The sequence below is a fragment of the Thermobia domestica genome, chromosome 6, assembly GCF_964235325.1.
Source record: "Thermobia domestica chromosome 6, izTheDome1.hap1.1, whole genome shotgun sequence".
NCBI classification, from domain to species: Eukaryota; Metazoa; Arthropoda; class Insecta; order Zygentoma; family Lepismatidae; genus Thermobia; species Thermobia domestica.
Window position 1 is genome coordinate 274,383,310 of NC_137459.1, and position 144,179 is coordinate 274,527,488.

Here is a 144,179-nt window from a genome sequence, read left to right on the forward strand (position 1 = left end):
ATTGTATTTTAGCTCCGAAAACTTGGGTCCTCTTTGATACCTCGCATTGTAATTCACATGCTTATGTCCAATCAAGTGCGAAAAGCCTTTGTTTTTCGCTTCGCAGAATTTATTCGTACGTGATAGATCACATTCATTCTATGCTGGCAGATATAATGCCATTACCCTTCGGTTCCTCAATTAGTTACTGAGTTCGACAAAAGACCTCCTCATATAAGCCAAAATAATCTATCAAGTCTGTCTGCAGTTCCTCATTCTTCAGTACGCTCTGTAATACGTTCTACATTACATATATCTCAGGTCACTTTCAACTTGGTTCACTGCTAGAAATGCTAAGCACAAGTCAATCCACTACGTGTACGCACTGATTTTTCTTCCTTGTATAAAGTTCATGAATCTAATGCTTGAATCTTCGTCCACACAGATTGCGACAAATAGTAGAAACAGGCTTTCACATTTACACTCGGTCGGAAACTTTTTTTCAAGCGTTTATTATCGCAATTTCGAAGTCCATCACAATACTGAAAGAGTCAAGTATTATACTTAGAGAAACATGCTTTTGATACTGTGTATCTCTTATCTCTCTGAATAGTATAAATGTTAGCAATATTAGATATTACTTCTTTTTGCACCACTATAAAATACGTATATGCAATAACTTCAGTAGGTCTAGACGTCCGTTCGCAGTCTCCATCTTCATCTTCAGTCGTGTGAAGTAGCTGTGTATTAGATGTGAAGTGACCATGTGATAATTGTATAAACTCTTAACTTAATTCGCAAAATTCAATTACTTTATTAAATTACGTTTATCAACGACAGAATTATGAACGTTTAAAATCCAACGAAACAAAACTTTTATTCATGATTGTACATTGCCAGACAGCTTGAATAATCATGTATTTGTTAATTGTCACTTTTTAAATCTATATATATAAAAGAGAACGTACAAATCCTTTGTCCGCTCATCACGCTAATACGGCTGAACCAATTTCTTTTATTTTTGGGGGGTTATTAGGATTTGGACCCTAGATGGTTTTTATCATATCACTTTAATTTTCAATTACCAGTGTCTTGAGATAATTGACCATTCAGGTGTCCATTACGTACAAATCCTTTGTTAGTTCATCATAGGTATAAAAATAAACGTATTTATATGCAACCCGCATGACCGTGTCACTCGGCGGGTTAACATACATGACAGGCGTTATAATGGTTTTTATCATATCACTTGAAAGCAAAAAAGTAAAAATTATCTAAGTAACAAAGTTTATTGCGTTCGGGGGTGACCGCAGCGAAGCGGGGCGGGTTAACATAAATGACAGGCGATATAATGTTAACATTTACTGCAATCTTCTATGGTTTTTATCATATCACTTGAAAGCGAAAAAGTAAAAATTATCTAAGTAACAAAGTTTATTGCGTTCCGGGGTGACCGCAGCGAAGCGGGGTGAACGCTGCTAGTTGTGAATAAACGCGACTAGCTTCCTTCTTGCTTTTCCGCGTTCTTTTCCGCCTAGCCTGACACTTCCTAATTCATTGAATGTCAGACTCATCGTTTTTCGATTAAGCAAAATCACGGAGGACACATCGACAGGTGGTATTCGCCACAAGGTTTAGGAAGTTGCAGGATCGTCGTGAGAGGCACGTCGCTCCATTGGAGAACAACCAACTCCGTGTCTTGGGAGTACCATTATGTTGGCTCATCGCCGCAGATTCAATAGAGTTGAGTTGATTTTAGTTTAGCGTCCCGTTCAGCAGCGAGGCTATATGAGACGTGGACCTACTGATTAACGTGGAATCCGAACCACATGAGCTCCCGCCGGGAATCGAACCCGGGACTCCCGCGCCAAAGGCGCGTACGCTAACCGCTTAGCCACGGAGGAGCTCTCAATAGAATCCAATATATGACTAGTGGAGTGAAGATGTAGGAGAACATCATCGGAGACGTATCGTAACGAGAGAACTCGCTGCCCCTGGCAGTCCAGCAGGATTAAGATCCTGTTGTTAGCTGACTCCAGTACATCAAGGCTCCTCCAGGGAAAACCATTCATCATTCAGATGACCAGGACGACACCAGTCTTATCGGATCTGTCAGGCTAGTGCTCATCCTTTATATCTTACCCATAACCTATCTCTCTCTCACCTATTCCCCAACTAGTCATTCTCAAAGTTAAAACATTTGAATTTTATTTAAATTCAACCATAATTTTGCAGTTAAGTACCGTGTTGTGCATCAGTTTCATCCCCAATTGTCACATTTATTCAATGAGTATTTTAGAGATTAATCTGAGCTATTAACTGATGGCACAGCACCAGCACATGGTGGAGATGCTGTGAGGCTTACACCCTCGGAAATGTTCCTTAAAACATAACTCATAGTTATTAAGATTCTTGATTGTTGATTTTTTCTTCAAAGAAAAGTACAGATCATAGTAGTAATATATAAGTCAAGCATATTAGAGATTTTTAAATGATAAATCATATTACGCTGAACATAATGAAGATGCATTTTGAGTAAAGAATACAGTGTAGTTTATAGATTTTGCTGAGAGAAATTAAGTAGAGTCACTTTTAGCCCACCCCCCACCCTCTCTACGTTTATACGTTTGCTCCTTTAGAGTAACTTTCGTTTCATTGTCTTTTTATTTATTGATTTATTTGTGGGTGAGAAGAGATTTTGCCAAGTTGTTACATTTAGTTTTTTTTTTCCTGGTAGTCTATAAGAAATGTGATTCATATTTGGTGATGGATATATATATATATATATATATATATATATATATATATATATATATATATATATATATACAGGGGTGGACTGGCCATAATCAAGTACCGGCCCGATGGCCGCTGCGCCCTCCTCACACCAGTGCCTTTACGCCCTCCTCGGGAGGGGCTAAGATCCGTCTTAGCCTCGGGAAGGCGCAGTTTCCTCTCTGAACACATTTAAAAAAGCTATATACATAATTATTTTATAAATTCGCTAGCTTTTGGCCAGATAGGGCTCCATCCTAGACCCCGGTATTTGCTCGGCCTGCGGCCTCGCTCTTTCTGTTTTCGGCGTGGGAATGCTATTAATGATAATAGATTTACCCCTAAATATATAGATTTGACTCTAATATCGGTCGTTTTGGACGATTTTTACATATCACCCTTACCAACCCCACGCTCCGCCCCAAATTCCAGTATCTGCTCGGCCTGCGGCCTCGCTCTTTACGTTTTTGGCTTTAGGAATGTCGTTTTAATGATCTTAGGGACTCTGAAATTTATAGATTTGACTCTAATATCGGTCATTTTGGATGATTTTTATATATCAACCCTCCCACACCCACTGCTCCGTCCCCAGATCTAGTCTTTACTCGGCCTACGGCCTTGCCCTCTGGCCGAGTTTGAGTGTTTATATATATATATATATATATATATATATATATATATATATATATATATATATATATATATATATATATATGTGTGTGTGTGTGTGTGTGTGTGTATATATATATATATATATCTTTGGGCTTCTCCAGGAAATTCAGATATTTTTGAAAGAATCCCAGAAACGACTTGAGGTGTACTTGGAACAAAACCCAAGCGTCCGTCTTGAGGCTATTGGGATAACTCGATGGAGAAGTAAAATCAACGCTGCTGTAAAAATATTTGGATACTTTCATTACTGAGCGCCCGACTCAAAGGATGCCAGACCAAGAAAATCAAAACCGGTATATGTGGAACTCGTAGCAGCTTTAAGTGTGATTGGCAACTCGCAAGAATTCAATTCCAAAGTCAGACATGATGCAATGTCTCTCATTCAAAAGTTGTGCTTCTTTGAGACTATCATTGTGGCTATGATGTTTTTATTGATTTTTCAGCATACCACACCTTTATCAGACTACTTGCAAACAAACAAACAAACAAACAAAAAAAAAACTTAGATTATGTCCAAGCATGGCGCCTGATATCCTCAACCCAAAGTAACTTGAAAGAAGATAGGGACCAGTTTGACAAAGTCTACAAAGCAGCAGAACACTGTACAACAGAAATGTCAAATAGAATAGAATGGCAGGGGAATCAGCTTCTGATGAAGTAATTGAAGACAGTAAATACAGATTTGAAATAACCGTTTACAACTGTGTTCTAGACCAAATTTCTAACAGCATGCAGGAACGATTTGCTGAAAATCAAAGCTTATACTTAGATTTAGAGTGTTTTGATCCTAAGAAGTTCAAGAGTTTAAGTCTGGCTTCGTTGTCACTGTAAAGAATCACTGAATTAATTCCTAATTGTGAAGAGGGAAAACTTAAAGAAGAACTTCTTTCGTTTTCATCAATGTGGGAAGAGTTTTCAAAATCCCCTTATGAGAACCAAGAAAAGATCAAGAAGCTGTTGAGGTTCGTATGATTGAAGATTTGATTTGAAGAGGACAAGTTTTCTGAAGATTTCATAGAGGATGAGGAGGAATATTTGGGGCCGACTGACGATATTGTGGATTTAAGGTCTATAAAATGTGGTGGAGTGAAGTACATTTCTTGCTTTAAGTGCACCTTCGATGTGATTCTGCAGTACAATATGTACTCAAGATTCTACACAGAATTATTCAAAGTTTATAAGTATCTCCTTACATTACCGGCAACGCAAGTGTCCTGTGAGCGAGAATTTTCAAAGCTCAGATACATAAAAACAAGACTCCGTTCAAGACTTACAGAGGAACATCTGGAATCATTGTTCTTGATGAACTCAGAAAGAGACATTGTAACCAAAATAGACAACAATCTTATTATTGACAAAATGTGTGAGAAAAGCAGAGAGATTCGAAGGCTGCTTCAAGCATAAAGCAGTGACTTTACTTTCATTTTCCAGTTTTGTTTTTGAATTTCTTTTTTCGCTAGGTAGGTATATAATTCTAAATTTACTTTTGTTAATTTGTAGTAAATGTTTCATGTATACTTTTTATCAACGGTTTTAAAAATAGATGAAAAATAAATTAATGTTATGATGAACACAGCTTTAAAAAGACAGAACTATGAAAAATAGCATAAGCCCCAAACTTAACTCAAATCTTCAGTTATAATTAGGCTGTTAACAAATGTAGCCGAAGAATTTAAACAACTGGTGTGATTTTTGTAGTCTCAGTTAAAGTGTGCAGATTTATATAAGCCTAATATATTTAGTACTCAAAGTATCTTTGTTTATGAAAATATTGAATTTGTATAATTCTATCGTGATTAACTGCAATAGCTACTTAATCTTTTGTTGTTTTTTGTGTACTAATTTTCCGGGAGAAGCCCCCCGGCACTTCCATTTAATAGGAGGGGGTATTCGATACAAGCGAAAGTCTTCGATGGACGGCGCCCTCCCAGAGTATGTGACCGCGCCCTTTTTACATAGCCAGTCCACCCCTGTATATATATATATATATATATATATATATATATATGCATACTAGTGTAAGATATTTATTTAGTAGTGTGATTAGGAATTGTGATTTAGAATAATAGCTATAATGGAAAATACTAGTGTCATTTCATCTACGTTAGATCGTTTAGTAGAACCCCCCAGATTTTCAGAAAATTGAACGAATTTTAAATCAATTTGAGGATTTTTCTATCCTTCATAATCTTTGTGATGTACAGAAACGGCATTTGTTGCCATATTGTTTTCTATTAGCTTTACAATTAACCGCAGAATATGACAATCTTATGTATGTTCAAATTAAGAAGAAATTAATAGAGGCTTATCAAGATAACATAGTTTCGCAAATTTTAAAGCAAAAAATGAGAAATAGGGGAGAGCTAGATTCTGAACTTGTTTTATATTACATTTTTCATAAGTGGAAATTAATACTAGCGTACAATTGAAGATGCCGTTAACAGAGCAAATAAACTCGGTAATCAACGGGCTATTGCCTTCATTCTATTCTGTAGTGTCAAGAAAATCCTTTACGTCTGTTATTGAGTTAGCAAAAATCTTACTTTTAGAGGAAAGAATTAATTTTCTTGTCAGCATGCGTAGTTAGCGATCGAAGTCTTCGGCAATAACAGACGAACATGATTTACATCCTGTTGGTGATAATGCTACACACCAAAAATAAATTATTTTAGATTCTAATTAACAGAACGTAAATTAAGTTGTAATTCAGCCTGTAGAAAAAACTAGATGAATCGCTCAGCTGGAGGATATCAAAGTCCAACTTGAAGGTCTAGTGCAAAAGCGTAAAGCAGACAGTAATTTGTGTAATAATATTATAAATAGTAAGCGATATTATGTGCCTACACAATTCGAATCTAAGTTGCCTCATGTTAAAGTATATATTGATAATAAGCCGCATTAATTTTTATTGGATTGAGGAAGTACTATTAGCATAATTTCTGGCAATATTTTAAGTAATAAGCATAGAATACTCAAGGGTACTACTTTTATTCGTGGTGTCACTGGAAATTCTGAAGAAAGCGATGAGATTGCTTTAATGAAATTTAAAATAGGAGTACAGTATTTTATGCATTCTTTTCGAGTGTATAAAGATTTTCCGTATAACAATATAATTGGTCAAGATTTTTTGAAAACTCATCTTGCTATGGTAGATCACAATAATAATTCTTTCAGTTTTGTTAAATTTTGTATCCCTCCAAGAGTTGAATTGCCGCTATACATATCCTTTGATGAAATTTCTAATCATATAGCGAAATTATATAAACCTCAATTTTTAGTGGCTCGTTCTGTAGTTTTGCCTCCAAATTCAAGTGTTCAGGTTACGTTGAAGAAAGTAAATGATCTTGCAGGTACTCGCAATTTACTTGTTCCCAATGAATTAATACATATGCAGGCAGAAAGTTTTGTACGCAAAACAGTTGTAGACGAAATTCACCCAGTAATTTCTGTAATTAATCCCACCAAATGTAAACTTTATTTGAAAAAAGTGTTGTTTTGGCAATATTAGCAATATTAGGTATTACTTCTTTTTGCACCACTATAAAATACGTATATACAATAACTTCAGTAGGTCTAGACGTCCGTTCGCAGTCTCCATCTTCATCTTCAGTCTTAACTTACAGGCTGTAATTGCTTCTTGTTATTGGAATGATTATGGTCTACGTAGTTGTTTGAGTCTTGAATCTACTTTCATTTTTCAATGATATATCATTCAAAAATTATATACCTATTATACTGACAAAAGAGATTTTACCCTCTTGAATTTCTTCCGTCTCGCAATAATTTTGCTAGGTTTCTGTCTGCTGAGATTCTGTCCCTTGGATTTTGTCTTTTGACACCGCATTTCGCCTCTAGAGAGCAATTTAGGGGAGCGGTTATATAGTTTTCGTTTAAAATATATAATTAAAATTTTCGTTACTCACATGGAACTCTACTTAAAACAGATTAAAATACGATATCCATAAAAATATAGGCTTCAAGAATAAAGAAATAGCTGAACTATTGCAATGGAAATCGAGAAGGGATTCAAAAAATACTTTACAATTTATAGAAAAGGTTGTTATTGCATAATTTGGATGTGGTTTAGGTACTAGAAATAGGCTGACAAATACAAAAAGGGATATGCAACCATCCTCTTACAAATTAATTAGTAAAATATATGTTGAAAGCTTTGTTTTTTTTTTAATCTGATATATACTCAAAATCAAAAATAATCACAAATATAAACAGTGATTTGTTGAAGTCATTTAGTGAGAACATAGGAGTTGCAACTAGGTCCACATACCTTCTGACCTTTTCTTTACTCTTCCTGCACACACAGCCCTTAATGCGGAAATCTTTTTCTATGATTTACACTAAATCGATATTTCCCTGAAAAATAAAGCAATTTTAATTTATTAATTCATTTTAATTACAGAGATGTTGTTTTTAATCTTGTCGGCATTTCATAATGTCGCTAGTTTGCACGATGGAAAAATAAAACATTTTAAATGACTGTGGTCATTGGTCATTATCAGGACTGAACAATACGGGTTAAAATAGGTGTACAAATCTGACATCTTTTCGGGGTTACTAACTGTATTACAGATTTCTGCACGGTAGAGATATTTGCGTTCCTTTTACGTTATAATAATAATAATAATAATAATAATAATAATAATAATAATAATAATAATAATAATAATAATAATAATAATAATATGTCGTTCTAACTGTAAAGATAAAAGAACAGGTACTCATATTTACTGGTGTGAATATACGTATAATAATTTAAAATTTTAAATAGAATCTCAAAAAGAGAATGCACGTTTGTACTACACAATAATACGAATTTTCTGTGATTAAACAATGTCACAATTCAAAGTGGCAATGCAAAATTAATAATTTCTATACCTGAGAAACAACTTCAATATCTTCAATGATAAAAGATGACTTGCACTCCGTTCAGCAAATAGCAGCTGAAATTTATAATGTTTACAAATCGATGACTTGGAAGAAAAAAAAACTTGAATTACCGAAACTAGTTTTTTTCCTCATTTTCCCTCCTTCTTAAGTAAACATTTGTTTTACACCTGCACATAGGGGGGGAAGTGAAGTGCTATGATTCATCAAACGTCTTGCCTATGATTTTCGGCATTTTCTTTACACTTCTAGATCCCTATAAAAGTAAGAAACTGGACCGTATTTGATCAACATTTCCAAGTTAATTGTGATGAAAGCATCTCCCATACTACATAATTGAGGAGTTTGATATAATAAGGGCGCAAACAAGTTTACGCCCTTTTTTCATCAAATTCACTTGTGGCTTTTGCCATGCTTGTTTAGCCTCCTGGTAACATTTGAATTCAATATCGGAATAAAATGCTGCATATTACATTGTTTACTTGTAATACTTGACTTTACATTGTGAACATCGTTTTTCTCCAACTGCATGTTTCAGACTTACGTCCTAATTGCATCAAACTCCTCAATTATGAATGATTTGTACAGCATGAGATTCTTCGTTTAGCTATTTCGACTCAGAGTCTGAAAGAATTTCTTCTACAATGGAATTTCATAGTTGTCCAGAAGATATGCAAATTATTGAAATAAAATTACGCAGTTACTGGTTTGTTAACTTAAGTTTTGTTAGTTTGTTATTGGCATTTATTCTTTATAGTTGCCGAAAACATGTATAAAGGTAACCAAGAAAGTTCTGTCGCTTTTTGCGGAAGTCTGTGTTCAATTGGTTCTCTCACCGTGAGTTGAATGCGAAGGGGTAAGGTGAAGATCAGTTGTTGGTATAGGTATATCCAACATAATACCTGGATGTGGCAGTTCAGTTACACCGTGAACTTGCGTAAGGACAGAGTGAACATGGGACCTCCACAGAGCATCATAAGGTCGTGTATGCTGTACAAGTTCAAACTGGGGTCAAATGCCGATGCAGCGGGGCGGAAGATATGCCAGGCCTTTGGTGAGGGTGTCGTGACTACGCGGGCGGTGCAACGGTGGTTTTACATGTTTAAGGACGGTGACGAAACACTCAAAGACGCACCACGTGCCGGAAGACCAATACTTGTACAAAATGATCTTCAGGCAGCAATTGATTCGAACAGTGGCCATGACTGGGACTACAATTCAGTGTGAGTGGAGAAACCATTCGGCAGCACCTTCATCAACTTGGGAAGCAATGCAAGTTGGATCGATAGGTCCCACATGATTTCACTCGTCTGAGAAAGAAGCCATTTCTGAACAGGATGTTGACATGTGATGAAAATGGGTCCTGCATGAAGTTCACAGTACTGCCATCCCATGAACCGGTTCCAAAACAGCCAAAACCAGCAGTGCACAAGAAGATTGTCCCCCTGTATGTTTGGTGGACTGCTCGCGTCATCGTGGACGGGGAACTGCTACCAGCTGGTCAGAGCAGCAATGCAACTGTGTACTGTCAGTAGTTAAGCCGCGTTCAAGAAAAATTCAAAACTCTGAAGCCAGCACTTCTGAATCGCAAAGGGGTCCTCATGTTACAGGGCAACGCTAAGCCCCACATGGATAGGAGACACGGGACACCATTCTTGGAATTGGATGTGAAACACAATTACATCCGCCATACTCCCCGGACATTGCAACGTCGGATTATCACTTGTTCCATTCCTTGGACAATCACCTTAGAGGATGCCAGTTCAGATCCCTAGTAGAGGTGCAAAATGCACGTGATACCTTCTTCGCTTTAGGGCCCAACAGTTCTACCGCCATGGAATGCATGGACTTCCAAAACGTTGGCATAAGGTCGTCGATGCTGATGGGGAGTATTTTTGATCTTCCAGGTATATCTTAGGTGACATATCGATGTTCGAAGATGATGCGTGAAAAAGCGACAGAATTTTCTTGGTTACCTAATGTGTGAAATATTGCGTAAAACATTTAAAATAAACGTGGAGAACTTTCGTATACCAAGAAATCTCGTCATGTTTCATAAAAAGTTATTAAGCTCTAGGAACTGGGCGTGGATTTCTAATATATATATATATATATATATATATATATATATATATATATATATATATATATATATATATATAATTTGCCCTTCCTCTTGTCCTGCTTGATCTCGGTTCCAAGCAATATGGATGATTGGGAAGCCTGAAAGGTAATATGGTGCCTTCCACTTCAATTCAGGCAAATATATATATATATATATATATATATATATATATATATATATATATATATATATATATATAAAATTGTACCATCACCATCTCAGATATTGTTGAAACTTTTTTATAGCAACTAGACGTGTTTTTAAGAGACCCATATTTTTTGTTTTCTCGAAAAAATTTTCCCGCCAAGTAATGGGCTATCAAAGACGGGGAGTACAATTTATGAATTGTAGAAGACATGGAAAATGGTCAACTTCGGAGCCTCACCATTCGGCTATGGAGACAGGTAGAGTTATAATTCTTGTTGTGGTATGTACATAGGGATAAAAATAAACTATATTTTATTATAGTTTGGTTTGCGCTTGCGTGTCTTTTTGTACATAAATTAACAAATGAACGTCAATTTATCTGAAAAGTTGAAGTTTGCGAATTTTTTTCGAGCACTTCCGGTTCGAATTTTAAAATTCTGTTTTCACGGTTGGTAAGACCTGGTTACCCGCTTTCCGAAAAAAAAAATTGTATCACTTCTGTGTGCAACCGTTTTGTCGCAAAAAATTTGAGAAATTGTAAAATTTTCAAAAATTGCCATTTTTGGGCGCCATTTTCTCGAAAACTCCATCTTTTAAAATTCTGAAATTTTGTCAGATGGTTCAACTTTACGTGAATAATGAACACACCAAATACCATTCTCGACCAATGCTTCATGAATTACCTGCAGCCTTTTAAAGTTAGCGAAGTTTCGTTAACTTTGATGTCACAGTTAGCAACACTGGGAACAACAAAAGTGCAATGATTTGATGATGTTTGTGGTTCACACTCATTAAATGAAGAATAAAAGGTTTTGTTCACTTTTTTATTATTTTGATCAAGAAGGCTCTCTGAAATAGTAAAATGAGCCTTCCCCCTGCTCTTCCGTTTTCTTAAACCGAAATAATCTAAGGTGGAAATTACGATTACGAAACACACAAATTTTAAGTTTACTTGAAATCCAATAAATTCTGATGATCTATAAAAAGCCTGAACTATTACCTCAGGGATGATTTGGAATGCTCCAGACAAAGTCTCAATTAAGTGCGATGTCGTTACAGTGATCGAAAAAGGACAAAAAGTTTAAAAAAATCGAAACGTTTTCTTACGAGTTCCAAAGAAATTTACTGACTTTTTAAACAGAGCAATCCCAACATAAGATTGGGTCAGTCGGAATTTTACAGTATTCGACTAAAGTGGGTCAGTCCACAACCTGCAAGGGAAGTTTGTATGTGTTTGTTATGTTTTGTGTGTGTTTTTGATGCGCAATAGTTGGAGGACCACTGTTATTTTATAACAGAACTGTATTTCCATAGGAGATTCATCCACGGATACGCGAGTTGAATAATGATCGCATTCGCATTCAATAGCAATTTAATTTATCACATATATAAGTTGAATAAAGATATAAGTCAATTAAAGCAATATATACATATTAAGTTTAGATTAATAAAGTTAAATAACTTGAATTTATTGTTTCACTTGATAGATTGTTTATAATAGAAACACGAAATTGACGTGATAAAAAAAAAACACACATTGTCTTGCACTATTGCCCTTGATGGCTGAATAAGCATATACGCTGATTGTTCTTGATACAAAATTGTTGTATTGCAATGTTTTTATGAGAAATTGGATTGTTTATGTTAAAATGCTAATTTTACGCACCACGCAGAAACACTCGCGCACTGTTCATCTCTGCTCACTTCTGTTCCTCGCGACGAACCCTCTTCGTTCCGGCGAGGACACTTCTTCCCCCTTCTCCCTTTCTTAACGGTTGTCTTTGGGGTGAAAGTTGGAAACTGGGACTATTTCCAAAAAATGCATTCCAATGCCATCTTTGGGCCAAGAAAACACACTATTTGGAAGGGAAATAAGAAAATACCAACATACTCCCCCTCTTGGTTGGATAACGACCAACAAACAATGAGACACTTTCACATATAATTGTCACTGATGGGAAGAAACTGGGGAAGGTAATGGAACCAGTTTATTCACTGCACGTTTATAAATGCCGCTTGCAGTTCGTACAATAACAACTCTCACTAGCGAGTCTTTACCCAGATGCACTTCTTCAATTACACCTAAGCGCCATGACAAAGGAGGAATGTTTGCTTCCTTCAACAACACGATAGTACCTGGGCTTATATTGTTCTTTTGGAAATACCACTTGTTTTTCTGCTGGAGTCCGTTCAGGTATTGCTTCGACCACCGCTTCCAAATCACTTGTAAATATTTTGTGTTTGCTGCCAACGGTCTAGTCTGTTGTTAGGGAGGTCAGTTATGTCTGGCTCAGGAATAGAGGTGAGAGGTTGGCCTATTAGGAAATGACCAGGGGTTAAAATATCTGTATCGTAAGGGTCGTCGTTCATTTTTGTTATACGACGAGAGTTGAGACACGCCTCAATTTGCGCTAAGAGCGTACAAAGTTCTTCAAAGGTCAATGTCGCGCCCTTTGTAGTTCTGACGAGATGATGCTTCATAGATTTCACTCCTGCCTCCCACAATCCCCCAAAGTGCGGAGATTGCGCCGGGATGAAATGCCATTGTATGCCTTCCGAAGATGTGAACTCCTCCACCCCTTCACGAAATGTATCTTCTCGTAACATCTTGTATAATTCTTTAAGCGCATTATTTGCACCTACAAATGTTTTGCCATTATCGCTGTAAATATTACTGCATTTGCGTCTTCTTGCTATGAATCTTCTCATGGCTGCAAGGAAAGATTCCGTTGTGAGGTCACTGACCGCTTCCAAATGTATGGCTCTTGTAGACATACAAACAAATACCGCTATATAACATTTTTTGACCGATTTGCTTCTGAAAGTTGATTTGATGTTTATTGGCCCTGCATAATCGACCGCAAAAAATGAAATGAAATGAAATCTTTAAGTTTTACGTCCCACGGTTATGCCGGTTAGGCTAAAGGAGACGGTGATGATGAGAGATGAGTGAAATGGTGGAATGAAGAAAGTGGGAGGAAACGGGAGAACCCCGAGAAAACCCACGAGCGCGGTGTTTGTCCACCACAAAGTTCACTTGGCGGGGGCTGGGATCGAACCCGGGACCCCAAGCACCAGAGGTGAACGCTCTACCATTGAGCCACCGCGCCCCCCATAATCGACCGCACAATTTAGAAACGCTGGTGCCGGCCGTACTCTATGAGATGGCAATTGTCCCATTTGTTGAGTTATATGTGATGCCTTGAGACGAACACATGTCACACAATGATGAATAATTTTCTTTGCTAATTGACGACACTTAGGGATCCAGTATCGTTGACGCACAGAGAATACTAATAATTGTAACCCAGCGTGAAGATGTCTTTTATGCTCGTTTTCCAAAATCAGTGTTGCCAGATGCGAACCTTGTTTTCTAACCTTCCACCCACTCGTAGTACTTGGTTCTCATCCAGTAGAGGGCACAAATTTTTTAGAGGGCTACGTGCTGAGACTTGACGACCTGCACTAACGTCCTTGATTTCTTGTTTATATTCCCTTTGTTGCATTAATCTGATGCACAGCTGTAGCGAATTGTTTAGTTCACTCGTTGATAGACTGCCTGTCTTTCGCTCGCTTCCCCTTCTTGCATTGTGCATGAAACGGCGACAGTAAGCTATCACTCGTACTAGCTTCGTTAGTCCGGAAAACTTGCTGATGACGTCATCCTGAGGCTCTTGTGTAGTCAAAGCTACAACTGTTTTTTCTCTTGCTTCGGGAACGTCTTGAATGCTGTATTTCTTTCTTGAAGAAGGCCATGTGTCTTTGGGCTGTGAAAACCATGGAGGCCCCTCCCACCAGATCTTTCGGTCCTGAATGGAAGCAGGTTCGACACCACGAGAGATCATATCCGCAGGGTTGTCTGCTGATCGGCAGTGTTGCCAGTCGCTGATTTGAGTCATGTCCTGTATTTGGGCAACTCTGTTCGCAACAAATGGTTTCCATCTTGTGGGCGGTGAAGATAACCAAGCAAGCACAATTTGGGAATCAGAACACAAATAAATATTGTCTATTTTGAACTGTAGCACAGGCAGAATTTTATGAAGTAAAGTTGCGAGTACCAATGCTGCACACAATTCTAGACGGGCTAATTGTGATTTTCTTTAGCGGTGCTACTCGTGATTTCGCACACAGCAATTGTGTTTTTGTTTGGCCATTTTGATTCGTTGATCGTACGTAGATACATGCTCCATAAGCTGATTCGCTGCTGTCCGCAAACCCACATAGTTCAATACTGACTGGTTCTCCTTCCACTAAAACGAAACGATCTACTTGAATATCTTTAATGAATGCTAATTGCTGTTGTAAGTGTTGCCATCTTGCGTGAAGTTCAGGCGGTAGTTTGTCATCCCATGTGATGGGTTCTAACCACAATCTTTGCAGAAAACACTTGTATGTGATTACTACTGGGCTTATCAAGCCTAGTGGATCAAAGATAGTCGCTACCACAGATGCCACCTGTCGCTTGGTGATGCTACTTGAATTTGCAATGATGTCTGCTGGCCGATATTTAATGAAAAATTTGTCCTTGCCTGGATGCCAGGATAGACCTAAGGTGTTGACACCCTCCACATCTTGAAAGTGGACGGGAAATTCAATTTATCGATTTTCTGGCGGAATGGCTTCCAACAAAGCTGCACTATTTGAACACCATTTTCGTAAGTTGAATCCTCCTCCTTGAAGCAAAGAAATGAGTTCTGCTTGTAACCTTAAGGCCTCCTCTGTGCTGCTCGCACCACTTGCAAGATCGTCCATGAAAAATCCTCTTTTAATATTTTCGATGCCTGAGGGAATAGATGTGATTTCTCTTCCGCCAGCTGTTGCAAGCATTTTGTGGCTAAGAATGATGATGAAGCCATGCCATAGCTTACGGTCTGAAGCTCGAATGTTCGAATTGGTTCTTTAGGTGATCTTCTACATAGAATACATTGCAATGATGTGTCATCGGGATGTACTCTAATGGCGCGGTACATTTTCTCTACGTCAGCAGTAAACACTATAGGGTGTGCACGAAATCGCAATATGATGGAGAACAGATCTTGCTGCAACGTAGGCCCCACCATGAGAATATCATTTAATGACTTGCCACTTGTAGATTTGGCTGATGCATCGAACACTACACGGACCTTCGTTGTGGTACTGTTGGGTTTGAACACAGCGTGATGTGGTAGGTAAAAGGCTGCTCCTTTGTTTTCTTCTCTTAATTGCGATTCTTGAATTTCTTTCATGTGTCCCAATTCCTCATATTCCTCAAGAAAATTCACATATGTCGTTTGTAGTTCTGGTTGACGCTTCAGTTTCCGCTCCAGTTGTTGTAGTCTAACTGTTGCTTGTTGCAATGAGTCACCAAGTACAGATCGGTCTTCACGCAATGGCAAACGAACCAAAAATTTGCCTGTCTCGTCTCGCACAAAATTTTTCTGGAAATGCGTTTCACATGCTGACTCTTCGGCGGTCCGAGGGTTGGTGAACACTTCTTCCAGCTCCCAAAAACGACGTAGTTGCTCGTGAAGATTGTCTTCGGTTCTGGTGAAGAATGACGTCACTGGACTGTTCCTGTGGCATTCTGATGGGATGCTTCCTGCGATGATCCAACCCAGCTGTGTGTCTTGTAGTACCGGAAGCTCTTCTCCCAGCAACTTCCGTTCCGCTTTGAGTATCCTGAAGAATACTTCCGCACCCAACAACAAGTCGATCTTCCCTGGAACGTTGAAAGTGGGATCCGCTAGTGCTATATTCTTCGGGATTTTCCAATTTTTGCAGTCCACTCTTTCCGCCAGTAAATTTCCAGTGATGCGTGGCAACACTGAACGACTGATGTTTGCCTGATATGACGTCACCATTGACTGTAGTGCGATGTCAACACAAAACCGTGCTTCTGACGCAGCATCGTTTATGCCTTGAATGGGCATGTGTCTTCTATGCTTCTTGAGACGCAGACGCTGGACCAATGTCTCCGAAATGAAGTGGCTCTGGGATGCGCTGTCCAGGAGGCCCCGACATGTAATCCACTGTCCATTGCTGTCCTTAACCTTCACCATGGCCGTGGAGAGTAACACCTGTGACGTATGCAACCCTTTAAGCGTACAATATGAACCCTGGACATTATCTTGCTCCTCTTGAGTTCCATTGAGCGTGTTGCTGCTTCTGTTATTCTCTGTCTTTCTTCCCTCTGAAGACGATGACGCGCTTGATTGTTTATTGTAATGCAACAATGTATTATGCTTCTTGCCGCATTTTTTGCACGAACTTGATTTGCATTCGGTTGCTCGATTATTTTCCCGCAGACAGTTAATACAGAGATTATTCTTGCGAACACACTCATTCTTTTGTTTGTCACTCGCTTTAATAAATGATTGGCATGCAAATATAGGATGAGCTTCCTTGCAAAACTGGCATGCACGAGAAACTGTGGACACATACGCCTTCGTATGATTGCCCTTAACACCCTTTGTTTGCGATTGATGTATTCTTGCCCCCTTTACTTCACTTGTGTTCGCAGTCATTGTTTCCAACCCTTGGCATCTTTTCTCCAAAAATGACAGGAACTCGTCAAGCGTGGGAAATGGAGTTTCAGTTTTGCGTAGCTCCCATGCTTTTCTACTGCTACTGTCTAATCGTGACACAAAGTGTTGAATAAGAATTATGTCTAATAGCTGACCATCTGTTTTGAGCGCTTGTAATGCGTTCATGTTGCTTGCCGCGGTGTTTACAAATTCCCTGAGTTCTGCTGTGTTTTCTTTTTGCACTTGACGAATGTTCAGGATCTCTTGAATGTACTATGCAGCTATTAGTGGTTTATTTGAGTACCTGTCTGACAGTAATTTCCATGCTACAGTGTAATTTGCTTCTGTGATGGGCAGATTTTGTACCAATTTTAACGCTTCCCCTTTCAAAGATGATCTCAAATACTGCAGTTTTTGAATAGCAGCAATGTCTTGATTATTGTGTATAAGTGATCTGAATGTGTCTTCATAGGGAAGCCACTGTTTGTAATCCCCGTCAAAGTGAGGAATCTCAATCGCGGGCAACTTTATTTGTGTGTGTGTATTAGCTCTTGATGCGTCATGATCTGAAGACTGATTCTTGTGTTCTTGTTTCGACAGAAGCGTTTGTAATTGTGCCTTTACACCGAAATACAAGTTTTCGATTTCTACCCCTGTGTTGTCGGTATCATCCTCTTGTTCGATTTCAATGGCATCTTGTATTTCTTGCAGTTTTAACCACACCCTGTCCAGATGCTCCACCCGTGCTTTGATGTCTTCTACATTTTGTTAGGCTTCACCAAATTCATTTATAAATGTCTGTATACGCGAAATTTTCCCTTTGTACGCATCGCGTTGGCGTAACAGGCGTTGTGTCTCACTCATTTCTAAATTTGGTTTAAACAAGCAAGGAAATAAAGGATGAGCCAGATAAATACTTACTGACCTTTGGTTGCAAAGCTGCTGTCTGGATACGGCTCTGCTGCTGCAATTCTGGACCTCTTCTCTCTGTCTGGATGTGATGTGGCACCACTGCACTGACACTGACGCGCGGGAAATGCTCTATCCGACGCTCACGTACGCCGCCATGTTGCTATTTATTACTGTCACTGAATTTATTGGTTCACACAAAACTGTCCACACACTAACTAGTTTTCTCCACTCGCGTATCCGGCCCGGGGGACCAATGTTTGTTATGTTTGGTATGTGTGATTGATGCGCAATAGTTGGAGGACCACTGTTATTTTATAACAGAACTGTATTTCCATAGGAGGTTCATCCACGGATACGCGAGTTGAATAATGATCGCATTCGCATTCAATAGCAATTTAATTTATCACATATATAAGTTGAATAAAGATATAAGTCAATTAAAGCAATATATACATATTAAGTTTAGATTAATAAAGTTAAATAACTTGAATCTATTGTTTCACTTGATAGATTGTTTATAATTGAAACACGAAATTGACGTGATAAAAAAAACACACTGTCTTGCACTATTGCCCTTGATGGCTGAATAAGCATATACGCTGATTGTTCTTGATACAAAATTGTTGTATTGCAATGTTTTTATGAGAAATTGGGTTGTTTATGTTAAAATGCTAATTTTACGCACCACGCAGAAACACTCGCGCACTGTTCATCTCTGCTCACGTTCTGTTCCTCGCGACGAACCCTCTTCGCTCCGGCGAGGACACTTCTTCCCCCTTCTCCCTTTCTTAACGGTTGTCTTTGAGGTGAAAGTTGGAAACTGGGACTATTTCCAAAAAATGCATTCCAATGCCATCTTTGGGCCAAGAAAACACACTATTTGGAAGGGAAATAAGAAAATACTAACAGTATGTGTGTGTGTGTGTGTGTGTGTGTGTGTGTGTGTGTGTGTGTGTGTATTGTGCAAATTCTAAGTTAGCTGCTACTCCGTTGCTACAAATAAAAGATGCAGCCTGTATTGAAGCTGTCATGAGTGACCTATTTCCTTTAGTAGTATGATCCGTAGAAAATGACAACTGTCTTCTGCAAGAATTGGTGAATGTCCTGGAGTGGAAGGAATAAGTGTGGAGTCTTTAATCATTGATCCTGATGAAAATGAGTGTTACGTATGCCATATGGGAAAACAATAATCTCGTTAAAAAACTGTGCCACTTTCTGTTTTCGTATCGTACATTGCTGGTTTAACTGTAAGAATTGTAATTCATGACTACATCAAGAAAATCCGAAGAGAATTAATTGCTACCGAAAAGCACCGTATAAAATTTCAAGATACAAATTCTATTTTACTTCATGTGGACTTCGCTGAAAATTGGACTGTTATTCTGCAAAGTGAAATTCAGAGTTATCACCGGAATATGAAAGAAGTGACAGTTTTGTTGTAATAAACGACGATAAAACATACGATTCGGCTCATGTACTCATAGCCACAGACAAGATTCTAAAAATACTCGAAGAAAAGCGAAAATATATTTTATAGAAAAAGGTTTGAATACGAGAAAATAAGTGTCTACAATTTCCCAAACCGTGCAGTCTGATGGCGCTGCATCCCACTTTAAAAATCGCTTTCAGATGTTCGAGATGCAGACAGGTCCGATAAAGCAGTGGTTTTGCAGTGAAACCGGCCATGCAAGGGTCTCTGTGACGGTATTGAAGTGGGGGAGGTGTAAAGAATGTGGCAACGCGGCATAACCTTAAGCAAAAACAGATACACAGTATTAAAACCGCAGAAGAAAAAAAATGAAATGAAATCTTTAAGTTTTACGTCCCACGCTTATGGCGGTTAGGCTAAAGAAGACGGTGATTATGAGAAATGAATGAAATGGTGGAATGCAGAAAGTAGGAGGAAACGGGATAACCCCGAGAAAACCCACGAGCACGGTGTTTGTCCACCACAAAGCCCACATAGTGCGAGCTGGGATCGAACCAGGGACCCCAAGCACCGGAGGTGAACGCTCTACCACTGAGCCACCGCGCCCCCACTAAAACCGCAGAAGAATTTGTGATTATAGTGCAAGTACATACTCCGGGTATTACTCTCGTTTTGTTGCCTGGAACTGAATTCGACGACTTCCGGAAGAAAAAAAGGGACAGTATGCGACCGGTAACTGATATTTAACGAAGTCATCTTTGGCTTTCGGAAAATGGCGAAGTTTTTATGGCAGTAACGGGCTACCAGGAACTAACTTCATGCTTCCCCCAAAATCGAACTTCTGCAATTCAAAGTGTGTTTAAGAAATCTGCAAAAAGGACCTTTTGTTACATACATATATATATATGATAACCAGTGGTGCGTAGCAGAAATATTATGAATAAATCATGAATTACGTGAAGTTGAAGTGCTGTTTATGCTTCCACATGGATCTTCAGCATTTGTGACAATCGACAATGTGCTACACATGGGCGGATCCAGGACGGACTTATGGAAGGGGGGAGGTATACTGCTACTTAGAGCTACGAGCTCCAAACTCTGAGATCGGTTTTATTTATATATAAAATAAAAAAAGTTTCTTCCCCCTAGATCCACTCCTGGACGAGTTGTGAGTGAGCCAACACCTATTGGAGCATCTGCATGGTTACATGCTATTACCGAAGAAGACACCAACCAAGCAAATGATTGGTCCATGTAAAATAATAATAATAATAATAATAATAATAATAATAATAATAATAATAATAATAATAATAATAATAATAATAATCAGTGAAATTTTTGTTTCCGAAGACCATTTTAAGTAAGTGAACTTGAAATTTGTGCGTTTCGTAATCGTAATTTCCACCTTAGATTATTTCGGTTTAAGAAAATGGAGCAGTAGGAGGAGGCTCATTTTACTATTTCAGAGAGCCTTCTTGATCAAAATAATAAAAAGAAGTCAACAAAACCTTTTATTCTTCATTTAATGAATGTGAACTATAAACATCATAGAATCATTGCACTTTTATTGTTCCCAGTGTTGCTAACTGTGACATCAAAGTTAACGAAACTTCGCTAACTTTAAAAGGCTGCAGGTAATTCATGAAGCATTGGTCGAGAATGGTATTTGGTGTGTTTATTATTCATGTAAAGTTGAACCATCTGACAAAAATTCAGAATTTTAAAAGATGGTGTTTTCGAGAAAATGGCGCCCAAAAATGGCAATTTTTGAAAATTTTACAATTTCTCGAATTTTTTGCGAAAAAACGGTTGCACACAGAAGTGATACAATTTTTTTTTTCGGAAAGCGGGTAACCAGGTCTTACCAACCGTGAAAACAGAATTTTTAAATTCGAACCGGAAGTGCTCGAAAAAAATTCGCAAACTTCGACTTTCCAGATAAATTGACGTTCATTTGTTAATTTATGTGCAAAAAGACACGCAAGCGCAAACCAAACTATAATAAAATATAGTTTATTTTTATCCCTATGTACATACCACAACAAGAATTATAACTCTACCTGTCTCCATAGCCGAATGGTGAGGCTCCGAAGTTGACCATTTTCCATGTCTTCTACAATTCATAAATTGTACTCCCCGTCTTTGATAGCCCATTACTTGGCGGGAAAATTTTTTTCGACAAAACAAAAAATATGGGTCTCTTAAAAACATGTCTAGTTGCTATAAAAAAAGTTTCAACAATATCTGAGATGGTGATGGTACAATTTTATATTTTTTTCCTGAGTTGAAATGGAAGGCACCATATACGGTATATTCCTTTAGAATCTATTTTTTTCCTCTACAGTCATCGTTAAATTGTTTAGTTAAAACATTGTGTGTATTTCAGCCAAGAAGTTCATTTGCCAAACCTAAAAAATTCAAGTTAGGTTGTATTAAAATCGTTAATTGTACGCCGTAAGTTGTAGAAGAAGCTAACCGAAAGTCACGTAAATGCATTGTTTAATTCACGAAAGAGCTGCTAGAACTATTGCCAATCACATATATTGTTACAGACGGCTGTGGGTGCTGTTGTTCACTCTGAAAAATGAATCTGGATAATAAATCTCTGTTAGAAATTCCATCAGACTAAATATTGTTTGCTGAGTAAGAATCGGTGAAACGGACACACCGTTTCGCCATCTAAGATTAGATAAAAATCGTAGCGTAAATTGGTAGTTAAGTCAGTAGGCGACATGAAAATTAGCCAAACGGGAAGACACCTTCAGAGACACATGATTCTAGGTTTCAACCCTGTGGCTTCACTGACCTCACTAACTGCCTTCAATAAATAAGTAGATATATTATTAGTACAATATGTGGTTATTTTTGATCTCTTGCTTACTATTACATCCAAAAGTTTCTTTCCTTTTACTTATTCTTCTTTTCTTTAATTCAAAGCTTTAAACATACTAAATTTTAGTGTTCGATTTGTGAGAGGAAGGTTGGGATACATTCGCTTCTATTTTTAGCCTACTTCTGGCACTTGAACCACTATCAAAAATTGAAATTTTTGCCATCTAGCATCTCCTTTTCTAGAATTTTATAAATCGTAAAGTATTCTAGTTTATCTGTTTTACGTTTCCATTTGAACAATCTATTTACATTCTTCTTCTTCAAGTCTGTATTTTTATAGGTATTGCATTTATTTAAATCTGATCTCTAAAGTTACATTTGAATAATGAAAATTCAAAGTATATACGTATATTTAAACGGATGTAGATGCTCCCCCAAGCCATCTCTTGGAAGCACGAAACAGTAGTGAGAAAAATCTACCATATACTCATATAACATGGTTTTTGATTTACTAATTGATTGTAGAGTTAATAGGCACAACATTAATGACGCATTTGTTCCCCGTTACGAGGAATTTGAGTTTGTATGATTATTTATGTACGCACCAATTCCTCCTGATATAATTATAGAACAGTGTTAACCGGGCAAATACAAACTTGAGTAGTGTCCCGCCTCGCATATCAAAGAAGGAATATGTATTTGTCATACATATTAGACAATTTGAATCGAAATAGCAACTTGAGCTTAGTGGCGTATTTAGGGGGTTTCCGGGCTTAAGCCCCCAGATATTTTATTTACTATATTAAAATAAATAAAATATCTTGCAGAATTTTTACATTTCCAGGACTAAAGTTAGGAAAGCCCCCCGAAACAAAATCGTAAATACGCCACTGCTTATGAGTATAAAACTCATATAAACGAATTTTATATAAATCTCAATGTACAGTTTTTTTTTAAATATCTAGTTTATAATTCAATATTGGAGATTTATATATGATTGTGCCTTCATATTCCTCGCTATCTGTGAAATGGGATCAATTTTAAAATGAACTAGTTAGTGATTTCCTGTTATTTTTCACGCGTGACAAAGAATCACTTCCTTGGAGAATGTTTATAGTGATCTCGAAAGAAAAACGCTGATCGAAAGATAACGAGAGGTGCTGGGTCCACGACTGAGTGGATACCTGCAAAATTTATTGTCTGATTGCTTCGAACGACCTCGGTTCGATGAGTACAGGGAAGACTTTTTGCTCTCTTATTGAAGATTGAAAGAAATGATAAAATGTGGCCCCTTGAAATGCGTTATACCCCTCGGGATGAGATCATATTGGTGTTGATCAATATTTAAAACAATGGTAAATATTTTGGTAACAAATATTAACCGGTGGCCACTATCCAACTGGCCACTGGTTTGTCCAATGGCCAGTTGGACACTGGCCACCAATTATTATCGGTACCACAATGTTTACGTTTTCTCTAGGGAGATTGCATCCCCTGTCCCTTGCTGTTATTGATTGACAAGCAGTTTGATTTAATCAAAGTTCACTTTATCATGTAGTTGATCATATTAAAGCTTTGAAGCTATTAAATATTTGCAAAATATGTAACACAGCACTTCCTTTAAAGTTATGTCATTTATTCTTCCACAGTGATTCCTGTGTTTGAAGTTATATTCAACATCACCATTCGGAAGCAAATTGAAAGTTACACAGTAGTAATTTTACTTTGGTAAGTATATACGTACTTTAAAATCTCTATCCGCATTTCTGAATAGGTTAGTTTTAAAAGAGAGACAAATGAAAAATAACTTGGCTGCAGGTCTATAGAATTGGTAAAAGATGTTGCAAAGAGTTTCAGTGGAAATCTGCAGCCAAGTCTAACTGTATATATAAATTAGGTAGTTAGGTTACATTAGTTTAAGTTATATAATTTTATGTGTAAAAATGTTTAATGTATCAAGAAATAAACTTTATTTGTAGAGATATTGTCTAGGAACTTAATAACATTAATCCTTGAAACATACAGAGCACATTTCTGATTGATGACCAGAGTTGTGCATGTATGTAAAGTGACAATTACGTAACAATACATCGTGTATATTAAATTAGTTGCTGAAACATAATGAGAAGTTAATGATGAAGCAAACGAATGTGTATTCCTCAATAAATTGTTGTAATACCTCAGAATTTAGTAATTAAACCTTAACTAGTCTTTGTTACACATTAGGCATAAGATATAATGAAATTACGAAGAGTGATCAATAACTTTTGCTCTAATAGATTGTTCATCTAGAAGTTTGCGGTACATGTTATGTATTCTTTTCCACATGGTTATGTGCGAAGTAACACACTTTTCTATATGGTCTGTCAAAATCCAGAGTTTTCTTTAAAAAAAAAGAAAGATCTCATTGGATAAAAACGCAGTGCTCGAGACCGGGAACGACCTCAACATAGGGGTGCTCGGTATAGAGATTTAAATACTAACTTTCGGTATTTTTGAATACCGAAAAATATCGATATATAAAAAAACCGAAATATCGAACGATACCAAAATGCCAAAAATACCGAACGATACCGAAATTCCAAAAATACCGATTGATATCGAAATATCGAAAACAGAAAACACCGAACGATACCGAAAAACAAAACGAAGCCCGGAATAGCTAGCAAACGCTAAGAGGTAGAATCACGAGAAGATATATATATATATATATATATATATATGAGACTTTGCTCTATACTTGACTGACTAGCTAGAGCCGGCTCTCCCGTAGCATAACAAGTACATTTGCATGGGGAAGCAAAAACTGGTATAAAGTACATAAAATTGAAATATATCTTCGAATGAAAAATGAATGACTTAAAATAAATATTTCTTGTCGGAACCTGACATCAGGATGATGTTACCTAAATTTTACTAATCTGATCCATCTATTTGCATATCCCATTGATAAATAGCATGCTATTGTTTCTGGTCGGGTGGCAGTGCTAATACTGTATTATAAAACAATGCGACGAAACAGATCAACTGTAAATGTAAGTAACTGCATTTCCAATTCCACTGTTGACGTGACTTTCATCCCTCAGTCAAGTACGTCCCACAATTTTTGATCACACATAAGTTCCTCTGGGTCAAAATGGGCCCATTATTTGTTTTGTTTCAATTTATAATTTACACCACACTCATACATGAAATAGTGCTGTGATTGATTTCTGTCAAATATAACAAAAGATGGGTCAAATATATTCCCAAGCTTCACTGGTGGGCAGGTGACATTTAGTTTTGTTTTGGTTTTATTTAAATTTTATTCAGGTTAGTTTTGTCTATTTTAGGTCATACATTTCAGTTAACTTTTATCGAAAACCTCTTAGAACAAAATCGACGTAAGTGATAACTAAAAAATCGTTTTTTACGTTACTTCAAACATGTGAACATCCATTTTACTGCTTTTGACATTGCTCACAAATCTGAGTGGAATGTCTTTTACAGATAAATTAGTTACAAAGCTGCATTTGATCGTACTCTTGTTGTCTGTTCCCTTGCACGTATGGTATACTGTACCTCTTTCCTCAGCACATCAGGGTTACTCGTCGATGGATGAACACACTCCTCCTGTCTCTCCACGGAGCGATCCTACGAGTTGCTCACCAACTGTTGGAAACACACCTAGATTGTATATACATTTGTAGTAGATTTACAACCCACTTGTCCCACAATTCACGAATTCACGAATTTATCTCTTTCACGTCTTTGAGGTAGTGTCTGGCGATCATCAAATCAAAGCACCCTTGATACAGTATACTGGAAAAAACTAAATAATTTTCGAACAATGCAATAAATAATAATATTAATAATAATAATGACCATTTTTGCATTGTTTTATGGAAGTATTATCGTCAGAAATCCATTCAATAATAAGTTTTCAGTTACTTAAATATTCATTAAACTAACGGGTCTAAATAGACCCAAGGAACTTACGTGTTACTTTTTTTCTAGTGTGACGTAACAGCATGGACTTTTGTATCGAAATTTTTACAGAACACACATTTGGTAAAGTAACTAAAAGTCACGGAGTATGATGATCACAGCTCACACAGCGTCCGAGATAGTAAAGTTGAAAAATCGTTTCGCGTCAAAATGGACCTAAGGGACGTAAGAAGGTTAAAACAGCCTGTTATTAGCGAAGGTAGTTCATATACCTTCCGGTGGTCTAGTGGCTATCGCGTGTGCCTTCGGTGCATGTGCTTCCTGGTTCGATTCCGAGAGCACAAAATACAACTTCGCATTAATTTATTATTCGTTTCGTTTAGCTTAGAGTGCATAAACTTAAAACGTTAAACTAAAAGAACATTTCATGTTACTGACATTTATTGCTCAGTTTATTGTAATTGGTAGGTTTTGGTGTTTTACTAATACATACTTCTGTGTATAACATGAGCGCGCTAAAAAAATATATATATCATTTTCTGATTCAGGAAGAGAGAAATAGTAGCCATATGCTAAAGAAGAAAGAAAAAAAATGCAGCTCACGCCGTGTTTTTATCACAGTAATGTATCGTCAATCTAATCTTTGAACAAAAGATTTCACAAGTAACATTGCATTCTACTTCTTCCAACCTTATTAACACCCCCCCCCCAACACTGTGTTCCATGCCGATCAAAATAACGCGTTCGTCTTTTCTCTACTAGTATCATGAAGGTGCACATTCTATCCACGACTGATATATATATAGTATCGAATAAGGTTATGATATACTTAAAAACCATTAAATAACCACCTTCAATCGGCAGCAATATATTTTGAACAAACGTATGCACACATAGAAGCCTACAATTCCGTCGGTCGCCACAGCCACTTCACCATTAAGTAGAGCAGTGATTCCGAATGTGGGAGCAAGAACGAGCAAAGCAGGCGCAAGCTACTGACAGAAGTAAAGAACATTCGTATACACATGTAACGAAAAGCCGTTAATTTAAATGTTGCACAAACGCTAAACAACTATTGAATAACAACTGTACTTCTATCAAGAACAAAGCTACTAAATAATAATAATAATAATAATAATAATAATAATAATAATAATAATAATAATAATAATAATAATAATAATATTTATTATTATTATTATTATTATTAGTAGTAGTAGTAGTAGTAGTAGTACTTAAAATGCGAAAAATACGTTTATGGAAACCATTTGAATCCTTCCTCTGCTTAGAATACAAATTCCAATGAAATTGTAATAATAAATAACCTTATGATACTTTATTTTTGACATAAATATTTAAGCACTCTTGTCTATTTAGGATACGCCCTTTAATAAAATGAAATAATAAAAATCTAGCCTGAGGTAGGCATTATGTTCTAAAATCCTTTTCTAACGGTTCAGCTGTTTTCCAATGATGAAATATTGGCACAAAAACCGGTTTTTCGGTTTCCAGATTTAAAAAAACAAAACCGGTTTTTGAAAGTTTCAACAACCGGGTTTTCGCCGAAATCGGTTTCTTTTTTCTTCAAAACCGGTCCCGGTTTCCTCCAAAACCGGTTTCAGGTTTTTCCAAAACTGGTTCAATTTCTGACAAGAATAGTGCTTCGTTGCTCTACGGAAACTGATTCCGTTTCCACAGAAATAGTTTCGATGAAAACCGAACCTTTTTTTTAGAAAATCGAACCGGTTTTGGAGAAAATCGAAAAGTTATTTTAAATTTCGGTTTTTCTAGAAACCGGTTTCTGGTTTTTATAAAAATTGGTTTTGCCCATCCCTAGTTCAAACGACATGTGAATGTCATCATTCCTCTCAGAGACTTCCAAAGTTATGGACACGAGAGTAATATCGATCGTTTTCGAAGATGCATATGCTAACGATATAGCCACGAAAGAGCTAAAATATAAAAAAGATATAGCTAAAATTTAAAAAAAAAAGGAAAAACGTAAAATCTGCCTCTGTCGACGTTCGTGTTTGCTCAGTTAGTGTCAGCACGAAAGCTTTGTTTAACTGCGATATATGTATTTCCATCCTACTACTCACTACAATTTTATTAATTCCTTTTAGCGTATAGGGCGCGATTTTCTCTATTCCTTACCGCAGTTGGTTCGATTACGTGCTGTTTGCCACGATTCGATTTTGGTGTTGTTTGCCACGGTATTGTTCTCTCTGATTTATCTTATATCATAAGCGTGAAGATTCATACAGTAAGTAGAGGGTTGCCAGATGAATATAACAATCAGATCTGTTATATTTAAAAACAGAGTGCATACAATACAAACGGTCCCAAACACGTTATGATGTTACTGCTCCTATTCCGTAACCCTAGCTTTGAGTATTCATCAAACATTTGTCTACAAAGAGATTTTTAGTTTATTCTCAAAATCCATTTCTGACTATGGCCGTAAGCCATTTTAGTGGATTTATATTTTTGGTTGTTTGACATTAGACAGCACTCGATTGCTTATTAATTTATGCTTTAATGAGTTTGTATAGGCTGATTCTGTTGAGATATATTTATATTTAAACATAGTTTGAAAAACTTTAGAAGGATTGTGTTACGTGGTTATAGTCATGCCAGGAAATATTATCTCAATTTCATCAGTTTGAAGTGTGATCTTCCATTTACGTTTGCTTTTATTCAAGTTTTCTATATATATTTGCTTGCTATTGTTTCATACTATCAAGAAATATTTTAAAATATGGCATCTATAAATCTGAGTTAAATAAATGGTCTTCGAGAAATAAGAACTTTTTCTTAATCTTTGAAAGTTAGTTTTGTTTTAACAAAATTTTTAATATTTTTTATACGTTCATGCATTGAAACAACTATTATTAGAAATAATAATAGCAGTTTTAGTTTTCCACAAAATGAAATGTGTATATAATAATAATACTCGTATTATTATTATTATTATTATTATTATTATTATTATTATTATTAATAATAATAATAATAATAATAATGGTAAGTTTGGGTGAATCCGGACAGTTCTGGTGTTACTTTCTTTTACTGTTACCCCGCTGAACAGAAATATCTAATACTTCGTCATATTAATGATATGTTGGTATGCATGTACAACTGAAATAGTTTTCCTGGAATTGTATGTTAAGAAAAAAAATAATTTTCTGAAAGTTGACAAAATCGTTTGTAAATTTGGAGTGGTGAATCTGGACACTGAACTTTGAAGGAAGATATATTCATGATAGGTATATTTCAGCTTACTATCTAGCCACACTAACATACTAACATGATAAGCACAGAATATAAATACAAATACATGATAAATACATACAAATTACTAACATAGCAATTTCTATACTAATTACTGTTAAAATTGTAAGCTAAATGCACAGTAATGCAACCATCACTATATTGTTTAAGCATAAAACATGGTAATCACATTTGTTTCCATTATAACTACATTGTACTATTTTTTGCTAGTAACAATTAGATTATTAGTAAAAAATATAATATGTGTAGTGAGACTAACATTTATTTTTCCTGCGTTAATGACGTCTGCCAGTTTCGTGAAGCACTAGTCATGATTCAGACACATCGTGCAGAGATAAAATACAGTTTCTTATCACCTCCCATGCATCTTTAATGAAATCAGGTCCTACACATAGTACAGAACATGCAGGAACGGTATATGCTTGATTATGCATAATCATTCTTCCACAGTTGTTTTCATCCATACTTTCGATTGTGTTTGAGAAGACAGTTTGAAACAAATTGCATTTCGTGATACTTAATCTTTTAGCAACGCCTGACTTTAGGGATGTGGGTTTGCTAGAAGCAACAGCAGGAAAAGATAGGAACTATTTAACTGAGGACTCAGAAGGCGATTGAGACTTTTTTGGATGAGTCTGACGACACAGAAAAGGAATTGTTTCCAGCTGCTGGGGGATCATGTTCTTTCTACAAATGAAATTCATGTTCCCGAATTTATTGCGGATCAAATGGAAATGTACCAGATGATGTAGCCATTCAGTAGTGTAGAATTTCTGAGCACCTTAAGATTAGCATTTTGTAATTTAGTTGTGTTGGTAGATCCTAATACAATTTTATAGCTTTTTCTGTTGATCCCTCGGAGTCCATTTATGGCACAAAAAAATAGACACTAGCAATAAGCAATATACCTCACGTACTATTTCACACTCACAATGTGGAAAACGAGAGGGGAGAGAGTGTTCTGAAACCTCTTAGTTCATTACTTACATTGTCCGGATTCACCCTTCCCTAAACATCCGAATTCGCCCGTTTTGAGCACTGTAAACTTGTGCACGCGTTGAGCAGGCGAGCGCAAAATAATACAATTCTTCCAATATTCAACGAGTAATTTAAGGTCTTCGCTTCGACATGTGTCTTACTTAACAATTTGCTGACAATCACTTCTGTGTAAAACTTTAACATATTCCACTACAAAGTTATATCAGCTCAAAATACGTGCATGAACATACCTGTTTCTTCTTCTTTCTCCCACCGTCCAAACTACACATAACACTCTAGTTGTTGCAAGAGCAAATCTGACCTTCCTGACGTAATATCATTTTAATCGAGGCTTTTCACGCTGTATTACGGGCTTCTGGCATTGCTGTGTTGCCAAATTAGGCCTTAAAAGGGTTGAAATTCCCTATATTTTGCTTATTTATAGTGTAAATTAGGCAACATTGTAAGACATAATTTAATTAAATTTTGATATCAAACTCTAATTAATTTGATATCAAACTCCTATCAAATTTGATTACCCCTTTAATCAAACACCTATTAATTTATTCAATCAAAGATGATTTCTTAGAGTTAATTTAATCGCGTCTGATCGTACACGTGACGTCATTACTTTATAGTAGTGTTTAATTACTTACCCTATACACATTTTAATCTTGGCGGCAAAAATTCGTTTCGTGATTGGTCGCTTTCTTTTCTTCAGCTGGGATGCTTCATATACGAAATAGAAAAGTTTCCGAGTTTCCGAATCTTCATGCTTGACGAGTATATTTGTAAACTATGATGTAGCAGAATATCAGTTAGTTTTAATAAAATAATAATTTAATGAATTTGATATTATTTAAAAAAAAAGTAGGCAAAATAGCGCGTCTTTAATGCGATAACTGGTACTCTATTTTGTGGATAAGAAGTATATGTATTCTTCCTTTATCTTATACAGAATACACGTACTTTTGTAATAGGTATCTTATTTGTTTGTAATTGTACAGGATGTAGAAATAAAATACAGGAACGTGTTTTAAAAAAAAATATTGATTTTTTAAAAAAAATGTATATATAATAAAAATAAAAATATAAAAATAAAAAAGTATTTTGTAAATAGGTAGAAGGGTATATATAAAATATTTATTGATTAAACATCGATCTATACTTCATTATATACATCAGTTTGCACTTGATTCTGAATTAGCAAAACAATTTAAGATTTGAAATACGACATTTGAAACTATAATATACTATATAAACGATCCTATTTACAATATATGAAAACTGTTTACAATAATATATACAAATATAGAGTAAGACTTAAAAATACAATATAAATAATATGAAAATACTATTTACGATATAAATTATTTGAAAAATATCATTCACACCTGAAACCGTAGATCTTAGAGTGTGAGGGGTCGTAAAAGATTTAAAGAATTTGATAACATACTCGGGAATAACATGACAGACAATATTGTTACGTGTTTCCTTTCATTCATACCATTATTTACATTTTCTTCATTCCTTCATTTTGTTTAGTTTCTATATGTTTATTTTATTACATATTAACACAATATATACAAATATTTACGTCACATTCATGCACTCACACATTCACACATTTGCCAGCCATTAGACGCCGTACCTAAAGGATAATGTCCTGTAGTCGGTCGTGTTGTCAGGATTTAATCGTCGTCTTTTGTTGCCTACCTTTTGATGAGTCTTTGTTTCAGGACGCTAAACGATGACAAATCCCTGCTTATGGGGCGTTTACACTTAGTCGATTTGTGTTCGACTCAGTTGAATTGACGTCACTTTCAACTTAATCGACCGTGTAAAAAGGCCTTCAACTTAATCGCTTGTTGATCGAGAGCGACTAATCGACTAGCAACTGAATTGAAAAACGTTCTATTTTCTGTGGTCGATACTATTTTCTTCTGCTATAACATCGCAAATTGTACCAATTACTTTTTGCTTGGACATCTTTAAAATTGCCAGTCGATTTCGAATCGACCAGAGGAGAGCGAGTCGACAAGCAGCATTAAATTTCGGTTGAAACAATTGAACACATCCATCGATCTGATTCGGCCTAGTTGCTTCGATTTAGTCGCAAATGCAGCGAGTCGATTTAGCCGTGCGACTAAATCGACCAAGTGTAAACGCCCCATTACGGGTAATCCTACCTGTTTATCGTTTTTCTTTCAATTTTTCCGCGAACCAGGTTATAGAAATGCTCAAAATTAATTTCTTCGCGTGTTCTATAATCCAAAGTGATCCCCGAATCTTATACACGTAATCAAATTTTCCCGTCCCAACTTCTTTCAACCTGTACAATAATTTTTTTGGCCCCAGACTTATAAATTTGTCTATTTCCCACCCATCTTTTATTTCGTCGGTTAGTTCACCCAAGTAGGGCCCTAATGTAAGTGGAGATTTCTCATCACGGCGTTGTACGAACATGATGCTATCAGTATCACAATACAACACCTTATCACGCCCTACACTTGTCATTAAGTCATTTAGTTTTAACCGCGTCCATGACGTAGTGAACGCTGCAAGAACAACGTTTGAGAATTTCCAAGGCTTATTCTTATTTTCCGTATTATGATATGTAAGAACAAGATGTTTATCTCCGACCGGTAATACATTTTGTACCTCGTATTGTGGTGCCCATAGGTAACGCAAAGTTTTTCCGGTGTGTCAACAATTACAGATTGTGACAAGTCCGTTCTTAGTCCCCATTTCCCATATAATGAGTTGAGGAATATTTTAGAAATTTACCTCAGATCAGGGTTCAATCCAATATTATCCTCCATTAACTCTATGCCTTCGTGGGCATAATAATCTGCTATGTATTTTTGTTTGTCTTCTTTGGTTTGACATGAGGCAGGAAATCCTGAAGATTCCTCCTTCATTTGGAGGAAAAAATTCACGTAGTCACGGAACAAACTACGCGAATTACGATCCTCCGAGCCGAACAGTTCAAATTCCCATACTTCAATAATTTGCAGAATTTTATATCCATTTTCTAAGCTTTATGAAGTTCTGGGGTACAATTCGTGTCTGTTAAGGCACACTTGACTTCGCAATGCGTGCAATCATTGATACCTTCCTCCATACGCGTGCGACATAAGCCAAACATAAGTCGACCGTTACACGTATATGGCAGCACCGTAAAATATAAATCTTTTGGAGGCAATATGATACATCTCACTAATACATTGATACTTCCCACATCTGGAAAGTCCGGCCCCTTATATATTTTTTGTTTTCCCACGGGCATCGTTTTACGTGCCATTACCCAAGGATAGAATGATGTTACATCATAATTCGCAATGTAAGTATATTCGTACAAAGCATTGAAACAATTGGTCCGACCACCATGAAAACCGTCCTTGGGTACAAGGTGATCAACAAGGTCATTACATTGAGGTTTAATAAATTCTTGCAAACTCTTGTCATTCTTCACCATGTGATACCAATCGCATTACCACATTTCAACGAGATCAACACCTCGTTTCTTGAGGTAATTATCTTTTATGATGGTCTTTTCGTATCGGTCTTCTAGGGATGTACTATCCTTAAAGGTAGAATCGAGATTGACGTTCCGTAATGCTGTAAAACAACGCTTACATCCGTGGAAAAAACAGCCATCAAATTTGTAAACGGTATTTTTTTACTATCATAACCATCGACTTTATATTAACCAATACGTCTTTCCAATCCATTCCTCGAATGTTCAATTCTGTTACTTTTGGTACGTTCAAAATGCCGTAATCAATAAAAAAGCCTTCAGATTTTGTTGGTCACGGTGATCGAACCCATAAGGCAGAATAATTGGAATGACCACTTTTGGTAATAATAAGGTCCGATAAGTTAGTATTGTCAAACTTGCAATCATAGGGGAGGAAATAAAACACTGGATACCATTCGTTTTCTCCTCGATTAAGTTCGAAAATTTAATCACAGCCTATTCAAGAATCAACATCGTTCCTACAGTATTCCATCATCTCGTACTGGAGACCATATTCCTCGTCGCTCAAAGCACGTTCTTGGTGCCAGGCGACTAAATGTCCACGTTCTTTTGGGCTGAGACTGTCTGCATCAAAATACTCTAAACACGGAATTTTGCCTACATAATTTTGATTTTCGGATGTATTGAAAAAATATGGGAAATATACCTTCCGCAAATTGCCAAACAAACCTAACGTTTTGGGAGTTTGGACAATTTAACTCCCATATACAAATATGTATCGCGAAAATAGATTTTATTACCAAGTCCCATTATTAGAATTTTTTGGCCCGTCATTATTACATCTGGTAAGGATCATGTTTTCCTATTAAGGTTCTTGCACAGAACTGCATGTCATAGTTACATCCATTATGAGAAAGTACTGTAATCTTTTTGAACATTGGTCGACTTATTAGCATGTAACTAATAAATCCGTCAATATCCTGGAAATCAAACTTACGGAATCTATTTTTATCTCCACACACAAAGCATGGATCATCCAACTTTATGTCTTTGCATTTATGGCAAATATTAATACAATTCACGTACTTCATGTAATGTTCCCGTTCTCCCCGTTCATTCTTGGGTAATAACATCGTCTCTACGTCAAAACGATGTACAAAAAGGTGCCGACATATCTTGTATATCTTTGGCAGCCTGAACAAAACAAATATGGTCACCATCCACATGCATGTAGCATGATTTGCAGAAATGTTTACCACATTTGTGTTCAGACTTCTTGTTTCGCATATCGAACATAACACCACAATCGGGACATCGTATTGAAAATTTTCCGATCTATAAAAATTCCTTTCACTTGTTTCTACAGAGCAATAAAGCTTTTCGATTCACAAAACTTGTTTCACTTTTTGCTTCAAAATGATGAAAATTTTCCGACTCATAAAAAGTTCAATTTTTCCATATAAGAGAAAATATTTCGATTCATGAAACATTGTTTCACTTGTTCCTACATAGTACTGAAAATTGTCTGAGCCATGAAAATTTTCAGATTCTTTTAACTATCTTTCACTTTTTAACATTTCTATACATGAATTTAACCAATTTTATGATTTCTGAGGAATTGTTACTTAATTACTGATATTTTTAGAACGGAAAATTTTCCGGAAAAATATAGCGGAAAAGTTTCCACCTCACATCACTGGATACAACGCTTGAAACAAAGAAAAAATCAGCTGCTTACTTCACGGCAGCACAGACAAGGGTTTCGGCGTGACGTCACAGGTCTGTATCGCTCTGTGAGTTGCAATGGAAGATTCAGGGAATCTTTTCGTATTACATTTCTTTACCGCAAGCTACAAATAAATTTAGTAGTATAGTGAAAGGAGAAATGGCAAAATAAGTAATACACGTACTGTATATAAACCTAACGTGTTAATAAGACCTATTTTCCTAGTATGAAATATATTAATGGTCATTTGTAATGTTCTATCATTACAAATATTTTAGATACTTATACACTTAATCAGGATTACTTTACTATTGTATTACCCCAAAAACATTAGAGTCTAAGCACTATATCAGTTCATGCGCAGATTGAGAATATCTACGCCATCATATTATAACTTTTCTTTATTTTGAAGATTTGTCGTGAATCTCCATGCTATTATACTACGGCTAGAAATAAGCACTTTCTGCACCAAAAAGCTCTTAATCTTTATAAAAATATTAATATCCTATTACATCCTTCCATTTTTCTATTATTTACTCTGCATATTGGCAATTGGTCACCCCACGCCATTGCTACAACTTTTTTATCTTAATGCTACAAGAATCGTATTCTATAGCGCTTTACTTTATTTCTACAACCGAAATGCTTTTGTGGTCACCGCAGTGGTTTGAAGCTGAAGAAAGCTGTAGCGAATAAGGGCAGACAGATGCTTAGGCTGCCAAAAGATCATCATAAACAGGATAAGTGCTCGTGAATTTTTCTTCTGATCTAGGCACCGGTTCTCACACCTTGGCACCATAATAATACAATTTCGTACATAGGCGTTCATAATTTTATTTTTGGTTTAATTTATTGAGGAGCCAGACTCCTATTTCTAACCGCCTTGACTACCTGGCGTCCAGGATTTTTCGAGCATGAACAAGAAGAATATTGACAGAAATTCATTATGTGTTACTTATGTTGTTACTTTGAAACTTCAGCTTTCTCTTTTCAATAACCTCACACGAAATAATGTTCTAAGTATACAAACATAAGTTTATTTATAATCTTTCTCCCCTTCAGATAGGCCTGTATCCACGGGAAGCAGCCCCCTAAATTTTTATTGCCCCCTAAAATTTTGAAGGTAGGCTTGCAAATAAACTATAATATAGTGATGAACTATAATATGGTTTGATTAACCCGCTAACTTCTACCGGCCCCCCTACATTTTTGGAGTGGCTAGAAGCCTGCCTCAGCTCTGAGATGATTAATGCTTGGTATATTGTGGTACATTTGCAAAGGATTATATCGTGAATGTATTGTGTTTTGTGTTGCGAAGTCCACAAGTTTACAAAAAGTTATAAAAGCAAACATTTGAAGAGTTCAGCCTTTGATAAGTTTCGTCCAGTACATTGATTTCTCCTAAATTGTTTAACTCACTGGAACAAAATATTGTGTTCCTTACTCGTCATGATATATCATAAACAAACATTATCAAAGGGCACAGTGGATCAATAGTGGAGCGTACCTCTAGTGTGAGGGGTACGTGATTCGAATTCAAGCCATATTAATTTGTGGTGGACAACATGGTGTCCATGGGTTTTCTCGCGATTCAGACGTTTCGTTCCACATGACTATTCCACCGATTCTTTTATGATCATTCACTCTCATTAACCATCCGTCTCCCTTTGCCTATACGACATATTCGTGGAACATAGAAGTAGATATTTTATTTTATTATGTAATAAGCCACTGTAAGTAGTCTGTTATCATTACTGTGAAACCACATCTGTTTATTTGTTATCTAAATGTTAACTTATGTGCTCAAAACACTTCAGTCAATTTGCAAATGTTCACATGGACTAATATAAACGATTTACAAGTATGTTCCATGGGCTAAAGAAAACGACAGTAAGCGCGAAGATATTAAGATGAAATAATATTGCTAATGTGTAAAGTAGTTCGATAATAGCACTCGTAAATTATCAGAATGCTCATGAACATAATTATCATCGTAAATTTATGCGTCCTTGTGTTGAACTCAATAAAGAATTTAGATTATTTTTACTTGGAGAAATGTTTTTTCATGTATTAATTTTCTTAAACTTTCCCCTGAGTGCATAACTATCGAATCCATGATGAACTTGCATATAAGAAATTAGCACTCTACTATCAAATAACTACGCTTTTATATTGGTGATTTTTTTCTTAAGGATGAATAAAATTGCTTTATAAGGTCGGTCGGTGACCAAAACATGAGAATAATAATTAGTTTCTAACCTCAGGCTGCAAGCAGTGTCAATAATATAGAAGATATTAGTACACTTCAACTTTGTCATAAGATTTTCAAGTATATTCAAATAATTGGTAATAAATATATAAATAAATAGCTTGCTTTTTAAATAAACCTCTTCTCGTTCTTTGTGTTATTAGCAACGTCGTACACATATGAAAAACATGCATGATATCTTTCGCTAAGCCGTTTTCCTAGTAAGTGGCGCAGATACCGACCTGTGAGGTACAAACATGGTAGCGCAAACGAAAAATAAAAAAAACAGAAACATGGTAGCGCAAACATGGTCGTTGTTTTAAGCGCACGAGGAGCAGACCTGAATTCAATTGCAAATTTAAACTGGTCAGAATCGTCGCATGAGCGAAAGGAAATGTTCTCCATAATCAGCTAGCTCTGAAGTTTTGTTTACAGGAATAAAAAAAGTGAAAGTGTCCATTGATAATGTTGCATTTATTTGAGTAAAGACGAAAGTTTGGAAAGAACAATTAATCTCTAAAATATTATAATTGGTCTTGAAAGTGTTATCCCTCTTTAGTTGGAAAATTTTGTACAATATTGCTTTTCATATTTTGATATAAACCAATAATGTAGCAGAGGACATTCTAGTTTCAAAATTGAATTTCGTGTTTTCGACCTTATGTAGTAATGAATAAAAATTTGTTTAGAATAAATAACTTCAGTTGGAAAAGAAAAGAAAGAAACAAGAATCTTACTCTGTTAAGATGCATTTGTATATACAATAAATGTAATAGAATACAATAATGATAATATAGTCCTATAATATACTTGTATGTAAAGTAGAAACAAAATATGAATGAAGTTCTTGTTTTAAAAAGAGAGAAAATGAAAAAATAAAAAAAATAATAAAAATGATTCGGATGTTAATCGGTATTTCGGTTTTCGATATGGTTTCTTATTTTCGGTATTTGGATGTTGTTCGTTATTTTCAGTACTTTCACCTGCAACATTACGATATATTTCTGTATTTTCAATATTTCTGTTTTTGGATATTTCGATATGGTTCGGTATTTCGGTTTCTCGGTATATCGATATTTTAGTATGAGCAATACTGAAATTTCGGTATTCAAAAACACTGATATCGATATTTTTTACATTCCTGCCTCAACATCCAAACAAAATCACCTTTCTTTCAATGACTGCTTTATTTTTAGAAACAAGACGTGTAACTGTTCAAGGTCTGGGAAGTATTACGGATGGCACGTTAACTGGTAACGAAATCTTTACATAACATTCAATGGGCTTTGTGGGTTGGAGCATAATAGACTAACATGTGGCCAATTTTGCTGAATATTCCATTTTATTTTATTTTATTTTATTTATCTTCAGAGCATCAGAAAGTTTTTGTAGCAGATCCCCTTAGTTCGTCCTACGCATACTATGATCGTAGGTTAGGTAATAATGAAGATAACGCACAGAAAGCTGAAAACATAACATTCTTAGCAGAAGGCTATACACAGGTATTTTTGGAAGTGAGAGTAGGAACGTTTCCACTGTTTATTCCTAACTCTAGTCTCTGTCTCATGTTAATATGCATTGATACATAAAGATTCAACGTTTTGGATGCACAATCAACATATTGCTGTTACTGAAAAGAGGTGGACACAGTTTGACATTTTCATTCATTGCAGATGTCATACCTTCAAATTTCTTGAAACTAGAAACATAAAAAGTGTCTATTAGCATCTTAAGACAGGGCACATGCAGAGTACTATGCAGGTTTCAAAAACCTAGCAGAACACTTTCCATACGGAAGCAAAGACATTGATCGCTTCATGTATGTATACTGTATAGATCTAATGGTAATGCAAATTGACGTAAGCAAATATCAAGAAGTCAAAAATATTATTTAAAACATCGATTTTAGCTCCCGCGAGTAACTATTGTACTCGCCTATGTTTTTAATGTTTTTAACGTTCTGCAAGACAAAATATTCGTTGTATATTAAAACACCTTAGCTACTAGAAATATGTCAAATGATTCTCTCTGTCTGTATTTCTCTTGAGTTTCCTTAGTATTTGTTTTATGTAATGGACGCAGAAATCAAACGTTTCATCTAGTTGGTTTGTGCATTTATGTACTTCATTGTTCGCATATCCTGTCAGTGAAGGTAAATAATCTAAGATCCGTTTCTACAAAGTCTGTACATCTCCATTAGGCAGGCTGGGGTACTAGGCAGTCACGAAGTATTGCGTTGTTGAACAGAGTTGTGTCAAAGTGTAGCATAGAGAGTACAGAATGGAGATTTTTCTTTACGAATTAATTCTTGTACATTGTACACAGTAAGCCGCAAGAAAATTATCAGCGCACTTGGGGCGGGCATGGTGAATGACCGCATCATTGGCTGTTAGTTTGCAAAATGTCTTTCCGGTGACACAATATTACAAAACAAACCCTGAGAGTACCAAGCAAAATCATCTTCGGATAAACTCCTCAGGAACACCGTGGAAGCAGACTCACGGAAGTCTCCGTTCCATTACAAACAACTTAGGTGTGCATCACTATTGATTACTGGTTAAGTGCAATCGGTAAAATGAAAAAAGGGGACATATGGGTGTCACATCAGCTAGAGCCTTTCTATTTCAAGTATAACCCTGCTGGCGCTGTTGTCGATGTGTGTTTTCTCGTACATCCCTCAAAAGAGAAGGGACAAGTTGCTGTGGCCGAAATTCTTCAATACATTGATGCGGGCAGGGTTGCCACATTGAATTATTTCACGGGATTCGCTGTTCACTGTCTTTTTATTCATTCTAAGTAGCCTACGATCTTCATTCGCCAAGACCAAATGAGTGAATGATAAATTCGCAATACAGTCGAGTTCATTCAGTTCTTTCTCAAAGCAAAGGGATTGTTTCATCAGTAAGAGAGCGGCGGGGGTTGGGGCCGAAGTATGTTTCACGTATTTTCCGAGCGAACACTTGAAATAAAAAGGCTTTAACAGCTGCCAACAAGAATCGCTGTATGGATGTGTGCAGTTCTCTGAAACTAAGGAATAACCTAGAATTTCCTACAATGAATTGTCACTTTTGATAAATATAGATCTGTTACGATAATCGTAAACAGTCAGGACAGTTGTTGCATCCTGATCAAAACATAGGAAGGTTTCCAAAGCCCCTAGATGTTGTTGTTGGTATGGTGCATGGGGGTTGATCTATCGTCTTTGTTCGTCAATGAGAAACCATTACTGCGGATCGTTACAGAGCTGAACTCCATGAAATTCACCAAAATTTTGTCCACAAGCATCCTTAAATGTTCAAAATGGATGGTGTTTCTATGTTGCATGACAATGCTTGATTGATTGATATTAAATGGTGTCGTCAGCACGACAATGCACACGCAAATATTGCTCAAAGAATGGTGCGTACTCTCCATGAGTTGCAGTATGTGCCCTTTCTCGTTCATCGTATTCCCCCGATATCGACTCCACTGACTTCTTCTGGTATTTTGGTCACTTCTTGGGAGGGAAGAGGTTCCTTGATAATTAGGTAGTGCCCGTGTGGCTGAATTCTTCGCATTGCAAACTTCTTTCGTTACGAAATCCAATCATTGGCTGAGCGATGACAAAAGTGTGTGGTTGCAAAGGGCGACTATTTTGATTAATCTTCTATTATAGTTTTCATTCTTTTAACCTCTACAAATGCACTTGAGATGAACATTTCGTTTGCGCCAACCAAATATACCTCTGATTCAAATTGTTGGCACAATTCGTGTTGCGTGTGTCAAAAAAAGAGTAAATCTTGGTTCCTTCACATTTTTTATTCCACAAGTTAGTTTCTTATTCTTTAATCACTTTTCAGTTATCATTTTATCAGTTTATTTAGCCTTCGAGGAATAACTGTGAATAGTAAACTGATTTTACTTTATTTAATTATAGTATGATAATATAGATATTTTATAATAATTACCTAAATTTTGATTCACCAGGCCAGTTGTCAGTGCCTTTTGATGGCTGACAAATAAACAGTTTGTAACGAAAATTTCAGTATTGCTAGTATACAAAATGTTACTCTTTTCTCAGATTATACTTTTTTTTCTTTCAAGGAATCAAACTACTGCTGACGACAAGTATGTCCTTGCTTCTGTTGCCTTATCTGTGATTATTTTGCTGCTAGTAAGTATTTCAACAGTAATATTATCCCTTCTGGTATTTGAATTCAAGTCAATCACTCTTTTGTGTTAATGGTATAATGCAAACCAATGAGATTCATGTTGAATTGGCATCAACTTATTGGTGTGGCGAGAGCAGGATGCACTCAGCTGACCATGAGATTCCAGTTCAATATTCCACCTACTGGTTAAGCTGACTAAAAATTTTCTTGGTGATAATGAGTAAATTACATGATTGTGTCCTAGTTAAGATCAAGTTAGTTCTACTTCGACTTATGTCATTAGACACAAGGGACAGACTTATTAGGTATTCATATTTTATTAAGCATTTTGTTGTATGAAGGAAATCACGAACGTATGAGACAGTGATTTAAAAAAAGAGAAGAAAACCACATGCGTTTGAAATGCAAGAAGTTTGGCTGCTTGAAATGTGAAAAAGTGACCAATTTTGATTAAAAAAATAGGAAGGGAAAGTATGGTTAGAACTGATAAAAGAAAATAGAAAAAGTAACAGATTAAGAATGAAACTTTTGTAAGGGATATTATGAAAGAAATTTGTGGCAGTATAAGACTTCTGTATATGCAAGTTCAAATAGGCTACTAATGATTCAGGTCAAAATTAAGTTTATAAATATTTACTTTTACATTTTTAAGGTTAAATATACTTAACGAGAATAACTAATCATGCTTATCTGGAGAAAATATGAATATTGAGGTAGATTTTTATTCAACATTTTCCGTAGTAAGTACGTTTAATATTTCAGGTTGTCTAAAAAGTATTGAGCCTTTAGGTGTCAAAATTTAGAACGTATTTATTGTGATTTGAAAATAACTTTATGGAACATATACTTATCATTTTGTTCGATGACCTGTCAGTTTTCTGGCAACACTATAATCCCGTCGCTATAGAACTTGTGATTTATGTTCAAAAACTTATGGCAAATGGTTTTCACAGGCCTCTTAAGAAACTAAGCGAACACCATTCAAGGAGTTCTGCAGAGACCAAACCAAATACTAGTCTGACGGTGCCAAGTCCGGGCTATACGCAGTGGCGGATTACCAAATAGGCCCACTCAACACGTGCCTACGGACGATGGCTCATGGGAGCGGCAAATCCTTTCCCCAGAATATGAGGAATGATAGCCGAATTAAAAAAAATAATATGAAGGATTTTTTGTTGGAAATATTCACAATTTATAACGCTGTTCTTTATTGTAGACACCGTAGTCTATGGTTAGAGCGTTGAACTCACGTCCACGTGGTCCCGGGTTCGATTTCCGGCCGGTGCTTCCGAATTTTCGGCGTTCCCCGAGCGTCCTGAGGCAAACTGGGGAGTTACATGAACAAAATATGTGACGACCACTAGGTCTAGAATGTTTCTGATACGAGTGTTAGAGACAGGGCGCTGTAGCGCGCTGACCACGTGTTCGTCGATAGGTTGGACGTAGTTCAATCAGTCGTTAACAGATGGCATTCGAGCGGCTAAGGCCCATAGAAAAGGCTGTTACTGCAACTTTTCTTTCTTCTTTTTTGATATTTATTATAAAAGATCTTACTGGAGATATTATCTCCGAACCTTGCTCACAAAACATTTAAGGAAACACTTCACTTTATGTAGCAAATAGTTGTTCCGCTCAAGTCTTCGCTCCGCTGCACGTTATAGGTTAAAATTGTGCTTAATCTGATACGTTTACATTTATCAAATTTATTTATTTTACTTTTTATTTTTTTTCAACCAACTAACCCAAGGTCCATACCATAAGCATGTAATTATTCAAGGACTTCATTATAGAGGCAGGCAATAGCGTAAGGAGTGACATTGACATCTATTAGCGTGACTATATAGTATTACGGTTAGCTTCACTCACAGACTGAGACGTTGGCCATTTCTTATTAGGATGAAAGTATAATGTATTGAAGGAGAGGGAGATGCTGACAATATGTAGTTGAAAATCGTTCACAATGAGCTTTTCGTCTTGAAGTTTTCCAGTTAAAAAAATAAATAATAAAACCGAACGAAGTAACGTACAGTACATCATTCTTGAATTCACTAAAGTGAGTGCAACTGTCGGTATTTCTTTTACAATAGTAAACACATGTATTATTCTGCTTATTTGGTCAGTAATTTTATGCTTTTGCCATACATAGTTCAAAGCATTAGAGCGTTTGTGATTTGGTGATGATCTGGTGGATTCTCAGCGTTAATCAAGGAATATCAAGGAAGGGAAATTAAGTTGGGCGACTAATTGTAGACTTACAAATGGAAAGCGAGAAAGAGAAATAAGTTAAAGAAAAATGCTTGGTACACCCAGCCACAAAAGTATCTCCCCCCTAAGTGCTCTAATTCCATTACTTGGAGGGCGCGGTGGCTCAGTGGTAGAGCGTTCATCTCTGGTGCTTGGGGTCCCGGGTGCTTGGGGGCCCTCTCCAAGTGAACTTTGTGGTGGACAAACACCGTGCTCGTGGGTTTTCTCGAAGTTGTCCCGTTTCCTCCCACTTTCTTCATTCGACAATTTCACTCATCTCTCATCATCACCGTTTCCTTTAGCCAACCCGGCATAACCATGGAACGTAAAACTCAAAGATTTCATTTCATTTTTTCATTACTTGGGATCCAGGTATTTTCAGTTGTGAGAACGCCTAGACAGATGCAACCCAACTTACACGTAACTTTTCTCGGCACTGGCAGCAGTTAGATCCAGGTGTTTATCCAGGTAATATTGTAAAGTAGGTGACTAACAAAACAGTTCTCCATTCCAAGATGAATCTCCATGCTTCGAATCGCGTTTTCCAAATAACACCATATATTTATATTAATATTGCTGTGTATGTAATGTATTATTTCTTTATATACTGTATGTTTAGAGGAATAAAAATACTCACCACGCATGAATCAGAAAATGCTTCAAAGTACTGAAAATATCAAATCTAGAACAACTGCTAAACATAAGTTAGTAAATGATTGCCTTCATTGAGAGACCTTCTCCAGTTCTCCTCATTCCAACATCTTTTTACTTTCTGGAGGAGAGAAGATCTTTCTTGTCACACTGAGTATGTATTGAAATTGAAATTGAAACATTTGAAAAAGTTTCAAACTGGCCGGGATTCGAAGCTGGGCCCGCCGAACAGAACCTCAATACGCTAACCACTTACCTACCGCGTCACTTAACCTATTATCTAACCTTTAAGCTAGTTAAAATAGTTGCATGTAAGACTATACAAACTACTAATGCTCGTATGAGAAGACGTTCCTTATGAGTGTCACAATGATTTACTCGAGATTTCCTTGTTTAACTCAAAAGCAAGTTATAAGGACCTTCCTCAAAGAGAAATATCACGAAACGTTCTTCAAGTTGAGACTACCTCATCGTTTTTAACTGCTCCCGATTTACATTACTACTATTCTTCCTCATCGTAACTTCTAATTTCCAAACAGGAAAAGCCGGCAGCATTTCCGCCGATCCCAAGAGTTTCAGCATTCGCGCGCTACCCTAGCCAGCTGTTTGAAGTTGGTCATGTAAAATGTACAGAAAAATTTCAGCAAGAGAACAGAACGTAACCAACCCCTGCGGAGCTTCTAACCCGTTCCTATTATTATTATTATTATTATTATTACTTTTACTATGGATCCGTATAGTAAAACTGCAAGCTTATTTTAATGAAAAGAGTGTTATGAAAATTTTAAAAAATCCTTGGGCAAGGTGTGAACCCACGCCAAAACTATTTTCATTACTAGACCGTTGCCCTAGAACACTCGACCACGAGTGCCGACATCAGTTGGCCTTGATTTCCGCTATACGTAGGTTATGACTCTTGACGTCCTATCTGTATCGGCCAACAAGATCAGAGGACATCTGAAATTCTTGGAATCTCCGGCACACCAAGGTCTGCGGCCTCTGGGCCCGTTCCATATACGACAAATTAATTAAGGGGACCATATTGACAAATCTTACAATAATATACGAATTATATTTTTTCTAGTGCCGCTAATAGTAGATTTTTTTTTACTGAAATGGGCCCACGACTCATTATTGTTTTATTTACCTTTAGTTTACTTGCACGGTACAGCAAACCTGGATACTACATTACATCTTTCTATATCTACGGGAAGTACCCTAAACGTTGAGATGATCATAAGAGAAAAAGTGAATAAGTGATGAGATCAATGAACTCTGAGTATTAACAACATTTAAAGTATCAGGTTGTCAGAAAAGTCATGACGTACTTCGGTAAAATATGACAAACGATGTTTTGTGGATATACTAGAGTTATTCGGATCATGCAATAGTTTGTCATGAATAGCCACGATGTGGAGTGTTTTGTGTAGTAATATTGCTCTTTGTTTAGTTTGGTTTTACAGATTTGATCAGGAATGGCGTGGGTCAATGAAAACTTGACCCACCACCCACCTCGGCCCACTCTTACCCACTACCCACCATGACTCACTCCGATTCACCATCCACCATGAACCACTGACCCACCAAACCAAATCGTCATCAACTCTGACACATGATCCACGTCCTCTTTTCTACGGACTAAAGAGTTTATACTTGTATTATAACTAATCGGAGTTTGAATTTCTACGTTCAATCTCGCAAGCACCGCTCTGTTACAATAATGATGGATCCGACGTTTACGATATAAAATTGTAAAGGGTTTTTCATGGGCAAAATTACGATGAATTTCAATTAAATTATTATGGTAAAATTATTTCCTTGTTGGATTATCGATACTTTTCAGTGGAAAAACGGATGAAATTTGAAAGTCCCAAATCAAGGTACGTAGACCAACATACAGAAGCTTACATTACAAATTTTATGTCTATTTTTTCACAACTTTATGGGTTGATTGCCCTGTGCTCTAAGCGTTTCATATAATAAACAAGCTTCAGCAATTATTATAAATCGCATGGTAAGCATATATGGATATATGATGCGAAGCACTGTATTTTTTGTTGAGTTGAGTTGATTTTGCGTTTATTGCCCTTTCAGCAGCGAGGCTATATGAAACATGGACCTACCCCATGCCGTAAACTTCGCCAACACCTAGTGGTCCACTTGCCGGTAAAGGTCGATCGTCAATATAGAGACGAGTCGAAGGATTGCCGCTAGTGTCCCACTGCCGGCAGGGTTTCGTCGAGTCGAAACAGATATCTCGCGTCGGGGTGTTGAAATTACCACCGCCTAAAAGCGAGGACTTCGTTTTGGTCCGCGCTTCTTCGATTCGTCGCGGAGAATCAAGAAGGGATCAACATGAACTATCGCCAGTCATGTGCGTGCAGTTATTATTATATATTTTTTTCCTGACGAATTGTTCCTAAAGTGAGCTCCCGGTGTCAAAAATAACCTCTGCCTCAACATCATGAAGTGAAAAATCTTGAGTGCGATAATTGTATGAATTTAGATAGCAACTGTCGTCGATCATTAGAAAGTGAGTATAGGAGAACTATGAAATAAAGTAAATAGACACGCGTCATTTTGTTATAAAATTACATGGCGAACGCATTTTGTCTTATCCCGAACAGTTATCGTCTCATATATACGGTTAAAGGTTTCTCATGCACAATTTCCTTCCAATCCCACTAACGGATCAGCATAATCTTCCTGGGCGTCAGCGTGGGATTTGCAAAGACTGTGGATCTTCTCCTCGCTTCGAACACTATCTTTTTCGCATATTATTGTTGTAGGTCATCCACTTTTCATTATTCGTGATCAATCACTTCAGAAATGGGTCGAGTTTGTTATGTTTCAGTCGAGATTCGTAGATAGGTAATCGATCGCGTAAATGTTTTGAGTCAGATCATGTTGCACTCAAACGACGAGCTTCTATTTGTGCAAGCTTTCTCCAAATGGTTTAACAATGATTGGTGATTGATCTTTAAGTCATTGGCGATGCCATGGATGTTTACATGCTGGTCTTCCTCGACTTTTGCCAGAATATCATTCACTTTTTCTGTGATTGGTCGCCCACTACGAAGGAGGGTTTGGACATCGCAATTTCCAGAAAGAAAGCGATCGAACCATGTTTTGACTGTTGCTTTTCATAACGTATCTTGCCAATAAACATCACGAATTTCTTTACGGAAATTTCACTGATGTTCACGGTGCAATACCTTATATCCGATTATAAGAATTCCAACACTCTTTGCATATCTACTAACCTTAATTAGCTGGTGTATACTAGCTTTCCTATCTTAAATAACTTAAGCTAGAAATGGCGAAACTGTTACACATTTATTATTTTTAAATAAAGGTTGTTTTGTTCAGTGGTTTCTATTTATAGTTTAACTTGAACTGTCAACTGTCAAATGACGTTAGGCCTTACCCACACTCCGATTTATATCTCCTTAGATTTAGGACACTAACGCCATCTGGTGCGCAAAAGGCTCGATACTTTTTAGACTACCTATTATGCAAAAATAAATGCAATTAAACAATGCAGTGATCAAATTAGCTCCACTCTGTGTTGAAAACATTTCGTAATTCTTCTAAGTATTTTCTTGAACAAAATTATTTTAACTTGTTTCGAATTATTTCTAGGAATATTTCTTCCGAAACACAAATATAAATAATTGTATAATAATACACTGAAGCAATTCATTCAATACTTTACATTACTGTCTACCTGATGTGTACTTCTTGAAACGCAAGAGAGCAGTGAATCTCCAAGATACAAGTAAGAAAGGTTAAATGACGTAGATATTAATCGGTTACTTGTGAAAGGATTAAAAAATTACGTTTCAAAGACATACTTCCTCGTTTGACACTCCTTGAATTAAGTTTCCCCCAGGGTCTATTTCAGAGACGACTAAGTGAGATGCATATAACTGTATGAAAGATTATATATATATATATATAATTGTTATACAGTGGTAATTTGTTGTTGTTTTTCTTCTAGTATTTATACCTCACATCAAGAGTTAAAGAATGCTTTCAAAGTGATAATTCACTTGAGGCACCAATTCCGGGAGGATGATAACTACCAATAATTATAATAAATTACACATGTATGACAAGATAATTGGTGCACTTAATACTAAACCTACATTTCACTCACACACACATTCATACAGGACAATGTATACTTCGGGTTGTATTTGGTTGAATTAAACTAACCTAACTACAATGCTATAGACATTTATTACATTTCAATAGAAGAAGATGTAGTTTGACATAACAGAGAAAAAAATTTAATACATGAAAAGAATGTTTCATAAACATGCACAGAAATTCGCTACTTTCAACAAGATCAAATAACACATTTCTCTTTATATATATATATTAAAAGTTGGATTACATGAAAAAGAATTAAACCAAAGACGAGACAAGAAAAAGTTCAAGGGTCAATATATATTTAAAACTCAGTGCAATGAATACATATCATTGCAGGAAAAGAAAAAAAAATAATTGGTTAATCATTCAACAAAAAAAAAAAAAAAACTTTAGTAATATTTTATTGAGTCTTTGTCTCAATAGGAGACATATCGACAGTTTTATGAGTCTTTGTTTTTACGTCGATAATAGCTCCCTTTTTTTTTTTTTAACTCTCTTTACGCACTGTGGTTTGTGTCCATGAGAGTATTCAATTGGTTTTGTTTTAACTATAGACAACTAATTGCTTCATATCACATATATGTTTATATTTTTCATTTTGTCACTCGACACACTTGATCTAAAATTTCAAAGTTTGTTAATATTAGAGAAAAAATTATCAAATCCAGTCACAGATATTGGGAACATATTTCCATATTCCGGTATTCACATTAACTTATTAAACAGATTTCAGTTCGTTGAATTTAAGATCACAAATTTTTTCCTAGTATAGATCTTGTAGTCAAAAAATTCTAGATACTGAATAGTTTGGTTTCCGATCGTAGGGGAAGGATTTGTTTCATGGTTTACTGATGGAAAAAGTCGTTGGAGGGGCGCACTGTTTCGTAGGTTGCTAATTTCACTCGCAAAGTAAATTTGGGTAAGGATTAGGGTTATTCTTATTTATCTTACGACCCGCTACTTGTTTTATTCACATGCAGTAGTTAACATTATATTCCACTTTAATAGTTACAAAAATTAATAACAACTCAACAAAAAGTAATTTATGACAATTTACGCGGGAATACTATATATCACAAATAGTTAGTTAATACCGGGTGTCTAAAATCTATGGCAACCTAACAAGACCAGGGTAAATATCGAGCCCATTACATACATACTCGTATATATATATATATGTATTCATATTAATCAATACAATAAATTTCACTTTAATATCTATCTTAATATTTCATCGACGTTTAAATTCTACATCACCGTTCATATTCGACAAGTATTCATATTTTATAAATATTTATATTTATTTGGCTCAAAGACAAAACAAAAACCCTGACTATCAACATTCACCTTTTTCCTTCATAAGGTTGCAACATTGTATTTCATATGAATAAACCCGATAATCAATAATCATTTTCAGTTTACCAAAGATCCGCGTATATATACAAAAAAACAAAATAGCTGGTGTTATTTAATGAGTTGACATAAGAGGTGGAAAATGCAACAAATAGAGCAGGCACGTAACTTTTAACACTATGTAAGTACATATATAGATGTATATACAGGAAAAAAAATCAATGTTATTCGAAACTAGTGGGCCCAAACTATTAATACATACACACTATATGACCAATCAATAGAAATAAAAACCAGAAATCAGTAATCAATTGATATAAGTTGTATGATCAATGAATAACGAAGGTTTCTAGGAATCTGAAAGCATAGTGTACCTTCTCGTCAATTTCTCCCGTGGTGGATTGAATATCGCGAAAATGGTCCTGAGTTGTGCTGCAATACCTCCACGAATTGCATCCCTCGATGTCTCAGTTAGTACATACGATCGAAATAAGTGAAATGAATATTGTATGTTTTATGAGTTTCAGAAACCGGGGGGGGGGGGAAGGTTGAAAAAGTAAAAAAAAAAAAATCTCGAAGTAATGAAGACAGAGAGAGATAGAGAAGAAGGAAGACGAAGAAATAGTGGCGCCAAAGACTTAAGTGGGAAATAACTAACGCTACAAAGACAGAAATCGAATTTCGCTCTCAACAAAATCCATAGCCAAAATATTCTTAACATGCCAAAAGGGTGGTCTACTCAAATACGTAGACTCAAGGAACGCCCTGCTGCCAAGGATGCAAGTTCTGTGTCCATCAGATCCCAATCCCACAAGAATTTGGTTGTAAGATTGAAATCCGATCCCCGTATCCGGCCCAAACCAGCAGGTTCCCGGAAATCGTCCGGAAGGTTAGAGAAGGCGCTAATTTAGAATTTCAAGAAAAGAAAAAAAATCATCCGACCTCTTGGAAACTAGAAGATTCCAGAATAGGGATGAAATTAGAGTAATAGCTAAGGTATCCCTAATTAGTAATTCGCCAAAAATAAAAAAAAATTAAATAAATAAACTGAATTTTGGATCGGTGATTTCAATTACCGAAACATCAACGATGGCTACCCAGCGCAGACATGCCACCGTCTGGGACGTCGTTAATTTCCCTCATCTAATTAAACTAAGAAAAGACATGAAAAATACTTAAGGGGACTAGGGGTCGACGTCCGGGTACGCTATCCATGAATATTAATTTAGTAGCAGTTAATTTAATCGGATAGTCCGAACTGAGTTATATGAACACTGCACAATAAATAAATAAGGTAAGCAACAAAAAAAAAAAAAAATCTCGGAGAGGCAATGAATGCTAAAGGTACAAATGACCGAAACCTGTACTTTTCGATGATCACAGAATATAGCAGTTGGTTTTCTTAATTATCATCTCTGTCAACCTTTAGAAGTAATTCCCACATGATGCTACTCTATCTATTGAAAGGCTTAAGATCTGGGGCTGTTGTTAGGAGGTACATAAATGCAAAGTAACACACAATTCCCAACTATAATTTACTATCCAAGTAGCAAACTCGGTTGGATGAATGCACCGGTGTAGAAGTCTAAACGCGAGAGATATTTTTTTTTCTTCGTAAACATATTCATATTTTCACTATATAAAATTCACTAGGCCTATCCATTTAACTATAGGGGTCATCATTTCATTCATAGTATATATCATATTATTAACATATCATTACATTCATTCATTATCTACTAATTTTCGCACGAAGTAATATTTTATAAACACCCTATTTCATACATTTTACACGCAGGCCATACACATATTTACATTACGCAGTAATAAATATATATATATAACTATCACAATCTATCACGCTCAAACCACCACACGATCACATTCATCGAACCACGTACTCTTTATTTCGAAGCACCCAAATTGTATTTACCTTGCAGGTTTAAAAAAAAAAATCATACATGTATTTACGGAAAGTTAAATTGTCAACGATTAATCTATTTCTGATTTGTTGATAAAACTGAAGCAACAATGGAATTTTCTACAGCCACGGGAAAAGAGAATTTAATATTACATTTTTAAACAAACAGTAACAGCATATGGGTTTTACTTCTATTAAGAAAATAGGTGTTCTTTATTTCAGCGGATTATTCATTAACTACTGGACCTAGCAAGCTGAAATTTTCAGTACAGTAAGATCTCATGCTATTTTATACGAAGGTATACTCATCCGAACCGAAAACCATGTCCACGGGAAGTAATTTGAGAATAACTGTCCAAAATCAAACAATCTAAATCACTAAGTCATGCGATGTCGTACTGTCAACAAACAATTGACTACCGAAAACTGACGCTATAGCGCTGTAGTGGAGGCATAATTTACCGTGTACTGAAATGTATACTTGTACTCATTAATCAGAAATTTAATATTTACTCTGGTTTATTTATGTTAGAAAAATGGTACTAAATTAAAGCATATTTATACACTGTCCAAATCGAAAATTCACACACTCACACAAAACTACTAACTACATACACCACTGTTAGTACTATACATAAAGACAACTAACTAAACTAAACATGCACCATTTAGTTACATGCATGTTGACGAAAATAACTTAACACATTAGATTTAAAATACATTACTCCCTCGTCGATATATACAGTCGGCTCTATTTAATTTAAAGGGGGTCAAAAATGAGAAAGGTAACACTAGGTCTAATTGACCTGACCAATTGTTTACATAATGATTGCCAAAAATTGATGCCCTGGGGGCACCTTAACGAGGTTTGTGGAGGGACCCTTCCCCTGAAAGGGGAAAAGGCCCTAAAACGAACAATAACTAACCCATTCCCCCGCTAGAACCGGTTCAATTTGGAAAAGGGGATAGGAGCCCTTTTAAGCTAACTTAAGCTGCCATTATTATTATTCACTTTACAACCATCAAACCTATGTACATGCGATTACTGAATAAATAATAGAAAGTCACATTTACTTAATACACGAACAACATGCACCAAACAGGTCGTAATTTCCCTAATCCCTACTTGAGTTTGAAATAAAAAAAGTAAAGTCACTCTTTCACTGTCTATGCTTTGGCTTGGATGATGAGCAATATGGCGTCAGAAAAGCTGGTTCCTATTTCTGCTTTATTTTACAGTTCACTTGACGAAAAATGGAAGTTTGTCAGCTCCTAAATCATTGTCAGTCTTTAAATATTAAGTTACATTAAATGTTACCTTAGTTTTCCTTGAAAATTTGAGACCTTCCCGAAAAATATGTGGCAAGAAAATCACAAGCTGCTCCTACTAGTGTGTCTTCAATTATTCTGATAACATTGCGCCGAAAAAGCCAGAGGTAGGAGAATTCCTCCAATTAGAACGAAAACTTTAGCCGCGGAAATTACAAAGCGAATGGAAATTTGGTAAATCCAGATATAACCGGATCTGAAAGTGACTATGGACTACTGAGAGGGGGTGAGGGAAAAATTAGGTACCTGACTAAATTCTACATTGGTCTGAAATTAAGAAAATTTATATCCAATGACAGAACTATGTTTCGGTATGACGTCAGAATGGTAAACCTGGAAACTTTTCAACTTATATATCAGAAAATGGGATTTACACTTAATCAAAATGTAAATAAATATATTATACAGTGGGAAATATAGTTATTAATGAAATCTTTCGATTCATTGTATTTAATTCGAAGTAAAGGGAGTAAATAAATTGTGTAGCTAAACCGAAATTGAATAAGAAAAAAAAATTACTAGGTACAGGGTGCGTAAAAAAAAAATTGCCATTACTTTCAACTGTAATGGTACATTACAGTTTTCCCCGGCCCATTAACAAAATTTTGTTAGAATAACAAAATTTTGCTAATTGGGAATACTAACTAATGATGCTTGTTAAGTTAACACACTCATTCATCCCATTCAAACGTTACCAGTCACTCTAGGACAGTGTATTATATCTACTTGAGGTATTGCGCGAGTAATTCATTACGTTTATCTTCTGTACAATTGAAAATCTTTAAATTTCGAAAATTGTGAGTTCACCTTTTAGGTAGCAGGAAAACACGATGTAACCAGTTAGCAATGTTCCCATCGAAAGTGGGAAAACGTTCAATATCCCGGAGGGAAACTTTAGAGCTCATACTATGCGGGGCAGGAAAAGAATCCAGTGGAATCAACGCGTTATCCTGAGCAGTTGGGGTTGTCACCGGATTTGCCACCGACGGAGTGGTCACTGAACTGAACGCTCCCATATGACCAAGAGAGGTTTTATAGTTAGTATTGACCATGTAAGGTTCGAATTTAGGACCCACCACTGCAGCAACTGACGGTCCGGCACATCTCCTTTCCCCTCCTGGCAGCACGCTGTAAGATTGTACCATTCCAAAGGTAGAGTGAGCATTTACGCTAGTGACTGTTGTAGTCACAACACTCGACTGCATCGGTACATCGAAATTACTCAACCATGATTTCGAGGTTGGCTGATGCGGGGGACAATACATGGTTGTGTCCCGTGCATCAGGCAACACTTGACTCTTTCCCGGGAGGACGTTACTCGTTTCTGGGAAATTTTTCCCTATAGAATCGCTATCAGGAAAAGGATAGGAGATGTCAGACTTGACGATTTCCAGTTTAGTAATCTTCCCCTTAATACTGTCTACCTCAGTTTGAATTCGACTAATTCTTTGATCAACCGACTCTAGTTTAGTTTCTATTGATAGGTCGGATATTACAACATTCAATTTACTTATTTCAGCCTGCTGCTGTTCAACCTTTCGTTCGATGTCACCAAATCTTTTGTTTGTACCCTCAAACCTTACATCTATTTCGTTTAGTTTCTCATTTGTTTCGTCTCTGAGCTGCTCGGTAGACTGTTGGGCCCGGTATCTAACCTGCTCCAATTCAGTAGACGTTTGCTCTTTCAGATTACTAATCGAAGAGGCAAAGTCTAAACAAATCTGGTCGAATTTATTGTTTAATACCTCGAATCGAGCGTCGGTCTCTCGTTTCGAGGTATCAAACTTTTCATTTATTTCACGTCTCATTTCTGCATTCTCACGCCTCAGATCTACACTATTCTGATCTAACTTCTCATTTATCTCACGCCTCAGGTCTGCACCGTTCTGTTTCAATTCATCAAATTTGTTGTTCATCATTTGCATCATTTGGCGAATTAATGCAGACGTGTCAGACCCTCCAGATGACATTCCTTCCTTCGGGTTTGCCGTCTGATCACGAGAATCATTGTGATCTCCATTCTTTTCCTCATCATCGAGGTCAGATATCTCCGCTGGAGATATTTGGCCTCGGTCCTTTTCACACTCCTCACAATATTTCATTATTTCGCCGGTTTGAACTTTTTCTGCATTTTCAGCAGTATCGTCCAAATTGGAGCAAGCAAAGTGGATCCATTTTAGTCCACAACCGGTACATCTTATAAGTCTCCGCGGGGCGCGAGATCTTTTCTCTTTTTCGTCTAACGTGCATTGAGTGCACGTGACTTCACACTCGTCCTGTGACACAACAACCTTTTTTGTTGCCATAGCTTTGAGACACTTTACACTTTACAAAAGACAAGAGATATATATATCAAAAATACACATATACTATAAGATACTTATTCGCTATCCAAACAAGTATTATTCATAAATTAAAGGACTCCCATTCTCTTTCCTTCCTTGAAACCCTTCTAGCGTTTAGTTCTATTTTAGAAAAATTTTGACACTCCTTCTCTTTTTCCCCCTTAGAAAAGGAAACAAAAATGACAAAGTAGCCAACGACTCTACTTGTTTCACTTGACTATAAAATTTCTCGTATTAATTTCAATGTTGTAATCAATTCAACATGCCTTCAACCTCACTCTCTGACATTCTAAAAAAAATTTTCAAATCTATCGGTCGCCATTTAAACGGAGATCCGTTGCCATGGGAACAAACGTTGCCATGACAAACATTCTTGTCGCGGTTCACCAATTCAAACTAATTGGCATGATAACTGGTATTATTCAATAAGCATTTTCAGATCCGTTACCACAGTAAACATGGTTACCATGGCAACAATCTTGTCACGTGTCGCCATTCTAAAACTGAAAAAAGGGGGGAAGGTCCGTTGCCATAGAAACAAACGTTTCCATAACAACGAATCCTGTCACTGCTTGTCAGTCTAAAACTGTTTGAAGAAAAGAATAAGTCGTAAGTGGGAATCCTTCACCCCTGGTGGGGATGTTCATGAAGCTATCAGCTTATGTCTAATTACGTTGGAATATATTAGCCGTTTCTTAATTTTGAACATACTAGATTCGATCGAAACGAAAAAACTTTTTATCGGACTTCTAAAGAAAATAAAATCAAATAAATACATGACCGTGTTTATTACATATAGAATTCCCAGTCACGACCCCCCCTTTCAGTTTTATTAAAAATAGAAGAAGAAGATGAAGAAAGGAAGAGGAAGATAGAAGAGGAAAGAGGTAAAGTAAGAAGGTGATAAAGAGGAAACTGTTACTGGATATTTTGAGGAATATGGTAAAGGAAAGTGAATAATTATCTAATGGTGATCATTTCCAATAGCTATTGGGTAAATGTCTGGTATCAGGGTGATCAAAGGTAGACACATGTTAACCCATACATCCCCGATCTAGATCCATTTGACCCCAACTACCGAATTATCCCAATCTAGCTCGGAGATAGATGAGAAAGTTTAGTTTTACCGTTTATTTAATATTTCCAGAAGTTTTAGACTAATATTCAATATTTGAAAAATGAACGACGCAGTTGATGGCATGTTAGAAACGACCACAGAAAGAAAAAAAAAAAATCAGAGTATCACATATGTGTCGAAGATTTTGACTTTCACAGTTCTCTCATGATGATCATTCGTGCAGGCTACTTCAGTCCTTTTTACTTCCTTCATAGAGCCAACTTAAGTTAGTATTAACATTCAATGAGTTCAATTGATAACTACCAATAATTATAATAAATTACACATGTATGACAAGATAATTGGTGCACTTAATACTAAACCTACATTTCACTCACACACACATTCATACAGGACAATGTATACTTCGGGTTGTATTTGGTTGAATTAAACTAACCTAACTACAATGCTATAGACATTTATTACATTTCAATAGAAGAAGATGTAGTTTGACATAACAGAGAAAAAAATTTAATACATGAAAAGAATGTTTCATAAACATGCACAGAAATTCGCTACTTTCAACAAGATCAAATAACACATTTCTCTTTATATATATATATTAAAAGTTGGATTACATGAAAAAGAATTAAACCAAAGACGAGACAAGAAAAAGTTCAAGGGTCAATATATATTTAAAACTCAGTGCAATGAATACATATCATTGCAGGAAAAGAAAAAAAAATAATTGGTTAATCATTCAACAAAAAAAAAAAAAAAACTTTAGTAATATTTTATTGAGTCTTTGTCTCAATAGGAGACATATCGACAGTTTTATGAGTCTTTGTTTTTACGTCGATAATAGCTCCCTTTTTTTTTTTTAACTCTCTTTACGCACTGTGGTTTGTGTCCATGAGAGTATTCAATTGGTTTTGTTTTAACTATAGACAACTAATTGCTTCATATCACATATATGTTTATATTTTTCATTTTGTCACTCGACACACTTGATCTAAAATTTCAAAGTTTGTTAATATTAGAGAAAAAATTATCAAATCCAGTCACAGATATTGGGAACATATTTCCATATTCCGGTATTCACATTAACTTATTAAACAGATTTCAGTTCGTTGAATTTAAGATCACAAATTTTTTCCTAGTATAGATCTTGTAGTCAAAAAATTCTAGATACTGAATAGTTTGGTTTCCGATCGTAGGGGAAGGATTTGTTTCATGGTTTACTGATGGAAAAAGTCGTTGGAGGGGCGCACTGTTTCGTAGGTTGCTAATTTCACTCGCAAAGTAAATTTGGGTAAGGATTAGGGTTATTCTTATTTATCTTACGACCCGCTACTTGTTTTATTCACATGCAGTAGTTAACATTATATTCCACTTTAATAGTTACAAAAATTAATAACAACTCAACAAAAAGTAATTTATGACAATTTACGCGGGAATACTATATATCACAAATAGTTAGTTAATACCGGGTGTCTAAAATCTATGGCAACCTAACAAGACCAGGGTAAATATCGAGCCCATTACATACATACTCGTATATATATATATATGTATTCATATTAATCAATACAATAAATTTCACTTTAATATCTATCTTAATATTTCATCGACGTTTAAATTCTACATCACCGTTCATATTCGACAAGTATTCATATTTTATAAATATTTATATTTATTTGGCTCAAAGACAAAACAAAAACCCTGACTATCAACATTCACCTTTTTCCTTCATAAGGTTGCAACATTGTATTTCATATGAATAAACCCGATAATCAATAATCATTTTCAGTTTACCAAAGATCCGCGTATATATACAAAAAAACAAAATAGCTGGTGTTATTTAATGAGTTGACATAAGAGGTGGAAAATGCAACAAATAGAGCAGGCACGTAACTTTTAACACTATGTAAGTACATATATAGATGTATATACAGGAAAAAAAATCAATGTTATTCGAAACTAGTGGGCCCAAACTATTAATACATACACACTATATGACCAATCAATAGAAATAAAAACCAGAAATCAGTAATCAATTGATATAAGTTGTATGATCAATGAATAACGAAGGTTTCTAGGAATCTGAAAGCATAGTGTACCTTCTCGTCAATTTCTCCCGTGGTGGATTGAATATCGCGAAAATGGTCCTGAGTTGTGCTGCAATACCTCCACGAATTGCATCCCTCGATGTCTCAGTTAGTACATACGATCGAAATAAGTGAAATGAATATTGTATGTTTTATGAGTTTCAGAAACCGGGGGGGGGGGAAGGTTGAAAAAGTAAAAAAAAAAAAATCTCGAAGTAATGAAGACAGAGAGAGATAGAGAAGAAGGAAGACGAAGAAATAGTGGCGCCAAAGACTTAAGTGGGAAATAACTAACGCTACAAAGACAGAAATCGAATTTCGCTCTCAACAAAATCCATAGCCAAAATATTCTTAACATGCCAAAAGGGTGGTCTACTCAAATACGTAGACTCAAGGAACGCCCTGCTGCCAAGGATGCAAGTTCTGTGTCCATCAGATCCCAATCCCACAAGAATTTGGTTGTAAGATTGAAATCCGATCCCCGTATCCGGCCCAAACCAGCAGGTTCCCGGAAATCGTCCGGAAGGTTAGAGAAGGCGCTAATTTAGAATTTCAAGAAAAGAAAAAAAATCATCCGACCTCTTGGAAACTAGAAGATTCCAGAATAGGGATGAAATTAGAGTAATAGCTAAGGTATCCCTAATTAGTAATTCGCCAAAAATAAAAAAAAATTAAATAAATAAACTGAATTTTGGATCGGTGATTTCAATTACCGAAACATCAACGATGGCTACCCAGCGCAGACATGCCACCGTCTGGGACGTCGTTAATTTCCCTCATCTAATTAAACTAAGAAAAGACATGAAAAATACTTAAGGGGACTAGGGGTCGACGTCCGGGTACGCTATCCATGAATATTAATTTAGTAGCAGTTAATTTAATCGGATAGTCCGAACTGAGTTATATGAACACTGCACAATAAATAAATAAGGTAAGCAACAAAAAAAAAAAAATCTCGGAGAGGCAATGAATGCTAAAGGTACAAATGACCGAAACCTGTACTTTTCGATGATCACAGAATATAGCAGTTGGTTTTCTTAATTATCATCTCTGTCAACCTTTAGAAGTAATTCCCACATGATGCTACTCTATCTATTGAAAGGCTTAAGATCTGGGGCTGTTGTTAGGAGGTACATAAATGCAAAGTAACACACAATTCCCAACTATAATTTACTATCCAAGTAGCAAACTCGGTTGGATGAATGCACCGGTGTAGAAGTCTAAACGCGAGAGATATTTTTTTTTCTTCGTAAACATATTCATATTTTCACTATATAAAATTCACTAGGCCTATCCATTTAACTATAGGGGTCATCATTTCATTCATAGTATATATCATATTATTAACATATCATTACATTCATTCATTATCTACTAATTTTCGCACGAAGTAATATTTTATAAACACCCTATTTCATACATTTTACACGCAGGCCATACACATATTTACATTACGCAGTAATAAATATATATATATAACTATCACAATCTATCACGCTCAAACCACCACACGATCACATTCATCGAACCACGTACTCTTTATTTCGAAGCACCCAAATTGTATTTACCTTGCAGGTTTAAAAAAAAAATCATACATGTATTTACGGAAAGTTAAATTGTCAACGATTAATCTATTTCTGATTTGTTGATAAAACTGAAGCAACAATGGAATTTTCTACAGCCACGGGAAAAGAGAATTTAATATTACATTTTTAAACAAACAGTAACAGCATATGGGTTTTACTTCTATTAAGAAAATAGGTGTTCTTTATTTCAGCGGATTATTCATTAACTACTGGACCTAGCAAGCTGAAATTTTCAGTACAGTAAGATCTCATGCTATTTTATACGAAGGTATACTCATCCGAACCGAAAACCATGTCCACGGGAAGTAATTTGAGAATAACTGTCCAAAATCAAACAATCTAAATCACTAAGTCATGCGATGTCGTACTGTCAACAAACAATTGACTACCGAAAACTGACGCTATAGCGCTGTAGTGGAGGCATAATTTACCGTGTACTGAAATGTATACTTGTACTCATTAATCAGAAATTTAATATTTACTCTGGTTTATTTATGTTAGAAAAATGGTACTAAATTAAAGCATATTTATACACTGTCCAAATCGAAAATTCACACACTCACACAAAACTACTAACTACATACACCACTGTTAGTACTATACATAAAGACAACTAACTAAACTAAACATGCACCATTTAGTTACATGCATGTTGACGAAAATAACTTAACACATTAGATTTAAAATACATTACTCCCTCGTCGATATATACAGTCGGCTCTATTTAATTTAAAGGGGGTCAAAAATGAGAAAGGTAACACTAGGTCTAATTGACCTGACCAATTGTTTACATAATGATTGCCAAAAATTGATGCCCTGGGGGCACCTTAACGAGGTTTGTGGAGGGACCCTTCCCCTGAAAGGGGAAAAGGCCCTAAAACGAACAATAACTAACCCATTCCCCCGCTAGAACCGGTTCAATTTGGAAAAGGGGATAGGAGCCCTTTTAAGCTAACTTAAGCTGCCATTATTATTATTCACTTTACAACCATCAAACCTATGTACATGCGATTACTGAATAAATAATAGAAAGTCACATTTACTTAATACACGAACAACATGCACCAAACAGGTCGTAATTTCCCTAATCCCTACTTGAGTTTGAAATAAAAAAAGTAAAGTCACTCTTTCACTGTCTATGCTTTGGCTTGGATGATGAGCAATATGGCGTCAGAAAAGCTGGTTCCTATTTCTGCTTTATTTTACAGTTCACTTGACGAAAAATGGAAGTTTGTCAGCTCCTAAATCATTGTCAGTCTTTAAATATTAAGTTACATTAAATGTTACCTTAGTTTTCCTTGAAAATTTGAGACCTTCCCGAAAAATATGTGGCAAGAAAATCACAAGCTGCTCCTACTAGTGTGTCTTCAATTATTCTGATAACATTGCGCCGAAAAAGCCAGAGGTAGGAGAATTCCTCCAATTAGAACGAAAACTTTAGCCGCGGAAATTACAAAGCGAATGGAAATTTGGTAAATCCAGATATAACCGGATCTGAAAGTGACTATGGACTACTGAGAGGGGGTGAGGGAAAAATTAGGTACCTGACTAAATTCTACATTGGTCTGAAATTAAGAAAATTTATATCCAATGACAGAACTATGTTTCGGTATGACGTCAGAATGGTAAACCTGGAAACTTTTCAACTTATATATCAGAAAATGGGATTTACACTTAATCAAAATGTAAATAAATATATTATACAGTGGGAAATATAGTTATTAATGAAATCTTTCGATTCATTGTATTTAATTCGAAGTAAAGGGAGTAAATAAATTGTGTAGCTAAACCGAAATTGAATAAGAAAAAAAAATTACTAGGTACAGGGTGCGTAAAAAAAAAATTGCCATTACTTTCAACTGTAATGGTACATTACAAGGAGGTAAAGTAAACATCCCAGTCATAGACTTGGATAAATTCGCCGCCAGTAATGGACACTTCGGCGGAAATGTGTGAAAAATAAAACAATCACTAACGCAAAAAAGTTTGCATTGTGTTGGAAATTATCTTCGTGATATACTGGTTCCACCGAAGATCGCTAGGCTGTCGTCTGCTAGATTTTCGGTTTCTGCAGTTGTGGTAAAGTCGTGGTTTAGATTGCACGCGCTTGATTTCACATTGTGTTAAGAAGATGAATAAGCTAGGATGAATAAGCTAGGAATAGTAAAGCTACACTATGTGATCAAAAGTATCCGGATACCTGGCTGAAAATGACTTACAAGTTCGTGGTGCCCTCCATTGGTACGGCTGGAATTCAATATGGTGTTGGCCCACCCTTAACTTTGATGACAGCTTCCACTCCCGCAGTCATACTTTCAATCAGGTGCTGGAAGGTTTCTTCTGGAATGGCAGCCCATTCTTCACGGAGTGCTCAACTGAGGAAAAGTATCGATGTAGGTGGGTGAGGCCTGGCACGAAGTCGGCGTTGGAAAACATCCCAAAGGTGTTTTATAGGATTCAAGTCAGAACTCTGTGCAGGCCAGTCCATTACACGATGTTATGGTCGTGTAACCACTCCGCTAGAGGCCGTGCAGTATGAAAAGGTGCTCGATCCTGTTGAAAGATGCAATCGCTATCCCCGAATTGCTCTTCAACAGTGGGAAGCAAGAAGGTGCTCAAAACATCAATGAAGGCCTGCGCTGTGAGAGTGCTACGCAAAACAACAAAGGGTGCAAGTCCCCTCCAAGAAAACATGACCACCATAACACCACCACCTCTGAATTTTACTGTTAGCGCTACACACGCTGACAGATGATGTACACCGGGCATTCGCCATACCCACACCCTGCCTTCGGACCGCCACGTTGTGTATCGTGATTCGTCACTCCACACGTTTTTCTACTGTTCAATTGTCCAATATTTACGCTCCTTACACCAAGCGAGGCGTCGTTTGGCATTTACCTGCGTGATATGTGGCTTATGAGCAGCCGTTGGGCCATGAAATCCAAGTTTTCTCACCTCGCGTCTAACTGTCATAGTACTTGCAGTGGATCCTGATGCAGTTTGGAATTATTGTTTGATGGTCTGGATAGATGTCTGCCTATTACACTTTACGACCCTCTTCAACTGTTTCTGTCAGTCAACAGACGAGGTCGTTCTGTACGCTTTTGTGCTGTACGTGTCCCTTCACGTTCCCACTTCATTATCACATCAGACACAGTGCACCTAGGGATGTTTAGGAGTGTGGAAATCTCGCGTACAGACTTCTGACACAAGTGACACCCAATCACCTGACTACGTTCGAAGTCCATGAGTTCCGCGGAGCGCCCCATTCTGCTTTCTCACGATGTCAAATGACTACTGAGGTCGCTGATAATGAGTACCTGGCAGTAGGTGGCAGTACAATGCACCCAATATGAACAACGCATGTTTTGGGGGCTGTTCGGATACTTTTGATCACATAATGTATAAAGGAAATGAAAGGTGTGTGCTTTTCTACACAGTAATATTTTTATAGGAAAGGCAAACGTGTGACAGAAATGTATCGTAATAAACTTGAACCGTCAATATTGGGGGCGTTCATGACTGGTAGGGTAAAGGTGCTATTTACCAATGTTGGACACTCTCCGTCCATTACTAGTAGAATTGGAAAATGTCTCAATAACACAAATACCCACTGCAAAGGTACAATGAAAGCTAAATGAACAAACTGGCTCAAAGAAACTGATAGCTTGTGATGTTTACCAGTAATAGACAGTGGGTGTGTATTACTGGTGTGGTTTAGCAACTTTCGTTCAATCATGGATACTTTCCGCGATTCCTTTCCAGTTCGTATATGCGATATGATTCAAAATAACTACTACAATGCTTAAGACGTGATTCTAGAGGTCAAAAAAGGACAAAAATGTATCTGGCGTTGTTTCCTATGGGACATCATTCCGTTGGTAGGGTCCGTTAATGAGTCCAAAATGTGAATGATATGTTTGGATTGATGATATGTTTGCTATTGCCGATGTGACTACATCTTGTAAAACTCGGAGCTGCCACTGCTCCAAACAGACATTCAACGTCTGTATGACATGCTGTTTACTAGAGAAACTGCTCTTATGGATGCTAAAGTTCATTAATTTTTTGAGTTTTGTATTAAATATGCTTCCAAATGCAAATGGAAATAACTATTCAAGCGTATACAAAATATTATAATAATATTGTCCTAGCAACAAATGATGTTCCAGTAATACTGGTGATGCATTCATGTTGTTTTATTATGCACATTTTGAGTACTGTTAATACATTTTCTACGCTTGTTTCGTACTTTTTCCAACTAAACAATATATTCTACAATAGAAATTAAAAATCTTCTCTAAATAATTAAGACAGTTGGTAACATCCTTTCGCCCATGAAGGGAAAATATTGTTATGTGTAATGGATCGAAAAGTGTGTTTTTATTCTTTCTTTGCAGGTTTTTGTACTTCAGACAGTTATTTTGGCCTGCTTAATTTACCGTGGTCACTACAGGGCAGAGTTGCAACATCGGGGATGTTTCTGGTGAGTGTTGTTTAACTATAAATATCACTTTTAACTTAGTCGATTCGAAAACTTTCAACTTTACTAACCACTAACTACTAGCATGTGTGCGAATTCATGTGAGACCACTTATTTTCACTATATTTTTCTTGTGAATTTTACTTAGAACCACAGGATAAACTTTGGAGTGACGTAATAGAATAAGTTGACTAAATTGAGAGCTACTAAGCGTAATCATCTTGGCCAAGTGCCCTCCGCGCTGGTCTAATGTCTAGCCCATTCGCCTTTTGTGTACGGGGTCCCGAGTTGGATACCCACTTGGAGTGCCTTTGGAATTTTAACTGTCCTGTATATGTACGTGTTCGTGTCCCTGTCGAATGTGGTAAAAGCTTTTAGAAACCTTGTATACGAGGTAACTCGGGTGCTCAAGAAACTGAAGTATGAGTGGTCGGTTTTTCTTAAAGCTGGTATCAGGCATGTGATTGTAATACTTTTGATGTTCATGGGTATGAGTTCGAACCCCAAAACTTCTGTTTTTCTTTACTTTTTGCAGCTACGTCGGAATGTTATTTTTTATTCTTTACCAATTACAAATGGCGTCTACATTCAAAATAGCAGTAACTATGGGGCATTTATTTGGATATATCTTCTAAACAAAGAAAAGAATGAAAACAATACGCGAAGACAAAAACTATTACAGGTAGTAAACATTATCAATAATAATTACTAAAAAAACAAATGAGCTGCAAACGACGGAATTTACAATTTTGGCTGAAGTATGTTAATAACCACTGTGTTCTATAGTCCCTAACAGACTTGAAGCAATGTCCACGCGCACGAAGACGTAAGTAAATATTTTGTGTAACGCTGCAAACAAGCTTATTCAACAATACGGTGTGTAGTATTGCTCCCGACTTTTATGTATACATAAAATCGATTTCTCCTCATGCCAAATGGACTTTACGGTGAATAAACACAACGTGCGTGGCTTTTCTGAAAAAAAGGAAGAAAATTTGACAAGAGCCTAATCTCAGAAAAATATCGTTCGCAAAACTGACGCTGTGTAACGTATCTATGCGTGGCGTCGCAAATACAGGAGCATATTGATATTATTATTCGCTAAAGTGACAATTACACAGTGAAGTTGAACATTTATTATTATTATTATTATTATTATTATTATTATTATTATTATTATTATTATTATTATTATTATTATTATAGGCGTTAATTTGAACTTGCACGGCGAAATTACTACATAACATATTATTTCTGTAATTTCTCCTGGATTTATGTTATTTTGTTTATTAGTGAACATTAATTTTTCTCCGGGTCGTCGAATAAATTAATTTCGGCGTGAACATTGCGAAAATAACCTTACAGGAAGAAGCCAGTTCGTTCCAAAATTCAGGGATGAACTTAGTAACATTTGGCTTATAGTTTTAGGTGGCAGGATAGTGTAGGTGTAACGTACTGGACTTACGAGTAGTGCAGCTACAGTAGGTTCAAATCTTATTCAAGTCAAACATTTTTTTATAAAGTGATCGTACAAAATTTAAGAGTGATCGGTCTGGTTCAAGTAAGTGCTGAAAGACGTCGGGGCAAACAATGGCTAATCGGTAAGATCCAAGATGAGGAAGGTCGTTTATGGTTAGGAACCAATGTTGCTCCTTGTTTTACCCGTTATTATACCCGTATTTATATCCAGCATCCTTTTTCTCCGTGCCCTGATCATTTGTTTCCTGAGTTCACTCCCTTAGAGACTGCGGCTCAAAATGTTTTGAATGCCCCTTTTACTGAAACTGAAATCAGGCATGTTATAATGACTACGCCAAAACGTAAATCTAATGGTGTGGATGGCTTTCCTTATGAATTTTATCAATCTTTTGCTGATATTTTTATTCCGTTTTTACCGAAATTTTAATGATTTTCGTATCAACTTACATTTAGGGACCTCTCTTACGCATAGTATTATAGTTTTACTTCCGAAACAGTCTCGGTCCCTTTGTGTCACTCAGTACCTGTCTATTAGTTTTACTTGCTGCGATTATAAACTTTTAACCAAGGTTTTTGTTTCTCGTTTACGTAATCTCCTCCCAAATATTTTACATTTTGCCCAATTTGGTCATGATGCCCAACACCCCCTATATTTGGCACTAGCAAATATTCGTGACACCATCGCGTTTTTTGAGCGTTATCCCACTCGCACCACAGCAATATTAAGTACTGATTTTTCCCAGGCTTTTGATAAAATTGATCATGACTATCTTTTTCGTGTTTTGGACGCATTACATTTGGGCACAATTTATTTTAACATGCTCCGTGCTCTTTATGCGGATCGTACGGCACAATTGAAATTTAATGGAGCGCTTACTTCTTCCTTTCGGCTTGAACGTGGTCTTATTTAAGGGTGTCGTTTATCCACCCTTTTGTACAACATTGCAGTTATGCCTTTTATAAGTAATTTATCGTGAAATTGATGGCATTTGTTTTAATAAGGCGGTTCTCAAACTACAAACATAAGTTTATGATTTTAGCCTCTTTTTTCATTCTCAAAGTTACCTTGATACGATTCATCATAATTTGCACTTTATTTAGTCAAGCATCAGGTGCGACCCTCAATGTTGATAAAACTAAATTGTTATGCCTTTCCGACCAAGCACATACGTCCTTTGTTTCCCCCTTCACACCTGTTTCTTGTCATAAAATTCTTGGTATCCATTACCTGGTATCCATCAGTTAAACATACCCTCTCGGTAAATTATAATCTTGTTGTTTCTAAGTTGGTTACTTTATTCATTCAACATAAAACAAGAAAGCTTATCTTTTTTTGAACGTGCCACTTTTATTCAGGTTTATGCTTTAGTCTTTTATATTTTGTTATCCAAATTTTCCCGCCCTCGGTTGCTATTCTTAACAAAGTAAACAAACATATGTTATATTTTCTTTGGTACCAACATACTCTTCGGGTAAATCGCCACGTAGTTTGTAGTCGACCTTCTGTTGGAGGCCTTGGTATCAAGGACATTGCTTTACAGGTCAGATGTCTTTTTCTTCATAGAACATGTAAATTGCTTTGTGTTTATAGCAATTCCTTTTCGTCACAATACATCATGCGCTGTCTGAGTCACGTGACGCTTACTGCTCCTGTCTCCTCTCATGGATGGTCATCGACCTATCCTTGTTTAAAAATGGTAGTTCTCGATATTGCATATGGCCTTATCGGACGGGCTCGGCTTGAAGAAATGACCGTTTCACAATCATATTAATATTATGCTTCTCCCTCTGGCGTTCCTCTTATTGTACGTAAATTTTCTAATAATAACTGGCCCAAAATTTGGCGTAATATTGGTTCCCCAGTTTTATTTTCATCCTTACGTTCGCTTTAGTATTTATTGGTGCATAATTTATTTTTAACAAATACGCGAGCTTATACCCTTGGCATTTCTCCGATTTCCCTCTGTCATATTTGTGGACAAACCGACACCCTCTCACATCGTCTTTATACATGTACTAGGATATACGCTCTTTGGCAAAAAAAAAAAAACTCAGATTCTTGCCCGAATCCTTCGCACTGGTACCGCTTGTATAACTTGTGACAATACGATTCTGTGCCCCGGTTTTGTTTCCTTCCCTCCAGTTAAACATAATTTTGTTGTGTGGTTGACAATTACAACGGCTGATCTTTTTCTTCATCTTTCTGCTGATTTCTTCCCGGATTTATACATTTCTTGGTTATCTTATTCTCTTTTGCGTGTACCTGTTCCCCAACATCATCGCTGGTTTGCTCAGTATTATCAGTAATGCGTTTTTTCCCCTTTAACTACTGGTATATGTTTATTTTTTGTATTTCTTGTTATTAGTTGCCTTCTTTTATTTGTTATTATTGTAACTATTATGTAATTACTCAATAAATACTATTAAAAAGCGGTTAGCGTACGCGCCTTTGGCGTGGAAGACCCGGGTTCGATTCTCGGCGGGAGCTCATGTGGTTCGGATTCTACGTTAATCAGTAGGTCCACGTTTCACATAGCCTCGCTGCTGAACGGGACGTTAAACCTAAAATCAACTCAACTCGAAACACTTCATTGGTCTGAAGTATCCACTTTTCATGTTATTGTTCTTAGAAAGAAAGCTCTATACCATATTTTAATCAAATTTTGGGTAGAGTGATCGGTGGAGTATCGGCATCGTGCTAGACTTCCAAATTAAAAGTCTCGGTTCGATTCCCATCAGGTATTATCTTTTCTCCTGTAAAATAACGGCTGCAGAGATTCATCTGCGATTGGACAAGTTATAAGACATCACTGGCGAGAAACCAACTAACTAGTGTGTGCGTTCTTCATCATACAGTGTAATGATAAACAGTTTTCATATTTATATTCGTCTCTTTCTGTCTTTCTTGACGTTTCCTTATCATGTCTTTGTATATTTCTCTCTTCTCTCTCTCTCTCTCTCTCTCTAATACATACACACATATACACTTTATGTGCGTGTGCGTGCTCCATAGTTAAAACCGAGCCAGTTGTGATGCCCTGGTGACTAGCCCGATCGACCGGGTCTGGAAAATCTAATTAACTAGGAATTTTGACGTCGTGTTTTTTTTTTCTCTGCGAAAACGTATTCAGTCCTGGTCACCTCTGAAAGAAATACTGTTTAAACGCAAGAAAATAAGTAAAATCTCTTTCTTGTTCTCCGGGTTACCGAGTCTCAATCGAATTACCGGGCCACTACGTGTTCGAATCCTCGACTCAGTGGTGGTCCATAAGCTAACCCATATCAACCGACTGACGCGATGACCCGTTTCAGCTCTTGCGTGTTCATTCTATCTGTGCAAATTGCAACATTTTATCCACAATGGGGAAATCGAGAGTGGATGTTAGGAACAGATAAATCTCCAGAGATGATTAGAAAATGGCCCCCTTTTCAGGCTATTTAAAGAGAAGATTTTATTTATATTAGTTTGACACAAAATGCGTTTCTTATAATCAATATGCTTTATTCAAGTTTGAAATCTGAAACATACAAGGTTTGCTACACCTATAAGAAACATTCAATTTTCCTTTTGAACGTTTGTAAGTTTTCATCATGATACAGTTTGGACTTTTAATATAGGATGTTTCTGATAAAAATTTAGTAGTAAAATAGCACTCATTAATTTTTCTTTCTTTGTCTCTCTCTCTCTCTCTCTTTTTTTTTTTTTTTTTTTGTACAATTTGCATTAGTAGTCTGGAATGGAAGGAATAACCTATGCTACCTACTGAGTTTATTATAATGTACCTAGGTATTTCCGATCAGTACGCTCAATGAACACTACCGAATTTGCAACAGAATCATGAGGAAACAAAGCACATGTATTTAACTTTTGGCATGATCCTAGATGTGTCTCGGAACTCTACAGTTTCACTGGAAATTGAGTATTTAATTTGACCACCAAGTTTGGTATTCATTTTGAAAGTGGCTTAAATTTTTCAAACATCTTCTATATATTCGAATAGTCCTGAAAAAAATATTTAAAAAGAAAACAAATGTTACTTCATGATGGGGTCTCTTTACCAGACACGATTATTTAGTAAGAACGTGTATGTTGGGTGGTCTAGCTGCACGGCGTTAGGTGGCGCATTTTTTTTTATGTGGAGTGTACGCTTTGAGAAGTGCCATGGTCTATCTCCAAACACTTATGATAGATCCTGATGAAGTTTATACCGGACCACCGGAAAAGAATACTCTTTCAAACATGAAAGTAATCATCATAATCGGTGCACGTATGTCGAAGTTATGTGTGAAAGTACGTGTATTAAAATCGGTTAATTACCGTTTTTAAATTGTACCCATTGAGGTGTTTCATGATCTATTTCCGATCTCTATATCCTGGTGAAATTTATATAAGATCATCGAGTGGCCCCGTGTAGCGTATTTGCTAACGCACTCGCCTTTGGTTAGAGCAGTTACGGATTAGACCCTTAAGGACACTCACTTGAAAAGACGTAACAGCTTTTTCAAATTAGTCATCATGAGTGCGGTTTTCCTGAGTTTCCCACATTCACATCAAGCAAATAATGAAACATGTGTTGCAGCATTCTAGAAAATTCCGCTCTTTAGAGAGAAAAGAAGATAATTTTATAATATAGGAGTTTCCATTTCTTTATTGAGAATGTGCTCAATGTGAGAATTTGTTTAAGTTCGGAGATGTGAAAATCGGTAGATCAACTAAGGAAATGTATATTTCAGCGTCCGCGGAAACTCCACTTCTAAAGAGTAAAAAAAGAGACAACTCGTTTAATCTTAAAATTTCCAACTATTTATTCAGTGTAAGGATTTTCTTAAGGCGAAGGTGTAAAATCCGTTATACAAATTCTTAATTAAATGTAATGAAGCACGTACTTCAGCGTTTCCGAAAATTCTGGTCCTGAAAAGACGAAAGGTTGGATGATATGTACTAATACACAAAAGTGTGAAAGTGACTTACTCATGGACGCTCAAGCCTTACTGATATCTTGAAACTTGAGATTTTGAGAGAAAATTACTTTTGTTACAAAAGCAATGAATAAGAAAAAAATATTGAAATACATATGCTGACGGAGGTAAAAGGGATTAAAATGTTTTGACCAGAATGGGTACCACATGATTCTCTGAAGTTAGGGAAATGAAATCCGGCATATAAATTTTTCATTCAAAATAAATGTACTCGTGTCCCAGCATTTGTGAAAATTGCCGTTTTAATGGAAAAGGGTTATTTTCTATTTATCTTTTCAATTTTCATTGAAAGCGACGTTGTCTGTTGTTTGTGATTGTGTCACGACAAAATGGCTAAAAACTTATAAATGAATTTTGGAACGTACTTAGTACGTACCTCGAACTAGATTTCAAACATCACTTTGAATAAAGAGCGTGTTCTAAGCGTATATTGAGTTCAAAATTAATGCAGAAAATGGAGTATTTCGCGAACCTCTCAAGCTAGGAAAATACCAGCTAGCTGGGAAAAAGATTTAAAAAACAAAAGACAGAGTTGTGTGAAATTTCTACAATTCTTCAATGAAGTCGCCAGAATTCTGAAAAATCCGTTGCTAACAATATAAAAGTCCTAGTATTCCTGTAAGAGCGCCTGTTCTGTTACAAATCGGTCTATTTATGCAGAATCTCGGGAATAGCCCCAAAGTGGTATCTTTATTTTTTTTAAGATTAAATCATAATCATATGACACTTTCTTTAACTGTATCAAAAAATAGATTCTATTTGGAATATGTTTGTTCACGTCTTGGAAAAAATCATATTACCATTGAAAATACGTGTAGAGGAAAGTTATTCAGACTTCATAGTCAACACTTTTAATTTCACTATATTCACAAGACACCTCGTCATTAGGGAAGTAAAACGGCAGATCCATGATTTTAACTCGCGTTATATTAACCTTAGCATCCATTATGTACACATCTCTGTGTAAATAGCCCTGGGAGTGTGTACTACTATATGTAGACCCAGGCAGGGCAGATATAAATTGTAAATAATGTATATGTGTGAATTATTCTGGATGGATGCCACTTCAATATTATTGGCTTTCAAGAATGCAGGTGCAGGTCTCCCACAAATCGAGACTTACGGCGTGTAAGGCTAATAGTGTTTGAGCGATTAGAATTACTTCAATTTCCGATAAAGTAATACAATTATTTCTCACAGCTTGATCTTCATTAGTGTGGAGTAAATTGTCAAATATTGCATTTGTTTCTCTGAATTCATTTTCCTTAAGTGTGATGCAGTTTCCGTTTCTTAAAATTTCAAAACCAATTTCTTTTCTTGTTCTAAGATAGCAAAATTTTCGCTAAAATAGTTTTCCCCTTAATTTCCAGACATTGCTTGCATTCCTCCTCTACATTATATGAAAACTCTTTAACCATAGTTTCGGTACTCCCTGTATCACTTAAATTTATTTCCAGCACACATTCGGATTGTATATCTGACCTCTGTTTGCTGTATTCGATATTCTGAGATTCCCAATCTGTGAGCTGCCAAATGTGTGCCGAAGTCCTCAATTGCGAGGTACATTCGGGACACGCCCACTACTTGTACTCTGTACTGGCCATGATGAACTTGATGCTGTCTCATCCCGTGAGTCATATGATTCTAGCAATTGAATCTGTTCAGTAGTGCGTGACACATTTTTCAGGGAATAATTTCCTCTCGATCTGTTTCCTCTATTGCTACCCCTGGCACCTCGGCGTTTTTCATTGCCCCCAAACCTATTCTGTCTCTGATCACTGTAGGTGTTAGCACTAAGCTCAGACTGTCTCTCAGTTCTCTCTAGCCTCTCCTACCATTTCTAGTATAGGGCCCTTGCGGCTGTCTATTCGGTCTCTTGTTTCGTCTAACATTCCCCCTGCTCCTTTTTTCCTCACTACGCGCTTCCAGCATGTGTATATTTACGCTGCTGGGTGTTTTCCTTTTCTCGGTGAGTCAGTTGAGCTTGTTGGATCAAAGCTAGAAGTTCTGAAATGCTCTGAGGTTTACCTGCTATGAGACAAGGGCATAAATACAGTACCGTGGAAGGGCATATATACTAGACAAAATCTTGAGTAAGTTTTGCTCCGATCGGTGGATCTAAAACAGCATTGCGCTGAAGTTTCGTGAGCAAGTAGTCATTTGGTTGCTTGAACAAGCGAGGATCATAGTGACTCATGAAAAGAGTTGCACGGAAGGAGGCTAGGCTATATGAGCTTAAGTATGTGTTTTTAAACTTTGCAATGAAACTCCCATTGTTATTTATTTTTTCTTGCATTACTTTTAACCACTCAAAATCTTCTCAATGAGCGCGTTAAGAAAGTAATGCGCTGTTTGGGTGCTACATTTGTTAATTTAAATTCGTTCTCGAGATCAATGAGATACCTGGCATTAGCTGCCTCATCTTCAATACCCTGAAAGGTAGGCAACTTCAACTCCCTGTGCATAAATGTTGTCATGGCAGTGGCGAGCTGGGCAGCTCCACCACTGGACTTCACGTTACTGTGCGCCTCATCATTTGACACCGGCTGTACAGTAAGTGGGCTACCACGCTGCTGTGTTTCATCACTGTGTATACACACACTAGATGACAATGGCGCAGACGTCATGTTGTTGCCTGCTGACAACACCAGAAGAACTATCGAATAGTTCGTGCTAGACCCACGGTCAGCCACTAATCTTTCCTCCACATGTCGTATCACAGATGACTGTGATGACGACCCATCTTTCTCTCAAAGTAGGTCTTCTATCTCAGTTCTTGACTGTTCCCTAACTTTCTCAATCTCACGTGTCATCTCATATCAGAGATTCTCTTCTTTCTCGCCTAGCTGTGCCGTGCGTTCAGATCTCAGTGCAAATTCATTTTGCATTGCCTGAAGTTCGGCTCTAAGATCAGCCTGATTTTCCTCCAAGCCACATTACTCACTGATCCACATGCTCCATCCTCAGATGTATGAGTTCTACAGCTATTTCTACGTCAGTCTCGTTATCAGTTCACCCAACTGGTTGCCTAGCTCTTTCGTGCTACTGCAGAAATTTGTAAACTAGTATGCTATAAAACTAGTATGAGCGTCTTTAATTGACCGTTTAACTCTACGCACTTTGGTGTTACAGGAGCTAATCGCTACTTCATCCGCATTCACCCTTTCACTCACTTCTTCTAATGAGGTCTGAATGCACTGGCTGGTGCTAGCGATTTGATTTTGTAGCTCATGTTTGATAAATCGAGCCTCCTGTACTGACTCAATTGACTCATGAAGCTTTTCGAATTTCATGTTTGTCTCACGTACAGAGTTTTCTATTTTCTCACTTAATTCTTGCTTCGCTTCTGCAAATGCAGCCCTGATATTTCCGGTTGACTTTTCGATAGATTGCTCTATATTTGTTGTTAGTGACTCCAACAGTCCATTCAGTAGTCTGGATAGGTCTGTGGTAGTCACAAACTGCGACTGAGAATGTTTACTTTCGGTAGTGGTTTCATCACTTCCGGTAATCACGCTGGTACTTTCGGTAGTGATGCTAGTATTTCCGATAGTAGCAACAACTCCACTACATCACTTATGTCTACTAGATCAGGTTGGTTACACTGCACAACTACCCGGTCTCCTACATTTTCATTCCCCTGCGGGACGTCACTGCTCAACAGGTTATCATCACTGGGGCCCACTATTTCTATAGGGTTTGTTTGGCCTAAATTCGTTTCACTACTTTTAGAAACTGTCGAAGTTTCTTTAGCCACTTTGCCATCATGCGTACTCTCTTCTGCTGTTATACTGACGGTAACATTATCCTTCTGGGTTACTATCTCATACGAATCATTGCAGTGAGCTTGTTCGAAATCTATAAATTGATCCATTTTCCCAGATTGAGCTCTCGTGACGACCATTTACATTCAAAAACTTATTAAATCCTAAATCTCTAATTTCCTGGTGTTTAAAATATCCCCCTTGAAAAAAGACACAAAATCGAAATATAATTTTAGAACACCAAATAATTTTACACAGTATTTCCTAGAAAAGAACACGCTCTTGAACATAAGAGACTTCGTAAACAACTCCAAAATATTCGAATAATAAAAAAAACTATATTTGAGCCACTGTTGGTTCTTCAAGGCAGATACCCTTTTGCGTATGCTAAAAGCATATGCATTAGCCCTTATGGGGGGCACCGCTTTTGTAAATAGCCCTTGGAGTGTGTACTACTATTTGTAAATAGACCCAGGCAGGGCAGATACAAATTGTAAATAATCTTCCTCTTGTGAACCCACGGGATAATGATCATTTGATTGGTAATCAAAAGCTCACTGTCAGAACTTTCAAGTACTGCTTTGTCAATGCTCACTCAGGCTTCCATGCCTGCATAACTGGCATCCATCCAGAAGGATTCAACAGGTATACATTATTTATAATTTCTATCTGCCCTGCCTGGGCCATCTACAAATAATATTACATACTTACAGGGCTAATTACAACTGCTAGATTGGTCTAAATGAGTAAAGGGTAATTTGTTGGGAGTATTTGCCAGGAACTTAATACGGATGCCATTAAGTTTACTGATATTTATTTTTCTCGATATACAAACACGATGAAGAATATTCTATGTTTATCCTATATTCTTCATCTCATAATTGCAGTACTTGTGTATCGAAAAAAAAATATATCAGGAAGAATTAGGCATATGGACAAAGATGTGGGCCTTTTGCCACCTGCCGTTTCACCAAAGATAAATTTGACGCTATTGTTTCGGTGGCCTTGCATAGTTCCATGAATACCTGTACCACTAAAATGGTCACAATACTATAAAAGATTTGCTCTGCTTGCTGTAAGTCGGACACTGAGTTCAAAACTCACACATTTGCACTGTCTTCGAAGCTCTCTACGGACGTTTACTCCCGTAGACAGTCAGTCACCGAATCTTACGCTCAACCAACACGTCACCAAAACTAATTGTGTTCAATAGATCCTCCTACGGTATAATATTTCGAAAGTAAAATAAACTTAGTTGGAATCTCTTTGTTAGGATTACTATAAGAAATTTACAGAAGAAAATTAAGTAAGAATTGAAATTCGAAATGTTGTAGTGAGAACTCTTTACAAAGCTGGAGCTTATCAGATACTACAGGAAGACGAAAATAAAATTTAACATGTATACATTAGCGATTCAAGTTAGACGTACTTGATGTGATTATTTATAGAAAGGAAGTTGTAGAAGGCCCATGTCCTTCTCCATCATCTGCATATCAAAATGCAGATGAGGGGCACATTTACATAGTAATATGTAAATATATGATTTTGTGGTATAATTAATTGCTTAATATTAGCATACTCATTGCATATTAATTAGATATTATGAGTAAAAATGTGTAAAACACCGAGCGTAGTACGTAAATATTAATACAATATTGTATTATATTGTATTTATTCAATTGTGTTTATTTCCTTTATAGGCTTGTTATACTGTATCTACGGTTTGCATCTAATTACCGAGTCTTTGTATAATGTATATTAAAAATGGGGATGAAGGAAGAATTATATTAAAATTCATCTACGATGGAAAAATTAGAAAAGAAATAGGCATATTCTATAGGAATCATGCATGGATTTCAGAATGCTGGAAGACAGAGCTAGCGCTGAGAGAAGTTTTTTTTTCTTTCCCGACTTCTTGTTGCCTATACTTCGAGATGTGAGGTCTTCACAACTCACCATGTATAGAAATCACCAGAAGAGGAACTAAATAAGAATGTTTATACACAGGAAGTAGCCTACAAACTTCCTTAGTGGAACCACACTGACTTGGATACAGTGGGTAGAAACACACCATTTGTATTGTTTCAAAAGTCATAAAACTTTTCACTTCTACATGTGAGATTTTAGTTTTCTATAGGTGTGATTTTCTATGTAGCGAGCTCTAGCGTCACTTCCACCCCCTCTTCACCCAGGACCGGTAACGTCAGCCAGCGGACCTTTAGTTTGTTCCCAAGATACAACACCAATTTAAAATGTTTTACTCTGTTTTGACTTATTTTCTATGTATAATATTAATATTAACGTATTACGCTCAAAACGTTCTTGGAAATACCGTTCAAAATTCCTGATTTATTTTATCATCGTGATCCCTATTCGTACAAGACATTTGGATCTTGTAATTATCAAAAGTAAGAATAAATAAAGATGTTTCCTCTATCTCTCTCCCTACAAACATGGTTGCCATTGGCAGCAGACAGCTTGAAGGACAGCCGCAGGAAATTGGGCTTACTTCTGCTTCTGGGAGAGATGACAGTGTATGAATAACATATCTATGTATTGTATGAATATTGTTCTTTATTTCTGTGTATTTTAACATGTATTTTTCTACTCCATAAGTGTGACATAAGTAAGATAAACATATTGTTTATAGAAACTCTCAAAGATTTCTGCTAGTAGCAGATAGTTCCAAAGTTCTCCGTCATGTACATAGAACAGCACTTGTCAAAGGGGTGAAGGTTAGAATTTGCAACCAGAAGCGGCTGAACTGGTATTTTGCAGAAAGGACCACCCAGAAGATAGCCTGAAGGGACAAAAACCTTTGTCAGAGACTCTGGAGGAAGCGAGTTTCTTCCTTTCCTAGTTTTTGTGAATAGATAGACTTGTTTTCGAGAGAAAACAAGGGGAGTTCGTTCTTATATTCAGTGGTGAGAACACGTAAGATATCGTCTCTTACATATCAGTGGCGGCTAACCCGGGAACGTGTGGAGATAGTCCCCGAGGATTTCCCCGTGATGCATACTATAAACTCGTGTGTGTAGTGAACTTGAATTCTACATATCACTTTCGAGTGTACTAAGAATGTGTTAACCAGAGCACATATCTGCAGTGTTTGCAACTAAGACTTACAACTAACTGCAGTTGATCATGGACCTTAACCATTGAAATCATTTATTATAACTTTATTTTTCTTCAATTGTGCTAACCGTCTCGTACAGATAAGTGGATATCTTATCAAACCCCACTCGTAAATATGGGGAAGACTTTTCATTTTAAGTATTCCAGTGAAACAAGTAAAGTAACACATCTCTAGTAGAGATTGTTAACAAGGCCTGTATAGTCTTTTAACACAGAGCCTTCCTTGGACTTGTGTACAAGGTTACTAGCATCAGTATTTGAATGCCTTCAGTAGACATTCTAGATGTCTACTGTGAGAAACATCGTTATCCAGTCTTTCAACATTGTGAAGGACACTTTCCTTTCCGCAGTGGAATAAGAATGTGGAAGGACTTGTGACGTGGATCTTGAACTGTGTGCGTGTTTTAACCATCTGTTTAACTGCAGGAACTGTGCCACGAGATAACCATGCGATTTAACCATTTAATTTTGTGTTTTCGTCTAGTAACTTATTAATACCAGATAAGAATTTTGTGTAAAACTGAAGCTCCTCTGAGACAGTCAGAGACTATAAACTTATTGAAAATGAGGAGTTAAGAAATCTGTATATATATATTTTTTTATTTTACTAAGGTCAACTAGACCTTAATTTATCCAGTTTAATCCTCCCCTCTTTTGTTGTTTTTTTCAATATATAGAAAAAAGGTGTTACATATATATATATATAAATATATATAAAAATCGTGTAAGTGGTATAGTAGTGCACTACCGAAGCAAATAATGTGTGAGTGTAGTGGAGTGAGTATACCTCGACAGCTCCCATTTTAATGTGTTTTTATATTGGAAATAAAACCAACATCTCTATCCAGAATCTGTGTTCAACTCAATTGCTGCAGGGTGAGTACCTACTGCTAATGAGTATGTTTGCTTTTCAGGAGGGTGATACAAGGAACCATTTTCCCTTGTTATGTGTATGTCTGACCGGCTCTCTGAATGGGGCCCAGAGAGAAATAATGCCCAAGGAACCATAATAACAGTCATGAGTGTAGTGAGCTCTAAAACAGGCTGCTACCTGTAAATTTTAAAAGAATTAATTTTTTTTCTTTTAACCTTTTGGTAATTTAACAATGACTCACTATAGTAGCGTATTGACCATGGCTGTTAAGCAGATAACCCTGAGATCTGCTGTTCCTATTTACTAAAGTTAAATTGCTCTACCGACTTATTGGAGGGAGTGGCGGCTCTTCCAGGAGAGAACCTTTATCTCCAAGAGGGAAGAAATCATTTTCAGATGTGTGTAATTTGCATTTTATGCAAATATCTCTGTTGATTTGAATATCCCCAGCCACTCCACTTCATTTATTTTATATTCATTTGTGGTGGTGTTCTTAGGTAACAGTAGTTTCGGCTCTGGCTACCTGCACCTCACAAAAAAGTGGCGCCAGCAGCGTTAAGGGCATAGAGTATACTTCATATACTCACTGGTCGGCATACAGTTTATGTAATAATTTTCGGTATATGTTTTTTTTTTCTCTTCCCATAATTTTCCAAGAACGAAGGTGTCTTGTGTTTTGAATTTATTTTGTGTTTTGAATATTTCATATCATCAAGATTGTGTTTAGAGAATTCAGTTTTTTTAGAACTTAGGGGGGAAGAAACTTTTGTAATACCTTTTTCTATTGTAAATGGTCTTAACGCGAGCACAGGCTCGAAAAGTTGGAATCATGGACAAGGAGTTCGTGAATGAAGAGTTCGGTCAGACAGCTGACGAGCTCTCAGATGAGGTACTTGTTGAAGTACATAGAGACAACGAGCGCACCATCAGCGTAGTGGGAGACGCTGAAGTGGTGGAAACGGTCCCGCCAGTCACAGGTAGGGAACCGGAAGTGCCGTTGCGGGAGGAAAGGGAAGAAATCAGTGAAAATAGAAGCGAAGTTAGCCCAGCCAGTAACATTAGTAACGCTATGAACAATATAAGTGATGTAAATATTGCGGCCATGTTAGGGGAGATTTTGTTAAAACTTGAAGAAAACAGTAGAAGCCTAAAGGAAGATTTGAACTCGAAACTTGAAGAGAGTACGCGAAAACAGGATGAGAATGCTAAGATTTTAGAGAAAAAGTTAGAATTAAAGCTTAAAGAAAATGCGACCCAGTTAGAAAGCAAATTAGCAGAGAGTTCAAAGGGTTTGGAGAAGTTAGAGAGAAAGATAGATGAAAGTAACTGTACTTTAGAATCAAGTTGTCATAGGCTAGAACAGGCCATAGAGGCTAGCAACGCTCGTCTTGAACTCCAGCTGGAGTCCGTGAGTTCAAGACTTGAGCAAAGTGAGCGTCAGCTTACGGAGCGTCTGGAGCTCACTACTGCAGAGCTTAGGGGGGAGATTAACAATACCCGAGAAGAACTATCCACCCGTGTAGCTGAAACTTCTAGTAGGTTAGACGAGGTACAGGAAAATGCCACAAGCGTAGCCAGACAACTGGAGAAAAATTACTCTGATCTCACTGACAGTATTCAACAGGTCTCGTCTCGTGTTGAACAGACCACGATCCAACTTAATAATCAGGTCAGGAGACTGGAAGTGAGTTTCGCTTCCCAACTAGCCAGGCTCAGGGGGGAAATCGAGCAGGAAACGCCACTCGAGGAGATTCGCTCCGAGTGCAACGGTAGCATCCAGCAGATGCAAGATACCGTACAGGATGTTTGCACGCAACTAGAAAAGAAAATGGAGGAGTGGAAGAACTCCATTCAGAAGGAGACAAGTGAGGTAATTGAGGGGAGACTCGCAAACATCTCTGTCTCCGCCACCCAAGAACGTCCTCCATCACCAAACACCACCTCGAGTCGCGATCTGCCCGGTTCTCAACCTGGGAACCTCGCTACTTCCCACGAGACAGACCCTGTTCCGTCGACGTCTCGCTCATGTACCCATGAGACGAGACAAAGTCTAGCAACTGCGTTAGGACTGATACACAGAGATGTCACCCTGCCTGTGTATACAGGAAACGAGACAGACTGAAACTTATAATTTTCTCCAAGATCTCGACCGGTACTGCGAGGTCACTGGAGTACCGGACGAGATGAGACTTAGCTTCATCCCTCGAGCGGTCCGGAACACCTGTTACCAATGGTTCCAGGTGAACCGAAGCAAAATTAAAAGCTATGAAGATTTTGTGTATGAATTTCGGAATTGCTATCTTAGCGAAGAGCGGCTGGCTAACCTAAGGGCAAACATTCTAACTTCCCATTTTGACAGCAGAGTGCACAAATCCCCTGCAGAGTATCTGTTGGATTTGCTGCACAAGAACAGTATTTTAGAGCCCCGCATGTCAGATGCAACGTTACTTAAGGTACTCCCGCGACACTTTCCCAATTGGCTATTTAGGGCAATAGTCTCGTCTCGCCCTAAATCCATAGCTGAACGTTTGAATTTGGTCCAAGAGCTGCAGTCGTCGATGTCTAATCGCGACCAGTTCTACCAAACAAACCAGAGGAAAGGGGTCAACATGCTCCAAGTGAGCATAGAAAATGAGGAAAATAACCCCTGTGGCCATAGCGGTAAGCACGCAGTTCGAAAGAAAAACAGAACAAGAGAGAACCAGCGTCCTTATCAGAGACAGAGACAATCCAACACGAACCAAAACAACCACCAGCGCTCCCCGCCTCGAAACCAGAGTAGCGGAAGTGGGTCGTCTGGCTGGTCACGTGGGGGGAACTCCCACTCCACCCACAACAACGGTCGTGTAGCCCGCGGTAGTAGGGGCGGAATGCGCAGCACGGATAGACAACGAGGAAATTCCTTCCGTCAGGAGGACGAGGAAATACAATTACTCGAACGTAATGACCGGGCGCCCCCTCCTACCAGTCAAAACACAAACAATACCAGGAATAACCAATCCTCATCTTCTTCTACGAGGGAATGGGGATTGTCCGCATATGCTTGGAACAACGGTAGGATGGAAATGGAGAGAACGAGTACACCCGAGTTGTCAAATTTAAATTCCAAGTATGTGCGACATTTAGAAGAGAACGTAGAAAATAGACATTTTGATGAAAACTCTTGCGAAACCGCAGTAAAAGAAATTTTAGTAACTGAAGAAGAAAAAGAAGAAGAAAATTGTACTTTATGTTTAGCAATAAAGTCAAAGAAGCATTTTAGTGAAGGCATGTTGGAAAATAAATTAACATTATTGAGTAGGAATGGAGAACACATTGATCTAGATAGGGCTATCTATGAAGAGGCGAATGGCATATTTAAGAACTTGTTTGATTCTTGTAATGATGAGTTACCTACCAATAACGTCATCTCACTGCCAGAGATAAAAGTGGTTTTGTTTGGAAAAGAAGTCAATTCTTTATTGGATACAGGGGCAACTTGCTCTGCAATTTCGAAAGAAATTTGGGACACTGTCTCAAATAGCCACCCCCCTCCCGCATTTTTGAGTGCAAAGAATATACGGGTTACGTCTGCTTTTGGAAGTAAATCAGCGACGATCATAGGCCAAACGCTGTTAGTCATTCAGATACATGGGAAGGAATTTCATACTCTAGGCATTATAATTTCAGGTCTGAACAGATCTTTGATTTTAGGGTCAAACTTCTTTACCGAATCTCGTGCCGTGTTAGACTATGACACCGGCCTTCTACATCTCAAACATCCTTATGATGTAGAAGTGAAGTTTAGATCAGTAGATTGCGGGACTGAGGATCTAGTAGTTCGTTGTTTGGAGTTGAGTGGAGAGTGCGAGAAACCTTTTAGTATTTATGATGAAGTCGATAATTTTGAGTGTAAATTTTCCCCGTCAGATGAAAGACGGAAGGCCATACGGGTTAGTGCACAGAATGAGCCTAAGACCTGCAGAGAAAAGGCAGCTCGTGCCCCAAACTTGGACGATGGTAGATTCCCAAGTGCCCAAGAAATGGCAGTTTACGTATTCCCACCAGAAGAGTGGTTGAAAGTGAACACACGTGCCTCCCATTCAGAGATAGAGGAGTTTGTTTCGAACTACTCAGATCTCTCAGCCTCCCAAAGAGAAAGTCTGAAAGCTGTTCTTCTCAAGCACCAAGCGCTTTTTGATGTCAAGCCAGGATGCATAGCTAACTACGAGCATGAGATTGGAGTAACGGACGAACGTCCAATCAAGACAAAATTATATACTTACCCAAAGAGATTCAGGAATTTAGTATCTAATGAAATTTCGCGTTGGTTGGCCTGGGGTGTGATCAAGAAGCAGCCTACGGCTTATATAAACCCTCTGGTAGTGACACCGAAGAGTGACGGACGTATTCGGGTCTGTATAGATGGCCGAGCTCTGGCCAAAATTTCAGGTGACCTTTCTGACAGACCAATGCCACCCCTATCTGTTCTCCAGGACATTTGTGACAATTCTTGGTTTAGCTGTGTCGATGCAACTGAGATGTTCTTGCAGATTAAAGTAAAAGAAAGCGACCAGAAATATTTAGGATTCCTACATGAAGGCATTTCGTATGTTTTCCAGAAACTTCCATTTGGGACGAAACAAAGCCTTGCTTCTTGCGTCAGAGCATTAGATATGTTGATTGGATCTGAAGCTAGAGAGTACTGCGGCTCATACGTTGATGACCTGATTTTAGCCGACAGGAGCTTCGATGATCATATAGTACACCTCGACAGAGTGTTGGGTTTACTCACTGCGGGCGGCCTAACTCTCAGGCTGAAAAAGTGCAATTTTGCCAGAAAAAGCTTGAACATACTTGGATTCCATCTTTCGCAATCCGGTATCGGTAAAGATCCGGCGAAAGTGAAGGCGGTGTTGGATTTTAGAACACCCCGGAACGTAAAGGAACTGCGTTCCTTCATTGGCTACTGCCAGTACTATAGATGTTTTAGTAGGAAGTACTCAGAAGTTCTCCATCCGTTGTTCCAACTTCTAAAGAAGAACGTGAGGTTCAAGTGGGAACCAGAACATCAGGCAGCGATGGAGAAGATCAAGCAGATCTTCCAGGAGGAAGTAGTGCTGAAAACCGTCCTGCCTGACAAACAGCTGATTCTAGAGTGTGATGCGTGTGACATTGCGTGTTCATCTCTATTGTACCAGCGTGATGATAATAATGATATCCGTGTCATTGCATTTATATCACGTGTGTTTAATGCAGCACAGAGAAACTATTCGGTAACAGAAAAAGAATTTTTTGGACTAATAGATGGGGTTGTTAAATTTAAACAATATTTAGTAGGAACTAAATTCATAATTCGCAGTGACCACCTTGCACTTAAGTTTATTCTCTACTGTAGGCTTACAAACCAGCGCATCACCCGGTGGGCGATGCTGCTCTCCAATTTCAATTTTGAATTCCAGTTTGTTAAGTCCAATGAGAATCTGAGTGATTATCACTCTAGGTACCCTCCTCACACAGAAGAAGACCTCAGTGTTGCACGGAAGCCTATCCTCCAGGAGTCGCTGATGTCCATCCTGACGGAAATCCCATGTGAGTTGAGGAAGATGATAGCCATACTACCGGAGATGCAGTCTTCAGATCCTGTCTGCGGCAAGATCAAGAGAGATGTCCAAGAGAAGACGGACTCACCAAAGGTGAATGGTGCTTGTCACCGTTTTGAAGTGTTGAACGGGCGCTTATGCAAGCGTGACCGGGAAGGAGTCCGAATATGCATCCCAGAAGTGTTAGTAGTTCCACTGCTCGATTATTACCATTCAGATCGAGGGCACATGTCGGCTAGTAAAATATTACCACTTCTATCAGAATTTTTCGTATGGCCGAAGATGAGAGCAAGTGTGAGGCGATTTTGTGCTTCCTGCGAATTATGTCAGAAGAGCAACCCTCCCCAATGTTATCGTCCGGGACCACTGAATCCCGTTGTTGTTGAGAAGCCAGGCTACTTGGCCTGCGCTGACTGGTTAGGACCACTAACGAAGGGAATTGGGGGAGTCCATTATATATTAGTATTCTATGACGCATTTTCGAAACTCATTGGTTTGTATGCGTGTAGAAAAGCCAACACTACCACTGCAATTAGGAAACTAAAGGAGTATTTAAAAGTGAACCCTAGTGTGGAACTAGTCTTGACAGACAGAGGGTCACCTTTCCAGTCTAACCGCTGGAAAAATGAGTTAGCAGATCTTGGTATCAGGCACATCACTTCAACGCCATATTATCCGCAAGGTGAGATGGCAGAAGTGGCTGTCAAGGCGACAGTACGTTTGCTACGTAAATTGTGCCATGATAACCAAAGATTGTGGCACAAATACTTGGATAAAATTGAGAAGTGCTTAAATTCGGCGAAACACCTGACCACTGGCGTGTCAGCCTTTGAGTGTCACTTCGGACAATCTATGTCTAGAGACATAGCAAGGCTATTTGAGATCCCAGAAGTGGACCAACGCCATGACGTGCAGTATTATATTGAAATTGCTCGTAAGAACCACAAAAAGAATGCTGCTGCACGAAAACGTAACTTCGACAAGTCACACCGTACTGTAGAGTACAAAGTGGGTGACCTTGTTCTATCTAGAGTTTTTCCCAAGTCGGATGCTCTAGCAGGTGTGTCGAAAAAGCTCTTACTCTTGTACTCGGGGCCATGGCAAATTGTCGCTACCACTGGCCGGAATATGTACACACTAGGGGATCCAGCGACAAAAGAGATCAAAATGACCAGGAATGCTTTTCTCTTAAAGCCATACATTTCTAGAGAAGAAAAGGATCACAGTGGTACTGGTCAATAGAGATGCAACAGGTCACACAATGATGCATCAATTTCCCGGATTTGACAACATGTGTAAATAGTGTTAGTGTTAGTGTGTATTCCGTGAACTAGTGTATTAGTGTATGTATGGGAACTTATGTCATTCATGTTTAAGTAAGTCAGGGAATACTGAATTCTCCATATTTAGCTTTTGCATATTGATATTTCATTTATTATGTTTACTGTGTGTTTTACTTTAATTTTTTTTTAACCTTGGATGTTTGTGTACTTATATTTTCAGGAACGAAAATGTGCCCTCTTTATGATCTACGTCCTGTACTAGAAAGTACAGCACCTAGAATCATAGGGGGAAAACTGTAGAAGGCCCATGTCCTTCTCCATCATCTGCATATCAAAATGCAGATGAGGGGCACATTTACATAGTAATATGTAAATATATGATTTTGTGGTATAATTAATTGCTTAATATTAGCATACTCATTGCATATTAATTAGATATCATGAGTAAAAATGTGTAAAACACCAAGCGTAGTACGTAAATATTAATACAATATTGTATTATATTGTATTTATTCAATTGTGTTTATTTCCTTTATAGGCTTGTTATACTGTATCTACGGTTTGCATCTAATTACCGAGTCTTTGTATAATGTATATTAAAAATGGGGATGAAGGAAGAATTATATTAAAATTCATCTACGATGGAAAAATTAGAAAAGAAATAGGCATATTCTATAGGAATCATGCATGGATTTCAGAATGCTGGAAGACAGAGCTAGCGCTGAGAGAAGTTTTTTTTCTTTCCCGACTTCTTGTTGCCTATACTTCGAGATGTGAGGTCTTCACAACTCACCATGTATAGAAATCACCAGAAGAGGAACTAAATAAGAATGTTTATACACAGGAAGTAGCCTACAAACTTCCTTAGTGGAACCACACTGACTTGGATACAGTGGGTAGAAACACACCATTTGTATTGTTTCAAAAGTCATAAAACTTTTCACTTCTACATGTGAGATTTTAGTTTTCTATAGGTGTGATTTTCTATGTAGCGAGCTCTAGCGTCACTTCCACCCCCCTCTTCACCCAGGACCGGTAACGTCAGCCAGCGGACCTTTAGTTTGTTCCCAAGATACAACACCAATTTAAAATGTTTTACTCTGTTTTGACTTATTTTCTATGTATAATATTAATATTAACGTATTACGCTCAAAACGTTCTTGGAAATACCGTTCAAAATTCCTGATTTATTTTATCATCGTGATCCCTATTCGTACAAGACATTTGGATCTTGTAATTATCAAAAGTAAGAATAAATAAAGATGTTTCCTCTATCTCTCTCCCTACAAACATGGTTGCCATTGGCAGCAGACAGCTTGAAGGACAGCCGCAGGAAATTGGGCTTACTTCTGCTTCTGGGAGAGATGACAGTGTATGAATAACATATCTATGTATTGTATGAATATTGTTCTTTATTTCTGTGTATTTTAACATGTATTTTTCTACTCCATAAGTGTGACATAAGTAAGATAAACATATTGTTTATAGAAACTCTCAAAGATTTCTGCTAGTAGCAGATAGTTCCAAAGTTCTCCGTCATGTACATAGAACAGCACTTGTCAAAGGGGTGAAGGTTAGAATTTGCAACCAGAAGCGGCTGAACTGGTATTTTGCAGAAAGGACCACCCAGAAGATAGCCTGAAGGGACAAAAACCTTTGTCAGAGACTCTGGAGGAAGCGAGTTTCTTCCTTTCCTAGTTTTTGTGAATAGATAGACTTGTTTTCGAGAGAAAACAAGGGGAGTTCGTTCTTATATTCAGTGGTGAGAACACGTAAGATATCGTCTCTTACATATCAGTGGCGGCTAACCCGGGAACGTGTGGAGATAGTCCCCGAGGATTTCCCCGTGATGCATACTATAAACTCGTGTGTGTAGTGAACTTGAATTCTACATATCACTTTCGAGTGTACTAAGAATGTGTTAACCAGAGCACATATCTGCAGTGTTTGCAACTAAGACTTACAACTAACTGCAGTTGATCATGGACCTTAACCATTGAAATCATTTATTATAACTTTATTTTTCTTCAATTGTGCTAACCGTCTCGTACAGATAAGTGGATATCTTATCAAACCCCACTCGTAAATATGGGGAAGACTTTTCATTTTAAGTATTCCAGTGAAACAAGTAAAGTAACACATCTCTAGTAGAGATTGTTAACAAGGCCTGTATAGTCTTTTAACACAGAGCCTTCCTTGGACTTGTGTACAAGGTTACTAGCATCAGTATTTGAATGCCTTCAGTAGACATTCTAGATGTCTACTGTGAGAAACATCGTTATCCAGTCTTTCAACATTGTGAAGGACACTTTCCTTTCCGCAGTGGAATAAGAATGTGGAAGGACTTGTGACGTGGATCTTGAACTGTGTGCGTGTTTTAACCATCTGTTTAACTGCATGAACTGTGCCACGAGATAACCATGCGATTTAACCATTTAATTTTGTGTTTTCGTCTAGTAACTTATTAATACCAGATAAGAATTTTGTGTAAAACTGAAGCTCCTCTGAGACAGTCAGAGACTATAAACTTATTGAAAATGAGGAGTTAAGAAATCTGTATATATATATATTTTTTTATTTTACTAAGGTCAACTAGACCTTAATTTATCCAGTTTAATCCTCCCCTCTTTTGTTGTTTTTTTCAATATATAGAAAAAAGGTGTTACATATATATATATATAAATATATATAAAAATCGTGTAAGTGGTATAGTAGTGCACTACCGAAGCAAATAATGTGTGAGTGTAGTGGAGTGAGTATACCTCGACAGCTCCCATTTTAATGTGCTTTTATATTGGAAATAAAACCAACATCTCTATCCAGAATCTGTGTTCAACTCAATTGCTGCAGGGTGAGTACCTACTGCTAATGAGTATGTTTGCTTTTCAGGAGGGTGATACAAGGAACCATTTTCCCTTGTTATGTGTATGTCTGACCGGCTCTCTGAATGGGGCCCAGAGAGAGAAATAATGCCCAAGGAACCATAATAACAGTCATGAGTGTAGTGAGCTCTAAAACAGGCTGCTACCTGTAAATTTTAAAAAAATTAAATTTTTTTTTCTTTTAACCTTTTGGTAATTTAACAATGACTCACTATAGTAGCGTATTGACCATGGCTGTTAAGCAGATAACCCTGAGATCTGCTGTTCCTATTTACTAAAGTTAAATTGCTCTACCGACTTATTGGAGGGAGTGGCGGCTCTTCCAGGAGAGAACCTTTATCTCCAAGAGGGAAGAAATCATTTTCAGATGTGTGTAATTTGCATTTTATGCAAATATCTCTGTTGATTTGAATATCCCCAGCCACTCCACTTCATTTATTTTATATTCATTTGTGGTGGTGTTCTTAGGTAACAGTAGTTTCGGCTCTGGCTACCTGCACCTCACAAAGTTCATATTTTTCTACGAGGAACAAACCCACATACTCCTAAAACCAGATTCTTTGCTAAGAAAAGACATCTTATTGGCAATTCCTTGCCAAGAAATGATCGAGAAGTCGGAAGACGTAAAAATCGGTAGAAGAGACGTCACAAAAATAAGGGAATGAGAAGAGGTTTTAAACTAAAAATCATGGAGATTCTGCATCATCCTTTGAGCTACATATGAGCATTCATTGTCCTGCGACATGATAACATCATCACTCTTGACCACTGCTGCATGCTCGAGGATAAGTTTGCGACCAAAAGATTTAATTTAATAATTCCATCGTGAACAACTAGTCTTCAACCCATAAAAAATCTCACAAACAAAATGTTCCTTAGCTACGCAGACACGAAGCATCAGACAATGTAAAAATGCGCTGCTTACGTCACTCAAAGAGAAATTGATATGTTTTGGCATGGCGTCACATACCGGTTCCCTCATCTGTATTGTATTGAAAGCTACAGAAGATATTTCTATATTACATTTATTAGTGTAAACTACAATAAATTTTAGAGAAATATTAGGAGAAAAGTGAAAAAGTAATCAAAATGATTAATGTGTATAAAAATAGCATGCTAATAAGAGGTGCAAAATCTATTCTCTTAGCTTATAATATATTAAAGGTCATATACAGTGGCGGCAGTTGGACGTTAAAAGTGGGGGGGCAAGACATGATCTTAACAATTGTATATCAATGTTAGATTTCCTGGTTGTTTCTAACACTGTTTGATGAAAGGTTGTATAACTAATAGAATACTATCTTTTATCACTTAAAATGCCGTATATCTTATTTATATTTTATTAAGTAAATTCATAAGAGCAATACAGGTAGGTACTAGCCCTTTATACTCTTAAACAACGGAAGTGTAAGAAGAGATTTGAGTTCTTGTTCATGAACATCTCAAAATTGTCTGGAAAATTCTGTGATCAGATTATTTAATAAATTTGCAAAACAAATAAATAGAAGGGATAATATTAATCATAGTAATGAATAGTGACGCTTGTTTTGCTGAAGTTAAATTGAAATTGGGAATTAATGAACAACATACTTTTAATTCCACACATGCCATTAAATGACTGTTTTTACTCTTAGAAAATGAAATACAGAAAGTACTGCAAGCATATGCTGACATTTAAAGAAATATGCAATTGCAATATTAATTGCTTTGAATTGCAATTAAAACGCAATTTCTGAGCTTTCTTAATTCCACGGGAAGACAAATATCCAAAACGTACTCACGCAACGGCAAATATCATATGGCAGCATTTTTTCTATGAAACAGTAATACATACAAAACCTTTACCAGGGTGTCCACATTCTGGAAATAAGTGAAAGTCAGGAAAAGGTTAGGGAAGTAAAAATGTATCAGGTGAAGTCAGGGAAATTGCAGACTGGTCAGGGAAAGTCAGGAAAAAAATCTATTTTAGGTCCATTGTTCAATTACTGAATTTATGAAATATGGTTGATTTCTTTACTGTTACTGGATGCAAAATGTGGTGTTCTCAATGATGATATTGAGGGAGTCAGTGTCCTCTGATATAGTCGTTGAAACTAATTTTCTGCGATAAACACATCTAACTACATCCTGGCATATTTGCTCAAAAGGGTAGACGCTGTTCTAGAAGAATTGCATGGTGCCAAGAGGATATCTGGACAAGTGGCTGAGAACGCGAATTAATAGTATCTCCAGCTCACAGTGAAAGCTCAGACTGAAGAATTTATGGAACACTCGAATGAATTCATAGCCAATGATAGAGATGGTATTGGACTTGATTAGTTTTTTTACTTAGTCCTCGGAAATGGGAAGAACTTCGTTGACTTATGGTCAGTTATAAAATTGTGTTTCATCTTCTTTCATGGAAACGCATTTTTTGAAAGTGGTTTCGCAATAAATAAAATTCTCATTGTTGACAACTTACAAGACTCTCTGGTGGCTCAACGGATTATATATGATTCTGTGGTGAGAATAGGTGGATCATCTGGATTAACAATTTCAACAGGTATGATAAATTCAGTGAGAAGTTAAATGAGAGAATATTAGATGTATTTGGAAAAGAAAAGAGAAATAAATGCTGGAGACGAGAAGAGGAGAGAGAAACAGAAGATTCACCAACAAGTAAAGGAGCTGGAGGAAGAAGAAAAGAAAATTAAACAGCGGAGACAACAAGAAAGATATTCAGATCAATGAGAAGAAAACTATGCGAGAAAGTATGAATACAAATTTCTAAATGGGTTGCATTTAATAACTGCACCAGCAAAAGTATGTGTTACATAATATGTGTGTGTTTTTTTTATAATCAGTAAAATCATGTATGAACTGTTTATTACTATAGGCTATATTATAATACTGTGTAATTGGTATTATAGTGTGTAAGCATATAATGTGTATTTTTTCATATCTTAAGTACTCTGTGTACTGCACACTTTCGTTTTTAACTTTACATTTTGTGTAATGTGCAGGCCTAATCAATATCGGACTAATGCATATGTTTGTAAATTTACATTCCTTTGGAAAGAAAATTGAAAAAGGAAATACACAGAAGCGAAAGAGAACAAGGCCAACTATGGGGAGTGTGGAGGCTGGAGTTTTTCTTTTTTCTATATTTTTAAGTTATTCAGGGGTCAGGGAAATCAGGAACTTTCATCATGGAAAGTAAGGGAAAGTCAGAGATCTTTTCTCCAAATTGTGTGGTCACCCTGTTTACATTTCCACATGAAATTATATAAATCAGAGCGTCACTTCAAAAAAGTGGGGGGCAACTGCCCCCTCTTGCCCCCCTAATCGCCGCCCATGGTCATATATAATGTTCTATCATTAAAAATATTTTAGCAGGATTATAATTATTTATATCAGCAGGATTATTTTGCCATTATTTTAGACCAGAAACATTAGGAGTCTAACCACTACATCAATTCAAGCTAAAAATAAAACACGCACAGATTGAGAATATCTAGGCCAACTTATTGCAGCTACAAATATATATTTTTTAACTTACAAGACTTGCCTCCCAGTGCTTTGAAATTCCATATTCTATTGGCACTTATATACTTCTCCCACTCCAAACTGGCAAAAATTTGTCAGCATCATATTATAAATGCAGTGAGTCTCCATGCTAGTATATTACGGCAACAAATATAGTATTTTTGGGACCAAAAAGCTTGCAATGTCTTTGTACAAAAATCGAATCCCACTATATACTTTACATTGTTTCTATCATTTATTATACATATTAGCAATTAGTCACCACACACCATTGCTTTCACTGTTTTTTTTTTTTTTTTTTTTTTTGAATTTTCACATTTTAATACAATAAGAACTCATATTAGCGTTTTTACTGTTTTACTATATTTCCACAAAGGAAAGCCTTTCGTGACCACTACTGTGGTATCAGAAAGTGACAGCGAACAAATGTAGACTAGTAATACAGAAAGTTAGGCTGCCGAAAGAACATGAATAAAAACAGTGCTCAGCAATTTTTTTATTGCTGTTGCACGTTAGCTGCAGTATACTTTTATCTTCATTGTAGATTAGATCTGTGGTGTCACATAAGTTAGGGCATCAAGTGTATTTTCTACTAGAGTATAATCACATTCTAGTAGAGTTAATCAGTTTGTCTTTATTGAATCGCATGAGTCTTTCACAGTTCAATTTCCTGCCTTTCTCAAGACAATATCAAAGTGACTTATTATAAACACATAAAACTAGTCTTTCCTAACTCTGCCGTTACGAAATGTATTAGTTGTGGCAGCCTGACAAACATCTTTTCTGCCTAAACAAAATCTAACTTTATGGTAACGAATTGTTCTGTGTCAATTCTATTTCGAGTTCCGAGGGCAATACATAACTGTATCAAGTTTTCATATTATGTTTGTTGCTTTAGTTTCAGCCAGTCTCTCAAAGTCCTGCGAGGAATCTTAAATGCATATATTGCACATGCGACTTCCACACTCTGCTGGATGACCATCAGAGCTTGACGTAAATCACTTTCAGAACACCTATCCAGAATATTTTGACATTTTGTTACCATCTACAAAATAAAATGCACAAAACACATATAACAGACACTTTGATACAAAAGAATACATTTTCTTCACAATACGACCGATGGGGATTCCAGGCTGGTTACCCATCGTCACTTACGGGAATCCGCGATGCAGTTACTAATACAAGTTGAACTTCCCTCACCAAAAGTCTCATATATCTTTGGTTCGATTACTCGGAAGTCTTTTATAGCCTCGGGGAAGGAGTTCATAAGATTTGCGCGAAGTTAAATTAAGCACCCAACGTTTAAATAGGAGAGATAATGTCCCCTTGTACTGCGCTGTACCAGCTGTACGGTAAACAAATCGACATAAAATACACACAAATATATTCGAAGCGTACCTGAAGTATCAATCTCTTCTTTCAATAAAATATTACATATTGACTTTACACCAACAACACTGTTCAATAAATTGTGATCGAAAGTATGCAAATTCTTCGAAATTGCAATTTTTACATTCATTTAAGCATAATATGAAAGAAAATGATAATAGAAGAATTTTCTTAGCTCAGGTTGTGAAAAAAACGCCCTTGTACAACAGTAGCTGTATATATACAAATGTATTAATATTTATAGAACATTTAAGCAAACTCCTTGTAAAAACCTACATTTCACTTTTCTTATCTATTTCACTGTGATGTGATAAGCTGGGGAGTTAAGAAGTACCCTAACCTATAGCTTTCTATAGCCTTGTACTTCCTTTTTCAAAATTGCGCAAATACCAGTTTCACAGCGATACAGAAAATAAAGTAACCGTGGCCAAGTTAAACATGAACAATTCCGTAATAAAAATCAGTATTAACGTCAAAACATGAAAAATATGTACAAATACCTTTTTGTGCAAGAACTACACTGCAATGTAGACAAAATTTCAAATGATCCCTTGTACAGGATTATGTTTATTTTATTTTGAGCGTCTTCGCTTGGCTTGCCTTTAGTAGGTTACATCTGGAGCATCCCTTGCAATAGTCCAACAGTAGTCGGCCAATATGTTAGAACTCCACTTTCCCTCATATCTCTTCTCCATGGCTGCAATATCTTGATGGAAACGCTCACCATGTTCGTCACTTACTGCTCCACAATCTTCGGGAAAGAAGTCTCAGAGACATATTGCAACCAAGATTTTCGTAGCACAATAGCAACTTTACTACCAGTTGTTTGTAATTTGTTGCTCGGTGTCTTCCCAAGAACTGTGAACAAACACTCTTCAAGCTTTCCCACGCAGCTTTCTCCTCACCTTGGAGAATTTCGTCGAACTTGTGATCTTTGAATAGTTGCCTAATCTGTGGCCCTATGAAAACACCCTCTTTAACTTTGGCATCACTTAATCGAATGAATCGTCCTCTTAGGTACTTATAGGTCTCATCCTCTTGGTTCATGCTCTTAACAAAACTTTTCATAAGACCTAATTTAATATGTAGAGGGGGAAGCAAAATTCGGTTACAATCTACCAGTGGTTCATGCTGCACATTTTTCACTCCCGCCCGAAGAGTTTCTCTGGTACTCCAATCACTTTTGCGGTAATGAGATCCACGATCTCTACTGTCCCATTCACATATAAAGCAACAATACTTTGTATACCCTAACTGCATACCTAGCAACAGTGCTATTACTTTAAGGTTACCACAAATGAGCCACTGAAAATCGTAATATTTAATGGCTTGAAGTAAGCGTTTCAAGTTTTCATAAGATTCCTTCATATGAACTGCGTAACCTACAGGAATTGAAGGAAGTTCATTTCCAATATGTAAAAGCACTGTCTTTAAACTCACCTTGGACGAATCTATAAAGAGCCTCCACTCCGTATGTTCGTAATTAATTTTAAGTGCCCTCATGAGCCCATTTACATCTGTATATGCCACAAGTGTGTCTTCCATAGTAAAAAATGAAGTGAACATCTTCTCCCTATTCCGATACACTGAAATATTTACTTTTTCCTGCAATAAATTCCATTGCTTTAAGCATGACGCTAAAATTTCGGCTTTGCTTTTCGAGAGGTCCAAGTTTCTGATTAGATCACTTAGTTCCTCTTGAATAAGTCTATGTGGTTCACATGGAGGTTCTTCTACAACAAACGTAGGGTCCTTCGAAGTACTTGATTCAGGAGCTTCAACTTCTTGATCATCATCAGAAAAAAGATCGTATTCTTTAGGTGGGTCAGGAACAGGTAGTCCTTCTCCATGTGGAACAGGGCGCATTGCAGAAGGAATGTTAGGATAGATCAAGGCCCGCTTCTTCTTCGTGGAAATTCCCTTCTTGACGGAAGGAACCATACAAAATAACAGTCTCTGATGTGGTCGCTTGACTCCCTCCAAATCATGGGCACTGCAAAAGGCATTGAGCGCCCCTTCCCATTAATCCAATTTCTTAGATTGCTGGCACAAGTGTTACACACAATGTGGGGTGCCCAAGAGTTATCTTGGTCTCCAATTTTACAACCAAAGTAATATTGATAGTCTTTTCTTATTAGTGGTGTTATAGTCTGGTTTTGTGAGGAAAATGTCACTTCCCCACACACGTAGCAGAAGCTATCCGCACTGTTTACACAATTTCGCGGCATGTTTGTTTATTGAAATCCTCAAAATGTCACTTGAAATAGTTCCGACAACTATTTAAAAATATACATTCGAAATACCAGTATTTTTGCGTACTTGTAGTTGTATTTTTATGTCCTGCACTACACAAACGTCACACCCAAAACGCTGATAACTGCACTAAACCTGTCTTTTCTAACAATAGCAGAACACTACTGAGATAAGGAACACAATGAAACCAAGCGTTCATATAGTTTCTCCAGGTTTGCCGGATCAGTGTAACATTTTACCCCAAACGAAGCGAATATATTTATTTTTAAAGCGTTATTATTAGACATATCTGTAAAACGAAAAGTAGAGCTACTATTCGAAAATAACTTTCAAATTCGTGATCAGCACCACAAAATCAATAAGAATTAGTAGATTTTGTTCAATTTACATTTTCGTTGTTGAACAGTGTAATAAATGACTGAATGACTACAAATAAATAATTACGAAAAATAACATGTGACGATTTGAATTATTCAATTTTTACTTAATACGTAAATTTTAGTAGAACAAAAAATCAAAGTAATGTGAGATATGCTGATTTATTATGTTCTCTACTAAATTTATGAGCACAAATTTAATTTCACTAAAAACAAACAATCACAATGGGTGAAAATAATGGCCCTTTCAGAATATCGGAATTCGAACGCGAGTATAACACGGTACGAAAATACAAGATTTCCTCATTTACTGGGAGTAGGAAAATCGTGCACTAATTTCCCAATAAGTTTCACTCCTCACACATTATTGTTCCACCATCCACTGGACTTAACGAAAAATGACACATTTTATTCTTGCATTCAATTTTGTTGATAATGATGACTTTTAACCATTTAATAGTAAGAATCTTCTTTTACGCCATAATTTTGCAATTGGCGGAGGAGGTTTTCTGAAGTGATGCATTAGCAATTTAACGTAAGTATAATATTTAACGTAGGTTTTCAGGTTGGTGAATCATATAAAAAAGGTAATTAACGTAGCACTTTTGAAAATAATACATCCTGTACTACTTGATAAACACTTTTACTTTATAGAACAGATACTAAAGTTTGTAATAAACATTGCATAGAAGTAATGCTTATAATTATTAAATTAAGTGGGATAAATAACATATCAATCCAGGTGCGGGTTCCCCAATTCCCACTGCTCGCTGCGCTTCGCACGACACTACCTTTTTCCCAGACAATGGGTGCGTAGGAATACACTTCTTGATGAGAAAGTATTTCTTGTAAAGCATTTAGTTTTTAAGCAGTTTCTCCTCTCAGAGAAACTAATAGATTGATTCTTGCGTTGTTAACAGTATAACGATTACACTTGCACAAACATTAAAATGAATAATAATAACTATTAATTAGCAAAAATGCAAATTATAAAATACAGTTCGTTGCTTCCCATTTTAGCTTGTACAAAGGTGGGTGGAAGCGTCACACTGTTCTGAATTATTTTCCCAAATTAGGCTGCGCGAAGAGGGATGTGGGCGATAAGCACACACACACACACACACATACAAGCACTTGTAGGAGAGGAATTTCGCAATTCTGCTCTTCGAAGAATTATGTATCGCCTGGCGCTGATTCCAAGAAATCCTTCTGTATATACTAGGGTTGTTTAAATAGTATATAACGATAAAGTTATAACAAGTGTTATTTTATATTACCAATTAAATAGAGTGGCGTTATTTTCCATCATGATGGGGACGTTATTTTCCGAAGCAATAGACTTGTGCTGCGACTAGCCTTTCTAAACCTAAAACAACGGGCATATGTACATTATCTTTGTCCTACTCTTACGTAATGAGTAGTCTATTGGCGTATAACGTTAGTAATATTTCAAATTTAATGTTACGTAAACAGGACGCATACTTCTTTTGACTCAATGAAAATCTGCGCACTTTTTCCTCTGACACACTGTTACCAGGTCTACACTTGTTAATTTATTTATCTCAACTGACATCTGACAGGCCACTGTTTCTTGTATACACAAAGACAACAAGTGCTACTCCATATCACACAACCACAAGTAATAAACTTAAGATCTATCACCGTGCGAAGTTTAAAACGGCGTTAATATCCAATTGACGTAATTTGCCGCAGTTACCTTAAGTCCTCATTCCTATTTTGAATGTTCAATTTGTGGTTTAAGTCATTTTTTATTTGCTGTCGTTTTTAAGTGAAAAAGGTTATAAATGGGTATGATGTCAATGAGTGGTTACAAATCAGTAAAAAAGAAACAATAAAGGTATTAGTACTGGCACTTACTAGAATGTTTTCCAAGTAGATAGATTGTTTTACAAATTGATCCGTATATTAAAAGTACATTATTATATTGTTTTCTTTCAGGCTAGTAGTATTCCTTGTGTGCTTCTGTTTTCCATCAACTCTTCTCAACTGGATCTTTGCGGCATTCTTCTACCCAACCAGAGATCTCGGATATGGAATTCTATTCCCACTCTGCATTGTACTGGAAGTAAGTAAATTGCTTTGTCGCAAAAATACCTTGCTTTAGGAGTATCAATACCTCAGCTTCACACAAACTTTGAAATTGACCTTTTTTAAATTATTGTGAAAGATAAACAAAAAAATTAACAATATAGTAAAATATAGTCAATTTAGTACCATATGATACAGTAAAATGTATTATATGATTTTTTTTTTTTTTTTTTTTTTGTGGAAAATGCAGATTGTGAGTGCAATTTACTAAAACTATACGTTACAATAAGATACATTGCTACTAACTTACAGCATTTTTCATACATTTTGCACGGACTTCTTAAATAAACAGTTCATTGACAAAATGTACGATTTCTTACGTGTTTGTGAGCTACATTATGTAATAAATTTTAAAAGCATAATTTTCAGATTGTCATGTACTTTGCTTTTAGGCAGCTTTTATGTTGATTCCACTTTACCGATGTGTCCACAACGAAGAGATTCGAGATATGCTGATGGCACTTAGCAGAAGAAGTTCCTTGAATTCTTTGGATGGAAATTCTTATGCGTCTCAAAGTAATTTCGGTTCGTTGGGTAAGTATTGAACACTTACATTAAATTTGTTTTGAACTTTCAAGTAATTTGTTTCTGGCTCAATGAAGGACACCACAGTCTCAAATGTAATTTATGAAAACAATCAATAAAAACAATGAATCAAATAATTGAACAGCTAAATTACACGATATTCATTTTAGAGTAGGTTTTGATAACTACTAAGTAAAGCTCAGATTCGCAAACTTCAAACAGCTACATCCTCAATTATTATATTTAAAAAGAAATAGTTGAGATTGAAGGTACATGTATTTTGACAATCATGTGTAAAATATTAGTTATTTATCATTAAGGCTCGGAAGTTGAAGACTTAAAAATTGCCTAAATGGGCCTATAAAAAGACCTAAAATTATCTCAAAAAGAACCTAGAAACTGGAAAAAAGGACGTGAAAAATAAGACCCAATGTAATTAAATTACATATTTAATCAATATAATGCTCAAGAAAGCTTCTGGCATGTTAACTGTGTTGTCCTTCTTCCTCAAACTGAAGTAAAAACTAAAATAAGAAAACTTCCGCACCCTCACCCCCCCATTGATGGAGGACATTGTTACGCCTCCTTATCTGCCTTGTGAGTGTTGCAGATCTGGTCTTATCAGTACAGTCGTTGAAGAATGTCTTATCTTTTGAATTTTCTTTACTAAAGAAAAGACGTTTGAGGTGGTGGTGATTCGAGTTAATAATCAGTAAATTTATTGTCGTAAGAAGTGCAAAAAAGACGTTAAGACCTATGAAAAGCTTTTAAATAAAGGCTAATAAACAAAAATGCGCTGAAAACGGCAAAAAAAAAAAAAAAAAAAAGACAAATAAATTCCACCATTTCTGGCCTACAATTACCCAAAATGAACATGTATTATGTTTAAGCTTCATCTTCGGGCACTCGTAAAAAAGAGGATTGTTCCTCAACTTCCGGGCCCTACTTATCATATAAGAAACAAAGTGATACCTGTGTGTACAAAGTTGATTGTATGTTACTATACACGTATTAAAAAATGAAAATGAAATCTTTAAGTTTTACGTCCCACGGTTATGCCTATACACGTATTAAGTAGGCATGTGCAATCTGCTTGTTTTGAAGGAGAAATTAATTAATAACTTTTATTGTGAATTCAGTTTTGTGGGCAAATAACATAAATTAGTATAATTTCCTGGGAGTGTTTCTAAGAAGGACCTATCGTCATATTATATTATAACTCGTTATGTGGGACGTTCAGTGCACAATGGAATCCAGTTCACTTGCTCGCTTTGGACATATCTTTAAGAACTCTATCTGAAACATCTTCAATAGCTTAAAAGATGCATATCCATATATTATAAATATGCTCTTGTAAAGCAAAAGAATGTTATTAAGTATTTCGTACAAACTTTACGACTATTTTTCGCACAGCTTTGTTGACGTGGTTTGATTTCCTTGTGTCCTGAACATGCCATGTACGTAAAAATAGGATGTATATATACCATCTTTTCTTTTGTGTAGCTCTTTGCCGCATTATACGAGTCTCTTTGCTTTGATCTTGAACGAAATTAGACTGTTTCTCATTATAATTACGTAATATAAGATTATTTTATTTATCATTACGTAGAATTAGTCTTTTTATATATATTAAAATGGATTAGATATTTTAAAGTATGGAGTAGTTATCGGTAGGTATTAGGTATTTTATAGTATGGAGCTACACTGTTTCAGATCTAACAATTAAAATGTCACTAATGGGTAAGCCCATTGAATTACCTTACCACTTGGTGCCATAGCCCTGGGTGGGCTTTGGCTCCTTCCACTATTTGCCTCCAGTCTTCCCGATCTCTGCATTTTTATTTCCATCCTCGAAGCTTCAATTTTTTCAAGTCACTTTCTACTCCGTCCAGCAATCTGGTTTTTGGCCTTCCTTTTCTTTTCCTGGAGTACTTCTGTAAAGTCTTTCTTTCATGATTTTGTATGGTATTCTGTCGCTGTCCATTCTTATTGCATGTCCTACCCACCTTAGTCGATTCGATTTTATAAACCTGGCTACATCCTGATTCTCTATTATGCCGTTGATCTCTTCATTAGTTAAGCCCATTGAATATGAACCAAAAACTCGTTATCAACAAGTTTTATATATATATATATATATATATATATATATATATATATATATATATATATATATATATATATATATATATATATATATATATATATAAACAGCTTCATATGTTAGTCACGATTCAAATAATTTATAAAGAGCTTCATAGTTAGTGGTTGGTGCCTTTTCTCGGATCTGATGCTGTAGAAGTCACTAGCACGCAACTCATTTGCATTTGGCAAAACTTAATTTAGTTAAAGCTCGACCATTGTTATCACGGATTGAAATACTTTGCACAAATTTGTAATGTGTATTCTTCCAGTGTTCTTAAGAGATTTGTAAGTTGCTTGTGTCCAATGATTTGAACTCAGACAGACGCGTACTTTGAAGTAAAATATAATTATTGCGTTTACAATATTTTTCAAAACATTCTATTTCAAGATGAAAAAGGTATATATGATATGAAGATATTACATTGTTTATCTGATATAATTGTTTAGTGCATGTTTATTATAACTGCCCATTTGAACAAAATGATTATATCCATATTATACGTAATGACAATGTTTAGTAAATTGCAACACTGCAGTTAGAATGTAATCGGGCAGCTCCATCCTTTCCTGTATAGTAATAATGCAATGTCTGTAGATTACCATAAATGAGATGACATTTGTAACCATAGTGCATGAATTCCTTATATTAATGATACTGAAATTTACAAACAACAAAATGTGCAAAAAGATTAACGACAATTACTCACTTTTGTTTTTCAAAATAACATAAAATAACAGCACAACCGTCGTGTTCATTTGTATCCACTGTTTAACTGGTATACAGCGGGTCACAGAAATTCTTGATGTACAAAATCCGTGAGATAGGCAACCCAACTTACGCCTGGTAGTAGCTAACACAGCAGCGTGAAGTTGCCCCAAATTGTTAAAAACACAAATCGTAAAGAGTGTTTTACTGCAGAAGTGGAGGGAAACGCTGGCTGACGAAATGTCAAAAGGGAGTATTTGGATACTTGTAGTCACAGTACTTCTTGTTTGTATGATACACACGTAAAACTATACAAAGCCACTTCAAAAAATATACGGATATCAGAGACGCTGATGAGAAGATAACGGTCAGGGGACATATCTAATCTTATAATTAACTCAAATGAGGATTACATAAAGAAGTTTGCTTAGTTCAAATAACTACATATCCGCATATCAAATAATATACGGATAGATTGTGCGGTACATATGGCAGGTTCTTTTTTGACTAACTCAAAACTTTGCGCTGAGTTTTGAAACTATTAACAACAGTCCTACTTGCAAATCAATTAAAAGTAAGGATGCATCATTTGGGGGGAAGAACCCAACCTCCAATGAAAATTTTTGGTGTCTAACAGGGCGTGAGCCCCTACGTTTCGGCGCTACTGATTCATACGTAATACTACTTTGAAAGAAGAAATTGTTGATTTCATTATTCGTTAAATAAGTTTTGAAAATGCCAACTATTGGTAATTTATTTGTAAATATTATTATATTTATTTGTAAATGCAAAATTTGATAACACTCAAACGAGTTGGAGAACTCATCCGTATTAAGGTAGGCCTACTTCCCGTTAACTTGCAAATATAACTGAGGGTTCATGATTTGTATATTTGTGAAATTTTACACATTGAGACACAACGAGAAAAGGAGAGAATAGAGTGTCAATAAACAAAAACTTAAAAGTGCACGAAATTAACGTATAATATCAAATATAAAACCATTGATACAATTACATTTGCAATTAGTTTCCTTCATTATTTTTTCTTTTTTATTTTCAAGACAACTGAATTTCTCCACTGGAGATTATCTTGCATTTAGCAGGATCCAACTGGAGCTCAGCCTTGTAAACGAAACATTTTAAAAAGGGTAAACGGCGAAGGCGGGAAACGAACCCGTGCCGCCAGATTAGAAAACAACAAATTTAACCACTTTAGTATTTATTATACTATCACTAATATTACATAAGAAATTTACATAGATACAATAAAGGAGTAATCTAGGACCGACCACTGATAAGAAATTTCTAGGTGTGGTTCTGAGCGAACCTACTCGTGTGTAGAATGATGAGGTCGATGCATCACCACAAGGAAAATGTTAATAAGCACAACTCCTTGCCCCCTGTCCTTCCCGACGGGTGGGACAGAGCCGCTTGCAAAAATCCACTGAAAGACTTCCTTTCTAGAGCGACTGAGAAATATTTGCGGCGTTCCCATTGTAAAAAGTCAACATATAAGCATTCATCATTCCACGGCATGGAACGATGAACATATAACAATGTGGTACGGTACCAACTAACCAGAGGATCGTATTGTGTTTGGTTTTAGGGTAATACTGAAATGCATGAAAGAATTAGAGATCTACGGTAAATAAAGGAAAAGGCGTACGCCAGATCAAGCTCAACATACGAAGGAGGAGGTTCCAAATAATATCGGCACCAGAACATGACGTGTAGCGATGTTGTAGTGTGTCGGAGTGGTCACAATATTTACAGGTGAGGGTTGTGGCACGTCCAATGCGCACAAGTCTTTCTTGTGTGGCGGGCAGTTGATGAACTATGGTCGTCCAAACTGCTTGTGTGTGCAAAGGAAGGATATTTGTTTGTAGATTTTCCCAGATTTGGCGCCATTGTTTAATAGTGTGTTGGGAAACAGATTTAAAGAAAAAAAACAAATGGATAAGATAATCTGTGGTTAAATGAATTTTAAAAAGATGAACTATTAAAATGTTTTGTTCAAATAACTTGGCCTAAGGGACAAGATAAACAATAGAACAAGGCCTCTTAATTGTGAAAACCATGATAAAGTGGGGGATATAAGGAGAATCCAGGCTGGCTAAAGGACGGAAGCAGCCAAAGACGAAGGAAAAGTTATTCAGCCATGTGGGTGAGAGGATTCCACCTAACATTCATGTAAGACCTTTTTTCTCTTTGTAAAATCTAAGTTAGAGAAGAATCTGAGCCAAGTAAGGTCTCTCGTGTATAATATTTTGTGTTTACGAAATTTTCTTTATTTCAATGTAATTTTATTGTGTTTTTGCATTCTCATATACTCTCTCTCAGTGTTAATAAAGTTGCTTGCTCAAGTATAATTCCTGGTTCTTTTACTTACTTCCTCAGAGAAGAGATAAGAACCATTAATTTTAGATTGACTTTAGTAGAATACTGACTACCGATACTCAAGAATGTTGAATTACCATTTTTATTAATCATGGCTCCCCTGGCGATATGCTAATGCTCAGATTCTTTTTTGGCTAGATTTTACATATTTTATACCAGATTCTATTTTTTTAAAAATTTTTTTCTCTATTTCTTGGTTACGGCTGATGGGTTTCTCAGTGCAATTATTTTTATAAATTTAATATCCTTATAATTTTGTTTTGTTGAGTGATTCCGTATGCCGTTAACGCGCAGTGCAGTTCAATCACGGAAATTAGGTGTAAACTTCACCGAGATGCAGTCGGTTACAGTCTTACTAATTCCTGGTTACATTCCAACCCCCCAGCACCAGCTCCCACCTCACAACATTTCTCTCATCAGATTAACAATGTTACATCAAGTCCTCAAGTTAATGGATCGCCCTTAACTAACATTTCAAACCTATCCGTTGTTAATCCCCCAACTCACAGATCAGGGCCGACATTATCGGCCACTTCACCACCAACACAAGGAAATTCAAGTGATCCCACCATTCCCATACATCCAAATTCACTCAACATATTTTCGGCTAGCCCGTTAGAAAGAGCTGACCTATTCATTACTAACTTTGAGCGTACAGCTAAAATTGCGGGTTGGAGTGAAGACAAAATGTGTTCCATCTTTCCGTTATGTCTTGCAGACATTCCGCTGTATTGGTACAAAAGTACTGATTCACTTTCCACCCTGCCATGGAATACACTTAAGGATAAATTCCTAAAGCAATTTGGACCAAACAATTTACCGCTCTCCGCAGCTGAAAAATATAGATCCAGAGTTCAGGAACCAACAGAGTCACTCCTCCATTATTTATATGCCAAGAAATACTTGGCCACTCAATTAGATCACCCACCCTCCTTTGAAGATTTTCTGTTGGATTCAATTATGGGGTTATTACCCCACTTCATTGTAGAATTTTCTCAGAAGACTATTAAGTCATTTGATGAACTTATCGAATTAGCAGCCACAAGGGAGAGAGCAGACAGGTTAGCCCAGCGGCGCCTAGCCAGCTTAACCAATCCTACCCCCCCACCACAAACACATCAGCAAGACCCCTTAAACAACATCATTTCTCGTTTAGATTCACTTCAAGTGCAACTTAATACCCATCTTAATGCTCAACCCGTCCAACATACTGCTGCATTCATGGAACATAATCAACCGCAGTACAGACATCGGAACTCAGATCGTTCACCGTCTCCTCACTACTCCCGAAATTTCTCCCGGGGACGGGATGAACACACTCATCGTTCACGGCAACGATCACACAGTAGGGAACGGAATGACAGGAACCCAACTCAATCCCCACCTCCTACTCCCACACCACCCTCAGCTCACACCGATAAATGTTGTTCTTGCCGAACTCCGAAGCCACAACAAAACTCTAAGCCCACCACTCAGACCCCTCCCCAGCAGAATGTTAATAGAAAAAGTCGTCCTCCTTTTAGAAAAGGTGGGAACAATCGAAAGGGAGCAAACTATAACGAGGCTGCCTTGGCTACTATATATCCTATGCCTTACCCACAGTTTTACCCTCCACCATACCCATCTCCCTTTCCATTTCCACTACCTACAACTTCCCAAACTCCTTGTGGTCCCGCCCCTTTTGTTCCAACTTTACCTTCGTTACCCTCTACAGAACAGCCGCCAAAAAACGGATAAACTTAGAGGAGGACCGTCCTCCACCTCCTCCAACTAACCATTCTCTCAATGACTTACAATCACAACATCCGACCTACACAAGAACACACAGCTCCAGCAACCTTCTCCAGTTGCTGAAAATAGTCATATTCCTCCTCCCATACAAACAGACGAGCATATTAACCAGTCTGGTAAACAGTGTACGTTGAATGTCCCATTGATCTTTAGAAGGCATTTAACTTACATTGAGGGCTCTATTGCTTCAAAACGACATTTAATAATCCTTGACTCAGGAGCAGAGCTAAATTTAATTCCTAGCTATTTAGTTCCTCAAAAAGCGCGACCTTTTCCTTTGGACACGGTTCTTCACGGTGTCTCAAACCTCCCGTTTACCCTTACCCACGCAGTTACATTACCGATTACAGTAGCGGGTCGTACATTTTCGGTTCTTTTTCGCATTTCACCCCTGCAGTCATTCCCCACCATTTTAGGAAATCAATTCCTCAAACAGCATCTGGCTAAACTTGATTACGAAACAGGCACACTAAGCTTAACATATTTTGGGCGCAAACCGGCACAACCCATATCACATAAACCCGAGGAGGTTCGTTTTCTTTCAAATTTACTGGCAGTTAAGAAAAACCCCAAATTTGTTTTTCAACTTGCTAAAACACAAACTATTCCGGCAAATAGTGTTGCCATGCTAAGATTAACAATTCCTCTCAAAACAAACATAAAACATTTTTACATCAATTCCCATATACATGCCAATCTTAAAGGGTGTTACACGGTTCACACGGCTACTTCAATTGACAACCTTCAAATACCAATTATTAACCTCTCTCATTACGATCAAACTTTTTTCAAGGGTCTACCTATTGCCTCGGGCACAATCTTCCCTACAGAGCCTCGTACCTATAAGGCATACTCTGTTAGGCAACTTTTTGAACCGACAGAAGAACATGCGGAACAAAATAGAAGGGAAAGGATGGAAAAAATTAAGGATCACATTGATCTCACTAAATTTAACATTAATCCTGCACTTTCTCCATCCCAGAGGCAACAAATGTTGGAAATTTTAGAAAAGCGGGTCAGTACTTTTAAATGGACAAAAACTGATTTTAGTAAAATAAAAACCTTTGAAGTTTCTTTGGACTTAATCGATGATAAACCCTTTGTTATGCCCCAATTTGTCATTCCACATCGCCTTAGGCCTATGGTGAAAGAAAAAATCCTACAGTTTCTTGAACAGGGCATAATCCAACCATCTAACAGTCAGTATAGAAATAATATTATTGCAGTGCTGAAACCAAATAGTAAATCGGACATTCGTCTAGTTTTGGATCTCAGAACTTTGTCTAGCAAATGCCAAACATTAGCAGATCCCATACAGCCCATGACAGACGTTTTGGATAACATGTCGGCTGCTCGCTGGATTATTCATCTTGACCTAGCACAATCTTTCTATCAGTGCCCTTTGGCTCCTGAAGATCGCAAGGCCACGGCATTTTCGGTTCGGGATCTTCATTTGCCCCACACGCAATTTGAACTTACAGTGCAACCGCAAGGACATAAATCTAGTACGCTTAACTTGCAACGCATACTACGCACTATCTATCGCGATATACCAGCTCAAAATTTCTCCCTGTATGTTGATGACTTTTTTCTCTATTCTTCTTCATACTCGCATTTATTGGAACTGTTAGACCAAGTCTTAGCTATTGCTGAAAAACATTCACTTTTATTTAATGTAGACAAATCTGAATTTGGGGTCACTTCTGTTAAATGTCTAGGGCACATAGTTGAAAATGGTACAATTAAGCCAGACCCTGACAAAATCGCTGCCATTACTAACATACCAAAACCCAAAACCATAAAACAACTCCGTAGTTGGCTAGCGAGTGTAAATTTTTTTCGTAACTTCTTTCCATATATTTCGCTAACTCTAGAACCACTGTACAAAGCACTTAGGGGAAATCCAAAAACATTAACCTGGAATTCTGATATGGATGAAGCATTCGAAAAAATGCGAATAGCTATGGTAAATCCTCCAATCTTACAATTATATAGTACACAAAACACAGAACATATGTTAATGACAGATGCTTCGGCAGAAGGCATAGGTGCGTGTCTCTTTCAGAGAAAAATAGGAGAAAAAAATTATCATCCGGTATGCTACGTCTCAGCTCGTCATCCCCACAGAATTCGACCTCTGCCAATTCACAATTTAGAACTTTTTGCGATTTTCTACTCGCTAATGAAGTTAAAGAAATATCTACTAGGTAAACATTTTACACTCGTAACGGATAATAAGAGTCTGTTAGCATTAAAGACTACTACCCAATTAACTCCTAAACTTACGAGGTGGTTGGAACAGATACAAACCTTTGATTTCACAATAATCCACGTCAGGTCATATCAAAATTCATTGTCAGACCTATTAAGTCGGAACCCCTTGCCTTTTCATGAAAAAGATATGGAACTTCTCGACACTGAAGTTCATCCCTTTCATCTCTTGGCATTAGATGGAAACACTGACATTGCGCAACTCCAAAGGGATGATCCCTTCTTTTCTAAAATAGTGCGAACCTTACTAACGGAAAATAAAAACGATAAAAACTACAAAACATGGCAAAAGCAATACGTTTTCAAAAAGAATTTACTATACCGTAACATGTATTCACCAACACAACCGCGCACCTTGTTATGTATACCGAGGGTACTGCGTGATACGGTATTTAACGAGTTTCACAATAACTCTTTAGTACATCCTGGATACCTGAAATTATACTACCTCATTCGTAGCAAGTATTACATACCAAATCTAAAAAATTGGTTACATCACAAAGTGAACTCATGCTTAGATTGTGGCTACTTTAAACGGAGTTGCCAACAAAACATTGACACAGTTCAAAGAATACCGACGGGTGACCTCTTCGACTGCTGGACTATAGATGTATGTGGCAAACTTATGCCATCACAGGGTGATGAATACACACACTTATGTAGGTGTGGAACAAGTATCATCATTTACAGTCACTAAGCCCATAAAATCTCCTACTACAGATGCATTCATAGATTTCATTACAACTGACATAATTATACCCTACGGCGTCATGCGCAGTTTACGTCTAGACCAGCAAACAAGTCACGTGAGCTCCAAATCAAAAGCATTTCTCAATTCTCTAGGCATTAAGGCCATATACGCGTTGCCGAATTTGCACAAATCTATAGGACAAGTTGAATCAAGAATTTCCAATTTACAAACAGCCCTCAAATTTCTTACCAGACAGGACCACAAACAGTGGCCATTGCATTTACACAAGGCTACGGCTACAATTAATCACACTCCATTAACACAGTTTGGGATTTCACCATTTCACATTTTATTTGGAAAGGAAGTGAGATTACCAATTCAGAACTGTCTTCATGATGATGCACCTCCCACTGACATCAATGACAGGCTAGTTATGCTCAAAGAACTACGGGACCTAATAGAATTCAGGAGGGAACATTTTTTTCAGAAGCATAAAGAAAAAGAGGAAGCCAAAAACACCCCCACCCAATTCATTCCCGGTTCCCAAGTTCTTTTGAAAAGACTCAGCACAAAGAAGAATGAAAGTGGACCTCTGAGGCAACTTTATACAGGCCCACACACAGTTCTGAATAAACTTGATGAAAATTCATATCAGATTGGTGTTGGGGGGAAAATAATTAATGTTGCAAAGAACAGACTTAAACTATACATTCCAGACACAGAGAAAAATACAGTTTTTGAAACTAAATATAACAAATACCTACGCGGCATCAAGGAATAGGCAGCAGACATGGCATACACCCCCACCCAAATCAAACTTATAGCCCAATCCACTCCCACAAAGCACGCAATCTCCGTTGCAGACAACTCATATAACTCCATTGCATCCTTTCCACGCGTTTTTTTCAACCACATTGCTAAGACCATATTGTGATTATCTAAAACAGTAGTGCTCAAACAGTGTGTCGCTCCCTGTGTTGTCTCATGCAGCAATAATTATCGTTTCACTATATTAAAGCATCATAGATGAGTTGTAAAGACACGCTGCATGTATCTTTTGACGATCCTTAAGTGCATGGTATAAAAGCGTATGGTCAGTAACGAAAAGTTGAGCACCACTACTCCCGACCAAACTCACTGCCATTCATTAAGTGTCTCTCCTTAGCCCATCTAAATTGTTAACAAACATCCCTAAGGAGATTTAATATCTCAAACAATCATGATTTTGCACTTTCAAAACGGTCTAGCAATAGGATTAGTGATTTACATTCACTCTATCCTTCATTCACATTTGACCCTTATCCTTTTCCTTCCCATTCATTAACAGACACACTCATGCAAGCTTGCCGCCTTTGTCTCCCACTCGCATGATTCACTTAATCCTTCCATGAAAATATACACTGCACCTTTAAATTGAATTCTAAAAGATAACAAGAATGCAGTTCTCCCCCCCCCCCCAAAAAAAATCTCTATACTACGCACATAACAACCCACGCAGCTGAGGTTTACGAGGATTGCTGATAACATCCAACACGTATAACAGGACAACGAACTGTAAGGTTATAGGTATTCATATTCTGGAAAAAATACTCCTACGGTGAAAGGGTACTCCTACTCCCCACCCCCGGTATTTTGCCTTGAACCAAATCCAACATTTCAACATCACACTCCTTCCATACACATCAAAAAAAAGTAAAGACATAGGCCGTCACTAACATGCGGGCTACCCAGCAGGTGAACACTCGCGACCACCCCATTAGTTTTAGACCCATTCTATTAGGATAATTGACATATTAAATGCTCCTAATAATAATAGATTAAATTCATTTTACACTTTAGAACGAATAATGCATGACACAAATTACGTCCCGATGGATTTTATAAGTACCGAGTGAGAGACCGGGATACATCAATGACAGAGGCTAAGCCTCACGTATCTAACATTTATGAATTGAACCAGCCTGAAAACAGACATATGCATTACGTTGCCTTTCAGGCATAAGTCACATTTTCAAATAACAATAATAAAACCCAAAAATACTTTTAACTGGGGGAAAACGCCCCACCCCTTTCAGCCGATGTACTCAAATTGATAAAAGAGAATGTGCAAAGAAGAGGGAATGACTTATTGAGTGGGTCAAAAGCCCCCTCCCCAAATTGAATACCCATTCCTATCAACAGTTGTTTCACTTCAACTTACGGAAAAAAAACTACCAAAACATAACTTCTTGTTCACTTTTCTCAGTAACACTGACTTTAGCAAGATTCTAAAAAAAAGAACGAAAAAGAAATAAAAAGATAGGGGTTGAATATAGACTAACACCCACCCTCAACCTCACATTACAGAGCACCGGATTACATTCAGCTATTTTACATGCGCATGTCTTGTAAACGTTACGTACAACGCTGTGAAACTTACAGCCAAACTCACCTGCATCACAAATGCAGTTCGGCCCAATTATTTACTTAAGAGGCTCTAATTGTGACGTCATCACTGACATCTATGCATCCATGCTTCTTTATCAAATATCTCATGGACAAAATAATCGCGGTCACTTTGAACAACGACTTCTTCCTTCTAACCATCTCGAACATCATTACCCATTCATCAAAAACCTCTTACAATTCAATTGGAGACATCTGCTCTTATAGACAAACATCACAAAATAAATATAAAATTCAACTCTCATCAGATAGAAGAAATGCGTTATTAACTACACCAGTTCATTAACAGAATGAAAATCCTATATCGTTTCTGAACGAAACTTTATTAAGACCTAATAGGAACGGCTGAAACCTCACAATCTCATTGTGGGCCATGTCGCCTTCAAGGCATCCGCTCCTTTCGTTTTTCCTGTGCCTGAAACCTAAATTCTCTTTTCAGAGAAGATTTGGCCATGTCGATTTCCTAAGCGAAATCATGCACAGGAAGCTAGCATTTAGCTAATGAAATTCATGCAATATTGATAAAGTCACGTTCCAACATTAACTCCAATTCTCATAATGAAACCATAAAATTCAAATTTAACAAAAGAAGACAACATACCTATTATCTTCTAAATTGATGTTGTGTTCCTCAAATTGACACTGATATATTCTCACAAATATGTGTCCTTTTATCAAGGCAATTTTTAACGCATTAGCTCCGTATATACGCCCTCGGCGACATAAATGACGAACAGATCAATAACAACATACACGTCAGACATAACGTCTACAAGGTAAAAATACGATTAAAATCGGCAAAACTATGTTTTCGGTAGGCAACAAATTGCTCCGTTGTAGATTACGCCAACCTTGAAATTTCATTGATAACTAGGCTGCAAATGACACACGTTTCCAGTTCATTCCAATTTCCTTTTATATATAACTCTAAGGACAATTTATTATCTCATCGTTAACTAACGTTCATTTCAGTTTATCTCATACTTAACAAAAAAAAAAGAAAAAATAAAGAGCAGAACTAAGAAGAAAAATTGTGAAAGTAACAATTAGATAATCATCTTCAGTTCATCTGATAACAAGGAAGTTCGTTTGCAGTACTAAACTTAACACCTCATGTCTTTCGGGCAAAAAAAAAAAAAAAAAAAAAAATCCATAGTATTGCATAGTACTTTAAAAACAATGCTGAATAATACAGAAAGCTTTGAAACGATTTACCCCGCAGCTACTAGTCCGCCTTGTTTTCATCATCCCATTTTCCGTCAGCGAGAAACAAAAAAAAAAAAAAAAAAATCACGGACTCATTTCCTTCCCAGAACTAAACAACTATATGTCATTGAAAGTGCATACACAATATGAAGCATTTCAGTCTCTAACTTTTACCAGAGGTCATTTTCACAATAACATCCTAATATTAGCACCAAGTAACTTACGCTGCCACACAAGAAGACATAGAACACCACAAGCTTCTCGATATACAGAATATACATAATAATAATAATAATAATAATAATAATAATAATAATAATAATAATAATAATAATAATAATAATAATAATAATAATAATAATAATAATAATTACAGTTACACCCCTACTGTAATCTCTTTCCTACTGTTAATCATTTTAGGGCTATGCTGTTACAAAAAATACCTAGCCCACAAAACCTACCAACAAGTTAGACAGCATGTGGCTATCCCCCTTCAACAGGTGATAGAACCCCCATTTTTTCAACCCATGGCTAATCCGTATTATACTCCACAAAGAATTAGTAATTGTGTTTTATAATAAGTACCTATCCCCAGGTACCAGGAACACAGTACTGGCGAATCCATTCAAAAAAAAAAAAAAAAAAAAAAAAAAAACGAAACTTCAACATTTAATATTTTTTTGGTTCCTTCTATTTTTTTTACATGTGTCCTTTATGAACCTACCTCTAATCTATTTAACCTTCTCTTATCCCACAGATCTGTAATTTGCTGCATCTAATTATAATCCTTCTATATAACCCTCTCACACGCACACCGACAAAAAAATATAAAAAAATATACAATTATAATTGCACCGGGAATTTGCTGTCATGTCTCTGCCTTGAATTGAGAAAAGCATGTCTTTTTTCTATCGCATACATCTGGTATAAAAACAATACCCCACCCACCTACACAACAAACAAACATACAAGCCTCTCCTTTATCTCATTCCTTTCACGTCATTCATCATACCTCTCATCCATTGATCCTCCTCAAGCAACATCGAGGACCGCAAAAGATGGTGCACATTGGTTCGATTCTCCATAGTGGATTCTGTTTCCGTTGAACGACGCAGACATCTTCTCAAGCAACATCGAGGGCCGCACAGGATGGTGCACATTGGTTCGATTCTCCATGCTGGATTCTGCTTCCGTTCTATTCTCCATGCTGGATGACGCAGACGTCTCCTCCAAAACTCCAAAGAAGAAGATGGTTCCCACACCCATTCAACCTACTGCCAAGGTCATAGAAACAGACTTGCCAATGGACTATCATGGTACTTCAAGACAACAACGGGTTGTTATACTCCTTCCTCAGGCGGAGTGTATTAAAGAAGAGGAAGTCCAGGTGAAGAGCACCCGGAAATTTTCACCCCCAATGGATGACAGTCTATCCCCCCTTTCAGCGGACTGGAGGACTGGGTCATGCCGTATTCTTGTGTTCTTGCAAATTGTGATGCAGTGTAGAACATCGCTATACAGTGATACAGTACGATGTTGTGATTGTGATTCCTATTCTCGTTTATTCCTTTACGAATTCTTCTTTTTGTATTCCTTTTTTATAACATGATTCACATTTTTTTTTCAACCTAATACATTATGTGATAGTGTTAAGTAGCTCACTGCCGAGACAGATTTAAAGAAAAAAAAACATGATGAAAAAAAATATGGATAAGACAGACACACACACTAAACGGTGTTATTCGAATCCTGTACTATTTCAGTGGGGGAATGTGTTGGGAAACAGATTTAAAGAAAAAAAACAAATGGATAAGATAATCTGTGGTTAAATGAATTTTAAAAAGATGAACTATTAAAATGTTTTGTTCAAATAACTTGGCCTAAGGGACAAGATAAACAATAGAACAAGGCCTCTTAATTGTGAAAACCATGATAAAGTGGGGGATATAAGGAGAATCCAGGCTGGCTAAAGGACGGAAGCAGCCAAAGACGAAGGAAAAGTTATTCAGCCATGTGGCTGAGAGGATTCCACCTAACATTCATGTAAGACCTTTTCTCTCTTTGTAAAATCTAAGTTAGAGAAGAATCTGAGCCAAGTAAGGTCTCTCGTGTATAATATTTTGTAGTTACTAAATTTACTTTATTTCAATGTAATTTTATTGTGTATTTCCATTTTCATATAATCTCTCTCAGTGTTAATAAAGTTTGCTTACTTAAGTATTCCTCCAGGTTCTTTTACTTCCACAGAGAAGAGATAAGAACCATTATTTTAAATTGACTTTAGTAGAATACTGACTACCGATACTCATAAATGTTGAATTACCATTTTTATTAATCAATAGGGAATAGATTTCGTATCCGGACTTTCACATCTATAAGTGACGCTCTCCACAATTGCGGGTATAAGGTTTGGGCAGTATATGTGGTAGGGGTAGCAAGCACACCAGAATATGTCCATGCTTGAACGAGATTGGTGACGTATGTAGGACATAAGTTGCCAAATCTGCAGAAAGGCCGATTCTTCGGTTGAGAGTATTCGGGCCAGAAACATTCGATCCACACCCGTGTATAGTCTATGTGGGGCTCAACATTTTGATACGCGTCTAGCATGTAAAATACTTGACTTTTAAGGCGAATGTTTACGAGACCAAGGCCCCCTTCAGTGCGAGCAAGATAAATAGTGTCGCGGGGGAAGCGAAAAAGTAGCCCCGCCAAAGAAACCACATAAATATAAATTCAATTTGTCGAGCCTAAACAAAAGGGAGGGGAAAGGTGCGCGCGTAATACCAAAGTTTCGCCGCAACATACTGGTTGAGATATTGAATCTTATGTATTATATGCAGAGAGCGGAACCGTTGTAAGTATAGCATCTGCTTAATCTGATTAACGATAGGACGCCAGACAGCATCCATTTGTTTGCTTGCATAGCTATAAAAAGTTATGGCGAATAGTGTTAAAGCATCAACCATTGGAATGTGAGTGTGTGAATCAGGTAGTGAAGGTAGAGAGAATCCGTGAAACGACAAGATTTTGGTCTTGTGTTTAATGTATGCCAAGCCGGAGCACTGGTGAACTCGTTAGTTATGCGGATGGCGGTTAGCATATCATCGGGTTTGGTTCCAATTAACTTCACGTCATCCGCAAATCCGAAGACGTGTAATTGATGATTTTCCGGTATACCAGGAGAGATAATCTGAGCCAGGGCCCGGAGATAGGTATCAATTACCATCACAAAGAGGCTCGTCGAGATACTATCACCTTGCCTTAATCCGCGTTGGAGGGCAAATGGTTCAGAAAGACGACCATTGATCCGAACTTGACATTGAGCCGATTGGTAGAGGCTAGGGTGGGTCGAAAAAAAAAAACCTATTTCTTTAATATCGAATTCTAATAGTGCGAAAAAGTTGGACCATCTATCGAAACGTGTGTTTTTTTAATTCGTGTTATATCTTCAGTTCGCGCATCCAGGTTAAAGTTTTACCAAATTGTCAAAAATCGTACTTCTTTGGAACACCCTGTATAGAAGACAGGTTGCTTCTGATAGTTTTAATAGAGCGCTAATTCTCAAGTAAGCATGTAACAATACAAAGAAGAAAAGAAAATCAATATCGGATAATATCTTCAATTCTTCCTCTAAGGTCAAAATTTCGTGAAATTGTAAAAAATCGTACTTTTTTGGAACACTCTGTATAAAATAGCTTATGTTGTTATAGTTTTACTATTGCGCTTATATTTTTCCCAACCATGCGGGAATATTCAGAAAAAAGAAAATAGAAATTGGATAGTATCTTCAGTTCGTGTATTGGAACTTAAAAATCTAAAATTTTACGAAAGAAATCATTTTCTATGTTTCCGATCTGATCGTGCAGCTCTTAGCTCATTTCTGGTCTTAGAAATGACCCAGAACTCACCACGAGGAGGTGGCTGCACTTCATCCACACCCTTCCCAACCACCCTACCATTGTAGAAGTTTCAAATTTACTTCTTTTGTATTTCGGGCATAACTTTAAAATCAGACTTCTTACTTAAATCTGGCATTATAAAGCGTGACAAAAGTGTGGTTCGAATAAAACCATCCCTGTTTAGGGAGCCACACACTTTTGTAGCAGCCTCTGTTACAAGTTTAACACATCTTTCTACGGACTGCGTGTGACATGAAAATTTTAGGTAGTCAAACTCTCGTAGTTGTTTTGTCTTTAGAAACGACAAAATACTCGCTGTTGTTACAGGGGCCATTATTGGTGGTGATAAACGTTGACCAATCTATCAATTTGGTATAGCCAGTTGCTTCAAATTGAGATCAGGTGGTAAAAATTTCTCACACTTTTCCCTGATGGTGGCTGATTTCTAGATTTCCACAATCTTCTGCAAGCTAATTCTCTTATGTGTTTCCGTTCATCCATCGCCATGGCGAAAATAAGATTTTCAAGGTGCGCAAAAAAAAAAAAAAGTTTCGCCGTATTACAGGATCAATAATTTCTAGTAAACTTTTCGGTAGATATCGTGATGTCTGAATCAATTTAAACACATGTTTTGCACCATCTTTTACAGACGAATTTTGTTTAATAGGAAATCAAGATGGTGCATATGTTTTTACAATGTCTTCAGCTCAAATGAAGGATCTTCTGTCGAAATATATAACCTTAAAATACGATACGCTATAGTAAACCACCTTGAATGACTTATTGTTCCTGGATCCTTTACTGCAAGATCACTTGGACACTCGCCGCTGTTTATAGCTCTAACAATATTAAAAAGATATTTTTTTCTTTGCTCAGGTCATTTTCTTTTACGGAGATATCTTCGGTCTGAATATTCTAACAACCAACAACAGGAAGCTGCTCATAGTGTTTGAATTGTTTGAAGATAGTTCCAGAAAATGATTTGGGCCTAAAGTGTCACCATCTAGGCACTCGAAAAGATGTCTGAAAGGTAACTCATTAAAGTGTAATAAACAAATGAACCACTAGAGTGATCTTCCAAGTTTGATCTCAATATTATGAATAATCCCACTTTTCCATCCAGTATTAACCATTGTCCCATCACAGCAGATAGCAACAAGATCATTTATGTCCACGTCTTTGTCACTTAAATAAGAAATCATACTCTCAGATATATCCTTTGCAGATCCAGTTCTAGGCGTTATATCAGTGGTGCCCACCCCCCTTATGTCCATGAAGCACCCTCCCTCCACAATTATCTATCCGTAGGTGTTCTTCCGTGAAAAATCTTTTCGATTAATTTTTACACCCCCTCAAACATATTTATACAGATTTTTTACTCCCCCCCAATATTTCAATGACGCACTTTGCGTCATAGTCCCCCTTGTGAGCACCCCTGCGTTATATGGCCAATGAACTAATTTCTGAAAATAAATATACATTTTACAAATGGGGATATGAAACACTGTGGAATTTCTATTTTTCGTGAAGAATGTATTCGATTTCTTTTATTGTGTGTCTGTTGCTACATGCTGGAAGAAAATCACAGTCCTATTAGGGCTATAACAACATAAACTATTTAATACAGGGTGTTCCAAAAAGTACGATTTTTTTGCAATTTCACGAGATTTTGACCTTAGAGCAAGAACTGAAGATATTATCCGATGTTGATTTTATTTTCTTCTGTGTATTGTTACATGCCTAATTGAGAATTAGCGCTCTATTGCAACCATCAGAAGCAACCTGTGTTCTATACCGGGTGTTTCAGAAAAGTACGATTTTTGATAATTTGGTAAAACTTTAACCTGGATGCGCGAACTGAAGATATTACGCGATTTCAGAAAACAATTACACTTACACGTTTCGATAGATGGTCCAACTTTTCCGCACTATTAGAATTCGATTTGAAAGAAATCATTTTTTTTTCAACCCACCGTAGTAGAGGTGTCTTATGACTTGTTGAAATGTAAGAGGAAATCCCCAGGCTTCTAAAGTTTGAAGAAGAAACCCATGATCAACGCAGTCATGTGCGGAAGAAAAATTTATGCCAAGGACCCCCGGTTTAACGTGGCGAGTTCACACGTACGCTATAAAATCTCGTAACGGATGTATCACATAATAGATGTTATATGGGGGGTGGGTGGCTGCCTGATATGGGCTAATGTACTTCTGTAATATGGGTTTTAAACGTATTGTCAGAATTATGGTGAACACTTTCAAATCGGTAGGCAGTAAAGTGATGGATTTCGGGATGGGAAGTGGCGGATTTCGGGATGAATATTGTGAATCCGACGTTACTGCGGATGGCGCCTCCCGTTAAATATGAATTAAACAACTTGACTATGGTATCTGAAAGAAAGGTCCAGTATTGTTTGTAGAACGCGTAGGGCTGAACTTCATAACCGGCGCTCCCTTTCCTTTTGTTGCCTGGAGGGCCATCCATATTTCCTGGGAAGTTATGGGGCTCATGAGATCATGTCAATCTTCTTACGTAATCAGTTTACGAATAATCGACAAAAACTAAGTTGTAACATTCGGGTCAGAAGGTCGGGGTAGAACAAAATTATAGTAAGACTCGAAAAGCGTTTAGGATCTGAATAGAATCACTAGTGGTATCACCAATGGGGACGTGGAAAGATACTATTGTAGCCTGTTTCCGTCGAGACAACAGACACGCAACTTCGTAAATAGTGACAGTTTCCTGGGCAAGCCTATAATATGTGGCATCGTCTATAAATGAAGGCATGAGTGTGGGAGCCTGTGGATTTTGTATTCGTAGTTTTAGCTGTTGCACGGTGCATTTGTTCTGTAGTAAGGGAGGCGTACACCATGCCTGATACAATGAAACACTCATTCCAAGCGTTACTTCTTTCGGCTCGCCTTAATAAAAAGCCTTTTCTGTTCGCTCAAAACAGTAGCTAGTTAATAGTCAGATTGATTGGCAAAACACAGGAATATGTAACTGACTCGGAGGGCATTATATCACTGTATTCACTAAATTATCAACATTATATATATTTAAAAAAAAAAAATACAAAACTCCTTTATTTTGAATCAAATTCGGCACGTGTATTATACTCAACAAATTAAAGACAAATCAATTGCTGCGTAGTAAACATGGTTAAGTGGTCAAGGCATTTGACCAGTAATCTGAAGGTAGTCCAATCGAATTTGATCCACGAACGACCATTTTTTTTTTTTTTTTTTTACTTTAGAATTTTTGATGGCGATTGATCAGCGATGACACACGTTCTATTTTCTTCTGATATTTGAATGCTCGGATGTTTCAATAATTGAACTATCGAATCTTCTGGAATGTTAATAATAATAATAATTATTATTATTAATAGTAATAATAATAATAATAATTATTATTATTATTATCTCGTAGAAAATTAAAAGTTAGGAACTTATTATCGCTCAGGGCATAACATTACAACCAGAAATGTAATATTTGGCAAGAATATTTCGGTTTTCTTTAGTTTTGCTCACGAGAAGAGGAATTTCTCATCTCGTTTCTGATACAAAACAAACAAAATTGAGACGAGAGTTAACGTATTACATTTAACACGGGACAAGGCTAACTCAAATTATCGTCTCGCTTTGGAGATGGAAATCTAGACGAGACAAAAAGCATCGTAAGCGTTTCTAGTTTTATCTCGATTCTCGAAATAGTGTATGTCCATTCTTTAAGTAACAATTGCTTTGTAGACTGAATCTTATACGCTGTTTTGTTACTTTGTATTTCGGAGCTCATTGAATTTATTATGGTCTCTGTAGGTATTTCTGTAGCTAAGCTTTTATAATTACTTCTTCTATCCTCAAAGTTAGATTATTATATGCCTTACTGTTGAGTAATATTCAGTTATTTTTATTACAGTTATCTTCATCAAAACGTACAGTAGAATACTTTTTACATGAAATATGAGTGGAACGCTTTGGTTTAAAATTTTGGTAGTTGCACATAGTGTTGTAAATAGAAAAAAAAAACGTTCGTATTTTTTCAAAAATGTACGTTTTTTTAAAAAACATTGCCTCTAGTTTTTTTTCTAAATTTAGTTTTTTTTTAAATAGTCATTTCTAATGCATCTTACGTCTATTTAAGTATTAAATATTTTTATGTAGGTATAATCACCGTAAAATGCAACATAAATTAATATTGATACGCTACAAATATTTTACAATTTACGTAATAGGTAGGTGAATGCCATACCTATTAACAATTCGGGTTTCAGCAGTTTTCATCAATATCAACTAAGAAATAAAAGTAGAAATGAAATTTTGTTTTTTCGTGAAAGCAGGCCTTTAATAAGTACGAAAATAATGTCACGAACAGTATAAAATTCAAATAACTTGTCTAAAGGTAAAAACTAATACTAATTTGCCTAATAGTATTTTTCTAAATGTCATATATAAATAATTTGTCGACTAGATATATATGATATGCAGAGCCGGCTCTATCATATATGCAACACGTGCATTTGCGTGGAACGGCAAATTTGGATGGTCCGGTAAAATCTGTCATAAGTATATTATTTAAATTAAATATTTCTTGTTGGAAACATACTTCATGATGATGGTAGTTACATTTACTAAGCTGACCTATTTCAATACTAAATTCATAAATTATGTTTAGGTTGCATTAGTTTAAGGCCACATGAACAATGCTAAAGCAAATGATCGAATAAATCCGAGCACAAATTGCTTGATTGTTGCCCAATGCAAGAATTCAGTTCTCGAATAGTAGTGAATATCTGTTCCATTTAGTAAGTTATGACAGTTTTGATATGACAACTAGTCTTGTTTTTTGTCAGAAACAAGTTCCTTGTCATTGAAGATAGAAACAAGTTTTTTTTTCTTTAATGTTAACAGATATAGAAGAGAAATCAAGAAATAAAGATAAAAGAGCTAGTTGAACTGGAATTGCAAACTGATACATTGAGATTGAAGCTCGATAGTGAATTCTATAAAAAAGGATTACCATTTTTCCTCTGCAGGTGTGTTTGCCTATCTTTCACTAACGTAATAGATTAATATTAAAAAAAAAAAGACACAACAGGATTGCATTTTTAGTAAGTATTTAAGCCTTTCTGAGTGCAACTGCACTTACCATCACCTTTGTTGTTTCATGCTGGAGTAGCATACTTAAAATCATGACTTTTAAGAGTTGTTCTTTCTGGAGAAAGGGGGAGGCGGCAAATTATGCCATTGCATGGGGCGACAAATTGACTAGGACCGGCCCTGATGACATGTATATAAAAGACATGAATATAGGATGACACAATTTGAAGTAATGCAGGGTGTTTCAAAATTAATATTTGGGTTTTAAAACTTTGTAGTATCTATTACAATTAACTTACAATTATAAATATTAAATCAAATGAAAGAGCAACTCAAAACAGTTTTGTACGCACGCATGTACATGCATTGTTTCTTCTGTCTACCGTTAGAAAGAGCAAGCAGCAAAGATGTAGACTAGAGAGCAGAAAGTATTTTTGTGTTTTAATAAAAACTGAATCTGTACAGTGCAACGGTCTGTGTGAAGAATATTAAGGAGACGCTTGCAACTACGTCCTTATCGTTTGCAGTTGCTACAGGTCTAAAGCCTACAGAATACGATTTACGTGCCAATTTCGCAAGTGAAATATTGCTGCATAACAATGAAGATTTTCTGGATCGTGTCGTCTTCAGTGATAAATCGACATTTCACCTAAGAGCTAATGTGAACATTCATAATGTTTGTATCTGGCAGTCAGCAAATCCTCAGGAGATGGTACAGTTGAAACGAGACCCCCCTAAATTGAATGTGTTTTGTGCCATATGGCGGAAAGTTTATGGGCCTTTCTCGCCTATCGACTAGATGTGTGTCGTGTGACAAATGAATCTCACATTGAACCCTTGTAACAAAGACTGTTTGAGGTGCTCTTTTACTTGATGCATTGCTTATAATTGTACGTAAAATGTAATAAGTACTACGAAGACTTAAAACCCCAAAATTTATTTTGAAACACCCTGCATTTCTCACCAACAGTGTTGGAACTAAGATGTAAAAAGGAGAGAAAATTTACCTTATAAAGTTATTGTTTACAACAACTATATTATTATTACTCGAGACTATAACTACAACAACAACACGAGTTAGTAGTCAAAAAAATGTAATCAAATGTATATTCGGTGGTCCAGGTAGCCAAAGTGGCACACATGGGTGTCATTTGTTTAATCCGCTCCTGTGTGGACACTAATTAAGATATCGGGATATTATTCTTGCAAAATATGGTTGGACTATAGTTTATCATATTTTTTTCTGGTGTCGAATTTCCTTATCAAATTTCGCCCCAGTCAAAAATACGAGAATTTTCTAATTTCGAATTTACTTTACTTCTTTTTTCCCTGTAGCTTCCTTCGTTGTAGAAAGACCTCCTTATACTTGCCAGGTAGATACCTCGGATGGATACCTAACTGTTGACATCAATTGGACGGGCCTGCTCGCAGTGTTGTCAATTAGGGAAATTAAAATTTTCCTAAATTTGGGGGGGAATAGAAATTTTTGTCTATAAATCCGTACCTATACGTCTGAGTGCAAGTCAACTTACGCCAATCGAACATTTGTCCTTACTTAACAAACGTTACAATGGGGTAATTAGGGAACGCACGAAAAATTCGTATTTAGGTTCTAACCCTTGATTTTTCTAGTTTTTCCCTACTTTTCTGTTTACAGTAATATATTTTTGGTAATTAGAAGTTTTGTTCCTTAAATATTGTCGTGTACCAATGTTTAATTTAAGATAGTTTGCGTCTGTCTGGTAGCAGTGTTACCAGCTACAGAAAATTTCAATTCCAGATTTTAGGGAGAAATTTTGGAAATATTATCTGTTTTGTCTCTATTATTTCCCTCTTGTTGGCTATATCGGACCAAACGTACCAGTACCTGGAAGTCTCGTCTTTGCTCTACACAACGCATTATAGAAAGTTTCAATAGGATAATTAGGAAAAGTACAGTAGACCTTGTTCTCTAATTGGGAAGATAACTTTTTTTTTAAAGGTAGAATGAGATATTTTTTATTGACATGCTTACTTTATTAGATATCGTCACAATACTTGTAGGATATATTAGAGGGATACCAAAGCTTATTTTAAGATAGTTTGTGTGTCTTATAGTAGTGTTGCCAGCTACAGAAAATTTTAATTCCAAATTTTAGGACAAATTTGGGAAAAAATCACTTTTTTATTTCTATTATTTCCTTCTTTTTGGCTACATTCGAACAAAGGTACCAGTGTCTAACAGCCTTATCCTTAGCCTATACAGTGCACCATAAAAAGTTTCACTAGAATAATTAGGAAAAGTACAGTTGAGGTTTATAATAAACCATGTTCTGTAAGTGGTAAGAAAATGGTGAATTTCTAAGGTGGAATGAGATTTTTTTTTAAATTTCATGCTTACTTTGTTATATATCGCCATGATACTTGTAGGATATATTCTTGGAGTACTAAGGGCTATTTTCAGATAGCTTTTGTCTGTCTGATAGCAGTGTTTCCAGCCAAAACAAGTAATTCCCGCTTTTAGGTGAAAAATTTGGAAAATTTTCCTTTTCCCCCCTATTATTACCCTCTTACTGGGTACATTGAAACAAACTTACCACTACCTGAAAGGTTCCTCTTTGTCGTACAGAACGCACCATAAAAAATTTCAATAGGATAATTAGAGAAGCTGTAGCCTCGGTATATTTGGCTTTTGCTTGTGAGGCGTAGAAAGGTCAAAATTTCATGTGTATTACAGAATTTTTTCTTTCCCTCTTTGGATGGAAGCCAGCGACTTCAGGATTTCACTGTACCTTGTCAACACACCAACGATTTTTTAGGCGATTTGAACCCATATAGCAGCAGTGGTACTAGATACAAAACATTTTGAAATTCGGTTAGGGATTTTTTTGTAAATTTTCACCCCTACATTTCCCTCAATAATTTCCCACTCATTAGCAACACTGCAATGCAACTTACACCAAAAGATAGCCACATCCATTTTCTAAAAAACAAGGCCTTAACTATATCAATCGAATGAATGGTTTTTGAGGAAAAAGTCACTAACTGGAAATGTAGGAAAACTCCAAAAATGACCTGGGGCCGAAAAGAATAATCACACAATTTTGCTAGTATATAGGTGCAAAGAAACAAAAGATTTGTAAGTTACGAGGGCTTCGACTCAAGTTCTGTTGATTATTTCCATAATCTGTGACGTAAATCAAATAATAGCTGCCAGAAAAAAAAAACAGATTTGAAAAAAAAACATGAAAAAGAACGATGTTTTTTATTGAAAAAAAAAAATTCACAGAAAAAAAACGTTTTATTACAACACTAGTTGCACAGGTGTGTCCTTGAGGTAGAGACCTGCACGGGCCGAATTTTTCGGCCCGGGCCCAATCCAGCCCGAATGTACGTAGGCCCGGCCCCAATCCAGCCCGAATGTACGTAGGCCCGGCCCAGCCCGGGCCCGAAATGTTTTGGAGATTTTCGGCCCGAGCCCGGCCCGACCCGATAAGTTTTCTAAAATTCTTGGCCCAAGCTCGTCCCGGGCCCGATAAATTTTCGAAGTTTCATTTTGTAACATTTTTCACGGGCACACTTCTTCAACGTTTGCCTTTATTCTAATTATCGTGTAACGAATGTCAATAATTATTAAAGAATTGCAATTAATCGGCCCCAGCCCGGCCCGACCTGAAGAGAAATCAGTGTCGGCCCGCCCAAGCCCGGTCCGTGCAGATCTCTACCTTGAGGTCCAGACACTCTCCCTAAATCCCGATTTATCTGTAAGTTTTGCCTAATTTTAGGGCAACTTTAAAGATTTTAATACCATTATTATCATTATCATTATTATTATTGTTGCTAAAAATTTAAGACCTCAATATTACGTGCTATTGCAATGTAAATAAGTGTACTGAAGAAAAGTGTTGATAGGAAAAGAAAAGGAAAGGATAAGAGATAGTGATAGGGAAACGATAAGTGTCCGAAAGAAAATGAGAGGAGAGAAAGAAGGTGTCAGCTCCTGGACAACTTTAATATCGAAACTTCGGATGCCTAAAAAGAAATTAAGTACGATTTGTCTTCACCACGATACATAGTTACACGCTTTCTTCGGCTAAAAGACTTTGGATTATGTATGAGTTATATTGATATTTTAACAAAATATACATACCAATATAAGAAAGAATGGTTTAGGCGAGCCGAAAAAAGTAACGCTTTAGATGAGTGGTTTGTCAGTTCTCATCAAGCCGCCGTCGAGACAACACGGGTGCTCTGGTACTTAGACAGTGTACTATAGCCTATAGTATAGTAGACTATATACACGTTAGGTGTATTTCGTTGCTTTCATCTCTATGTCGAAGCAATTCTACTGAATTAGGAGTTTTACTCCGTACTCTAAATTACTGCCGTTTAGGCTTAGTGCCGGTGTACCAGTGCAGAAGTGAAAATGGAATATAAAAAAGATCTTCAATTTAAATTGGAATTTGACGAGAAGTTTTGTGCAGTTCGACCAGCCCCACTGGAAATCTACCATTGGATTAACTCCACTTTCCCAGATATTTTGGATCACATCAGTGCCATGCAGTTAAAGAGCGGACATTTTTGTATTTTTCTAAAATTCAAAACGCAACAAAAATGCGATGCCTTTGCAGCTCAGGCCCCTAGTGAGATGCCATTCACTCATTCAAATAAGGAAGTGAGTTTAGTCATAATCATTTCCGCCCCAGATCCGACTACCCTCCTTCGTGTGTTTGAGTTCCCTATCGAGGCACCGAATAACTTATAGAGTGATGCTCTTAGTGGATATTGTTCAGTGATTAAAATTGAAGATCAGGAATGGGCCCCTCCTTATCCACCTGGTACTAAACTTGGAACTCGCCATGTACACATTAAACTGACATCTCATGTGCCATCCCGACTTCTAGTCCATGGTTATGAAGTAGGTGTATCATATAATGAACAACCGATTACATATTTTCGCTGCCACAGCTCTACGCACACAATAGCGAACTGTGGACTGAAACGAGGGGCTCAAACCCGTGGGGAAGCGAAAAAATAAAATCTTTAAGTTTTACGTCCCACGGTTATGCCGGTTAGGCTAAAGGAGACGGTGATAATGAGAGATGAGTGAAATGGTGGAATGAAGAAAGTGGGAGGAAACGGGAGAACCCCGAGAAAACCCACGAGCACGGTGTTTGTCCACCACAAAGTTCACTTGGCGGGGGCTGTGATCGAACCCGGGACCCCAAGCACCAGAGGTGAATGCTCTACCACTGAGCCACCGCGCCCCCCATCCGTGGGGAAGCGAGTGTAATGCCGATCACTTCCCCGTCAATTCCTCGCATGACAGAACTCGGAAAAGTGACTCCTATGACATCCTACAAATTAGCCCCACCGGTCATTTCTACGAAATCTGGTGACCAAGAAGATGATGTTGAGCATCGGCTCTCGGTACAAGACCCAAAGGAGTTCCCTGCATACAATACCGTCCATTGAGAAAGAGAAGGAAGATACCCAACTTCCAGGTCAGCGAGTGCCTTTGTCGACTCCATCGGTGGTCTTCGGCCTACGAGTTGAGCAGCATATCACCTCACACACCATGGAGGTTGAACCCAACCCATCACCAGTTGAGGATAGGAAGGTCCAGCAAGAGACACAGGAAGAGAATCTTGAACCCCTTGAAAGCGATTTTCTCCAGCGTCAGGCACAAGGAATCAAATTTAGCGATGTTATTTCTAAACAAAAAAGACGACAATTATCCCGGAAGGAAGAACTGAATTCTCACTTGGAAAGCAGCCAAGTCTCTCTGTCTTCCGAACGAGATCCACGTATTCGCGCAAACCAGGTGTTCGACACAGATACATAAGGTATTGGTCTTCAATCAATGGATACGAAACCACACCAAGTAGTGTAGTGTGTTCCTCCTTTTTGTTTTTTTTTTTTTTGTTTGTTTTTTTTTTTCTCTTCGTCACGTGTGTACAACACAAGTGCCCTCCGATTCTAATAGTGCAAGTGTGCAGATTAGAATAGCGCTAGTTATCAATTCTCCCACAAACAGGAAATACTTGAGTGTTAGTTGTGTTCAAATCTACCATCGACATATACGTTTTATTTTAACTGCAGTGCCTAGTCTAATAATTCACATCGACCATGGATTTTGTAAGTTATATCTTGCTTCCACTCTTAGTTTTAAGACGCATATTAAATTGTTGTAGAACAATCTTACATAGATTTCGACAATGCACAGAAGTGATAAACACTCCGAACTTTTCCTCTATATGACTGTGATAAACACTATCCTTTCTTACGATAAACGTAAATCGCGCAAGTAGTGAAAATAAAAAAGCATATTTAAAACAATGTCTCACATTTCATACACCAGACATAATCTGTGTTTAAGAACTTCTACATGATTCATTTAACAATATGCTGGACTACGATATATTTGCAAATTTGGGACCCACAACTGAGGTAGGGATGTTTATCAGAAAAGGATTGGATTACACCAATCTTAAACTCTCCCCTGATTGACACATTATTCATTGTGTCATACAGAGGCACCTGGTCGTCAGATTATACGCTCTTTCTGGGTATACAGCTCGGAAGGAACGGGCTGAATTTTATGGCCAAAGTTTGCCACAATTCCTGTTTCCTCATATTTCTCGTATTGTAATTATGGCTGATTGGAATACCACTGAAACCAGCGAAGACTCAATTCCGCCCACCCACCTCCCTTGTCTCGCATTTTTCGAAGTTTTCGGGATTATCATTTACGGGATGTAGTCATTGTTTCCAACTCAGCGAGGATTTATACTCATTGCACCTCATACTCGAAAAGTAGGAATGACAAAATATATGTTACTCCTGACTTGTTTCACATTATTATTAACGTACAGACTATTATACCATCGTTCAGCGATCATGCAGCGCTCAAGCTCCACATAAAAACAGACCAACCCCTCCCTGCCCTCAGTAGGAGAGGATACTGGAAGTTAAATACATCATTACTTCAACACGACGGTTATGAGGATGAACTGGGACAACGGTATTCCTATTGGGAACGGATGCAACAATATTTTGCACATCTCGCCTCTTGGTGGAAAACTTCTTAAAACTAAGATCGCCCGGTTCTTCCAAGGCAAAAGACGCGAACCACGAGAAGATCGGCAGTCAATGTTTGAATTCCTCTATCAGGCATTGCGTCAGACATGGTGCGCGCCCCCTCACTACAGAACAAACGCACCGTGCAACAGCTAAAACTACAAATACAAAATCTACAGGCTCCCACACTCATGCCTTCCTTTATAGATGAGACCACATATTATAGGCTTGCCCAGGAAACTGTCACTATTTACGTAGTTGCACGTCTATAGTCCCGACGGAAACAGGGCACAATAATATCTTTCCACCTCTCCAATGGTGATATCATTAGTGATTCTATTCAGATCCTAAACGCTTTCCGAGAGTCTTACTATAATTTTGTTCTACCCCGAACTCCTGACCCCAATGTTACAACTCAGTTTTTGTCGATTATTCCTAAACTGATTACGCAAGAAGATTCACGTGATCTCATGCGCCCCATAACTTCCCAGGAAATATGGATGGCCCTCCAGGCAACAAAAGGAACGGGAGCGCCGGTTATGAAGTTCTGCCCTATTCTGTTCTACAAACAATACTGGACCTTTCTTTCAGATACCATAGTCAAGTTGTTTAATTCATATTTAAGGGGAGGCGCCATCCGCGGTAACGTCGGAATCACAATATTCATTCCGAAATCCGCCACTTCCCAGACTGTACAGGAGTAAAGACCCATCACTTTACTGCCTACCGATTTGAAACTGTTCACCATAATTCTGACAATACGTTTAAAACCCATATTACAGAAGTACATTAGCCCATATCAGGCAGCCACCCAACCCACATATAACATCTATTATGTGTTACGTTTGTTACGAGATTTTATTGCGTACGTGTAAACTCGCCACGCCGAAGCGGGAGTCCTTAGCATAGATTTCTCTTCCGCACATGACTGCGTTGATCACGGGTTTCTTCTTCAAACTTTAAACGCCTGGGGATTTCCTCCTACATTTCAACAAGATATAAGACACCTCTACCAATCGGCTCAATGTCGAGTTCAGATCAATGGTCGTCTTTCTGAACCATTTGCCCTCCAACGCGGATTAAGGCAAGGTGATAGTATCTTGACGAGCCTCTTTGTGATGGTAATTGATACCTATCTCCGGGCCCTGGCTCAGATTATCTCTCCTGGTATACCGGAAAATCATCAATTGCACGTCTTCGGATTTGCGGATGACGTGAAATTAATTGGAACTAAGCCCGATGATATGCTAACCGCCATCCGCATAACTAACGAGTTCACCCAGTGCTCCGACTTGGCATACAATAAACACAAGATCAAACTCTTGTCGTTTCACGGATTCCCTTTGCCTTCACTACCTGATTCACATACTCACATTCCAATGGTTGACGCTTTAACACTATTCGCCATAACTTTTCATAGCGATGGAAGCAAGCAAATGGATGCTATCTGGCGTTCTATCGTTAATCAGATTAAGCAGATGCTATACTTACAACGGTTCCGCTCTCTGCATATAATACATAAGATTCAATATCTCAACCAGTATGTTGCGGCGAAACTTTGGTATTACGCGCGCACCTTTCCCTCCCTCCTGCTTACGCTCGACAAATTGAATCTATATTTATGTGGTTTCTTTGGCGGCGCTACATTTTCCGCCTCCGCCATACACTATCTTGCTCGCACTGAAGGGGGCCTTGGTCTCGTAAACATTCGACTTAAGTCAAGTATTTTACATGCTAGACGCGTATCAAAATGTTGAGCCCCACATAGACTATACACGGGTGTGGATCGAATGTTTCTGGCCCGAATACTCTCAACCGAGGAATCGGCCTTTCTGCAGATTTGGCAACTTATGTCCTACATGTCACCAATCTCGTTCAATCATGGACATATTCTGGTGCGCTTGCTACCCCTACCACATATAGTGCCCAAACCTTATACCGTTAATTGTGGGGAGCGTCACTTGTAGACGTGAGAGTCCGGGTACAGGATCTATTCCCTATTAAACAATGGCGCCAAATCTGGCAAAATCTACAAACAAATATCCTTCCTTTGCACACACAAGTAGTATGGACAACCATGGTTCATCAACTGCCCGCCACACAAGAAAGACTTGTGCGCATTGGACATGCCACAACCCTCACCTGCAAATATTGTGACCACTCCGACACACTACAACATCGCTACACGTCATGTTCTGGTGCCGATGTTATTTGGAACCTCCTCCTTCGTATGTGTGAGCTTGATCTCGCGTACGCCTTTTCCTTTATTTACCGTAGATCTCCTATTCTTTCATGCATTTCAGTATTACCCTAAAACCAAACACAATATGGTCCTCTAGTTAGTTGGTACCACATTGTTATATGTTCATCGTTGCATGCCACGGAATGATGAATGCTTATATTTTGACCTTTTACAACGGGAATGCCGCAAATATTTTTCAGTCGATCTAGAGAGGAAGTCTTTCAGTGGATTTTTGCAAGCGGCTTTGTCCCACCTGTCGGCAAGGACAGAGAGACAATGAGTTGTACTTATTAACATTTTCCTTGTGGTGATGCGTCAACCTCATCATTGTGCACACGAGTAGGTTCGCTCAGAACCACATCTAGACATTTCTTACCAGTGGTCAGTCCTAGATTACTCCTTTAATGTATCTATGTAAATTTCCTATGTAATATTAGTGACAGTATAATAAATACTAAAGTGGTTAGGGTTGTAGTTTTCTAATCTGGCGGCCCGGTTCGATTCCCGCCGTTTTCCCTTTTTAAAATGTTTCACTTACAAGGCTGAGCTCCAGTTGGGTGCTGCTAACTGAAAGATAATCTCCAGTGGAGAAAATCAGTGATGATGTAATCCTGAAAATAAAGGAATGAAAATGAATAGAGAAAACGAGTTACAGAGTTAATTCTGTTAATGGTTCTATGTTTGGTATTAACCGTTAATTTCGTGTATTTTTAGGTTGTTGTTTATTGACACTATATTTTCCTTTGTTCTCCTTGTGTCTCAATGTGTAAATTTGCACAAATATTAAGCAAATCACGAACCCTCAGTTATATTTGCAACCTAAGGAAAAATAAGCTTAGTACGGGTAAGTTCTCCAACTCGTTTAAGCGCTATCGAATTTTGCAATTTAATATTTACAAATAAATTACAACATAACAATATTTAAAATTTTCAAAAAAAAATATTTAACGAATAATAATGAAATCAGACAAGCTCTTCTTTCGAAGTAACATTACGTATCAATCAGTGGCGTCGGAACCAAGGAGCTCAGGCCCTGTTAGATCCCCAGAATTTTCAGAAGGGGTCTGCGTTCTTCCCCTGAATGATCAATCCATACTTTAATTGATTTGCAGGTATGAATACTGTTAATATTTTTAAAACTCAGCGCGAGGCTTTGTGTTTATTAAAAAAATAAACTAATACATATACCGCATGATCTATCCGTGTATTATTTGATACCCATATATGTATCGTCATTTGAAGTAAGTTAACTTGTTTATATAATCCCTCATTTGAGTTAATTATAAGATTTTTTAAGTTCCCGACTGTTATCTTCTCATCGGCGCCTCTGTGTCCGTATTTTTTTCTGGTACTGTGCTGTGTACTGTGAGTGCAACTATGCAAAGACTCCCTTTTGTCATTTCGTCAGCCAGCGTTTCTCCTCACTTCTGCACAAAAGCACAGTTTACTATTTGTTCTTTTAACAGGTGGAGCAACTTCATGCTGCTGTTCTAGCTACTCTAACAGGCCTAATTAATCTTGTAGCTGGCGTTAGTTGGGTTGCCTAACTCACAGATTTTGTACCTCAAGACTTTGTGGCCCGCTGTACACAATGTCATCAACTGAGAAATTGAGTTTTAGATTAATTCTGATATGAGTAATACTCTGAAAACCTTAGCTCTGCCCATATTATGAAACTGCCTATATTACCCAAAACTACCCAAATATATCTATACTCCGGTTTGATATATGAAGATAAGATTTACAAATTCAACACGCTATAATAGAGCGTTTATATTTTATTTTATATTCGTTATTTATCTTTATTAAAATCTATTTGTTAATTTGCTTTCTATCGACGTAATTGATGATAATCATTTTATGACACATATTGAAGCATAGTTAGAATAATTACTATATTATGAACAGGTTAGAATTTCATGTTAATTTATCATGTGATTAATGAGTTTATTTTACAGAGTGAAACGCGACCTCCACTTTTACTCGTACAAGTGTTTGAATTGAGCCGTCGTTAGGTAGAACAAATGTACCCTTCGGGCACATCCACACTTATAACGTATAGCAGGTTCAGAAATTAAATTATTTAATGCATAAACAATGTTAATTAAATATATAGTAATCCTGAGTTTAAAAATACTAGAGTGAATGCAGCTACTATTCATATAAATATACTTAAAAGTATGGTTAATCGGGAAAATAATATTCTTTGTTCTATTCATTAACTTTATAACAAATTCAATAAAGTAATACATATAATGACTGCTGATAAAGAATTCCATCCAAAGAGGCTACTTCAATAGACATATTTTTTTTTGAAATTAGGCTCATGACAGTAACCTATTAGAAAATTACATATCATCTGTAAGAATTTTCGAATCTGAACTATTCTTAGTTACTTATATCAGACTTATTTTTATATATTTAATTAATACAGTAATTAACTCACCAATATTTTGAATACAATATTCCTCCTTGCTATTTGTATACTATAGGCATGGAACTTCACATAGAACATGCATTAACAGGATCAAATGGAAACACACACTTTTTTTTTTAACGTAGCACCAAATAACTATAACTTCTTTCACACATACACCGATCCTCAAGTAAATTCTTAGAATATAGTAATATCACGTAATAAGATTTTAACTTTCAGAACTATGCTTTCAAGATACAAAATAACAACTGGTTAATAATTAATGGGTTTTACCCATTTCGAACAAAATTCGAAACTCAGGATAGCTCAGACTTCTACCTTTGGATTCAACAGCTAAAGTGCTGTTGCCTATAGATAGAAATTAAACGTAGGAAGATAGTTCTCACAAATTCCGCTGTGGGCGCTGTTATGTGAAGCTGATTTTACTTTTTTTATAACTCTAAATAAACATCTCGTTACACATTCACCTCTCCCTCAAAAAAAAAAAATTTTTATGAAATATACAGAATCTCGTTTGTCTTAAAGTCAGGATTAATCACCAAACTAGTATCACTATACCTACTAACTAGCAGAAACATATTTCCCAACTACACCAACTAAAGAAAAATAAACTAAAAATAAAAAAATAACCCCCAAAATACAATCAAACCACTACCATACTCTACACTCTCTCTACAGTTAGCAACTATAGTAATTCGTCTATGATTCGCATCTTTCATAAATTTACAAACACTTCCAAAAAAATTATGAAATAGCACCTAAATGCAATTTCCTGATTTTCCTAAGCAATATTAAATATAAAGCGAAAGATACATATATATATATATTCCCTACATATTATATTTTACATATTCAATAATAGAAAAAGAAATTACATTGTACCTTACAATTTCTGTCTTGATTAGATACTGAACGAATAGTTTCCAGTTGAAAAATATGTTGATTTATCCATAACCAGTTTTATCAGAATAATCCATTTCCATCCAAGAGACATGACAAACAGACGGTCCACGGAATTCTCCATTAACAATTGACGATACAATCCACAGACTATTGGACTAAAATCCCAATTTACAATTAAGTACGAAATACATTAGACATATTTAGACGGACACATTACAGGCCTGCAATGAGAAAACTATTTTAACATATAACACTTTAAAATTACTTAAATTATGTTCGTCTATTGTCTTATAGCACCAACGTAAAGCTTCAATAACAATTTATATTTCTAAATATATATATATATATATATATATATATATATTTATTTGGTCTAGGAATTAACTCGTGCGGGTGGACAAGAGATGGCGCAACGAACGGAGCGTCCCACAGTTCCGTGTATCCACACATGTGTTGCAAAGCCCTGTCATCGCGTATCGTTCGTAGTATAGGGCAGTGGATTAAAGCGTCAACACCAGTTTGTAGTTAAGTGAACATGGCGCAATTTGTGCCTGATAAAGTGTTTTTGCGGGGTGTCCTGCTGCATTACTTTAACATGCAGAAAAGTGCGACTGAAAGTCATCGTATTTTGGTGGAAGTGTATGGTGACCATGCTCTAGCTGAGCGAACGTGTCAGAAGTGGTTTCCACGGTTTAGAAGTGGTGATTTCGGCTTGGCAGACCAAGAGCGAGCTGGACAGCCAAAAAAATTTCAAGACGAAGAATTGACAGCATTGCTCGAGCAGGATTCGTGTCAAACGCAGGAACAACTTGCAGCAGCATTAGGCGTTGATCAAACAACAGTCTCCAAACGCTTGAAAGCCATGGGAATGATTCAAAAGATGTCACATTGGGTTCCACATGAATTGAAAGACAGAGACATTGAAAGACGAAAAACCATTTGCGAATTGCTACTTCAACGACAGAGCAGAAAGGGGTTTCTGCATCGAATTATTACGGGTGATGAGAAGTGGATCCATTACGAGAACCCTAAACGAAAAAAGGCCTGGGTGAAACCAGATGAACCAGGTCCATCACAACCAAAACGAGATATTCACTGTGCAAAGGTTATGCTGTGCATATGGTGGGATATGAAAGGTGTGGTGTACTATGAGCTGCTGCAACCGGGTGAAACTATGAATGGAGAACGTTATCGACGACAATTAATGCGTTTGAAGCAAGCTCTGGCCAGAACACGACCAGAATGGGAGAACAGGACATGATAAACTTATTGTTCAACATGATAACGCTCGCCCACATGTCGCAAAACCGGTCAAAACCTATTTAGAAAATGTCGGATGGGAAGTTTTACCCCACCCGCCGTATTCACCAGACGTTGCTCCTTCGGACTACTACTTGTTCGATTGCATGAACAACGATTTGATTGGACAGCGGTTTACTTCTTCAGAAGATATCGAAACATGGGTCTCTGACTGGATCGCTTCCAAGGATGAGGACTTCTTTCGCCACGGAATCCGTACATTGCCTGACAGATGGGCGAAAGTGGTGGCTAGCGATGGACAATATTTTTCTTAAGGTATTTATGTATTTTGTGTTTGTACTACAGCTTCAATGTGTGCGTACCAACCGCACGAATTAATTCCTAGACCAATATATATATATATATATATATATATATATATATATATATATATATATATATATATATATATATATATATATATATATTTCCTTTTTTTCGAGTTCTTAATAATAAAAAATTCCTAATTAATAGGGATTCTCCTTTCTCTGAAAGGTTTTGTCATTGAGACATGTACTCTACGAATATCTCTGTCATTTTCAACAGATTTAACCTGTAATGAGTTTTCACCAAGGAATTTCTGGACTTCGAATGGCCCCAACCACCTTTCTGATAAACTCTTCGTAATGTTATCAGCCAAAGATGACTTGGTTTGGGCTTTAATTAAAAGTTTATCACCTACCTGATAATTAGTAGGTATTCTTCATTTATTAAAGATTTTCTTTTTCCTATGCCATGCTTTCTCCATATTATGGAGCGCATTTACCCACAAATTGGGGTCTTTCTTTTGGATATCTAGCTCCTGTACATTCCATTTTACATCTAATGGGTCTCCGCAGTTATAGTTACAAACTAAATTAAAGGGACTACACTTGGTCTCCTCATGAACAGCGCTGTTAATCGAGTACTCTATTTCGTATAGACCCGTATCCCATTGATTTTGTCTCTTACTATAGTATATCCTCAACGAATTTTTCAAAACTGAAATGTATCTTTCAGCTGCGTTTGAGGCACTATGGTACGGAGAAATTCGAATATCGCGAATACCATTACTATATAAAAAAATCTCTAAATAGTGCAGAGCTATACACACTAGCATTGTCATGTGCCAAAGAAAATATAAAGCCATGTCTACACATTAATTTATATAAACGATTGATAATGGCTTGACTAGAAAGTACACGGAGTGGTTCTCGCTTAGAAAACGAATCTACCACAATCAAACAATGGCGTCCCGATCGTGTATTGCACATTGGACCAATTGTGTCCGTATACCATCTCCCATTTACAAATTTTTCAAAATCTGATGTTAATTGACCCATTTGTTTCCTATTATTAGGTTTATTTTTCTGACATAGCTCACAGCATGACAAATTATTTTATATCTTCTACCATCCCACTCCAAGTATATTTGGCTGCTATACGCCCAATAGTTTTTCTTGTCCCTAAATGACTTCCGGGTAGAATACAATTATGATGAAACTCTATAATACTATTGGCTAGACATTTTGGAAGACAAATCTTATACGGGTTTTTTATAGCTTTAGTCTTTTTACACAGAATCCCTTTAACTAACTTATAATCCTCTAATCTCTCCTTCCGTTCTAAACGATGTATAATCTCCATTAATTCAGGATCTCTAGCTTGATGATCTTTTATAGATATGTTAGCAAATGGCATATTCCAGAGATTTACTAAGCATAAATTATTAATCTCTTGTTCCATAGTTGGCTCTAAATACATAGATTCAAAATGTTCCTCGTCAAACAACCGTGACATAAAATCTGCACTTATATTCAAGTTACTTGAAACAGATTTTACAGCGAAATCAAACGCTAATAATCGATACAATAAACTACCATACCTCTTGACCCTTCGTATGTTACGTATAGCATACGCTAAACCCACATGGTCTACCCTCAGTTCGAATTTATTATGCAAAATAGTTTTTATATCGTTCCATACATTCAACCGTCGCCATAAGTTCCAACAAAAAGATCGGCTTATTTAAATCATATTTACGTAAGCGTCTAGAAAAGAATGCTACCGGAACTCTATTTCCCTGACTATCTAATTGTTCTAACGTGCCTCCTAAGGATTTTAAACAGGCATCTGATGTAATTATAAAGGATTTATTCAAATCTGGAAGTTTCAATACTACATAAGCTTCAAATAATTCCTTTATCTGATCTAAAGCTCTTTGCTGTTCTTTTCCCCACTCAAATTTACACTTCGCCGAACGAAGTCGAGTTATCGGTTCCATCACATCATGAAAGTTTGGTATAATCCTACTATAAAATTGTAAAAAAAAACTAGCTAAGCTAATCAAACTTTTCCGATTTTTCGGTGCAGGTAATTTCCTGATAACTTCTATTCTAGAAGGATCCATACATAGATTTCCGTTTTCAACAACAAATCCCAAATATGAGATCTTTCTTTGAAATAATGCAGATTTATTAACCGACAATGTTATATCAACCTCATTAAACTTCTGCAAAATTGACTCAATTAGCTGTTTATGACTCTCTATATCTTTACTTACTGCCACTATATCATCAAAAAACCAATCCACACCTTGTTCTTTCAAAGGATATAGCAAATCAGTTAAAACCTTTGACAAAATAAATGATCCTGAAGATATACCAAAAGGCACATACTTATATTAGAATAAACCGCGATGAGTTAAAAAGGCGGTATATTGAGTCGAATTTTCACTAAGTTTCAAATGATGATATGCTGCATGAACATCAAAATGGCTATAAATAACTCCCTGTGATAGACTAGCTAACACATCTTCCATACGAGGAGTATATTGTGCATTTAAATACAAACGAGAATTTAGAGATTGATAATTCACTACAAGCCTTTTACTTCCTGACTTATTGTTGACAAGAAAACAAGGAAAAGCCCACTGGGAATTACTAGGACGAATTATTCCTTGAGCAAGTAAATCATCTAAAATTACATCCATTTGCTTTTGTTCTGCCCGCGAAAGAGGGTAAGGTTTTTTCCGTATAGGTGTATCGTCTTTTAACAATATTTGATGCTCAAATCCTTTAATACATCCTATCTTATCACTAAAAACATTAGGATATTTATTTATTAAATTATCAACATACCCTTGTAAAGTATGATCCTGTTCCAAGAAACTAGGGTCTACTGTGATTGGTGACAATACTGATGGCGGCTGTTCAAAATTCCCTGACCTCTCCGGATACAATGAAGAAAAAGTCTCTCCTGGGTTGGCAACAATGGGAGGATCCAAGGGTGCTGATGATATGGAAACCTTGCAGACGCCTGGCGACGAAGTCATTTCCCTTTCTCTACAACCGTCAATCCTCAAACAAATTGGCATAAGCAGAAGCACCATCGCTACAAAATAAATCGTTTTGCGCAGAATAAGAATTATCTTTTTGGGAGGGGGGTGACAGATTATAAGTAAGGGGTACCACGGCACGTTCTTGTTTCAATAAAAGTTTGTTATTGTCAAAGTCTATCTGAGCACTTATAAATTTTAGTTTCTGGACTCCTACGATAAATGTAGGTTCTAAACCTTCCACTAGAAAGAACTTCAATTTGTAAGTTTTCTTATGAAATCTAATAAATAGGAAAACACAGGAGTTCAACTCGATCTTTTGTCTATCCACACCTACTCCACTAAATTTTTGCTCATAAACACGCACAGTCTTATTTAAAGTTTTATTCCACTTCTCAAAGTATTGTTTGTTCAAGGAAACTGAGCTACAACTGTCAAGTCCTCCTTTTAATTGTTTCCCCATAATAAAGCCATTGACAAATGCTGCAATTAAGTTCTTGAGTGTTCCTTTATATGGATTCTCATTCTTAACCTCCCTAAAGTTTGAAGAAAGTTTATTAACTGGACCTTTATTCACCTTACTTGCTTGGGAACTAATCCGGGACACCTCACTATTTGTAACACTGCGTACCCGCTCACCGCTTTCAATGTTCAACTTAGCTATACATTGAGAAAGTTTATGTGGACACTGGGAAACTCTATGATTTCCTTGACAAAAATAGCATTGAACTACTTTTCTTCCTACTGTTTCCTTGTGTTGATGTTTAACTAAACTATTGTAAACAATTAAGTTCCGCTGATGTAACTCATATTTTTCCACTTCTGCTTTCACAAATTCTAGAGATACTGGACGATTATATTTAAAAAGTTCATAACGTATTTGAGGTTTCATCCCATTTAAAAGAATGTCAATTAATGTTTGTATATCTTCTCTCCCGTGTGTGATCACATAACTATCCACCACACTCTCGACGTGAGATACTATATTAACATCCGGCTTTTGCAAACAAATATATTTACGTTCTATTTGTTGTTTACCTATCGGGGTCACAAATTTTGAATACAATAGGTAACTAATATGTACCCACTGATTTGAACCCGTTATCAAATTAGATAACTCATGATTGATAAGGCCACTACTCCTTCCTAAAGCTATAATAAACAAAGCTTCTTTCGGGAACAAGTTGAGTTTCATAATCTTATAAATCTCTAATAAGAAAAGAAAAATAATTTCGTCTTTAGTTCCATCACAAAACGGGATTTTTTTATTTTTTCCGAAAAATTCTCATTGGCAGCTGATACTGCTAATTTATTCATATCCACAGAGAACGGCATAAAATTATGTAAATATGGCTTACTACGTTCATTCTCTGTATTGATTTGTTTATCAATTTTCCAACAGTCTTTTTCATTTAAAGCAAAACAGCTCTTATCTACCACAGGTGCGCTGAAACCAGTTTGCCTTAACTGACCTACCGCAACACTCTCACTCTCATTCCTCAAATCGTGAGTCGTTGCACCTGCCAAGGTCGAAGTGTAAACACTGCTGGTATCTGAATCTAACAACGGTGATAAACTACCAGCTGTTTGTGGCTCAACTGCCCTACAGTAACTGTCCCTGTATCTTTCGTTTTCTAAAAACGAAAAATCTTGCTCCCTCAAAAAAGGATTTAATTGATTAGGTATTATCAAACCACCATCTCCATTGGGAAAATGATTTAAATTTAACAGGCCCTGATGGGTACGTTCACTACTCGTATCTGACATGTTTCTGGTTCGAATCCCGCAATATATAAAACTGAACTCTCACAAAATTATTTCTACATACAGCCAATATGTTATCAAACAAGGGATATCCTGACAAGTAAGAACTAGATACGTGTATCGTAACAAAATTAACTTCACTGGTGCTGGTAATACTATATTTCATGTAGATCAAAAACAGAACCTGCTTTCCCAAATCTATCCTTCCTGCTACTTATAATAATATTTCTATTAATGAAAAATAAGAAGGAGCACATTAGCTGTTGAATTTGTGAAACGCGACCTCCACCCTTTACTCGTACAAGTGTTTGAATGGAGCCGTCGTTAGGTAGAACAAATGTACCCTTCGGGCACATCCACACTTATAACGTATAGCAGGTTCAGAAATTAAATTATTTAATGCATAAACAATGTTAATTAAATATATAGTAATCCTGAGTTTAAAAATACTAGAGTGAATGCAGCTACTATTCATAAATATACTTAATAGTATGGTTAATCGGGAAAATAATATTCTTTGTTCTATTCATTAACTTTATAACAAATTCAATAAAGTAATACATATAATGACTGCTGATAAAGAATTCCATCCAAAGAGGCTACTTCAATAGACATATTTTTTTTTCTGAAATTAGGCTCATGACAGTAACCTATTAGAAAATTACATATCTATAAGAATTTTCGGTAATAGTGAAGAACAGCTACTTATCATCTCCCGTGCACGAGGATACATCTTACTGTTGCACTACGTAAACACCCCAAGTACAAGGGCAAGAACTCAGTCTATTACCTACTTTTTAACATCCTAGATAGTCAATGAATAATTCCTGAAAGTATGGCGTTTCTCGTCCTTCCCTAAATGGGAAGTACGGCTCCTTAACTATAATCGAATTTTCGAATCTGAACGATTCTTAGTTACTTATATCAAACTTATTTCTATATATTTAATTAATACAGTAATTAACTCACCAATATTTTGAATACAATATTCCTCCTTGCTATTTGTATACTATAGGCATGGAACTTCACATAGAACATGTATTAACAGGATCAAATGGAAACACACACTTTTTTTTTTAACGTAGCACCAAATAACTATAACTTCTTTCACACATACACCGATCCTCAAGTAAATTCTTAGAATATAGTAATATCACGTAATAAGATTTTAACTTTCAGAACTATGCTTTCAAGATACAAAATAACAACTGGTTAATAATTAATGGGTTTTACCCATTTCGAACAAAATTCGAAACTCAGGATAGCTCAGGCTTCTACCTTTGGATTCAACAGCTAAAGTGCTGTTGCCTATAGACAGAAATTAAACGTAGGAAGATAGTTCGCACAGATTCCGCTGTGGGCGCTGTTATAATGTGAAGCTGATTTTACTTTTTTTATAACTCTAAATAAACATCTCGTTACAAGGGGCAAATAATTTAGCTGCTGGATACAATCAAGTTTTATTTAATATTTACTTGAGTATTTTAAATTCAATTATGCAGTAATGCGGAATATATTTTTATTTCCATATATACTTTCAACCGAGAAAAGATTTGTTTCTTTCACTTGTCATTTATTTTGGTGTATTCGTTTTGCCATTAAGATTTGAGAACTAGTTTACAGATTTATTTAATAATTAATATTGAACTGTAAGAATCAAATTATACTTTGTTTAATATACTATTCGATTCCTTAATGCTTTATCAGATACATTGGGCTGCTACATACATTACTCAAGTGTTATTCTATGTAAACATAAAATATTGTTTAGAGTATTAATTATTTTACCTATAGATTATGATTAAACTTGTTGAATCATAAATGTTCTATTCAAACTAGAAAAATGTTTAATGTATTGTACTAACACGAGAATATCAGAAACAACTGCAGAGTTTGCTTTATTATGCTGTGTTTTTATCTTATCAGCACAGTTGCATATACAAGTTTTCGATATGAAAATAGAGAGAGAGAGAGATGTATAAGTGTTAGAATTATGTATGGATTTAGGTATAATTTATATTTGCTAAGTGTATTGATTAAGGTTTTATAGTGTTTTATTATATCCTTGTGGATTTAATGCTTTTTTTTATTTGTACCTTATGTTGCATACATTCTGGGAAAAGTTAGAATTGTATTACTATTTGTTTTACGTAACGTCTGAAATGCTTACAATTTATTGAAAATTAAAAATATTCTTCAAAAGTAGGTAAGAAGTATTGATAAGTAATACTTTGACAACGAACAATTTAGGACGAGACTTTCAGTGTAAATTTTATTGGATCGGAAACAATAGTTCTCCTTTATCTAAGAAATAGCTGTTAACAGCTCCCTGGGTAAAATGTAAATGAGTTGCATGCTAGTGACTTCTACAGCATCCGAGAAAACGCGCTTACCGCAAACTATGAAGCTCTTTATAAATTATTTGAATCGTGACTAACAGATGAAGCTGTTATATATATATATATATATATATATATATATATATATATATATATATATATATATATATATAACTTGCTGATAACGAGATTTTGGTTTATATTTAATGGACTTACCCATTAGTGGCATTTAAATTGTTAAATCTGAAACAATATAGCTACCGATAACTACTTTATACTTTAAAATATCTAATCTATTATATATATATAATACAATTCCGATTTGAAGATGCAATTGCTTGCTATGTAAACATTGTTGCCCATTGTTACAAATGGTAGTTTCCTCTAGTGAAACCCGGCGGGAGCTCATGTGGTTCGGATTCCACGTTAATCAGTAGGTCCACGTCTCATATAGCTTCGCTGCTGAACGGGACGTTAAACCCAAAATCAACTCAACTCAACTCCTGTAGTGAAATTTCTCTCAAATTCGTGACATGTAATAGTTTCGAGAGGAATCTCTACACTATAGGAGGTTAGTTGAAAAACAAGTCTGCTACACAGTTTAACTGATCTTTAATATTAAAGATACACAAGAAGCATATGTGCCAAAAACTTCCCGACATATATATATATAAACATATATATAAAACA

General features: G+C 36.7%; 2 long non-coding RNA genes across 2 annotated transcripts; both read right to left on the reverse strand.

Annotated features, from left to right (window-relative positions):
• Positions 1–7,488: 7,488 nt before the first annotated feature.
• Positions 7,489–112,593, reverse strand: LOC145688502 (uncharacterized). Its single transcript, XR_014131925.1, has 3 exons — positions 112,524–112,593; positions 98,721–98,922; positions 7,489–7,797 (listed from the first exon to the last, which is right to left on the reverse strand). It is a non-coding gene; the product is annotated as an uncharacterized LOC145688502 (long non-coding RNA).
• Positions 112,594–133,699: 21,106 nt separating this feature from the next.
• On the reverse strand, positions 133,700–143,591 carry LOC145688500 (uncharacterized). Its single transcript, XR_014131924.1, has 2 exons — positions 139,190–143,591; positions 133,700–134,992 (listed from the first exon to the last, which is right to left on the reverse strand). It is a non-coding gene; the product is annotated as an uncharacterized LOC145688500 (long non-coding RNA).
• Between the last annotated feature and the right edge of the window lie 588 nt (positions 143,592–144,179).